The 144,179-nt window shown below is 41.0% G+C and overlaps 14 protein-coding genes and 1 pseudogene across 15 annotated transcripts in view; all 15 read left to right on the forward strand.

The window, feature by feature from the left end:
* Nucleotides 1-1,272: 1,272 nt before the first annotated feature.
* Nucleotides 1,273-2,697, forward strand: LOC311048389 (nuclear factor 7, brain-like; the record flags this gene model as incomplete). Its single annotated transcript, XM_084061647.1, has 1 exon — nucleotides 1,273-2,697. The coding sequence occupies one exon, from the start codon at nucleotides 1,273-1,275 to the stop codon at nucleotides 2,695-2,697; it is 1,425 nt and encodes a 474-aa protein (XP_083917773.1).
* A 3,170-nt stretch (nucleotides 2,698-5,867) lies between these two features.
* On the forward strand, nucleotides 5,868-7,292 carry LOC311048390 (nuclear factor 7, brain-like; the record flags this gene model as incomplete). Its single annotated transcript, XM_084061648.1, has 1 exon — nucleotides 5,868-7,292. The coding sequence occupies one exon, from the start codon at nucleotides 5,868-5,870 to the stop codon at nucleotides 7,290-7,292; it is 1,425 nt and encodes a 474-aa protein (XP_083917774.1).
* A 4,981-nt stretch (nucleotides 7,293-12,273) lies between these two features.
* On the forward strand, nucleotides 12,274-13,698 carry LOC311048391 (nuclear factor 7, brain-like; the record flags this gene model as incomplete). The annotated part of the gene is made up of 1 exon (XM_084061649.1): nucleotides 12,274-13,698. The coding sequence occupies one exon, from the start codon at nucleotides 12,274-12,276 to the stop codon at nucleotides 13,696-13,698; it is 1,425 nt and encodes a 474-aa protein (XP_083917775.1).
* Nucleotides 13,699-16,868: 3,170 nt separating this feature from the next.
* LOC311048392 (nuclear factor 7, brain-like) lies at nucleotides 16,869-18,293 on the forward strand (the record flags this gene model as incomplete). Its single annotated transcript, XM_084061650.1, has 1 exon — nucleotides 16,869-18,293. One exon carries the CDS (start codon nucleotides 16,869-16,871, stop codon nucleotides 18,291-18,293), a length of 1,425 nt encoding a protein of 474 aa, XP_083917776.1.
* Nucleotides 18,294-21,463: 3,170 nt separating this feature from the next.
* On the forward strand, nucleotides 21,464-22,888 carry LOC311048394 (nuclear factor 7, brain-like; the record flags this gene model as incomplete). Its single annotated transcript, XM_084061652.1, has 1 exon — nucleotides 21,464-22,888. The coding sequence occupies one exon, from the start codon at nucleotides 21,464-21,466 to the stop codon at nucleotides 22,886-22,888; it is 1,425 nt and encodes a 474-aa protein (XP_083917778.1).
* Nucleotides 22,889-27,869: 4,981 nt separating this feature from the next.
* Nucleotides 27,870-29,294, forward strand: LOC311048395 (nuclear factor 7, brain-like; the record flags this gene model as incomplete). The annotated part of the gene is made up of 1 exon (XM_084061653.1): nucleotides 27,870-29,294. One exon carries the CDS (start codon nucleotides 27,870-27,872, stop codon nucleotides 29,292-29,294), a length of 1,425 nt encoding a protein of 474 aa, XP_083917779.1.
* Nucleotides 29,295-32,464: 3,170 nt separating this feature from the next.
* LOC311048396 (nuclear factor 7, brain-like) lies at nucleotides 32,465-33,889 on the forward strand (the record flags this gene model as incomplete). The annotated part of the gene is made up of 1 exon (XM_084061654.1): nucleotides 32,465-33,889. One exon carries the CDS (start codon nucleotides 32,465-32,467, stop codon nucleotides 33,887-33,889), a length of 1,425 nt encoding a protein of 474 aa, XP_083917780.1.
* A 3,170-nt stretch (nucleotides 33,890-37,059) lies between these two features.
* LOC311048398 (nuclear factor 7, brain-like) lies at nucleotides 37,060-38,484 on the forward strand (the record flags this gene model as incomplete). The annotated part of the gene is made up of 1 exon (XM_084061656.1): nucleotides 37,060-38,484. One exon carries the CDS (start codon nucleotides 37,060-37,062, stop codon nucleotides 38,482-38,484), a length of 1,425 nt encoding a protein of 474 aa, XP_083917782.1.
* A 3,170-nt stretch (nucleotides 38,485-41,654) lies between these two features.
* On the forward strand, nucleotides 41,655-43,079 carry LOC311048399 (nuclear factor 7, brain-like; the record flags this gene model as incomplete). Its single annotated transcript, XM_084061657.1, has 1 exon — nucleotides 41,655-43,079. The coding sequence occupies one exon, from the start codon at nucleotides 41,655-41,657 to the stop codon at nucleotides 43,077-43,079; it is 1,425 nt and encodes a 474-aa protein (XP_083917783.1).
* Nucleotides 43,080-59,474: 16,395 nt separating this feature from the next.
* Nucleotides 59,475-60,899, forward strand: LOC311048400 (E3 ubiquitin-protein ligase TRIM39-like; annotated as a pseudogene). Its single transcript has one exon. The product of its transcript is annotated as an E3 ubiquitin-protein ligase TRIM39-like (transcript).
* Nucleotides 60,900-65,949: 5,050 nt separating this feature from the next.
* Nucleotides 65,950-67,374, forward strand: LOC311048401 (nuclear factor 7, brain-like; the record flags this gene model as incomplete). The annotated part of the gene is made up of 1 exon (XM_084061658.1): nucleotides 65,950-67,374. The coding sequence occupies one exon, from the start codon at nucleotides 65,950-65,952 to the stop codon at nucleotides 67,372-67,374; it is 1,425 nt and encodes a 474-aa protein (XP_083917784.1).
* Nucleotides 67,375-80,161: 12,787 nt separating this feature from the next.
* LOC311048402 (nuclear factor 7, ovary-like) lies at nucleotides 80,162-82,255 on the forward strand (the record flags this gene model as incomplete). The annotated part of the gene is made up of 2 exons (XM_084061659.1): nucleotides 80,162-81,526; nucleotides 82,205-82,255. The coding sequence occupies 2 exons, from the start codon at nucleotides 80,162-80,164 to the stop codon at nucleotides 82,253-82,255; spliced, it is 1,416 nt and encodes a 471-aa protein (XP_083917785.1).
* Nucleotides 82,256-109,245: 26,990 nt separating this feature from the next.
* Nucleotides 109,246-115,328, forward strand: LOC311048403 (C-type lectin domain family 12 member B-like; the record flags this gene model as incomplete). The annotated part of the gene is made up of 6 exons (XM_084061660.1): nucleotides 109,246-109,305; nucleotides 112,440-112,602; nucleotides 113,374-113,484; nucleotides 114,479-114,607; nucleotides 114,905-115,047; nucleotides 115,215-115,328. The coding sequence occupies exons 2-6, from the start codon at nucleotides 112,440-112,442 to the stop codon at nucleotides 115,326-115,328; spliced, it is 660 nt and encodes a 219-aa protein (XP_083917786.1). The 5' UTR covers nucleotides 109,246-109,305.
* A 4,001-nt stretch (nucleotides 115,329-119,329) lies between these two features.
* Nucleotides 119,330-131,610, forward strand: LOC311048404 (uncharacterized protein; the record flags this gene model as incomplete). The annotated part of the gene is made up of 8 exons (XM_084061661.1): nucleotides 119,330-119,552; nucleotides 122,303-122,518; nucleotides 123,276-123,500; nucleotides 125,969-126,124; nucleotides 126,356-126,498; nucleotides 126,667-126,776; nucleotides 126,872-126,984; nucleotides 131,309-131,610. The coding sequence occupies 8 exons, from the start codon at nucleotides 119,330-119,332 to the stop codon at nucleotides 131,608-131,610; spliced, it is 1,488 nt and encodes a 495-aa protein (XP_083917787.1).
* A 2,991-nt stretch (nucleotides 131,611-134,601) lies between these two features.
* slc25a26 (solute carrier family 25 member 26) overlaps nucleotides 134,602-144,179 on the forward strand; it is a gene marked incomplete at its 3' end in the record, with an annotated part of 55,909 nt that continues 46,331 nt past the window's right edge. The window contains exons 1-3 of the mRNA XM_084061662.1: nucleotides 134,602-134,727; nucleotides 136,947-137,103; nucleotides 139,690-139,811. Of these exons, the coding sequence (XP_083917788.1) occupies nucleotides 134,695-134,727; nucleotides 136,947-137,103; nucleotides 139,690-139,811 (312 nt within the window). The 5' untranslated portion in view covers nucleotides 134,602-134,694. The remainder of the gene's footprint in view (nucleotides 134,728-136,946; nucleotides 137,104-139,689; nucleotides 139,812-144,179) is intronic.

Consider the following 144,179-nt stretch of genomic DNA (forward strand, 5'->3'; position numbering starts at 1 on the left):
TGATTTTGGTGAGCAAACACAGAACTGGAACACCATACAATGTAACCTTATACATGGGTAAACTCTATTGATTTACTGAAATTGGCAACCTACCTGAAAATGCATTTTATATTTAACAGCTTGAATGACCTATGTTACTGAACACTGTAGCATGTATTACTCAGAATCAGAATAGAGCCTCAAGTTGTTTGACAATACACTTAATCCAAAATATGAACAGGGTACATTATACACATGCAAAGACAAGTGCTGGTGTATTATTTATGAAGATGATGTGCTGTAATTTACAAGTACTCTCTCATTCCAAGGACCCTCAGTTTGATTTACATTTACATCTCTGCAACCCTAATCTGAGAACCATTTTTATTAGGCATGATTCGGTATGTCCAGAATTCCTTTGATAACTATTTAATGTTGGTAAGGAGTTAAAAGTGAAATTCTGTTCAAATAGCAATTCTTGTACATTATCCAGTTATATTTAATTATGTGAATGGATGGTGAGGATTGTCCTAAAACCTCACAATGAGAACCACTGATATACCCTATTTGTATTTTCCTTTTTATTAATGTATAATGTATTTATACAGGTGATCTCATTGAGAATCTCATTCTCAAGACGTAACCAGTCCAGACGTAGCTTATAGACACACTGTTTACATGACATGTGGATGGACAAGTAGGCAACCAGTGTAATATGGCAAATTGTACTTGTTTGCGGGTGACTCGGCACTCCTTGTCTCAGATAAGGACAAAGTGCAGGTTGAAAAAAAAACGTTTAATTACCTACCTGGGTTGCATTTTAGAGAACACTACAGTGAAAAATGGTAACAGATCAAGAAAGTCAACCAAAGTACAAGATGTTTGGGCAGGGTCTCCTCGTTGGTCAGTAGGAATGCTCTGAGGACACTAGCTGGAGCACTCATCCAATGTCATTTTTGCTCTGCATGCACCTCATGGTACTCTAGCACCTAAAAGGCATTAAAAACACAACTTCAGACCTATCAACTAACTGATCAGGTTACTTCTAAACCCACACATAGGACTCACCTAACCCCTGCTCATTATATGCTAGAGTGGGATGGCTCAGGATAGAGGAAAGAGTACACCAGAGGGAGCTCCACGGATCTAATTACCCCCAGATTCGGCACAAACATGGGGATGAATTCGTCCTACTATTATGCCACCAAAATGTGGAATGTCCTACCAACAGCCATCAAAGAGTGTGGCTTCCTACCACCACTGACTGATTTACTGTATTGACTCAGAGACTAAATGGCTTCCACGTTGTCTCTTCCAGAAGAGGATTTCTCCTGTCCTGTGTGTCGTGACATCTTTAAAGATCCTGTTATACTGTCATGTAGCCACAGCTTCTGTAATGCTTGTCTGCAGGAATGGTGGAGACAGAAGACAATAAAGCAATGTCCAGTTTGTAAGGAAATACATTCAACAGGTCATCCACCCCGTAACCTGGCTCTGAAGAACCTGTGTGAGGCCTTCATACAGGAGAGACGGAGAGCTTCAAAACGTAAGAGAACTTCATCAGCGTCTGAGGATCTCTGCAGTCTGCATGCAGAGAAACTCAAACTGTTCTGTCTGGAATGTCAACAGCCAGTGTGTCTTGTGTGTCGAGATTCTAAAAAACACACCAACCACAGTTTCAGACCCACCGATGAAGCTGCTCTGGATCACGAGGAGGAAGTCCAGAAATCACTGAAGACTTTACAGGAGAAACTGGAGGTCTTAAATGAAGTTAAAAAGAACACTAACCAAACAGCAAAACACATTAAGGTCCAGGCCCGGGACACAGAGAGGCAGATTAAGGAACAGTTTAAGACGTTTCATCAGTTTCTACAAGAGGAAGAGGAGGCCAGCATCACTGCACTGAGGGATGAAGAGCAACAGAAGAGTCAGATGATGAAAAAGAAGATTACGGTCCTGAACAGAGACATACTAACCCTTTCAAACAACATCAGAGCCATAGAGGAGGAGCTGAGAGCTGAACACGTCTCATTCCTGCAGAACTACAAGACCACAATGGAAAGAGTCCAGTTCACACTGCAGGACCAACAGCTGGTCTCTGGATCACTGATAGACGTGACCAAACACCTGAGCAACCTGACCTTCAGAGTCTGGAACAAGATGAAGGACATTGTCTCCTACAATCCTGTCATTCTGGACCCCAACACTGCCCATCCAGACTATACCCTGTCTGATGATCTGACCAGTGTGAGCGGTGGAGAGGAACGACAGCTTCCTGACAACCCAGAGAGGTTTGACTGCTATGGCCATGTCCTAGGTTCTGAGGGCTTTAACTCAGGGACTCACAGCTGGGATGTTGAGGTTGGAGACAATGCAAACTGGGAAGTGGGTGTGTTAGCAGAGTCTTACCAGAGGAAGGGAATGGTAGGGGGTCAACACTTCTTAATATGGTTAGATGAAGCTCAATACGCAGCACACTCCCCATCAGGGTCAAACACTGTTCTCTCATTGAAGCAGAATCCTCAGAGGATCAGAGTCCAGCTGGACTGGAATGAAGGAAAGCTGTCATTCTCTGATCCTGATACTAACACACACATACACACCTTCACACACACTTTCACTGATACAGTCTTTCCATACATTAGCACCGGTCATAATACTGTACCTCTGAAGATGTTACCTGGGAAGGTCAATGTAACTGTGGAACAATGCAGTTAGACATGATGATGATGTTGATCATTTAGAGTATTTAAGGGAGGATATTACTCAGTTACATAGAATCTGTATGATTGTGTCTTAATACTTTGTGCCGGGGACCCTGTTCCCTTGAGAAGAGGAGATGTTTTTATTTGTCATTTTTTCCCTTTTTTAAACATTTCTAGCATATAAATCAAAAACACATACTATTGCAATGCCCCATGTATAGCCCAAACGAAGAAAGAGTTACAAAATCAAAAGTCTCTCCCAGTAAAGAGAGTGGCGTACACATTGATTTATCCAAAACTATTATTAGTGTACATCTGGTCACATATATTATTAATTTCTGCTTCATTACTTCTCACATTGCTATGTTTTTATTATTTTTTATCATGTTGATAAACTGTATTGTTTTTGTGGAACATGTCCCACCAACGTTTTACTGCAGATACAAATAAACAAGTCTCAACATTCCTTTTAGTCTCTATCTTATTCTTTGTTTCACTGTAATTTCACCTGTAGATTAGATTTAGAACAAAGTCCTGTGTGCCGTTTTAAATGACGTGACTGACTAAATACCTGTCCACACAGATCACAATTAAAGGGTTTCACCCCTGTATAAATTATCCTGTGATTTATTAAGCTCTCTGAGAAGCTTTCCCCACATTGGTCACAAAGGACAGGTTTGTGTCCTATGTGAATTCTCTGGTGTCTATTTAAGTGAGATTGTGTTGTAAAGGTTTCTCTAGAGTATCTCTACAGAATTATCTGGTGTATTTTACATTTTGGGGAATATGTTTTCCACACTAGTTGTGTTTTGGCTTAGCCAAGCTCCCTCCTAGAACAGCGGGAAGTAAGGTCACAGGTCAGATGATGATACACCACTGGATTGCAAACAAAGACAAATAAATTGTACAATTAAGAACTTGTTGTGCATATTATGAAATAATTAAGTACATGATGCATGCATGCTTTGTTAGTGAGTTAGTTGGGTATAAATCTAGACACTCACATTGCATTTTGAGCGTGTAAATATCCCCCCAGTGGTGCATTCCAGTGCCATAAATGGTCATATTCAATAACATTGCAATGACTTCACTCATTTCACTGCACAAGTCACAAGTAAATACAATTAAGTTATTATCTTAAAGACAAAAACAGAAGGAGTAAACCATAATGTTAAAGTTCTTGCAGTGTGTTATTAAGAGTTGCTATCTTCATCTCAAAGGATTATATGTATCAGGCTACTATGAATCTAAGGGCACCAGTTGGTCTCCAATGTGTAATGTACACGTTCCCACCTAATTTTCCTTAAAATAATGGCTGACCTTTAAAATACAATTGAGTATAGTTTAACTCCTTGGAACACCTGGTTCTATGGTTCTGGAAGAATTTGGAGCAATTATGTGCAAATTAGGTTTCTATAGGGACTTGATTTGTCCTGCAGTGGTTTAAATATGTGAAATAGTCTCTCTCAAATTCTTCTTGTTATTCAGGCAGAACCATTAACATAGATTTACAAATCAAGCCCCTATAGAAACCTAATTTGCACACGATTGCTCCAAATTTTCCAGAACCATAGAACCAGGCAGAATCAGCTTTGGTGATGGAACAACTGTTCTTTATACTGTGTTTATAGTATGCGATGTGAAGTGCTAGACTTTTTTCTTGGTTTTATATTATTAATATTCAAAGTCAAGAGTTGTTTTTTGATTGCCTTGTTTTTCATGTGATTGACTGTAATTACCACACACAGTAGCATACTCCTTATAAACCATAGCACGTAATATGTAGTGACAGACTAAATACCTTTCCACACAAATCAAAATGAATGGCTGCTAGGTTTTTAAACAAACCCCTGCGTAAATAGTATTTATTGCATCACATATTTAAATATGTGTAATTGGAAGTGATTGTCATGATTTTGGTGAGCAAACACAGAACTGGAACACCATACAATGTAACCTTATACATGGGTAAACTCTATTGATTTACTGAAATTGGCAACCTACCTGAAAATGCATTTTATATTTAACAGCTTGAATGACCTATGTTACTGAACACTGTAGCATGTATTACTCAGAATCAGAATAGAGCCTCAAGTTGTTTGACAATACACTTAATCCAAAATATGAACAGGGTACATTATACACATGCAAAGACAAGTGCTGGTGTATTATTTATGAAGATGATGTGCTGTAATTTACAAGTACTCTCTCATTCCAAGGACCCTCAGTTTGATTTACATTTACATCTCTGCAACCCTAATCTGAGAACCATTTTTATTAGGCATGATTCGGTATGTCCAGAATTCCTTTGATAACTATTTAATGTTGGTAAGGAGTTAAAAGTGAAATTCTGTTCAAATAGCAATTCTTGTACATTATCCAGTTATATTTAATTATGTGAATGGATGGTGAGGATTGTCCTAAAACCTCACAATGAGAACCACTGATATACCCTATTTGTATTTTCCTTTTTATTAATGTATAATGTATTTATACAGGTGATCTCATTGAGAATCTCATTCTCAAGACGTAACCAGTCCAGACGTAGCTTATAGACACACTGTTTACATGACATGTGGATGGACAAGTAGGCAACCAGTGTAATATGGCAAATTGTACTTGTTTGCGGGTGACTCGGCACTCCTTGTCTCAGATAAGGACAAAGTGCAGGTTGAAAAAAAAACGTTTAATTACCTACCTGGGTTGCATTTTAGAGAACACTACAGTGAAAAATGGTAACAGATCAAGAAAGTCAACCAAAGTACAAGATGTTTGGGCAGGGTCTCCTCGTTGGTCAGTAGGAATGCTCTGAGGACACTAGCTGGAGCACTCATCCAATGTCATTTTTGCTCTGCATGCACCTCATGGTACTCTAGCACCTAAAAGGCATTAAAAACACAACTTCAGACCTATCAACTAACTGATCAGGTTACTTCTAAACCCACACATAGGACTCACCTAACCCCTGCTCATTATATGCTAGAGTGGGATGGCTCAGGATAGAGGAAAGAGTACACCAGAGGGAGCTCCACGGATCTAATTACCCCCAGATTCGGCACAAACATGGGGATGAATTCGTCCTACTATTATGCCACCAAAATGTGGAATGTCCTACCAACAGCCATCAAAGAGTGTGGCTTCCTACCACCACTGACTGATTTACTGTATTGACTCAGAGACTAAATGGCTTCCACGTTGTCTCTTCCAGAAGAGGATTTCTCCTGTCCTGTGTGTCGTGACATCTTTAAAGATCCTGTTATACTGTCATGTAGCCACAGCTTCTGTAATGCTTGTCTGCAGGAATGGTGGAGACAGAAGACAATAAAGCAATGTCCAGTTTGTAAGGAAATACATTCAACAGGTCATCCACCCCGTAACCTGGCTCTGAAGAACCTGTGTGAGGCCTTCATACAGGAGAGACGGAGAGCTTCAAAACGTAAGAGAACTTCATCAGCGTCTGAGGATCTCTGCAGTCTGCATGCAGAGAAACTCAAACTGTTCTGTCTGGAATGTCAACAGCCAGTGTGTCTTGTGTGTCGAGATTCTAAAAAACACACCAACCACAGTTTCAGACCCACCGATGAAGCTGCTCTGGATCACGAGGAGGAAGTCCAGAAATCACTGAAGACTTTACAGGAGAAACTGGAGGTCTTAAATGAAGTTAAAAAGAACACTAACCAAACAGCAAAACACATTAAGGTCCAGGCCCGGGACACAGAGAGGCAGATTAAGGAACAGTTTAAGACGTTTCATCAGTTTCTACAAGAGGAAGAGGAGGCCAGCATCACTGCACTGAGGGATGAAGAGCAACAGAAGAGTCAGATGATGAAAAAGAAGATTACGGTCCTGAACAGAGACATACTAACCCTTTCAAACAACATCAGAGCCATAGAGGAGGAGCTGAGAGCTGAACACGTCTCATTCCTGCAGAACTACAAGACCACAATGGAAAGAGTCCAGTTCACACTGCAGGACCAACAGCTGGTCTCTGGATCACTGATAGACGTGACCAAACACCTGAGCAACCTGACCTTCAGAGTCTGGAACAAGATGAAGGACATTGTCTCCTACAATCCTGTCATTCTGGACCCCAACACTGCCCATCCAGACTATACCCTGTCTGATGATCTGACCAGTGTGAGCGGTGGAGAGGAACGACAGCTTCCTGACAACCCAGAGAGGTTTGACTGCTATGGCCATGTCCTAGGTTCTGAGGGCTTTAACTCAGGGACTCACAGCTGGGATGTTGAGGTTGGAGACAATGCAAACTGGGAAGTGGGTGTGTTAGCAGAGTCTTACCAGAGGAAGGGAATGGTAGGGGGTCAACACTTCTTAATATGGTTAGATGAAGCTCAATACGCAGCACACTCCCCATCAGGGTCAAACACTGTTCTCTCATTGAAGCAGAATCCTCAGAGGATCAGAGTCCAGCTGGACTGGAATGAAGGAAAGCTGTCATTCTCTGATCCTGATACTAACACACACATACACACCTTCACACACACTTTCACTGATACAGTCTTTCCATACATTAGCACCGGTCATAATACTGTACCTCTGAAGATGTTACCTGGGAAGGTCAATGTAACTGTGGAACAATGCAGTTAGACATGATGATGATGTTGATCATTTAGAGTATTTAAGGGAGGATATTACTCAGTTACATAGAATCTGTATGATTGTGTCTTAATACTTTGTGCCGGGGACCCTGTTCCCTTGAGAAGAGGAGATGTTTTTATTTGTCATTTTTTCCCTTTTTTAAACATTTCTAGCATATAAATCAAAAACACATACTATTGCAATGCCCCATGTATAGCCCAAACGAAGAAAGAGTTACAAAATCAAAAGTCTCTCCCAGTAAAGAGAGTGGCGTACACATTGATTTATCCAAAACTATTATTAGTGTACATCTGGTCACATATATTATTAATTTCTGCTTCATTACTTCTCACATTGCTATGTTTTTATTATTTTTTATCATGTTGATAAACTGTATTGTTTTTGTGGAACATGTCCCACCAACGTTTTACTGCAGATACAAATAAACAAGTCTCAACATTCCTTTTAGTCTCTATCTTATTCTTTGTTTCACTGTAATTTCACCTGTAGATTAGATTTAGAACAAAGTCCTGTGTGCCGTTTTAAATGACGTGACTGACTAAATACCTGTCCACACAGATCACAATTAAAGGGTTTCACCCCTGTATAAATTATCCTGTGATTTATTAAGCTCTCTGAGAAGCTTTCCCCACATTGGTCACAAAGGACAGGTTTGTGTCCTATGTGAATTCTCTGGTGTCTATTTAAGTGAGATTGTGTTGTAAAGGTTTCTCTAGAGTATCTCTACAGAATTATCTGGTGTATTTTACATTTTGGGGAATATGTTTTCCACACTAGTTGTGTTTTGGCTTAGCCAAGCTCCCTCCTAGAACAGCGGGAAGTAAGGTCACAGGTCAGATGATGATACACCACTGGATTGCAAACAAAGACAAATAAATTGTACAATTAAGAACTTGTTGTGCATATTATGAAATAATTAAGTACATGATGCATGCATGCTTTGTTAGTGAGTTAGTTGGGAATAAATCTAGACACTCACATTGCATTTTGAGCGTGTAAATATCCCCCCAGTGGTGCATTCCAGTGCCATAAATGGTCATATTCAATAACATTGCAATGACTTCACTCATTTCACTGCACAAGTCACAAGTAAATACAATTAAGTTATTATCTTAAAGACAAAAACAGAAGGAGTAAACCATAATGTTAAAGTTCTTGCAGTGTGTTATTAAGAGTTGCTATCTTCATCTCAAAGGATTATATGTATCAGGCTACTATGAATCTAAGGGCACCAGTTGGTCTCCAATGTGTAATGTACACATTCCCACCTAATTTTCCTTAAAATAATGGCTGACCTTTAAAATACAATTGAGTATAGTTTAACTCCTTGGAACACCTGGTTCTATGGTTCTGGAAGAATTTGGAGCAATTATGTGCAAATTAGGTTTCTATAGGGACTTGATTTGTCCTGCAGTGGTTTAAATATGTGAAATAGTCTCTCTCAAATTCTTCTTGTTATTCAGGCAGAACCATTAACATAGATTTACAAATCAAGCCCCTATAGAAACCTAATTTGCACATGATTGCTCCAAATTTTCCAGAACCATAGAACCAGGCAGAATCAGCTTTGGTGATGGAACAACTGTTCTTTATACTGTGTTTATAGTATGCGATGTGAAGTGCTAGACTTTTTTCTTGGTTTTATATTATTAATATTCAAAGTCAAGAGTTGTTTTTTGATTGCCTTGTTTTTCATGTGATTGACTGTAATTACCACACACAGTAGCATACTCCTTATAAACCATAGCACGTAATATGTAGTGACAGACTAAATACCTTTCCACACAAATCAAAATGAATGGCTGCTAGGTTTTTAAACAAACCCCTGCGTAAATAGTATTTATTGCATCACATATTTAAATATGTGTAATTGGAAGTGATTGTCATGATTTTGGTGAGCAAACACAGAACTGGAACACCATACAATGTAACCTTATACATGGGTAAACTCTATTGATTTACTGAAATTGGCAACCTACCTGAAAATGCATTTTATATTTAACAGCTTGAATGACCTATGTTACTGAACACTGTAGCATGTATTACTCAGAATCAGAATAGAGCCTCAAGTTGTTTGACAATACACTTAATCCAAAATATGAACAGGGTACATTATACACATGCAAAGACAAGTGCTGGTGTATTATTTATGAAGATGATGTGCTGTAATTTACAAGTACTCTCTCATTCCAAGGACCCTCAGTTTGATTTACATTTACATCTCTGCAACCCTAATCTGAGAACCATTTTTATTAGGCATGATTCGGTATGTCCAGAATTCCTTTGATAACTATTTAATGTTGGTAAGGAGTTAAAAGTGAAATTCTGTTCAAATAGCAATTCTTGTACATTATCCAGTTATATTTAATTATGTGAATGGATGGTGAGGATTGTCCTAAAACCTCACAATGAGAACCACTGATATACCCTATTTGTATTTTCCTTTTTATTAATGTATAATGTATTTATACAGGTGATCTCATTGAGAATCTCATTCTCAAGACGTAACCAGTCCAGACGTAGCTTATAGACACACTGTTTACATGACATGTGGATGGACAAGTAGGCAACCAGTGTAATATGGCAAATTGTACTTGTTTGCGGGTGACTCGGCACTCCTTGTCTCAGATAAGGACAAAGTGCAGGTTGAAAAAAAAACGTTTAATTACCTACCTGGGTTGCATTTTAGAGAACACTACAGTGAAAAATGGTAACAGATCAAGAAAGTCAACCAAAGTACAAGATGTTTGGGCAGGGTCTCCTCGTTGGTCAGTAGGAATGCTCTGAGGACACTAGCTGGAGCACTCATCCAATGTCATTTTTGCTCTGCATGCACCTCATGGTACTCTAGCACCTAAAAGGCATTAAAAACACAACTTCAGACCTATCAACTAACTGATCAGGTTACTTCTAAACCCACACATAGGACTCACCTAACCCCTGCTCATTATATGCTAGAGTGGGATGGCTCAGGATAGAGGAAAGAGTACACCAGAGGGAGCTCCACGGATCTAATTACCCCCAGATTCGGCACAAACATGGGGATGAATTCGTCCTACTATTATGCCACCAAAATGTGGAATGTCCTACCAACAGCCATCAAAGAGTGTGGCTTCATACCCTCTTTAAAACCACCATGAAAGAGCACCTGTCTGAAATTTGCAACTGGACCTGGACAAGTCTTTTAGCTTGCCTAAATACTTGACCCCCACTGTTTTTCTGTAAATATACTTTTACTGCTCCTAGTATTTATGATATGTTGTATGGCTTGATGATTTGAATATATAAACATGAACATATATACCTGTGTACCTCAGGTGACAATATAGTATGCAGAAGTATAATAGCTGCACAACATGTTGCACTGGATATCGAAGGGAATGTAAATAAATGTGTTTGGTGCATCTCATGTGTCATCTCAACAAACATTGCATGTTTATGTTTTGTTTGTTTTTCAGAAAAAAAAATTTGTCTTGTATTTTGACTTGACTATGCAAAGTATGACACAATAATATCAATACAGTTAGGCTACTACTGTTAAAATGACTACAAGTGAGTAGCTATTGATTGTAAAATGGTTCAATTATGAATTTGGAATGTAAGAAAATGACTTGCAATTAATATGCTACTGTTTCAAAAGCATTCTGCACGTTTTCAAAAAGGTAATGTCTTTTATAATAAAAATGTATTAGATTCACATACCACTCGCTAACATTTTTATAATCTAACATGACAATTGTATTAAACTGCTAAGAACTTTATAAATAATGAATACTGACAACTCTGGGTTGGGTTTGCTTTCTTTAGCAAAGAAAAACAATCAACATGTTAATGAAGTGAATGAATGACATTGAAACTTGTGTCTATGTAAATGTTTCTCTGATGATGGCCCATCATCATCATCAAGGTGGCTTTTGTTGTGAGCCTTTCACATCGAAATGTTCCTGACTGCAGTTAATTGGAGGAGAGCTGAGAGGAGGTGGGAGGAGGTGTTTCTCCACTTCAAGACAAAAGGGAGGTGCTACTACTTATACTACATCAACACAACACACACTGTCATGCTCAGTCAGTGCTCACTGCTCAGAGTCAGACCACAGAACACAGAGACACACAGAGACAAGCAACTGTTATTATTTCAGTTCAACTTTCCGGCTGCACTCTTCTTCACAGGGACCTTCTGAGGAAACATTGGAGTAGGATCCTAAGTTACAGGTAAGAGGATATCATAAGATGACAATAAACCTCTTCTGAGTTTGTTGGCAATTTTCACATAAGTAATTGAACAAGCCCATTCAAATGTCAGTTATTGTAACTGTGTTATTGAAGTGGCATATATTTCACTCAGTATACCTACCCTGTAGTTTGTTCAGTGATCAAATACATTTAGTTTTTACTGAAGTTAAAGTTGCAATTGCACAAACATGCTCTGTTACAAGTAATTCAAATCATATATTCAATTGGAATAAAAAGCTGATTAGACTATAAATTATATGTTTCTGATGCCTACCAAGTTTTGACACAAGTCATATTGTACTAGTTACTTTTTCAATAGTTATGTTCTTCAGTGTGCCTGAACCTAAACAACACTTTATGTAAAATAACTGTCACAGACAGAATCTGAACATTTTAAGTCAAGGTTTGTCAAAGAGTAAAATCAACAGGAAGTTTTACATAATGTATGTCTTTGCAACAGGTCTGTGGAGGTGTGTCAAAGCTCCGCCCCCTGCCAGACTCATCTGAGACGATAAGATTGACCTTCAGATCAAACACAACTTCCAGTGAGGAGGACATACTTCCACAGCTACAGGAGGGAATACTGACCCAGACCACTGGAACCTGCTGCTGACAGCTGAATGGACTTTAACAACAACCACGATTCACAGTGAAAGTAAACTTCAAGGACCATTCTAGAGGAGGAAGTTTTACAGTACCACCACTGACTGATTTACTGTATTGACTCAGAGACTAAATGGCTTCCACGTTGTCTCTTCCAGAAGAGGATTTCTCCTGTCCTGTGTGTCGTGACATCTTTAAAGATCCTGTTATACTGTCATGTAGCCACAGCTTCTGTAATGCTTGTCTGCAGGAATGGTGGAGACAGAAGACAATAAAGCAATGTCCAGTTTGTAAGGAAATACATTCAACAGGTCATCCACCCCGTAACCTGGCTCTGAAGAACCTGTGTGAGGCCTTCATACAGGAGAGACGGAGAGCTTCAAAACGTAAGAGAACTTCATCAGCGTCTGAGGATCTCTGCAGTCTGCATGCAGAGAAACTCAAACTGTTCTGTCTGGAATGTCAACAGCCAGTGTGTCTTGTGTGTCGAGATTCTAAAAAACACACCAACCACAGTTTCAGACCCACCGATGAAGCTGCTCTGGATCACGAGGAGGAAGTCCAGAAATCACTGAAGACTTTACAGGAGAAACTGGAGGTCTTAAATGAAGTTAAAAAGAACACTAACCAAACAGCAAAACACATTAAGGTCCAGGCCCGGGACACAGAGAGGCAGATTAAGGAACAGTTTAAGACGTTTCATCAGTTTCTACAAGAGGAAGAGGAGGCCAGCATCACTGCACTGAGGGATGAAGAGCAACAGAAGAGTCAGATGATGAAAAAGAAGATTACGGTCCTGAACAGAGACATACTAACCCTTTCAAACAACATCAGAGCCATAGAGGAGGAGCTGAGAGCTGAACACGTCTCATTCCTGCAGAACTACAAGACCACAATGGAAAGAGTCCAGTTCACACTGCAGGACCAACAGCTGGTCTCTGGATCACTGATAGACGTGACCAAACACCTGAGCAACCTGACCTTCAGAGTCTGGAACAAGATGAAGGACATTGTCTCCTACAATCCTGTCATTCTGGACCCCAACACTGCCCATCCAGACTATACCCTGTCTGATGATCTGACCAGTGTGAGCGGTGGAGAGGAACGACAGCTTCCTGACAACCCAGAGAGGTTTGACTGCTATGGCCATGTCCTAGGTTCTGAGGGCTTTAACTCAGGGACTCACAGCTGGGATGTTGAGGTTGGAGACAATGCAAACTGGGAAGTGGGTGTGTTAGCAGAGTCTTACCAGAGGAAGGGAATGGTAGGGGGTCAACACTTCTTAATATGGTTAGATGAAGCTCAATACGCAGCACACTCCCCATCAGGGTCAAACACTGTTCTCTCATTGAAGCAGAATCCTCAGAGGATCAGAGTCCAGCTGGACTGGAATGAAGGAAAGCTGTCATTCTCTGATCCTGATACTAACACACACATACACACCTTCACACACACTTTCACTGATACAGTCTTTCCATACATTAGCACCGGTCATAATACTGTACCTCTGAAGATGTTACCTGGGAAGGTCAATGTAACTGTGGAACAATGCAGTTAGACATGATGATGATGTTGATCATTTAGAGTATTTAAGGGAGGATATTACTCAGTTACATAGAATCTGTATGATTGTGTCTTAATACTTTGTGCCGGGGACCCTGTTCCCTTGAGAAGAGGAGATGTTTTTATTTGTCATTTTTTCCCTTTTTTAAACATTTCTAGCATATAAATCAAAAACACATACTATTGCAATGCCCCATGTATAGCCCAAACGAAGAAAGAGTTACAAAATCAAAAGTCTCTCCCAGTAAAGAGAGTGGCGTACACATTGATTTATCCAAAACTATTATTAGTGTACATCTGGTCACATATATTATTAATTTCTGCTTCATTACTTCTCACATTGCTATGTTTTTATTATTTTTTATCATGTTGATAAACTGTATTGTTTTTGTGGAACATGTCCCACCAACGTTTTACTGCAGATACAAATAAACAAGTCTCAACATTCCTTTTAGTCTCTATCTTATTCTTTGTTTCACTGTAATTTCACCTGTAGATTAGATTTAGAACAAAGTCCTGTGTGCCGTTTTAAATGACGTGACTGACTAAATACCTGTCCACACAGATCACAATTAAAGGGTTTCACCCCTGTATAAATTATCCTGTGATTTATTAAGCTCTCTGAGAAGCTTTCCCCACATTGGTCACAAAGGACAGGTTTGTGTCCTATGTGAATTCTCTGGTGTCTATTTAAGTGAGATTGTGTTGTAAAGGTTTCTCTAGAGTATCTCTACAGAATTATCTGGTGTATTTTACATTTTGGGGAATATGTTTTCCACACTAGTTGTGTTTTGGCTTAGCCAAGCTCCCTCCTAGAACAGCGGGAAGTAAGGTCACAGGTCAGATGATGATACACCACTGGATTGCAAACAAAGACAAATAAATTGTACAATTAAGAACTTGTTGTGCATATTATGAAATAATTAAGTACATGATGCATGCATGCTTTGTTAGTGAGTTAGTTGGGTATAAATCTAGACACTCACATTGCATTTTGAGCGTGTAAATATCCCCCCAGTGGTGCATTCCAGTGCCATAAATGGTCATATTCAATAACATTGCAATGACTTCACTCATTTCACTGCACAAGTCACAAGTAAATACAATTAAGTTATTATCTTAAAGACAAAAACAGAAGGAGTAAACCATAATGTTAAAGTTCTTGCAGTGTGTTATTAAGAGTTGCTATCTTCATCTCAAAGGATTATATGTATCAGGCTACTATGAATCTAAGGGCACCAGTTGGTCTCCAATGTGTAATGTACACGTTCCCACCTAATTTTCCTTAAAATAATGGCTGACCTTTAAAATACAATTGAGTATAGTTTAACTCCTTGGAACACCTGGTTCTATGGTTCTGGAAGAATTTGGAGCAATTATGTGCAAATTAGGTTTCTATAGGGACTTGATTTGTCCTGCAGTGGTTTAAATATGTGAAATAGTCTCTCTCAAATTCTTCTTGTTATTCAGGCAGAACCATTAACATAGATTTACAAATCAAGCCCCTATAGAAACCTAATTTGCACACGATTGCTCCAAATTTTCCAGAACCATAGAACCAGGCAGAATCAGCTTTGGTGATGGAACAACTGTTCTTTATACTGTGTTTATAGTATGCGATGTGAAGTGCTAGACTTTTTTCTTGGTTTTATATTATTAATATTCAAAGTCAAGAGTTGTTTTTTGATTGCCTTGTTTTTCATGTGATTGACTGTAATTACCACACACAGTAGCATACTCCTTATAAACCATAGCACGTAATATGTAGTGACAGACTAAATACCTTTCCACACAAATCAAAATGAATGGCTGCTAGGTTTTTAAACAAACCCCTGCGTAAATAGTATTTATTGCATCACATATTTAAATATGTGTAATTGGAAGTGATTGTCATGATTTTGGTGAGCAAACACAGAACTGGAACACCATACAATGTAACCTTATACATGGGTAAACTCTATTGATTTACTGAAATTGGCAACCTACCTGAAAATGCATTTTATATTTAACAGCTTGAATGACCTATGTTACTGAACACTGTAGCATGTATTACTCAGAATCAGAATAGAGCCTCAAGTTGTTTGACAATACACTTAATCCAAAATATGAACAGGGTACATTATACACATGCAAAGACAAGTGCTGGTGTATTATTTATGAAGATGATGTGCTGTAATTTACAAGTACTCTCTCATTCCAAGGACCCTCAGTTTGATTTACATTTACATCTCTGCAACCCTAATCTGAGAACCATTTTTATTAGGCATGATTCGGTATGTCCAGAATTCCTTTGATAACTATTTAATGTTGGTAAGGAGTTAAAAGTGAAATTCTGTTCAAATAGCAATTCTTGTACATTATCCAGTTATATTTAATTATGTGAATGGATGGTGAGGATTGTCCTAAAACCTCACAATGAGAACCACTGATATACCCTATTTGTATTTTCCTTTTTATTAATGTATAATGTATTTATACAGGTGATCTCATTGAGAATCTCATTCTCAAGACGTAACCAGTCCAGACGTAGCTTATAGACACACTGTTTACATGACATGTGGATGGACAAGTAGGCAACCAGTGTAATATGGCAAATTGTACTTGTTTGCGGGTGACTCGGCACTCCTTGTCTCAGATAAGGACAAAGTGCAGGTTGAAAAAAAAACGTTTAATTACCTACCTGGGTTGCATTTTAGAGAACACTACAGTGAAAAATGGTAACAGATCAAGAAAGTCAACCAAAGTACAAGATGTTTGGGCAGGGTCTCCTCGTTGGTCAGTAGGAATGCTCTGAGGACACTAGCTGGAGCACTCATCCAATGTCATTTTTGCTCTGCATGCACCTCATGGTACTCTAGCACCTAAAAGGCATTAAAAACACAACTTCAGACCTATCAACTAACTGATCAGGTTACTTCTAAACCCACACATAGGACTCACCTAACCCCTGCTCATTATATGCTAGAGTGGGATGGCTCAGGATAGAGGAAAGAGTACACCAGAGGGAGCTCCACGGATCTAATTACCCCCAGATTCGGCACAAACATGGGGATGAATTCGTCCTACTATTATGCCACCAAAATGTGGAATGTCCTACCAACAGCCATCAAAGAGTGTGGCTTCCTACCACCACTGACTGATTTACTGTATTGACTCAGAGACTAAATGGCTTCCACGTTGTCTCTTCCAGAAGAGGATTTCTCCTGTCCTGTGTGTCGTGACATCTTTAAAGATCCTGTTATACTGTCATGTAGCCACAGCTTCTGTAATGCTTGTCTGCAGGAATGGTGGAGACAGAAGACAATAAAGCAATGTCCAGTTTGTAAGGAAATACATTCAACAGGTCATCCACCCCGTAACCTGGCTCTGAAGAACCTGTGTGAGGCCTTCATACAGGAGAGACGGAGAGCTTCAAAACGTAAGAGAACTTCATCAGCGTCTGAGGATCTCTGCAGTCTGCATGCAGAGAAACTCAAACTGTTCTGTCTGGAATGTCAACAGCCAGTGTGTCTTGTGTGTCGAGATTCTAAAAAACACACCAACCACAGTTTCAGACCCACCGATGAAGCTGCTCTGGATCACGAGGAGGAAGTCCAGAAATCACTGAAGACTTTACAGGAGAAACTGGAGGTCTTAAATGAAGTTAAAAAGAACACTAACCAAACAGCAAAACACATTAAGGTCCAGGCCCGGGACACAGAGAGGCAGATTAAGGAACAGTTTAAGACGTTTCATCAGTTTCTACAAGAGGAAGAGGAGGCCAGCATCACTGCACTGAGGGATGAAGAGCAACAGAAGAGTCAGATGATGAAAAAGAAGATTACGGTCCTGAACAGAGACATACTAACCCTTTCAAACAACATCAGAGCCATAGAGGAGGAGCTGAGAGCTGAACACGTCTCATTCCTGCAGAACTACAAGACCACAATGGAAAGAGTCCAGTTCACACTGCAGGACCAACAGCTGGTCTCTGGATCACTGATAGACGTGACCAAACACCTGAGCAACCTGACCTTCAGAGTCTGGAACAAGATGAAGGACATTGTCTCCTACAATCCTGTCATTCTGGACCCCAACACTGCCCATCCAGACTATACCCTGTCTGATGATCTGACCAGTGTGAGCGGTGGAGAGGAACGACAGCTTCCTGACAACCCAGAGAGGTTTGACTGCTATGGCCATGTCCTAGGTTCTGAGGGCTTTAACTCAGGGACTCACAGCTGGGATGTTGAGGTTGGAGACAATGCAAACTGGGAAGTGGGTGTGTTAGCAGAGTCTTACCAGAGGAAGGGAATGGTAGGGGGTCAACACTTCTTAATATGGTTAGATGAAGCTCAATACGCAGCACACTCCCCATCAGGGTCAAACACTGTTCTCTCATTGAAGCAGAATCCTCAGAGGATCAGAGTCCAGCTGGACTGGAATGAAGGAAAGCTGTCATTCTCTGATCCTGATACTAACACACACATACACACCTTCACACACACTTTCACTGATACAGTCTTTCCATACATTAGCACCGGTCATAATACTGTACCTCTGAAGATGTTACCTGGGAAGGTCAATGTAACTGTGGAACAATGCAGTTAGACATGATGATGATGTTGATCATTTAGAGTATTTAAGGGAGGATATTACTCAGTTACATAGAATCTGTATGATTGTGTCTTAATACTTTGTGCCGGGGACCCTGTTCCCTTGAGAAGAGGAGATGTTTTTATTTGTCATTTTTTCCCTTTTTTAAACATTTCTAGCATATAAATCAAAAACACATACTATTGCAATGCCCCATGTATAGCCCAAACGAAGAAAGAGTTACAAAATCAAAAGTCTCTCCCAGTAAAGAGAGTGGCGTACACATTGATTTATCCAAAACTATTATTAGTGTACATCTGGTCACATATATTATTAATTTCTGCTTCATTACTTCTCACATTGCTATGTTTTTATTATTTTTTATCATGTTGATAAACTGTATTGTTTTTGTGGAACATGTCCCACCAACGTTTTACTGCAGATACAAATAAACAAGTCTCAACATTCCTTTTAGTCTCTATCTTATTCTTTGTTTCACTGTAATTTCACCTGTAGATTAGATTTAGAACAAAGTCCTGTGTGCCGTTTTAAATGACGTGACTGACTAAATACCTGTCCACACAGATCACAATTAAAGGGTTTCACCCCTGTATAAATTATCCTGTGATTTATTAAGCTCTCTGAGAAGCTTTCCCCACATTGGTCACAAAGGACAGGTTTGTGTCCTATGTGAATTCTCTGGTGTCTATTTAAGTGAGATTGTGTTGTAAAGGTTTCTCTAGAGTATCTCTACAGAATTATCTGGTGTATTTTACATTTTGGGGAATATGTTTTCCACACTAGTTGTGTTTTGGCTTAGCCAAGCTCCCTCCTAGAACAGCGGGAAGTAAGGTCACAGGTCAGATGATGATACACCACTGGATTGCAAACAAAGACAAATAAATTGTACAATTAAGAACTTGTTGTGCATATTATGAAATAATTAAGTACATGATGCATGCATGCTTTGTTAGTGAGTTAGTTGGGTATAAATCTAGACACTCACATTGCATTTTGAGCGTGTAAATATCCCCCCAGTGGTGCATTCCAGTGCCATAAATGGTCATATTCAATAACATTGCAATGACTTCACTCATTTCACTGCACAAGTCACAAGTAAATACAATTAAGTTATTATCTTAAAGACAAAAACAGAAGGAGTAAACCATAATGTTAAAGTTCTTGCAGTGTGTTATTAAGAGTTGCTATCTTCATCTCAAAGGATTATATGTATCAGGCTACTATGAATCTAAGGGCACCAGTTGGTCTCCAATGTGTAATGTACACGTTCCCACCTAATTTTCCTTAAAATAATGGCTGACCTTTAAAATACAATTGAGTATAGTTTAACTCCTTGGAACACCTGGTTCTATGGTTCTGGAAGAATTTGGAGCAATTATGTGCAAATTAGGTTTCTATAGGGACTTGATTTGTCCTGCAGTGGTTTAAATATGTGAAATAGTCTCTCTCAAATTCTTCTTGTTATTCAGGCAGAACCATTAACATAGATTTACAAATCAAGCCCCTATAGAAACCTAATTTGCACACGATTGCTCCAAATTTTCCAGAACCATAGAACCAGGCAGAATCAGCTTTGGTGATGGAACAACTGTTCTTTATACTGTGTTTATAGTATGCGATGTGAAGTGCTAGACTTTTTTCTTGGTTTTATATTATTAATATTCAAAGTCAAGAGTTGTTTTTTGATTGCCTTGTTTTTCATGTGATTGACTGTAATTACCACACACAGTAGCATACTCCTTATAAACCATAGCACGTAATATGTAGTGACAGACTAAATACCTTTCCACACAAATCAAAATGAATGGCTGCTAGGTTTTTAAACAAACCCCTGCGTAAATAGTATTTATTGCATCACATATTTAAATATGTGTAATTGGAAGTGATTGTCATGATTTTGGTGAGCAAACACAGAACTGGAACACCATACAATGTAACCTTATACATGGGTAAACTCTATTGATTTACTGAAATTGGCAACCTACCTGAAAATGCATTTTATATTTAACAGCTTGAATGACCTATGTTACTGAACACTGTAGCATGTATTACTCAGAATCAGAATAGAGCCTCAAGTTGTTTGACAATACACTTAATCCAAAATATGAACAGGGTACATTATACACATGCAAAGACAAGTGCTGGTGTATTATTTATGAAGATGATGTGCTGTAATTTACAAGTACTCTCTCATTCCAAGGACCCTCAGTTTGATTTACATTTACATCTCTGCAACCCTAATCTGAGAACCATTTTTATTAGGCATGATTCGGTATGTCCAGAATTCCTTTGATAACTATTTAATGTTGGTAAGGAGTTAAAAGTGAAATTCTGTTCAAATAGCAATTCTTGTACATTATCCAGTTATATTTAATTATGTGAATGGATGGTGAGGATTGTCCTAAAACCTCACAATGAGAACCACTGATATACCCTATTTGTATTTTCCTTTTTATTAATGTATAATGTATTTATACAGGTGATCTCATTGAGAATCTCATTCTCAAGACGTAACCAGTCCAGACGTAGCTTATAGACACACTGTTTACATGACATGTGGATGGACAAGTAGGCAACCAGTGTAATATGGCAAATTGTACTTGTTTGCGGGTGACTCGGCACTCCTTGTCTCAGATAAGGACAAAGTGCAGGTTGAAAAAAAAACGTTTAATTACCTACCTGGGTTGCATTTTAGAGAACACTACAGTGAAAAATGGTAACAGATCAAGAAAGTCAACCAAAGTACAAGATGTTTGGGCAGGGTCTCCTCGTTGGTCAGTAGGAATGCTCTGAGGACACTAGCTGGAGCACTCATCCAATGTCATTTTTGCTCTGCATGCACCTCATGGTACTCTAGCACCTAAAAGGCATTAAAAACACAACTTCAGACCTATCAACTAACTGATCAGGTTACTTCTAAACCCACACATAGGACTCACCTAACCCCTGCTCATTATATGCTAGAGTGGGATGGCTCAGGATAGAGGAAAGAGTACACCAGAGGGAGCTCCACGGATCTAATTACCCCCAGATTCGGCACAAACATGGGGATGAATTCGTCCTACTATTATGCCACCAAAATGTGGAATGTCCTACCAACAGCCATCAAAGAGTGTGGCTTCCTACCACCACTGACTGATTTACTGTATTGACTCAGAGACTAAATGGCTTCCACGTTGTCTCTTCCAGAAGAGGATTTCTCCTGTCCTGTGTGTCGTGACATCTTTAAAGATCCTGTTATACTGTCATGTAGCCACAGCTTCTGTAATGCTTGTCTGCAGGAATGGTGGAGACAGAAGACAATAAAGCAATGTCCAGTTTGTAAGGAAATACATTCAACAGGTCATCCACCCCGTAACCTGGCTCTGAAGAACCTGTGTGAGGCCTTCATACAGGAGAGACGGAGAGCTTCAAAACGTAAGAGAACTTCATCAGCGTCTGAGGATCTCTGCAGTCTGCATGCAGAGAAACTCAAACTGTTCTGTCTGGAATGTCAACAGCCAGTGTGTCTTGTGTGTCGAGATTCTAAAAAACACACCAACCACAGTTTCAGACCCACCGATGAAGCTGCTCTGGATCACGAGGAGGAAGTCCAGAAATCACTGAAGACTTTACAGGAGAAACTGGAGGTCTTAAATGAAGTTAAAAAGAACACTAACCAAACAGCAAAACACATTAAGGTCCAGGCCCGGGACACAGAGAGGCAGATTAAGGAACAGTTTAAGACGTTTCATCAGTTTCTACAAGAGGAAGAGGAGGCCAGCATCACTGCACTGAGGGATGAAGAGCAACAGAAGAGTCAGATGATGAAAAAGAAGATTACGGTCCTGAACAGAGACATACTAACCCTTTCAAACAACATCAGAGCCATAGAGGAGGAGCTGAGAGCTGAACACGTCTCATTCCTGCAGAACTACAAGACCACAATGGAAAGAGTCCAGTTCACACTGCAGGACCAACAGCTGGTCTCTGGATCACTGATAGACGTGACCAAACACCTGAGCAACCTGACCTTCAGAGTCTGGAACAAGATGAAGGACATTGTCTCCTACAATCCTGTCATTCTGGACCCCAACACTGCCCATCCAGACTATACCCTGTCTGATGATCTGACCAGTGTGAGCGGTGGAGAGGAACGACAGCTTCCTGACAACCCAGAGAGGTTTGACTGCTATGGCCATGTCCTAGGTTCTGAGGGCTTTAACTCAGGGACTCACAGCTGGGATGTTGAGGTTGGAGACAATGCAAACTGGGAAGTGGGTGTGTTAGCAGAGTCTTACCAGAGGAAGGGAATGGTAGGGGGTCAACACTTCTTAATATGGTTAGATGAAGCTCAATACGCAGCACACTCCCCATCAGGGTCAAACACTGTTCTCTCATTGAAGCAGAATCCTCAGAGGATCAGAGTCCAGCTGGACTGGAATGAAGGAAAGCTGTCATTCTCTGATCCTGATACTAACACACACATACACACCTTCACACACACTTTCACTGATACAGTCTTTCCATACATTAGCACCGGTCATAATACTGTACCTCTGAAGATGTTACCTGGGAAGGTCAATGTAACTGTGGAACAATGCAGTTAGACATGATGATGATGTTGATCATTTAGAGTATTTAAGGGAGGATATTACTCAGTTACATAGAATCTGTATGATTGTGTCTTAATACTTTGTGCCGGGGACCCTGTTCCCTTGAGAAGAGGAGATGTTTTTATTTGTCATTTTTTCCCTTTTTTAAACATTTCTAGCATATAAATCAAAAACACATACTATTGCAATGCCCCATGTATAGCCCAAACGAAGAAAGAGTTACAAAATCAAAAGTCTCTCCCAGTAAAGAGAGTGGCGTACACATTGATTTATCCAAAACTATTATTAGTGTACATCTGGTCACATATATTATTAATTTCTGCTTCATTACTTCTCACATTGCTATGTTTTTATTATTTTTTATCATGTTGATAAACTGTATTGTTTTTGTGGAACATGTCCCACCAACGTTTTACTGCAGATACAAATAAACAAGTCTCAACATTCCTTTTAGTCTCTATCTTATTCTTTGTTTCACTGTAATTTCACCTGTAGATTAGATTTAGAACAAAGTCCTGTGTGCCGTTTTAAATGACGTGACTGACTAAATACCTGTCCACACAGATCACAATTAAAGGGTTTCACCCCTGTATAAATTATCCTGTGATTTATTAAGCTCTCTGAGAAGCTTTCCCCACATTGGTCACAAAGGACAGGTTTGTGTCCTATGTGAATTCTCTGGTGTCTATTTAAGTGAGATTGTGTTGTAAAGGTTTCTCTAGAGTATCTCTACAGAATTATCTGGTGTATTTTACATTTTGGGGAATATGTTTTCCACACTAGTTGTGTTTTGGCTTAGCCAAGCTCCCTCCTAGAACAGCGGGAAGTAAGGTCACAGGTCAGATGATGATACACCACTGGATTGCAAACAAAGACAAATAAATTGTACAATTAAGAACTTGTTGTGCATATTATGAAATAATTAAGTACATGATGCATGCATGCTTTGTTAGTGAGTTAGTTGGGAATAAATCTAGACACTCACATTGCATTTTGAGCGTGTAAATATCCCCCCAGTGGTGCATTCCAGTGCCATAAATGGTCATATTCAATAACATTGCAATGACTTCACTCATTTCACTGCACAAGTCACAAGTAAATACAATTAAGTTATTATCTTAAAGACAAAAACAGAAGGAGTAAACCATAATGTTAAAGTTCTTGCAGTGTGTTATTAAGAGTTGCTATCTTCATCTCAAAGGATTATATGTATCAGGCTACTATGAATCTAAGGGCACCAGTTGGTCTCCAATGTGTAATGTACACATTCCCACCTAATTTTCCTTAAAATAATGGCTGACCTTTAAAATACAATTGAGTATAGTTTAACTCCTTGGAACACCTGGTTCTATGGTTCTGGAAGAATTTGGAGCAATTATGTGCAAATTAGGTTTCTATAGGGACTTGATTTGTCCTGCAGTGGTTTAAATATGTGAAATAGTCTCTCTCAAATTCTTCTTGTTATTCAGGCAGAACCATTAACATAGATTTACAAATCAAGCCCCTATAGAAACCTAATTTGCACATGATTGCTCCAAATTTTCCAGAACCATAGAACCAGGCAGAATCAGCTTTGGTGATGGAACAACTGTTCTTTATACTGTGTTTATAGTATGCGATGTGAAGTGCTAGACTTTTTTCTTGGTTTTATATTATTAATATTCAAAGTCAAGAGTTGTTTTTTGATTGCCTTGTTTTTCATGTGATTGACTGTAATTACCACACACAGTAGCATACTCCTTATAAACCATAGCACGTAATATGTAGTGACAGACTAAATACCTTTCCACACAAATCAAAATGAATGGCTGCTAGGTTTTTAAACAAACCCCTGCGTAAATAGTATTTATTGCATCACATATTTAAATATGTGTAATTGGAAGTGATTGTCATGATTTTGGTGAGCAAACACAGAACTGGAACACCATACAATGTAACCTTATACATGGGTAAACTCTATTGATTTACTGAAATTGGCAACCTACCTGAAAATGCATTTTATATTTAACAGCTTGAATGACCTATGTTACTGAACACTGTAGCATGTATTACTCAGAATCAGAATAGAGCCTCAAGTTGTTTGACAATACACTTAATCCAAAATATGAACAGGGTACATTATACACATGCAAAGACAAGTGCTGGTGTATTATTTATGAAGATGATGTGCTGTAATTTACAAGTACTCTCTCATTCCAAGGACCCTCAGTTTGATTTACATTTACATCTCTGCAACCCTAATCTGAGAACCATTTTTATTAGGCATGATTCGGTATGTCCAGAATTCCTTTGATAACTATTTAATGTTGGTAAGGAGTTAAAAGTGAAATTCTGTTCAAATAGCAATTCTTGTACATTATCCAGTTATATTTAATTATGTGAATGGATGGTGAGGATTGTCCTAAAACCTCACAATGAGAACCACTGATATACCCTATTTGTATTTTCCTTTTTATTAATGTATAATGTATTTATACAGGTGATCTCATTGAGAATCTCATTCTCAAGACGTAACCAGTCCAGACGTAGCTTATAGACACACTGTTTACATGACATGTGGATGGACAAGTAGGCAACCAGTGTAATATGGCAAATTGTACTTGTTTGCGGGTGACTCGGCACTCCTTGTCTCAGATAAGGACAAAGTGCAGGTTGAAAAAAAAACGTTTAATTACCTACCTGGGTTGCATTTTAGAGAACACTACAGTGAAAAATGGTAACAGATCAAGAAAGTCAACCAAAGTACAAGATGTTTGGGCAGGGTCTCCTCGTTGGTCAGTAGGAATGCTCTGAGGACACTAGCTGGAGCACTCATCCAATGTCATTTTTGCTCTGCATGCACCTCATGGTACTCTAGCACCTAAAAGGCATTAAAAACACAACTTCAGACCTATCAACTAACTGATCAGGTTACTTCTAAACCCACACATAGGACTCACCTAACCCCTGCTCATTATATGCTAGAGTGGGATGGCTCAGGATAGAGGAAAGAGTACACCAGAGGGAGCTCCACGGATCTAATTACCCCCAGATTCGGCACAAACATGGGGATGAATTCGTCCTACTATTATGCCACCAAAATGTGGAATGTCCTACCAACAGCCATCAAAGAGTGTGGCTTCATACCCTCTTTAAAACCACCATGAAAGAGCACCTGTCTGAAATTTGCAACTGGACCTGGACAAGTCTTTTAGCTTGCCTAAATACTTGACCCCCACTGTTTTTCTGTAAATATACTTTTACTGCTCCTAGTATTTATGATATGTTGTATGGCTTGATGATTTGAATATATAAACATGAACATATATACCTGTGTACCTCAGGTGACAATATAGTATGCAGAAGTATAATAGCTGCACAACATGTTGCACTGGATATCGAAGGGAATGTAAATAAATGTGTTTGGTGCATCTCATGTGTCATCTCAACAAACATTGCATGTTTATGTTTTGTTTGTTTTTCAGAAAAAAAAATTTGTCTTGTATTTTGACTTGACTATGCAAAGTATGACACAATAATATCAATACAGTTAGGCTACTACTGTTAAAATGACTACAAGTGAGTAGCTATTGATTGTAAAATGGTTCAATTATGAATTTGGAATGTAAGAAAATGACTTGCAATTAATATGCTACTGTTTCAAAAGCATTCTGCACGTTTTCAAAAAGGTAATGTCTTTTATAATAAAAATGTATTAGATTCACATACCACTCGCTAACATTTTTATAATCTAACATGACAATTGTATTAAACTGCTAAGAACTTTATAAATAATGAATACTGACAACTCTGGGTTGGGTTTGCTTTCTTTAGCAAAGAAAAACAATCAACATGTTAATGAAGTGAATGAATGACATTGAAACTTGTGTCTATGTAAATGTTTCTCTGATGATGGCCCATCATCATCATCAAGGTGGCTTTTGTTGTGAGCCTTTCACATCGAAATGTTCCTGACTGCAGTTAATTGGAGGAGAGCTGAGAGGAGGTGGGAGGAGGTGTTTCTCCACTTCAAGACAAAAGGGAGGTGCTACTACTTATACTACATCAACACAACACACACTGTCATGCTCAGTCAGTGCTCACTGCTCAGAGTCAGACCACAGAACACAGAGACACACAGAGACAAGCAACTGTTATTATTTCAGTTCAACTTTCCGGCTGCACTCTTCTTCACAGGGACCTTCTGAGGAAACATTGGAGTAGGATCCTAAGTTACAGGTAAGAGGATATCATAAGATGACAATAAACCTCTTCTGAGTTTGTTGGCAATTTTCACATAAGTAATTGAACAAGCCCATTCAAATGTCAGTTATTGTAACTGTGTTATTGAAGTGGCATATATTTCACTCAGTATACCTACCCTGTAGTTTGTTCAGTGATCAAATACATTTAGTTTTTACTGAAGTTAAAGTTGCAATTGCACAAACATGCTCTGTTACAAGTAATTCAAATCATATATTCAATTGGAATAAAAAGCTGATTAGACTATAAATTATATGTTTCTGATGCCTACCAAGTTTTGACACAAGTCATATTGTACTAGTTACTTTTTCAATAGTTATGTTCTTCAGTGTGCCTGAACCTAAACAACACTTTATGTAAAATAACTGTCACAGACAGAATCTGAACATTTTAAGTCAAGGTTTGTCAAAGAGTAAAATCAACAGGAAGTTTTACATAATGTATGTCTTTGCAACAGGTCTGTGGAGGTGTGTCAAAGCTCCGCCCCCTGCCAGACTCATCTGAGACGATAAGATTGACCTTCAGATCAAACACAACTTCCAGTGAGGAGGACATACTTCCACAGCTACAGGAGGGAATACTGACCCAGACCACTGGAACCTGCTGCTGACAGCTGAATGGACTTTAACAACAACCACGATTCACAGTGAAAGTAAACTTCAAGGACCATTCTAGAGGAGGAAGTTTTACAGTACCACCACTGACTGATTTACTGTATTGACTCAGAGACTAAATGGCTTCCACGTTGTCTCTTCCAGAAGAGGATTTCTCCTGTCCTGTGTGTCGTGACATCTTTAAAGATCCTGTTATACTGTCATGTAGCCACAGCTTCTGTAATGCTTGTCTGCAGGAATGGTGGAGACAGAAGACAATAAAGCAATGTCCAGTTTGTAAGGAAATACATTCAACAGGTCATCCACCCCGTAACCTGGCTCTGAAGAACCTGTGTGAGGCCTTCATACAGGAGAGACGGAGAGCTTCAAAACGTAAGAGAACTTCATCAGCGTCTGAGGATCTCTGCAGTCTGCATGCAGAGAAACTCAAACTGTTCTGTCTGGAATGTCAACAGCCAGTGTGTCTTGTGTGTCGAGATTCTAAAAAACACACCAACCACAGTTTCAGACCCACCGATGAAGCTGCTCTGGATCACGAGGAGGAAGTCCAGAAATCACTGAAGACTTTACAGGAGAAACTGGAGGTCTTAAATGAAGTTAAAAAGAACACTAACCAAACAGCAAAACACATTAAGGTCCAGGCCCGGGACACAGAGAGGCAGATTAAGGAACAGTTTAAGACGTTTCATCAGTTTCTACAAGAGGAAGAGGAGGCCAGCATCACTGCACTGAGGGATGAAGAGCAACAGAAGAGTCAGATGATGAAAAAGAAGATTACGGTCCTGAACAGAGACATACTAACCCTTTCAAACAACATCAGAGCCATAGAGGAGGAGCTGAGAGCTGAACACGTCTCATTCCTGCAGAACTACAAGACCACAATGGAAAGAGTCCAGTTCACACTGCAGGACCAACAGCTGGTCTCTGGATCACTGATAGACGTGACCAAACACCTGAGCAACCTGACCTTCAGAGTCTGGAACAAGATGAAGGACATTGTCTCCTACAATCCTGTCATTCTGGACCCCAACACTGCCCATCCAGACTATACCCTGTCTGATGATCTGACCAGTGTGAGCGGTGGAGAGGAACGACAGCTTCCTGACAACCCAGAGAGGTTTGACTGCTATGGCCATGTCCTAGGTTCTGAGGGCTTTAACTCAGGGACTCACAGCTGGGATGTTGAGGTTGGAGACAATGCAAACTGGGAAGTGGGTGTGTTAGCAGAGTCTTACCAGAGGAAGGGAATGGTAGGGGGTCAACACTTCTTAATATGGTTAGATGAAGCTCAATACGCAGCACACTCCCCATCAGGGTCAAACACTGTTCTCTCATTGAAGCAGAATCCTCAGAGGATCAGAGTCCAGCTGGACTGGAATGAAGGAAAGCTGTCATTCTCTGATCCTGATACTAACACACACATACACACCTTCACACACACTTTCACTGATACAGTCTTTCCATACATTAGCACCGGTCATAATACTGTACCTCTGAAGATGTTACCTGGGAAGGTCAATGTAACTGTGGAACAATGCAGTTAGACATGATGATGATGTTGATCATTTAGAGTATTTAAGGGAGGATATTACTCAGTTACATAGAATCTGTATGATTGTGTCTTAATACTTTGTGCCGGGGACCCTGTTCCCTTGAGAAGAGGAGATGTTTTTATTTGTCATTTTTTCCCTTTTTTAAACATTTCTAGCATATAAATCAAAAACACATACTATTGCAATGCCCCATGTATAGCCCAAACGAAGAAAGAGTTACAAAATCAAAAGTCTCTCCCAGTAAAGAGAGTGGCGTACACATTGATTTATCCAAAACTATTATTAGTGTACATCTGGTCACATATATTATTAATTTCTGCTTCATTACTTCTCACATTGCTATGTTTTTATTATTTTTTATCATGTTGATAAACTGTATTGTTTTTGTGGAACATGTCCCACCAACGTTTTACTGCAGATACAAATAAACAAGTCTCAACATTCCTTTTAGTCTCTATCTTATTCTTTGTTTCACTGTAATTTCACCTGTAGATTAGATTTAGAACAAAGTCCTGTGTGCCGTTTTAAATGACGTGACTGACTAAATACCTGTCCACACAGATCACAATTAAAGGGTTTCACCCCTGTATAAATTATCCTGTGATTTATTAAGCTCTCTGAGAAGCTTTCCCCACATTGGTCACAAAGGACAGGTTTGTGTCCTATGTGAATTCTCTGGTGTCTATTTAAGTGAGATTGTGTTGTAAAGGTTTCTCTAGAGTATCTCTACAGAATTATCTGGTGTATTTTACATTTTGGGGAATATGTTTTCCACACTAGTTGTGTTTTGGCTTAGCCAAGCTCCCTCCTAGAACAGCGGGAAGTAAGGTCACAGGTCAGATGATGATACACCACTGGATTGCAAACAAAGACAAATAAATTGTACAATTAAGAACTTGTTGTGCATATTATGAAATAATTAAGTACATGATGCATGCATGCTTTGTTAGTGAGTTAGTTGGGAATAAATCTAGACACTCACATTGCATTTTGAGCGTGTAAATATCCCCCCAGTGGTGCATTCCAGTGCCATAAATGGTCATATTCAATAACATTGCAATGACTTCACTCATTTCACTGCACAAGTCACAAGTAAATACAATTAAGTTATTATCTTAAAGACAAAAACAGAAGGAGTAAACCATAATGTTAAAGTTCTTGCAGTGTGTTATTAAGAGTTGCTATCTTCATCTCAAAGGATTATATGTATCAGGCTACTATGAATCTAAGGGCACCAGTTGGTCTCCAATGTGTAATGTACACATTCCCACCTAATTTTCCTTAAAATAATGGCTGACCTTTAAAATACAATTGAGTATAGTTTAACTCCTTGGAACACCTGGTTCTATGGTTCTGGAAGAATTTGGAGCAATTATGTGCAAATTAGGTTTCTATAGGGACTTGATTTGTCCTGCAGTGGTTTAAATATGTGAAATAGTCTCTCTCAAATTCTTCTTGTTATTCAGGCAGAACCATTAACATAGATTTACAAATCAAGCCCCTATAGAAACCTAATTTGCACATGATTGCTCCAAATTTTCCAGAACCATAGAACCAGGCAGAATCAGCTTTGGTGATGGAACAACTGTTCTTTATACTGTGTTTATAGTATGCGATGTGAAGTGCTAGACTTTTTTCTTGGTTTTATATTATTAATATTCAAAGTCAAGAGTTGTTTTTTGATTGCCTTGTTTTTCATGTGATTGACTGTAATTACCACACACAGTAGCATACTCCTTATAAACCATAGCACGTAATATGTAGTGACAGACTAAATACCTTTCCACACAAATCAAAATGAATGGCTGCTAGGTTTTTAAACAAACCCCTGCGTAAATAGTATTTATTGCATCACATATTTAAATATGTGTAATTGGAAGTGATTGTCATGATTTTGGTGAGCAAACACAGAACTGGAACACCATACAATGTAACCTTATACATGGGTAAACTCTATTGATTTACTGAAATTGGCAACCTACCTGAAAATGCATTTTATATTTAACAGCTTGAATGACCTATGTTACTGAACACTGTAGCATGTATTACTCAGAATCAGAATAGAGCCTCAAGTTGTTTGACAATACACTTAATCCAAAATATGAACAGGGTACATTATACACATGCAAAGACAAGTGCTGGTGTATTATTTATGAAGATGATGTGCTGTAATTTACAAGTACTCTCTCATTCCAAGGACCCTCAGTTTGATTTACATTTACATCTCTGCAACCCTAATCTGAGAACCATTTTTATTAGGCATGATTCGGTATGTCCAGAATTCCTTTGATAACTATTTAATGTTGGTAAGGAGTTAAAAGTGAAATTCTGTTCAAATAGCAATTCTTGTACATTATCCAGTTATATTTAATTATGTGAATGGATGGTGAGGATTGTCCTAAAACCTCACAATGAGAACCACTGATATACCCTATTTGTATTTTCCTTTTTATTAATGTATAATGTATTTATACAGGTGATCTCATTGAGAATCTCATTCTCAAGACGTAACCAGTCCAGACGTAGCTTATAGACACACTGTTTACATGACATGTGGATGGACAAGTAGGCAACCAGTGTAATATGGCAAATTGTACTTGTTTGCGGGTGACTCGGCACTCCTTGTCTCAGATAAGGACAAAGTGCAGGTTGAAAAAAAAACGTTTAATTACCTACCTGGGTTGCATTTTAGAGAACACTACAGTGAAAAATGGTAACAGATCAAGAAAGTCAACCAAAGTACAAGATGTTTGGGCAGGGTCTCCTCGTTGGTCAGTAGGAATGCTCTGAGGACACTAGCTGGAGCACTCATCCAATGTCATTTTTGCTCTGCATGCACCTCATGGTACTCTAGCACCTAAAAGGCATTAAAAACACAACTTCAGACCTATCAACTAACTGATCAGGTTACTTCTAAACCCACACATAGGACTCACCTAACCCCTGCTCATTATATGCTAGAGTGGGATGGCTCAGGATAGAGGAAAGAGTACACCAGAGGGAGCTCCACGGATCTAATTACCCCCAGATTCGGCACAAACATGGGGATGAATTCGTCCTACTATTATGCCACCAAAATGTGGAATGTCCTACCAACAGCCATCAAAGAGTGTGGCTTCCTACCACCACTGACTGATTTACTGTATTGACTCAGAGACTAAATGGCTTCCACGTTGTCTCTTCCAGAAGAGGATTTCTCCTGTCCTGTGTGTCGTGACATCTTTAAAGATCCTGTTATACTGTCATGTAGCCACAGCTTCTGTAATGCTTGTCTGCAGGAATGGTGGAGACAGAAGACAATAAAGCAATGTCCAGTTTGTAAGGAAATACATTCAACAGGTCATCCACCCCGTAACCTGGCTCTGAAGAACCTGTGTGAGGCCTTCATACAGGAGAGACGGAGAGCTTCAAAACGTAAGAGAACTTCATCAGCGTCTGAGGATCTCTGCAGTCTGCATGCAGAGAAACTCAAACTGTTCTGTCTGGAATGTCAACAGCCAGTGTGTCTTGTGTGTCGAGATTCTAAAAAACACACCAACCACAGTTTCAGACCCACCGATGAAGCTGCTCTGGATCACGAGGAGGAAGTCCAGAAATCACTGAAGACTTTACAGGAGAAACTGGAGGTCTTAAATGAAGTTAAAAAGAACACTAACCAAACAGCAAAACACATTAAGGTCCAGGCCCGGGACACAGAGAGGCAGATTAAGGAACAGTTTAAGACGTTTCATCAGTTTCTACAAGAGGAAGAGGAGGCCAGCATCACTGCACTGAGGGATGAAGAGCAACAGAAGAGTCAGATGATGAAAAAGAAGATTACGGTCCTGAACAGAGACATACTAACCCTTTCAAACAACATCAGAGCCATAGAGGAGGAGCTGAGAGCTGAACACGTCTCATTCCTGCAGAACTACAAGACCACAATGGAAAGAGTCCAGTTCACACTGCAGGACCAACAGCTGGTCTCTGGATCACTGATAGACGTGACCAAACACCTGAGCAACCTGACCTTCAGAGTCTGGAACAAGATGAAGGACATTGTCTCCTACAATCCTGTCATTCTGGACCCCAACACTGCCCATCCAGACTATACCCTGTCTGATGATCTGACCAGTGTGAGCGGTGGAGAGGAACGACAGCTTCCTGACAACCCAGAGAGGTTTGACTGCTATGGCCATGTCCTAGGTTCTGAGGGCTTTAACTCAGGGACTCACAGCTGGGATGTTGAGGTTGGAGACAATGCAAACTGGGAAGTGGGTGTGTTAGCAGAGTCTTACCAGAGGAAGGGAATGGTAGGGGGTCAACACTTCTTAATATGGTTAGATGAAGCTCAATACGCAGCACACTCCCCATCAGGGTCAAACACTGTTCTCTCATTGAAGCAGAATCCTCAGAGGATCAGAGTCCAGCTGGACTGGAATGAAGGAAAGCTGTCATTCTCTGATCCTGATACTAACACACACATACACACCTTCACACACACTTTCACTGATACAGTCTTTCCATACATTAGCACCGGTCATAATACTGTACCTCTGAAGATGTTACCTGGGAAGGTCAATGTAACTGTGGAACAATGCAGTTAGACATGATGATGATGTTGATCATTTAGAGTATTTAAGGGAGGATATTACTCAGTTACATAGAATCTGTATGATTGTGTCTTAATACTTTGTGCCGGGGACCCTGTTCCCTTGAGAAGAGGAGATGTTTTTATTTGTCATTTTTTCCCTTTTTTAAACATTTCTAGCATATAAATCAAAAACACATACTATTGCAATGCCCCATGTATAGCCCAAACGAAGAAAGAGTTACAAAATCAAAAGTCTCTCCCAGTAAAGAGAGTGGCGTACACATTGATTTATCCAAAACTATTATTAGTGTACATCTGGTCACATATATTATTAATTTCTGCTTCATTACTTCTCACATTGCTATGTTTTTATTATTTTTTATCATGTTGATAAACTGTATTGTTTTTGTGGAACATGTCCCACCAACGTTTTACTGCAGATACAAATAAACAAGTCTCAACATTCCTTTTAGTCTCTATCTTATTCTTTGTTTCACTGTAATTTCACCTGTAGATTAGATTTAGAACAAAGTCCTGTGTGCCGTTTTAAATGACGTGACTGACTAAATACCTGTCCACACAGATCACAATTAAAGGGTTTCACCCCTGTATAAATTATCCTGTGATTTATTAAGCTCTCTGAGAAGCTTTCCCCACATTGGTCACAAAGGACAGGTTTGTGTCCTATGTGAATTCTCTGGTGTCTATTTAAGTGAGATTGTGTTGTAAAGGTTTCTCTAGAGTATCTCTACAGAATTATCTGGTGTATTTTACATTTTGGGGAATATGTTTTCCACACTAGTTGTGTTTTGGCTTAGCCAAGCTCCCTCCTAGAACAGCGGGAAGTAAGGTCACAGGTCAGATGATGATACACCACTGGATTGCAAACAAAGACAAATAAATTGTACAATTAAGAACTTGTTGTGCATATTATGAAATAATTAAGTACATGATGCATGCATGCTTTGTTAGTGAGTTAGTTGGGTATAAATCTAGACACTCACATTGCATTTTGAGCGTGTAAATATCCCCCCAGTGGTGCATTCCAGTGCCATAAATGGTCATATTCAATAACATTGCAATGACTTCACTCATTTCACTGCACAAGTCACAAGTAAATACAATTAAGTTATTATCTTAAAGACAAAAACAGAAGGAGTAAACCATAATGTTAAAGTTCTTGCAGTGTGTTATTAAGAGTTGCTATCTTCATCTCAAAGGATTATATGTATCAGGCTACTATGAATCTAAGGGCACCAGTTGGTCTCCAATGTGTAATGTACACGTTCCCACCTAATTTTCCTTAAAATAATGGCTGACCTTTAAAATACAATTGAGTATAGTTTAACTCCTTGGAACACCTGGTTCTATGGTTCTGGAAGAATTTGGAGCAATTATGTGCAAATTAGGTTTCTATAGGGACTTGATTTGTCCTGCAGTGGTTTAAATATGTGAAATAGTCTCTCTCAAATTCTTCTTGTTATTCAGGCAGAACCATTAACATAGATTTACAAATCAAGCCCCTATAGAAACCTAATTTGCACACGATTGCTCCAAATTTTCCAGAACCATAGAACCAGGCAGAATCAGCTTTGGTGATGGAACAACTGTTCTTTATACTGTGTTTATAGTATGCGATGTGAAGTGCTAGACTTTTTTCTTGGTTTTATATTATTAATATTCAAAGTCAAGAGTTGTTTTTTGATTGCCTTGTTTTTCATGTGATTGACTGTAATTACCACACACAGTAGCATACTCCTTATAAACCATAGCACGTAATATGTAGTGACAGACTAAATACCTTTCCACACAAATCAAAATGAATGGCTGCTAGGTTTTTAAACAAACCCCTGCGTAAATAGTATTTATTGCATCACATATTTAAATATGTGTAATTGGAAGTGATTGTCATGATTTTGGTGAGCAAACACAGAACTGGAACACCATACAATGTAACCTTATACATGGGTAAACTCTATTGATTTACTGAAATTGGCAACCTACCTGAAAATGCATTTTATATTTAACAGCTTGAATGACCTATGTTACTGAACACTGTAGCATGTATTACTCAGAATCAGAATAGAGCCTCAAGTTGTTTGACAATACACTTAATCCAAAATATGAACAGGGTACATTATACACATGCAAAGACAAGTGCTGGTGTATTATTTATGAAGATGATGTGCTGTAATTTACAAGTACTCTCTCATTCCAAGGACCCTCAGTTTGATTTACATTTACATCTCTGCAACCCTAATCTGAGAACCATTTTTATTAGGCATGATTCGGTATGTCCAGAATTCCTTTGATAACTATTTAATGTTGGTAAGGAGTTAAAAGTGAAATTCTGTTCAAATAGCAATTCTTGTACATTATCCAGTTATATTTAATTATGTGAATGGATGGTGAGGATTGTCCTAAAACCTCACAATGAGAACCACTGATATACCCTATTTGTATTTTCCTTTTTATTAATGTATAATGTATTTATACAGGTGATCTCATTGAGAATCTCATTCTCAAGACGTAACCAGTCCAGACGTAGCTTATAGACACACTGTTTACATGACATGTGGATGGACAAGTAGGCAACCAGTGTAATATGGCAAATTGTACTTGTTTGCGGGTGACTCGGCACTCCTTGTCTCAGATAAGGACAAAGTGCAGGTTGAAAAAAAAACGTTTAATTACCTACCTGGGTTGCATTTTAGAGAACACTACAGTGAAAAATGGTAACAGATCAAGAAAGTCAACCAAAGTACAAGATGTTTGGGCAGGGTCTCCTCGTTGGTCAGTAGGAATGCTCTGAGGACACTAGCTGGAGCACTCATCCAATGTCATTTTTGCTCTGCATGCACCTCATGGTACTCTAGCACCTAAAAGGCATTAAAAACACAACTTCAGACCTATCAACTAACTGATCAGGTTACTTCTAAACCCACACATAGGACTCACCTAACCCCTGCTCATTATATGCTAGAGTGGGATGGCTCAGGATAGAGGAAAGAGTACACCAGAGGGAGCTCCACGGATCTAATTACCCCCAGATTCGGCACAAACATGGGGATGAATTCGTCCTACTATTATGCCACCAAAATGTGGAATGTCCTACCAACAGCCATCAAAGAGTGTGGCTTCCTACCACCACTGACTGATTTACTGTATTGACTCAGAGACTAAATGGCTTCCACGTTGTCTCTTCCAGAAGAGGATTTCTCCTGTCCTGTGTGTCGTGACATCTTTAAAGATCCTGTTATACTGTCATGTAGCCACAGCTTCTGTAATGCTTGTCTGCAGGAATGGTGGAGACAGAAGACAATAAAGCAATGTCCAGTTTGTAAGGAAATACATTCAACAGGTCATCCACCCCGTAACCTGGCTCTGAAGAACCTGTGTGAGGCCTTCATACAGGAGAGACGGAGAGCTTCAAAACGTAAGAGAACTTCATCAGCGTCTGAGGATCTCTGCAGTCTGCATGCAGAGAAACTCAAACTGTTCTGTCTGGAATGTCAACAGCCAGTGTGTCTTGTGTGTCGAGATTCTAAAAAACACACCAACCACAGTTTCAGACCCACCGATGAAGCTGCTCTGGATCACGAGGAGGAAGTCCAGAAATCACTGAAGACTTTACAGGAGAAACTGGAGGTCTTAAATGAAGTTAAAAAGAACACTAACCAAACAGCAAAACACATTAAGGTCCAGGCCCGGGACACAGAGAGGCAGATTAAGGAACAGTTTAAGACGTTTCATCAGTTTCTACAAGAGGAAGAGGAGGCCAGCATCACTGCACTGAGGGATGAAGAGCAACAGAAGAGTCAGATGATGAAAAAGAAGATTACGGTCCTGAACAGAGACATACTAACCCTTTCAAACAACATCAGAGCCATAGAGGAGGAGCTGAGAGCTGAACACGTCTCATTCCTGCAGAACTACAAGACCACAATGGAAAGAGTCCAGTTCACACTGCAGGACCAACAGCTGGTCTCTGGATCACTGATAGACGTGACCAAACACCTGAGCAACCTGACCTTCAGAGTCTGGAACAAGATGAAGGACATTGTCTCCTACAATCCTGTCATTCTGGACCCCAACACTGCCCATCCAGACTATACCCTGTCTGATGATCTGACCAGTGTGAGCGGTGGAGAGGAACGACAGCTTCCTGACAACCCAGAGAGGTTTGACTGCTATGGCCATGTCCTAGGTTCTGAGGGCTTTAACTCAGGGACTCACAGCTGGGATGTTGAGGTTGGAGACAATGCAAACTGGGAAGTGGGTGTGTTAGCAGAGTCTTACCAGAGGAAGGGAATGGTAGGGGGTCAACACTTCTTAATATGGTTAGATGAAGCTCAATACGCAGCACACTCCCCATCAGGGTCAAACACTGTTCTCTCATTGAAGCAGAATCCTCAGAGGATCAGAGTCCAGCTGGACTGGAATGAAGGAAAGCTGTCATTCTCTGATCCTGATACTAACACACACATACACACCTTCACACACACTTTCACTGATACAGTCTTTCCATACATTAGCACCGGTCATAATACTGTACCTCTGAAGATGTTACCTGGGAAGGTCAATGTAACTGTGGAACAATGCAGTTAGACATGATGATGATGTTGATCATTTAGAGTATTTAAGGGAGGATATTACTCAGTTACATAGAATCTGTATGATTGTGTCTTAATACTTTGTGCCGGGGACCCTGTTCCCTTGAGAAGAGGAGATGTTTTTATTTGTCATTTTTTCCCTTTTTTAAACATTTCTAGCATATAAATCAAAAACACATACTATTGCAATGCCCCATGTATAGCCCAAACGAAGAAAGAGTTACAAAATCAAAAGTCTCTCCCAGTAAAGAGAGTGGCGTACACATTGATTTATCCAAAACTATTATTAGTGTACATCTGGTCACATATATTATTAATTTCTGCTTCATTACTTCTCACATTGCTATGTTTTTATTATTTTTTATCATGTTGATAAACTGTATTGTTTTTGTGGAACATGTCCCACCAACGTTTTACTGCAGATACAAATAAACAAGTCTCAACATTCCTTTTAGTCTCTATCTTATTCTTTGTTTCACTGTAATTTCACCTGTAGATTAGATTTAGAACAAAGTCCTGTGTGCCGTTTTAAATGACGTGACTGACTAAATACCTGTCCACACAGATCACAATTAAAGGGTTTCACCCCTGTATAAATTATCCTGTGATTTATTAAGCTCTCTGAGAAGCTTTCCCCACATTGGTCACAAAGGACAGGTTTGTGTCCTATGTGAATTCTCTGGTGTCTATTTAAGTGAGATTGTGTTGTAAAGGTTTCTCTAGAGTATCTCTACAGAATTATCTGGTGTATTTTACATTTTGGGGAATATGTTTTCCACACTAGTTGTGTTTTGGCTTAGCCAAGCTCCCTCCTAGAACAGCGGGAAGTAAGGTCACAGGTCAGATGATGATACACCACTGGATTGCAAACAAAGACAAATAAATTGTACAATTAAGAACTTGTTGTGCATATTATGAAATAATTAAGTACATGATGCATGCATGCTTTGTTAGTGAGTTAGTTGGGTATAAATCTAGACACTCACATTGCATTTTGAGCGTGTAAATATCCCCCCAGTGGTGCATTCCAGTGCCATAAATGGTCATATTCAATAACATTGCAATGACTTCACTCATTTCACTGCACAAGTCACAAGTAAATACAATTAAGTTATTATCTTAAAGACAAAAACAGAAGGAGTAAACCATAATGTTAAAGTTCTTGCAGTGTGTTATTAAGAGTTGCTATCTTCATCTCAAAGGATTATATGTATCAGGCTACTATGAATCTAAGGGCACCAGTTGGTCTCCAATGTGTAATGTACACATTCCCACCTAATTTTCCTTAAAATAATGGCTGACCTTTAAAATACAATTGAGTATAGTTTAACTCCTTGGAACACCTGGTTCTATGGTTCTGGAAGAATTTGGAGCAATTATGTGCAAATTAGGTTTCTATAGGGACTTGATTTGTCCTGCAGTGGTTTAAATATGTGAAATAGTCTCTCTCAAATTCTTCTTGTTATTCAGGCAGAACCATTAACATAGATTTACAAATCAAGCCCCTATAGAAACCTAATTTGCACACGATTGCTCCAAATTTTCCAGAACCATAGAACCAGGCAGAATCAGCTTTGGTGATGGAACAACTGTTCTTTATACTGTGTTTATAGTATGCGATGTGAAGTGCTAGACTTTTTTCTTGGTTTTATATTATTAATATTCAAAGTCAAGAGTTGTTTTTTGATTGCCTTGTTTTTCATGTGATTGACTGTAATTACCACACACAGTAGCATACTCCTTATAAACCATAGCACGTAATATGTAGTGACAGACTAAATACCTTTCCACACAAATCAAAATGAATGGCTGCTAGGTTTTTAAACAAACCCCTGCGTAAATAGTATTTATTGCATCACATATTTAAATATGTGTAATTGGAAGTGATTGTCATGATTTTGGTGAGCAAACACAGAACTGGAACACCATACAATGTAACCTTATACATGGGTAAACTCTATTGATTTACTGAAATTGGCAACCTACCTGAAAATGCATTTTATATTTAACAGCTTGAATGACCTATGTTACTGAACACTGTAGCATGTATTACTCAGAATCAGAATAGAGCCTCAAGTTGTTTGACAATACACTTAATCCAAAATATGAACAGGGTACATTATACACATGCAAAGACAAGTGCTGGTGTATTATTTATGAAGATGATGTGCTGTAATTTACAAGTACTCTCTCATTCCAAGGACCCTCAGTTTGATTTACATTTACATCTCTGCAACCCTAATCTGAGAACCATTTTTATTAGGCATGATTCGGTATGTCCAGAATTCCTTTGATAACTATTTAATGTTGGTAAGGAGTTAAAAGTGAAATTCTGTTCAAATAGCAATTCTTGTACATTATCCAGTTATATTTAATTATGTGAATGGATGGTGAGGATTGTCCTAAAACCTCACAATGAGAACCACTGATATACCCTATTTGTATTTTCCTTTTTATTAATGTATAATGTATTTATACAGGTGATCTCATTGAGAATCTCATTCTCAAGACGTAACCAGTCCAGACGTAGCTTATAGACACACTGTTTACATGACATGTGGATGGACAAGTAGGCAACCAGTGTAATATGGCAAATTGTACTTGTTTGCGGGTGACTCGGCACTCCTTGTCTCAGATAAGGACAAAGTGCAGGTTGAAAAAAAAACGTTTAATTACCTACCTGGGTTGCATTTTAGAGAACACTACAGTGAAAAATGGTAACAGATCAAGAAAGTCAACCAAAGTACAAGATGTTTGGGCAGGGTCTCCTCGTTGGTCAGTAGGAATGCTCTGAGGACACTAGCTGGAGCACTCATCCAATGTCATTTTTGCTCTGCATGCACCTCATGGTACTCTAGCACCTAAAAGGCATTAAAAACACAACTTCAGACCTATCAACTAACTGATCAGGTTACTTCTAAACCCACACATAGGACTCACCTAACCCCTGCTCATTATATGCTAGAGTGGGATGGCTCAGGATAGAGGAAAGAGTACACCAGAGGGAGCTCCACGGATCTAATTACCCCCAGATTCGGCACAAACATGGGGATGAATTCGTCCTACTATTATGCCACCAAAATGTGGAATGTCCTACCAACAGCCATCAAAGAGTGTGGCTTCCTACCACCACTGACTGATTTACTGTATTGACTCAGAGACTAAATGGCTTCCACGTTGTCTCTTCCAGAAGAGGATTTCTCCTGTCCTGTGTGTCGTGACATCTTTAAAGATCCTGTTATACTGTCATGTAGCCACAGCTTCTGTAATGCTTGTCTGCAGGAATGGTGGAGACAGAAGACAATAAAGCAATGTCCAGTTTGTAAGGAAATACATTCAACAGGTCATCCACCCCGTAACCTGGCTCTGAAGAACCTGTGTGAGGCCTTCATACAGGAGAGACGGAGAGCTTCAAAACGTAAGAGAACTTCATCAGCGTCTGAGGATCTCTGCAGTCTGCATGCAGAGAAACTCAAACTGTTCTGTCTGGAATGTCAACAGCCAGTGTGTCTTGTGTGTCGAGATTCTAAAAAACACACCAACCACAGTTTCAGACCCACCGATGAAGCTGCTCTGGATCACGAGGAGGAAGTCCAGAAATCACTGAAGACTTTACAGGAGAAACTGGAGGTCTTAAATGAAGTTAAAAAGAACACTAACCAAACAGCAAAACACATTAAGGTCCAGGCCCGGGACACAGAGAGGCAGATTAAGGAACAGTTTAAGACGTTTCATCAGTTTCTACAAGAGGAAGAGGAGGCCAGCATCACTGCACTGAGGGATGAAGAGCAACAGAAGAGTCAGATGATGAAAAAGAAGATTACGGTCCTGAACAGAGACATACTAACCCTTTCAAACAACATCAGAGCCATAGAGGAGGAGCTGAGAGCTGAACACGTCTCATTCCTGCAGAACTACAAGACCACAATGGAAAGAGTCCAGTTCACACTGCAGGACCAACAGCTGGTCTCTGGATCACTGATAGACGTGACCAAACACCTGAGCAACCTGACCTTCAGAGTCTGGAACAAGATGAAGGACATTGTCTCCTACAATCCTGTCATTCTGGACCCCAACACTGCCCATCCAGACTATACCCTGTCTGATGATCTGACCAGTGTGAGCGGTGGAGAGGAACGACAGCTTCCTGACAACCCAGAGAGGTTTGACTGCTATGGCCATGTCCTAGGTTCTGAGGGCTTTAACTCAGGGACTCACAGCTGGGATGTTGAGGTTGGAGACAATGCAAACTGGGAAGTGGGTGTGTTAGCAGAGTCTTACCAGAGGAAGGGAATGGTAGGGGGTCAACACTTCTTAATATGGTTAGATGAAGCTCAATACGCAGCACACTCCCCATCAGGGTCAAACACTGTTCTCTCATTGAAGCAGAATCCTCAGAGGATCAGAGTCCAGCTGGACTGGAATGAAGGAAAGCTGTCATTCTCTGATCCTGATACTAACACACACATACACACCTTCACACACACTTTCACTGATACAGTCTTTCCATACATTAGCACCGGTCATAATACTGTACCTCTGAAGATGTTACCTGGGAAGGTCAATGTAACTGTGGAACAATGCAGTTAGACATGATGATGATGTTGATCATTTAGAGTATTTAAGGGAGGATATTACTCAGTTACATAGAATCTGTATGATTGTGTCTTAATACTTTGTGCCGGGGACCCTGTTCCCTTGAGAAGAGGAGATGTTTTTATTTGTCATTTTTTCCCTTTTTTAAACATTTCTAGCATATAAATCAAAAACACATACTATTGCAATGCCCCATGTATAGCCCAAACGAAGAAAGAGTTACAAAATCAAAAGTCTCTCCCAGTAAAGAGAGTGGCGTACACATTGATTTATCCAAAACTATTATTAGTGTACATCTGGTCACATATATTATTAATTTCTGCTTCATTACTTCTCACATTGCTATGTTTTTATTATTTTTTATCATGTTGATAAACTGTATTGTTTTTGTGGAACATGTCCCACCAACGTTTTACTGCAGATACAAATAAACAAGTCTCAACATTCCTTTTAGTCTCTATCTTATTCTTTGTTTCACTGTAATTTCACCTGTAGATTAGATTTAGAACAAAGTCCTGTGTGCCGTTTTAAATGACGTGACTGACTAAATACCTGTCCACACAGATCACAATTAAAGGGTTTCACCCCTGTATAAATTATCCTGTGATTTATTAAGCTCTCTGAGAAGCTTTCCCCACATTGGTCACAAAGGACAGGTTTGTGTCCTATGTGAATTCTCTGGTGTCTATTTAAGTGAGATTGTGTTGTAAAGGTTTCTCTAGAGTATCTCTACAGAATTATCTGGTGTATTTTACATTTTGGGGAATATGTTTTCCACACTAGTTGTGTTTTGGCTTAGCCAAGCTCCCTCCTAGAACAGCGGGAAGTAAGGTCACAGGTCAGATGATGATACACCACTGGATTGCAAACAAAGACAAATAAATTGTACAATTAAGAACTTGTTGTGCATATTATGAAATAATTAAGTACATGATGCATGCATGCTTTGTTAGTGAGTTAGTTGGGTATAAATCTAGACACTCACATTGCATTTTGAGCGTGTAAATATCCCCCCAGTGGTGCATTCCAGTGCCATAAATGGTCATATTCAATAACATTGCAATGACTTCACTCATTTCACTGCACAAGTCACAAGTAAATACAATTAAGTTATTATCTTAAAGACAAAAACAGAAGGAGTAAACCATAATGTTAAAGTTCTTGCAGTGTGTTATTAAGAGTTGCTATCTTCATCTCAAAGGATTATATGTATCAGGCTACTATGAATCTAAGGGCACCAGTTGGTCTCCAATGTGTAATGTACACATTCCCACCTAATTTTCCTTAAAATAATGGCTGACCTTTAAAATACAATTGAGTATAGTTTAACTCCTTGGAACACCTGGTTCTATGGTTCTGGAAGAATTTGGAGCAATTATGTGCAAATTAGGTTTCTATAGGGACTTGATTTGTCCTGCAGTGGTTTAAATATGTGAAATAGTCTCTCTCAAATTCTTCTTGTTATTCAGGCAGAACCATTAACATAGATTTACAAATCAAGCCCCTATAGAAACCTAATTTGCACACGATTGCTCCAAATTTTCCAGAACCATAGAACCAGGCAGAATCAGCTTTGGTGATGGAACAACTGTTCTTTATACTGTGTTTATAGTATGCGATGTGAAGTGCTAGACTTTTTTCTTGGTTTTATATTATTAATATTCAAAGTCAAGAGTTGTTTTTTGATTGCCTTGTTTTTCATGTGATTGACTGTAATTACCACACACAGTAGCATACTCCTTATAAACCATAGCACGTAATATGTAGTGACAGACTAAATACCTTTCCACACAAATCAAAATGAATGGCTGCTAGGTTTTTAAACAAACCCCTGCGTAAATAGTATTTATTGCATCACATATTTAAATATGTGTAATTGGAAGTGATTGTCATGATTTTGGTGAGCAAACACAGAACTGGAACACCATACAATGTAACCTTATACATGGGTAAACTCTATTGATTTACTGAAATTGGCAACCTACCTGAAAATGCATTTTATATTTAACAGCTTGAATGACCTATGTTACTGAACACTGTAGCATGTATTACTCAGAATCAGAATAGAGCCTCAAGTTGTTTGACAATACACTTAATCCAAAATATGAACAGGGTACATTATACACATGCAAAGACAAGTGCTGGTGTATTATTTATGAAGATGATGTGCTGTAATTTACAAGTACTCTCTCATTCCAAGGACCCTCAGTTTGATTTACATTTACATCTCTGCAACCCTAATCTGAGAACCATTTTTATTAGGCATGATTCGGTATGTCCAGAATTCCTTTGATAACTATTTAATGTTGGTAAGGAGTTAAAAGTGAAATTCTGTTCAAATAGCAATTCTTGTACATTATCCAGTTATATTTAATTATGTGAATGGATGGTGAGGATTGTCCTAAAACCTCACAATGAGAACCACTGATATACCCTATTTGTATTTTCCTTTTTATTAATGTATAATGTATTTATACAGGTGATCTCATTGAGAATCTCATTCTCAAGACGTAACCAGTCCAGACGTAGCTTATAGACACACTGTTTACATGACATGTGGATGGACAAGTAGGCAACCAGTGTAATATGGCAAATTGTACTTGTTTGCGGGTGACTCGGCACTCCTTGTCTCAGATAAGGACAAAGTGCAGGTTGAAAAAAAAATGTTTAATTACCTACCTGGGTTGCATTTTAGAGAACACTACAGTGAAAAATGGTAACAGATCAAGAAAGTCAACCAAAGTACAAGATGTTTGGGCAGGGTCTCCTCGTTGGTCAGTAGGAATGCTCTGAGGACACTAGCTGGAGCACTCATCCAATGTCATTTTTGCTCTGCATGCACCTCATGGTACTCTAGCACCTAAAAGGCATTAAAAACACAACTTCAGACCTATCAACTAACTGATCAGGTTACTTCTAAACCCACACATAGGACTCACCTAACCCCTGCTCATTATATGCTAGAGTGGGATGGCTCAGGATAGAGGAAAGAGTACACCAGAGGGAGCTCCACGGATCTAATTACCCCCAGATTCGGCACAAACATGGGGATGAATTCGTCCTACTATTATGCCACCAAAATGTGGAATGTCCTACCAACAGCCATCAAAGAGTGTGGCTTCATACCCTCTTTAAAACCACCATGAAGAGCACCTGTCTGAAATTTGCAACTGGACCTGGACAAGTCTTTTAGCTTGCCTAAATACTTGACCCCCACTGTTTTTCTGTAAATATACTTTTACTGCTCCTAGTATTTATGATATGTTGTATGGCTTGATGATTTGAATATATAAACATGAACATGTGACAAGGGTGAAATGAGGGGTTCTTAAAACTTTTGTAATTTGTTTTTATTGGTGCTTAATGTGTATAATTGCCTCATTTAACCCCACCATCTTATTATTTTTGTACCAATTATTATTACGCACTGTATTGTTTATAATTGTTTTCCCCATGATCCCCTGGTCACATGTATTGAGAGACATTGAGTGGCAGAGCGGCAGTCACGCGGTCACGCCCAAGGCCACGGTCATGGCCAATGTCCCCAGACAGACTGTCACCACGGACAAATGAAAGAAGAGGGAGGTGTGGTTTGGCAGGTACAAAAGCGGAGGCGGGACCGTTTGAAAGAGAGAACAGAGCACCCAAGTGACAGAGGCGTCAGTGAGGAGAAGGACAGCAGAGGGGAAGGTTGTGCCGAGACACGGAGTAGAGGAGTGCATAGATGAAGTAGACATACCAGCCACCTAGGAGTTTGGAAGCCGAGGTGTGCCTACATTCAAAGGAGAAACCAAGAGGAGAAAGCAATCGAACCGAAGGGGAGGAAGAGGCGAGTGAGACCAGACCATATAAGGAGCGCTGAGACTGGAAAGTGGCGATAACGTTGCATACGCAACCAACTCAGCGCCAGGTGTAAAAACCTGGCTGGCGAGTGAGTATTCGAACAAGCAACGTTGAATCCCTGTATAACCACTGCCTGAGACAACGCAAATGTATCGTGTAAATGCACAGTGAACTGGTCTAGATCTCTATAATTGCAGGCGGAGAGAAAGAAGAGAGAAGACGAAGACGACTGGCCTCAAACCCTTTCCCATCTTACCCCCATATATGGACATGCAGCATTACCCCTGAACAAACCGTGTTGAGTATCTTGAAGCACTTTATTGGCACCGCACTTTACTTGAAAAGTATTTGTTGCACAGAAACCCCCCATGCTAAGGAACCCTTGTGATTAAGCCCTGCGTAATTTGCACAACTTTATAATTTATTTTATAGTTGTTGTGTAGATTATTTGTGTTTTGTATGTTTATATAGGTTTTATTAGTATAGTGTTTATTTGATTGTTTTTAAGGCACAGAAGCCAATGTATTAGGGACCCAATAAATATGACTTACCTTTTTTTGATACACTGTATTCGTGTCCAGTTTCTTAAAGGGATATTCTCATGCCAGTGTTGTATTCTCAAAACCAAAAGTATTGAAACTTACCAGTTAACCTCGAACCTGTGAAAGCCTGAAGAAGAAGTTAAAGTGTATTCAAAGGGGACTTCCCTCTATAACAAAAGTGGCGTAGTCGACAAACAATTAGTTCAGATAGGACTCACAGTAATTACGCACCCAGCACTTTATTGTGCATTTATATTTTATTGTTGTGAGTTTTATTCTGGATTATTTATTAAAGGAGAAGAGTGCAATAGTACAAACAAATTGCAAGTCAAATGTGATACAATTTCGGCCCTGTTCACATATTTGGCGTTGGCGGCAGGACTGGTTGAGAACAAACACATGAGAATACCCTTAAGAGAAACTGTACTGTTTTGTTGTTTTTGTTGCTTTTTGTTTTTTGCTTTACGGATTCAGAATGATGATGATGGCGGTGTATCCCGGTGCCCCATGGTTACCCATCTTTGGTGGAACAGAAGGCGAGAGTAAATATAGGGAATGGAAAGACCAGATTAGAGGATTATTAAGTACCCAGGAACTACCAGAAATCAGGAAAGTTGCTATTATAATTAAAACGCTAACCAACGAAGCTAAACGGCAGATTAGTGTGGTTGAGGAGGGCGAACGCGACACAGTGGCAAAAGTTTTTAAATACTTAGATGCTTTATATAAAGAAACTGTCTCTGTCGCAGAAATGCGCTCACTATTCTATCGGTGCGCACAGCGCGCAGGAGAGAATGTACAAACTTACACCCTGAGACTTAGAGAGCTGTTTTGTGGGCTGCGGCAGTACGACCCAAGCACCGCTCCCTCCGAAGCCATTCTTCGTGATCAGTTTGTTATGGGTTTAGCTGAGGGCCCCCTGGGCCAAGCCTTAAAAATATATGCTCGACGACACCCAGATGAAGATTTTGCTGCTTTACGCGAAGAAGCCTACCTGTTAGCTGCTGAACATGGAACTACTGAAATAACGTGCCACGCTGTTAATCCTATTTCTGTCCCCTACCCTTCTCAGGACCCTGCTTGGAGAGAAAAATTAAAACAGGAAATCATGGACGACGTAAAAACTCAAATGCAAGGATTCACGCAGGAACTCATGAAGGAAATCAGACCGCTCCTCCGCACTGGCACCAATGACGCACGAGCGCGCACTCCACCGCCACCTGAGCGACGGTATACGGCCTCTCAGCGCTACGAATGGGATGAAGGAGGTAGGCCGATATGTAGCCAGTGTAGACAGGCGGGTCATATAGCGAGATTCTGTAGATCCGACCGAAGTCAGTTAAACTAGTACGCCCTGTCGCCGAGGTCCGGGGGGCAGAGGTGCAACGTTCACAAAAAAAGTTAAGGGCCAATGAAGTGTTTGTGGGGGAATGTCCGACAATTGGGATAACAATGGGGGGAGTCCAAATGAGGGGTTTATTAGATACGGGGTCTCAAGTCACATTGATGCAGCAGAGTTTGTTTAACGAAAAGTTCTCGCAAGATAAAATGGAAAATGGGCCTCTGGTGTTTAGCCTACGGGCAGCAAACGGCCTTGATCTACCCTATTCTGGCTATGCCATATTCGATTTAGAATTAGAAGGACTGAAAATACCGGGAAGAGGAATCGTAATTGTAAAAGATGAACATTGTATTGAGCCGCTGATCATTGGGATGAACGTAGTCCACGCAGTGTGGCATGCATTATTTAAACTCTCTGGGAGGTCTGTGTTTCCATGCCAACAGGAGAGGACACCATGGAAAAAAGCATTCGCCGCCTGTAGGAGAGTGGAGGCAGTGACCCACGAAGACGGAGCATTGGGCTATGTGTGGCCTGTCGGCCGACGGAGAATCCGAGTCCCCGCCCGCAGTGAGTTAGTAGTATGGGGCCGTGCCTGGAAAGGTCCAAATGGAGCCGAATACGAGGCCCTGATGGAGGCCATGCCGGAAGGAACTGATCTGGGAGTGGCCCGAGCGTTGGTCACCGTGCGTAATGGCCGAGTCCCCGTGCGCATCTGCAACCCCCACGCGTATAGCGTGACCGTGGGCAGACATCAAAAGTTAGGGAAGCTATATCCAGTGGAGGAGGCCGACGTCCGTGGACGACGAGACCTGAACCTGTCCCTAGGAACCGACGGAGCCGTGGAAGTGTCCCTGGTGAGCATCGAAGACGAGGGACCCGTGAAGACCTTACCTGAGGAGATGGAGGCGTTGACCCGGCGAGATGACCTACCTGACCAGCAGAGAGAAGAGCTGCATGCGATGATGTGTAAATGGAAGAAGGTGTTTGCAGTCCATAATGAAGATTTTGGGCAGACGGACGTGGTGCAACACCAAATACCAACTGGAGACGCGGCACCCATCCGCGAGAGGCACCGACCGCTGCCGCCCTCCATGTATAGAGAAATGAAGACCTTATTGAGTGACATGCTGGACAAGGGAGTGATAAAAGAGAGTTGCAGTCCCTGGGCAGCGCCCATTGTCCTGGTGAAGAAGAAAGATGGCAGCTGGCGTTTCTGTGTCGACTACCGTAAACTGAATGCCGTGACGCACAAAGATGCCTTCCCTTTACCTCGGATTGAAGAGACTTTAACAAGCCTGACCAAGGCTCAGTGGTTCTCCACACTCGACCTGGCCAGCGGTTATTGGCAGGTGGGTATGGACCCTCGGGATCGAGAAAAGACAGCGTTTACCACCCCTTTAGGACTGTTCGAGTTCCAACGTATGCCGTTCGGTTTATGTAACGCCCCCGCGACCTTCCAAAGATTAATGCAGCGATGCTTGAGTGGCCAGGTGACAGAGTCATTGTTAGTGTACCTCGATGACATTATTGTATATTCACCTGACTTTTCCTCTCACATGCAGCACCTTGACCAGGTTTTCGAGCGGCTGTGGAGACACGGATTGAAACTGCGCCTCGATAAATGCAAGCTTCTCCAACCGGAGGTAAAGTTCTTGGGCCACGTTGTAGACAAAGAGGGAGTGCGCCCGGACCCTGAAAAGTTGGCTGCGGTAAGAGACTGGACCCCACCCTCGACTGTCCGCGAGGTCCGCGCTTTTCTAGGTCTGGCTGGTTATTATCGCCGCTTCGTGTCCTCATTTGCTGCCATAGCTAGGCCGTTAAATAGTTTGTTGATCGGAGTCCCGAATGATGTGAAGTCCCATCAGTGTAAAATAGAGTGGTCCCCTGAATGCCAAAACTCGTTTGATGCTCTTAAAACTGCCCTTACGCAGGCTCCAATACTGGCTTATGCAGATTATGACCGACCGTTTGTAGTGTATACTGATGCGAGTGGCCGCGGGCTCGGCGCCGTTCTGGCACAGGTCCAAGATGGCCAGGAGCGAGTAATCGCCTACGCCAGCCGAAGTCTACACCCTACCGAACAAAATGATGCAAATTATAGCTCCTTTAAATTAGAACTCTTGGCACTTAAATGGGCAGTGACCGAAAAAATTAAAGATTACTTAACTGGCGCTCATTTTACGATTTATACAGATAACAATCCTGTTGCGCATCTTCAAACAGCTCGACTAGGCGCGGTGGAACAGCGCTGGGCAGCCCAGCTAGCATCATTCACCTATGATATAAAGTACCGACCTGGGAAAAGCAATGCGAACGCAGATGCCCTGTCTAGGTTCCCTGTTCAACCTGTAGGAGTGGCCGTAGTGGAGTTGGCACCGGTGGAGAGGTTTAATCAAACACTGTTAAACATGTTGCGCTCTCTAGATACTGATCGCCAAGGCAGATGGAATGAACACTTACCTGAGTTAGTACACGCTTATAACAATACTGAACATGGTGCGACAGGTTATGCGCCTGCGTACTTAATGTTTGGTCGCCACCTGAGGCGTCCGGTAGATGTAGCATTAGGAGTACCGTTGTCACAAAATCGAATGGGAGTGGGAGATTGGGTGCAAGATCACCAGAAACGAATGGCCACAGCGTATAGGACAGCCGAGAAAAAAATGGTGCATATAGCAGGACAGCGTAAACAGGTCTATGACCGCCGAGCCGGTATGCCACCATTGTTACCTGGAGAGAGGGTGTGGGTACGAAACCGGAACCGACAGGGACAAGGTAAACTGGGCCCATGGTGGGACCCAGAACCTTTTGTGGTATTGGAGAGGGTGGGGGATGCGGGCCTAGTATACAGGATCCGACCTGAAAAAGGAGGGCGAGATAGAACGATCCATAGGAATGCATTAAAAGTGTGTATAGCCCCCAGGTCACCGATGGAGAGCCCCGAACCTGCCCCAGTAGCCGAACCGGTGGGACCAATATGGCCGCCTTATGTAGGGTTTTTCCCCGGTCCTAGGGAACCTGAAGGTCCGCGGCGCTCTGGAAGAGCGAACCAAGGACAGCCACCTGAGAGGTACGGGCATGACGTTTAGAACCAGTTGCCAGGGACTGCCAACGAAAAAGTAGGGGGGAATGTGACAAGGGTGAAATGAGGGGTTCTTAAAACTTTTGTAATTTGTTTTTATTGGTGCTTAATGTGTATAATTGCCTCATTTAACCCCACCATCTTATTATTTTTGTACCAATTATTATTACGCACTGTATTGTTTATAATTGTTTTCCCCATGATCCCCTGGTCACATGTATTGAGAGACATTGAGTGGCAGAGCGGCAGTCACGCGGTCACGCCCAAGGCCACGGTCATGGCCAATGTCCCCAGACAGACTGTCACCACGGACAAATGAAAGAAGAGGGAGGTGTGGTTTGGCAGGTACAAAAGCGGAGGCGGGACCGTTTGAAAGAGAGAACAGAGCACCCAAGTGACAGAGGCGTCAGTGAGGAGAAGGACAGCAGAGGGGAAGGTTGTGCCGAGACACGGAGTAGAGGAGTGCATAGATGAAGTAGACATACCAGCCACCTAGGAGTTTGGAAGCCGAGGTGTGCCTACATTCAAAGGAGAAACCAAGAGGAGAAAGCGATCGAACCGAAGGGGAGGAAGAGGCGAGTGAGACCAGACCATATAAGGAGCGCTGAGACTGGAAAGTGGCGATAACGTTGCATACGCAACCAACTCAGCGCCAGGTGTAAAAACCTGGCTGGCGAGTGAGTATTCGAACAAGCAACGTTGAATCCCTGTATAACCACTGCCTGAGACAACGCAAATGTATCGTGTAAATGCACAGTGAACTGGTCTAGATCTCTATAATTGCAGGCGGAGAGAAAGAAGAGAGAAGACGAAGACGACTGGCCTCAAACCCTTTCCCATCTTACCCCCATATATGGACATGCAGCATTACCCCTGAACAAACCGTGTTGAGTATCTTGAAGCACTTTATTGGCACCGCACTTTACTTGAAAAGTATTTGTTGCACAGAAACCCCCCATGCTAAGGAACCCTTGTGATTAAGCCCCGCGTAATTTGCACAACTTTATAATTTATTTTATAGTTGTTGTGTAGATTATTTGTGTTTTGTATGTTTATATAGGTTTTATTAGTATAGTGTTTATTTGATTGTTTTTAAGGCACAGAAGCCAATGTATTAGGGACCCAATAAATATGACTTACCTTTTTTTGATACACTGTATTCGTGTCCAGTTTCTTAAAGGGATATTCTCATGCCAGTGTTGTATTCTCAAAACCAAAAGTATTGAAACTTACCAGTTAACCTCGAACCTGTGAAAGCCTGAAGAAGAAGTTAAAGTGTATTCAAAGGGGACTTCCCTCTATAACAAAAGTGGCGTAGTCGACAAACAATTAGTTCAGATAGGACTCACAGTAATTACGCACCCAGCACTTTATTGTGCATTTATATTTTATTGTTGTGAGTTTTATTCTGGATTATTTATTAAAGGAGAAGAGTGCAATAGTACAAACAAATTGCAAGTCAAATGTGATACAATTTCGGCCCTGTTCACAAACATATATACCTGTGTACCTCAGGTGACAATATAGTATGCAGAAGTATAATAGCTGCACAACATGTTGCACTGGATATCGAAGGGAATGTAAATAAATGTGTTTGGTGCATCTCATGTGTCATCTCAACAAACATTGCATGTTTATGTTTTGTTTGTTTTTCAGAAAAAAAAACTTTGTCTTGTATTTTGACTTGACTATGCAAAGTATGACACAATAATATCAATACAGTTAGGCTACTACTGTTAAAATGACTACAAGTGAGTAGCTATTGATTGTAAAATGGTTCAATTATGAATTTGGAATGTAAGAAAATGACTTGCAATTAATATGCTACTGTTTCAAAAGCATTCTGCACGTTTTCAAAAAGGTAATGTCTTTTATAATAAAAATGTATTAGATTCACATACCACTCGCTAACATTTTTATAATCTAACATGACAATTGTATTAAACTGCTAAGAACTTTATAAATAATGAATACTGACAACTCTGGGTTGGGTTTGCTTTCTTTAGCAAAGAAAAACAATCAACATGTTAATGAAGTGAATGAATGACATTGAAACTTGTGTCTATGTAAATGTTTCTCTGATGATGGCCCATCATCATCATCAAGGTGGCTTTTGTTGTGAGCCTTTCACATCGAAATGTTCCTGACTGCAGTTAATTGGAGGAGAGCTGAGAGGAGGTGGGAGGAGGTGTTTCTCCACTTCAAGACAAAAGGGAGGTGCTACTACTTATACTACATCAACACAACACACACTGTCATGCTCAGTCAGTGCTCACTGCTCAGAGTCAGACCACAGAACACAGAGACACACAGAGACAAGCAACTGTTATTATTTCAGTTCAACTTTCCGGCTGCACTCTTCTTCACAGGGACCTTCTGAGGAAACATTGGAGTAGGATCCTAAGTTACAGGTAAGAGGATATCATAAGATGACAATAAACCTCTTCTGAGTTTGTTGGCAATTTTCACATAAGTAATTGAACAAGCCCATTCAAATGTCAGTTATTGTAACTGTGTTATTGAAGTGGCATATATTTCACTCAGTATACCTACCCTGTAGTTTGTTCAGTGATCAAATACATTTAGTTTTTACTGAAGTTAAAGTTGCAATTGCACAAACATGCTCTGTTACAAGTAATTCAAATCATATATTCAATTGGAATAAAAAGCTGATTAGACTATAAATTATATGTTTCTGATGCCTACCAAGTTTTGACACAAGTCATATTGTACTAGTTACTTTTTCAATAGTTATGTTCTTCAGTGTGCCTGAACCTAAACAACACTTTATGTAAAATAACTGTCACAGACAGAATCTGAACATTTTAAGTCAAGGTTTGTCAAAGAGTAAAATCAACAGGAAGTTTTACATAATGTATGTCTTTGCAACAGGTCTGTGGAGGTGTGTCAAAGCTCCGCCCCCTGCCAGACTCATCTGAGACGATAAGATTGACCTTCAGATCAAACACAACTTCCAGTGAGGAGGACATACTTCCACAGCTACAGGAGGGAATACTGACCCAGACCACTGGAACCTGCTGCTGACAGCTGAATGGACTTTAACAACAACCACGATTCACAGTGAAAGTAAACTTCAAGGACCATTCTAGAGGAGGAAGTTTTACAGTACCACCACTGACTGACTGACTAAATACCTGTCCACACAGATCACAATTAAAGGGTTTCACCCCTGTATAAATTATCCTGTGATTTATTAAGCTCTCTGAGAAGCTTTCCCCACATTGGTCACAAAGGACAGGTTTGTGTCCTATGTGAATTCTCTGGTGTCTATTTAAGTGAGATTGTGTTGTAAAGGTTTCTCTAGAGTATCTCTACGGAATTATCTGGTGTATTTTACATTTTGGGGAATATGTTTTCCACACTAGTTGTGTTTTGGCTTAGCCAAGCTCCCTCCTAGAACAGCGGGAAGTAAGGTCACAGGTCAGATGATGATACACCACTGGATTGCAAACAAAGACAAATAAATTGTACAATTAAGAACTTGTTGTGCATATTATGAAATAATTAAGTACATGATGCATGCATGCTTTGTTAGTGAGTTAGTTGGGAATAAATCTAGACACTCACATTGCATTTTGAGCGTGTAAATATCCCCCCAGTGGTGCATTCCAGTGCCATAAATGGTCATATTCAATAACATTGCAATGACTTCACTCATTTCACTGCACAAGTCACAAGTAAATACAATTAAGTTATTATCTTAAAGACAAAAACAGAAGGAGTAAACCATAATGTTAAAGTTCTTGCAGTGTGTTATTAAGAGTTGCTATCTTCATCTCAAAGGATTATATGTATCAGGCTACTATGAATCTAAGGGCACCAGTTGGTCTCCAATGTGTAATGTACACATTCCCACCTAATTTTCCTTAAAATAATGGCTGACCTTTAAAATACAATTGAGTATAGTTTAACTCCTTGGAACACCTGGTTCTATGGTTCTGGAAGAATTTGGAGCAATTATGTGCAAATTAGGTTTCTATAGGGACTTGATTTGTCCTGCAGTGGTTTAAATATGTGAAATAGTCTCTCTCAAATTCTTCTTGTTATTCAGGCAGAACCATTAAGATAGATTTACAAATCAAGCCCCTATAGAAACCTAATTTGCACATGATTGCTCCAAATTTTCCAGAACCATAGAACCAGGCAGAATCAGCTTTGGTGATGGAACAACTGTTCTTTATACTGTGTTTATAGTATGCGATGTGAAGTGCTAGACTTTTTTCTTGGTTTTATATTATTAATATTCAAAGTCAAGAGTTGTTTTTTGATTGCCTTGTTTTTCATGTGATTGACTGTAATTACCACACACAGTAGCATACTCCTTATAAACCATAGCACGTAATATGTAGTGACAGACTAAATACCTTTCCACACAAATCAAAATGAATGGCTGCTAGGTTTTTAAACAAACCCCTGCGTAAATAGTATTTATTGCATCACATATTTAAATATGTGTAATTGGAAGTGATTGTCATGATTTTGGTGAGCAAACACAGAACTGGAACACCATACAATGTAACCTTATACATGGGTAAACTCTATTGATTTACTGAAATTGGCAACCTACCTGAAAATGCATTTTATATTTAACAGCTTGAATGACCTATGTTACTGAACACTGTAGCATGTATTACTCAGAATCAGAATAGAGCCTCAAGTTGTTTGACAATACACTTAATCCAAAATATGAACAGGGTACATTATACACATGCAAAGACAAGTGCTGGTGTATTATTTATGAAGATGATGTGCTGTAATTTACAAGTACTCTCTCATTCCAAGGACCCTCAGTTTGATTTACATTTACATCTCTGCAACCCTAATCTGAGAACCATTTTTATTAGGCATGATTCGGTATGTCCAGAATTCCTTTGATAACTATTTAATGTTGGTAAGGAGTTAAAAGTGAAATTCTGTTCAAATAGCAATTCTTGTACATTATCCAGTTATATTTAATTATGTGAATGGATGGTGAGGATTGTCCTAAAACCTCACAATGAGAACCACTGATATACCCTATTTGTATTTTCCTTTTTATTAATGTATAATGTATTTATACAGGTGATCTCATTGAGAATCTCATTCTCAAGACGTAACCAGTCCAGACGTAGCTTATAGACACACTGTTTACATGACATGTGGATGGACAAGTAGGCAACCAGTGTAATATGGCAAATTGTACTTGTTTGCGGGTGACTCGGCACTCCTTGTCTCAGATAAGGACAAAGTGCAGGTTGAAAAAAAAACGTTTAATTACCTACCTGGGTTGCATTTTAGAGAACACTACAGTGAAAAATGGTAACAGATCAAGAAAGTCAACCAAAGTACAAGATGTTTGGGCAGGGTCTCCTCGTTGGTCAGTAGGAATGCTCTGAGGACACTAGCTGGAGCACTCATCCAATGTCATTTTTGCTCTGCATGCACCTCATGGTACTCTAGCACCTAAAAGGCATTAAAAACACAACTTCAGACCTATCAACTAACTGATCAGGTTACTTCTAAACCCACACATAGGACTCACCTAACCCCTGCTCATTATATGCTAGAGTGGGATGGCTCAGGATAGAGGAAAGAGTACACCAGAGGGAGCTCCACGGATCTAATTACCCCCAGATTCGGCACAAACATGGGGATGAATTCGTCCTACTATTATGCCACCAAAATGTGGAATGTCCTACCAACAGCCATCAAAGAGTGTGGCTTCATACCCTCTTTAAAACCACCATGAAAGAGCACCTGTCTGAAATTTGCAACTGGACCTGGACAAGTCTTTTAGCTTGCCTAAATACTTGACCCCCACTGTTTTTCTGTAAATATACTTTTACTGCTCCTAGTATTTATGATATGTTGTATGGCTTGATGATTTGAATATATAAACATGAACATATATACCTGTGTACCTCAGGTGACAATATAGTATGCAGAAGTATAATAGCTGCACAACATGTTGCACTGGATATCGAAGGGAATGTAAATAAATGTGTTTGATGCATCTCATGTGTCATCTCAACAAACATTGCATGTTTATGTTTTGTTTGTTTTTCAGAAAAAAAAAACTTTGTCTTGTATTTTGACTTGACTATGCAAAGTATGACACAATAATATCAATACAGTTAGGCTACTACTGTTAAAATGACTACAAGTGAGTAGCTATTGATTGTAAAATGGTTCAATTATGAATTTGGAATGTAAGAAAATGACTTGCAATTAATATGCTACTGTTTCAAAAGCATTCTGCACGTTTTCAAAAAGGTAATGTCTTTTATAATAAAAATGTATTAGATTCACATACCACTCGCTAACATTTTTATAATCTAACATGACAATTGTATTAAACTGCTAAGAACTTTATAAATAATGAATACTGACAACTCTGGGTTGGGTTTGCTTTCTTTAGCAAAGAAAAACAATCAACATGTTAATGAAGTGAATGAATGACATTGAAACTTGTGTCTATGTAAATGTTTCTCTGATGATGGCCCATCATCATCATCAAGGTGGCTTTTGTTGTGAGCCTTTCACATCGAAATGTTCCTGACTGCAGTTAATTGGAGGAGAGCTGAGAGGAGGTGGGAGGAGGTGTTTCTCCACTTCAAGACAAAAGGGAGGTGCTACTACTTATACTACATCAACACAACACACACTGTCATGCTCAGTCAGTGCTCACTGCTCAGAGTCAGACCACAGAACACAGAGACACACAGAGACAAGCAACTGTTATTATTTCAGTTCAACTTTCCGGCTGCACTCTTCTTCACAGGGACCTTCTGAGGAAACATTGGAGTAGGATCCTAAGTTACAGGTAAGAGGATATCATAAGATGACAATAAACCTCTTCTGAGTTTGTTGGCAATTTTCACATAAGTAATTGAACAAGCCCATTCAAATGTCAGTTATTGTAACTGTGTTATTGAAGTGGCATATATTTCACTCAGTATACCTACCCTGTAGTTTGTTCAGTGATCAAATACATTTAGTTTTTACTGAAGTTAAAGTTGCAATTGCACAAACATGCTCTGTTACAAGTAATTCAAATCATATATTCAATTGGAATAAAAAGCTGATTAGACTATAAATTATATGTTTCTGATGCCTACCAAGTTTTGACACAAGTCATATTGTACTAGTTACTTTTTCAATAGTTATGTTCTTCAGTGTGCCTGAACCTAAACAACACTTTATGTAAAATAACTGTCACAGACAGAATCTGAACATTTTAAGTCAAGGTTTGTCAAAGAGTAAAATCAACAGGAAGTTTTACATAATGTATGTCTTTGCAACAGGTCTGTGGAGGTGTGTCAAAGCTCCGCCCCCTGCCAGACTCATCTGAGACGATAAGATTGACCTTCAGATCAAACACAACTTCCAGTGAGGAGGACATACTTCCACAGCTACAGGAGGGAATACTGACCCAGACCACTGGAACCTGCTGCTGACAGCTGAATGGACTTTAACAACAACCACGATTCACAGTGAAAGTAAACTTCAAGGACCATTCTAGAGGAGGAAGTTTTACAGTACCACCACTGACTGATTTACTGTATTGACTCAGAGACTAAATGGCTTCCACGTTGTCTCTTCCAGAAGAGGATTTCTCCTGTCCTGTGTGTCGTGACATCTTTAAAGATCCTGTTATACTGTCATGTAGCCACAGCTTCTGTAATGCTTGTCTGCAGGAATGGTGGAGACAGAAGACAATAAAGCAATGTCCAGTTTGTAAGGAAATACATTCAACAGGTCATCCACCCCGTAACCTGGCTCTGAAGAACCTGTGTGAGGCCTTCATACAGGAGAGACGGAGAGCTTCAAAACGTAAGAGAACTTCATCAGCGTCTGAGGATCTCTGCAGTCTGCATGCAGAGAAACTCAAACTGTTCTGTCTGGAATGTCAACAGCCAGTGTGTCTTGTGTGTCGAGATTCTAAAAAACACACCAACCACAGTTTCAGACCCACCGATGAAGCTGCTCTGGATCACGAGGAGGAAGTCCAGAAATCACTGAAGACTTTACAGGAGAAACTGGAGGTCTTAAATTAAGTTAAAAAGAACACTAACCAAACAGCAAAACACATTAAGGTCCAGGCCCGGGACACAGAGAGGCAGATTAAGGAACAGTTTAAGACGTTTCTTCAGTTTCTACAAGAGGAAGAGGAGGCCAGCATCACTGCACTGAGGGATGAAGAGCAACAGAAGAGTCAGATGATGAAAAAGAAGATTACGGTCCTGAACAGAGACATATTAACCCTTTCAAACAACATCAGAGCCATAGAGGAGGAGCTGAGAGCTGAACACGTCTCATTCCTGAAGAACTACAAGACCACAATGGAAAGAGTCCAGTTCACACTGCAGGACCAACAGCTGTTCTCTGGATCACTGATAGACGTGACCAAACACCTGAGCAACCTGACCTTCAGAGTCTGGAACAAGATGAAGGACATTGTCTCCTACAATCCTGTCATTCTGGACCCCAACACTGCCCATCCAGACTATACCCTGTCTGATGATCTGACCAGTGTGAGCGGTGGAGAGGAACGACAGCTTCCTGACAACCCAGAGAGGTTTGACTGCTATGGCCATGTCCTAGGTTCTGAGGGATTTAACTCAGGGACTCACAGCTGGGATGTTGAGGTTGGAGACAATGCAAACTGGGAAGTGGGTGTGTTAGCAGAGTCTTACCAGAGGAAGGGAATGGTAGGGGGTCAACACTTCTTAATATGGTTAGATGAAGCTCAATACGCAGCACACTCCCCATCAGGGCCAGACACTGTTCTCTCATTGAAGCAGAATCCTCAGAGGATCAGAGTCCAGCTGGACTGGAATGAAGGAAAGCTGTCATTCTCTGATCCTGATACTAACACACACATACACACCTTCACACACACTTTCACTGATACACTCTTTCCATACATTAGCACCGGTCATAATACTGTCCCTCTGAAGATGTTACCTGGGAAGGTCAATGTAACTGTGGAACAATGCAGTTAGACATGATGATGATGTTGATCATTTAGAGTCTTTAAGGGAGGATATTACTCAGTTATATAGAATCTGTATGATTGTGTTGTGGTCATTGGCAGTCACATGTGTTCCCTAAAGCAGTGATTCTCAAACCTTTTCATGTCAAGGACCCCTGCGGACCCCTATCTTTAAAAAAAAAAAATTGTGCCGGGGACCCTGTTCCCTAGAGAAGAGAAGATGTTTTTGTTTGTCATTTTTTCCCTTTTTTAAACATTTCTAGCATATAAATCAAAAACACATATTATTGCAATGCCCCATGTATAGCCCAATGAAGAAAGAGTTACAAAATCAAAAGTCTGGTCACATATATTATTAATTTCTGCTTCATTACTTCTCACATTGCTGTGTTTTTATTATTTTTTTATCCTGTTGATAAACTGTATTGTTTTGTGGAACATGTCCCACCAACGTTTTACTGCAGATACAAATAAACAAGTCTCAATATTCCTTTTAGTCTCTTATTCTTTGTTTCACTGTAATTTCACATGTAGATTAGATTTAGAACAAAGTCCTGTGTGCCATTTTAAATGACGTGACTGACTAAATACCTGTCCACAAAGATCACAATTAAAAGGTTTCACCCCTGTATTAATTATCCTGTGATTTATTAAGCTCTCTGAGAAGCTCTCTGGTCACAAAGGACAGGTTTGTGTCCTATGTGAATTCTCTGGTGTCTATTTAAGTGAGATGGTGTTGTAAAGGTTTCTCTACAGTATCTCTACAGAATTATCTGGTGTATTTTACATTTTGGGGAAAATGTTTTCCACACTAGTTGTGTTTTGGCTTAGCCAAGCTCCCTCCTAGAACAGCGGGAAGTAGGGTCACAGGTCAGATGATGATACACCACTGGATTGCAAACAAAGACAAATACATTGTACAATTAAGAACTTGTTGTGCATATTATGAAATAATTAAGTACATGATGCATGCATGCTTTGTTAGTGAGTTAGTTGGGAATAAATGTAGACACTCACATTGCATTTTGAGCGTGTAAATATCCCCCCAGTGGTGCATTCCAGTGCCATAAATGGTCATATTCAATAACATTGCAATGACTTCACTCATTTCACTGCACAATTGTCACAAGTAAATACAATTAAGTTATTATCTTCAAGACAAAAACAGAAGGAGTAAACCATAATGTTAAAGGTCTTGCAGTGTGTTATTAAGAGTTGCTATCTTCATTTCAAAGGATTATACGTATCAGGCTACTATGAATCTAAGTGCACCAGTTGGTCTCCGATGAGCAATGTACACATTCCCACCTAATTTTACTTAAAATAATAGCTGACCTTTAAAATACAATTGAGTATAGTTTAACTCCTTGGAACACCTGGTTCTATGGTTCTGGAAGAATTTGGAGCAATTATGTGCTAATTAGGTTTCTATAGGGACTTGATTTGTCCTGCAGTGATTTAAATATGTGAAATAGTCTCTCTCAAATTCCTCTTGTTATTCAGACCGAACCATTAAGATAGATTGACAAATCAAGCCCCTATAGAAGCCTAATTTGCACATGATTGCTCATTTTTTTTCAGAACCTTAGAACCAGGTAGAATCAGCTTTGGTGATGGAACAACTGTTCTTTATACTGTGTTTATAGTATGCGATGTGAAGTGCTAGACTTTTTTCTTGGTTTTATATTATTAATATTCAAAGTCAAGAGTTGTTTTTTGACTGTTGCAGTATTTGCATTACAAGATTTGTTATTGCCTTGTTTTTCATGTGATTGACTGTAATTACCACACACAGTAGCATACTCCTTATAAACCATAGCACGTAATATGTAGTGACAGACTAAATACCTTTCCACACAAATCAAAACGAATGGCTGCTAGGTTTTTAAACAAACCCCTGCGTAAATAGTATTTATTGCGTCACATATTTAAATATGTGTAATTGGAAGTGATTGTCATGATTTTGGTGAGCAAACACAGAACTGGAACACCATACAATGTAACCTTATACATGGGTAAACTCTATTGATTTACTGAAATTGGCAACCTACCTGAAAATGCATTTTATATTTAACAGCTTGAATGACCTATGTTACTGAACACTGTAGCATGTATTACTCAGAATCAGAATAGAGCCTCAAGTTGTTTGACAATACACTTAATCCAAAATATGAACAGGGTACATTATACACATGCAAAGACAAGTGCTGGTGTATTATTTATGAAGATGATGTGCTGTAATTTACAAGTACTCTCTCATTCCAAGGACCCTCAGTTTGATTTACATTTACATTTCTGCAACCCAAATCTGAGAACCATTTTTATTAGGCATGATTCGGTATGTCCAGAATTCCTTTGATAACTATTTAATGTTGGTAAGGAGTTAAAAGTGAAATTCTGTTCAAATAGCAATTCTTGTACATTATCCAGTTATATTTAATTATGTGAATGGATGGTGAGGATTGTCCTAAAACCTCACAATGAGAACCACTGATATACCCTATTTGTATTTTCCTTTTTATTAATGTATAATTTATTTATACAGGTGATCTCATTGAGAATCTCATTCTCAAGACGTAACCAGTCCAGACGTAGCTTATAGACACACTGTTTACATGACATGTGGATCATAGACAAGTAGGCAACCAGTGTAATATGGCAAATTGTACTTGTTTGCGGGTGACTCGGCACTCCTTGTCTCAGATAAGGACAAAGTGCAGGTTGAAAAAAAAACGTTTAATTACCTACCTGGGTTGCATTTTAGAGAACACTACAGTGAAAAATGGTAACAGATCAAGAAAGTCAACCAAAGTACAAGATGTTTGGGCAGGGTCTCCTCGTTGGTCAGTAGGAATGCTCTGAGGACACTAGCTGGAGCACTCATCCAATGTCATTTTTGCTCTGCATGCACCTCATGGTACTCTAGCACCTAAAAGGCATTAAAAACACAACTTCAGACCTATCAACTAACTGATCAGGTTACTTCTAAACCCACACATAGGACTCACCTAACCCCTTCTCATTATATGCTAGAGTGGGATGGCTCAGGATAGAGGAAAGAGTACACCAGAGGGAGCGCCTCTGGTGTACTCAAACATGGGGATGAATTCGTCCTACTATTATGCCACCAAAATGTGGAATGTCCTACCAACAGCCATCAAAGAGTGTGGCTTCCTACCCTCCTTAAAACCACCATGAAAGAGCGCCTGTCTGAAATTTGCAACTGGACCTGGACAAGTCTTTTAGCTTGCCTAAATACTTGACCCCCACTGTTTTTCTGTAAATATACTTTTACTGCTCCTAGTATTTATGATATGTTGTATGTCTTGATGACTTGAATATATAAACATGAACATATATACCTGTGTACCTCAGGTGACAATATAGTATGCAGAAGTATAATAGCTGCACAACATGTTGCACTGGATATCGAAGGGAATGTAAATAAATGTGTTTGGTGCATCTCATGTGTCATCTCAACAAACATTGCATGTTTATGTTTTATTTGTTTTTCAGAAAAAAAATAACTTTGTCTTGTATTTTGACTTGACTATGCAAAGTATTACACAATTATATCAATACAGTTAGGCTACTACTGTTAAAATGACTACAAGTGAGTAGCTATCGATTGTAAAATGATTCAATTATGAATTTGGAATGTAAGAAAATGACTTGCAATTAATATGCTACTGTTTCAAAAGCATTCTGCACGTTTTCAAAAAGGTAATGTCTTTTATAATAAAAATGTATTAGATTCACATACCACTCGCTAACATTTTTATAATCTAACATGACAATTGTATTGCACAGCTAAGAACTTTATAAATAATGAATACTGACAACTCTGGGTTGGGTTTGCTTTCTTTAGCAAAGAAACACAATCAACATGTTAATGAAGTGAATGAATGACATTGAAACTTGTGTCTATGTAAATGTTTCTCTGATGATGGCCCATCATCATCAAGGTGGCTTTTGTTGTGAGCCTTTCACATTGAAATGTTCCTGACTGCAGTTAATTGGAGGAGAGTTGAGAGGAGGTGGGAGGAGGTGTTTCTCCACTTCAAGACAAAAGGAAGGTGCTACTACTTATACTCCTACATCAACACAACACACACTGTCCTGCTCAGTCAGTGCTCACTGCTCAGAGTCAGACAGACCACAGAACACAGAGACACACAGAGACAAGCAACTGTTATTATTTCAGTTCAACTTTCAGGCTGCACTCTTCTTCACAGGGACCTTCTGAGAAAACATTGGAGTAGGATCCTAAGTTACAGGTAAGAGAATATCACAAGATGACAATAAACCATATAATCTTCTGAATTTGTAATTTTCACATAAGTAATTGAATTAGTAACAAACCCATTCAAATGTCAGTTATTGTAACTGTGTTAATTGAAGTGGCATATATTCCCTCATTCTACCTACACTGTAGTTTGTTCAATGATCAAAGACATTTAGTTTTTACTGAAGTTAAAGTAGCAATTGCACAAATATGCTCTGTTACAAGTAGTTACAATCATATATTCAATTGGAATAAAAAGCTGATGAGACTATAAATCATATGCTGATGCCTACCAAGTTTTGACACAAGTCATATTGAACCACTAGATACTTTTTCACAGTTATGTTCTTCAGTGTGCCTGAACCTAAACAACACTTTATGTAAAATAACTGTCACAGACAGAATCCGATCATTTTAAGTCAAGGTTCGTCAAAGCGTAAAAACAACAGGACGTTTTACATAATGTATGTCTTTGCAACAGGTCTGTGGAGGTGTGTCAAAGCTCCGCCCCCTGCCAGACTCATCTGAGACGATAAGATTGACCTTCAGATCAAACACAACTTCCAGTGAAGAGGACATACTGTCTTTCCACAGCTACAGGAGGGAATACTGACCCAGACCACTGGAACCTGCTGCTGACTCTGTCAGCTGAATGGACTTTAACAACAACCACGAATCACGATTCACAGTGAAAGTAAACTTCAGGGAACATTCTAGATGAGGAAGTGTTACAGTACCACCACTGACTGATTTACTGTATTGACTCAGAGACTAAATGGCTTCCACGTTGTCTCTTCCAGAAGAGGATTTCTCCTGTCCTGTGTGTCGTGACATCTTTAAAGATCCTGTTATACTGTCATGTAGCCACAGCTTCTGTAATGCTTGTCTGCAGGGATGGTGGAGACAGAAGACCATAAAGCAATGTCCAGTTTGTAAGGAAATACATTCAACAGGTCATCCACCCCGTAACCTGGCTCTGAAGAACCTGTGTGAGGCCTTCATACAGGAGAGACGGAGAGCTTCAAAACGTAAGAGAACTTCATCAGCGTCTGAGGATCTCTGCAGTCTGCATGCCGAGAAACTCAAACTGTTCTGTCTGGAATGTCAACAGCCAGTGTGTCTTGTGTGTCGAGATTCTAAAAAACACACCAACCACAGTTTCAGACCCACCGATGAAGCTGCTCTGGATCACGAGGAGGAAGTCCAGAAATCACTGAAGACTTTACAGGAGAAACTGGAGGTCTTAAATGAAGTTAAAAAGAACACTAACCAAACAACAAAACACATTAAGGTCCAGGCCAGGCACACAGAGAGGCAGATTAAGGAACAATTTAAGAAGTTTCATCAGTTTCTACAAGAGGAAGAGGATGCCAGCATCACTGCACTGAGGGATGAAGAGCAACAGAAGAGTCAGATGATGAAAAAGAAGATAAAGGTCCTGAACAGAGACATATTAACCCTTTCAAACAACATCAGAGCCATAGAGGAGGAGCTGAGAGCTGAACACGTCTCATTCCTGCAGAACTACAAGACCACAATGGAAAGAGTCCAGTTCACACTGCAGAACCAACAGCTGGTCTCTGGATCACTGATAGATGTGACCAAACACCTGAGCAACCTGACCCTCAGAGTCTGGAACAAGATGAAGGACATTGTCTCCTACAATCCTGTCATTCTGGACCCCAACACTGCCCATCCAGACTATACCCTGTCTGATGATCTGACCAGTGTGAGCGGTGGAGAGGAACGACAGCTTCCTGACAACCCAGAGAGGTTTGACTGCTATGGCCATGTCCTAGGTTCTGAGGGCTTTAACTCAGGGACTCACAGCTGGGATGTTGAGGTTGGAGACAATGCAAACTGGGAAGTGGGTGTGTTAGCAGAGTCTTACCAGAGGAAGGGAATGGTAGGGGGTCAACACTTCTTAATATGGTTAGATGAAGCTCAATACGCAGCACACTCCCCATCAGGGTCAAACACTGTTCTCTCATTGAAGCAGAATCTTCAGAGGATCAGAGTCCAGCTGGACTGGAATGAAGGAAAGCTGTCATTCTCTGATCCTGATACTAACACACATATACACACCTTCACACACACTTTCACTGATACACTCTTTCCATACATTAGCACCGGTGATAATATTGTCCCTCTGAAGATGTTACCTGGGAAGGTCAATGTAACTGTCGAACAATGCAGTTAGACATGATGATGATGTTGATCATTTAGCGTCTTTACGGGAGGATATTACTCAGTTATATAGAATCTGTATGATTGTGTTGTGGTCATTGACAGTCACATGTGTTCCCTAGAGCAGTGATTCTCAAACCTTTTCATGTCAATGACCCCTGCGGACCCCTATCTTAAAAAAATATTTTGTGCCAGGGACCCTGTTCCCTAGAGAAGAGAAGATGTTTTTGTTTGTCATTTTTTCAATTTTTTAAACATTTGTTTATTGGTTTTAGACAGAAGCATTTCTAGCATATAATCAAAAACACATTATTGCAATGCCCCATGTATAGCCCAATGAAGAAAGAGTTACAAAATCAAAAGTCTCTCCCTGTAAAGAGAGTGGCGTAGTCACATTGATTTATCCAAAACTATTATTGGTGTTCATCTGGTCACATATTATTAATTTCTGCTTCATTACTTCTCACATTGCTATGTTTTTATTATTTTTTATCCTGTTGATAAACTGTATTGTTTTTGTGGAACATGTCCCACCAATGTTTTACTGCAGATACAAATAAACATATCTCAATATTCCTTTTAGTCTCTATGTTATTCTTTGTTTCACTGTAATTTCACCTGTAGATTAGATTTAGAACAAAGTCCTGTGTGCCGTTTTAAATGACGTGACTGACTAAATACCTGTCCACACAGATTTGTTTTTTGTATTAAGCTCTCTGAGAAGCTTTCCCCACATTGGTCACAAAGGACGGGTTTGTGTCCTATGTGAATTATCTGGTGTCTATTTAAGTGAGATGGTGTTGTAAAGGTTTCTCTACAGAATTATCTGGTGTATTTTACATTTTGGTCAAAATGTTTTCCACACTAGTTGTGTTTTGGCTTAGCCAAGCTCCCTCCTAGAACAGCGGGAAGTAAGGTCACAGGTCAGACGATGATACACCACTGGATTGCAAACAAAGACAAATACATTGTACAATTAAGAACTTTGTTGTGCATATTATGAAATAATGAAGTACATGATGCATGTATGCTTTGTTAGTGTCATGTTGGGAATAAATCTAGACACTCACATTGCATTTTGAGCGTGTAAATATCCCCCCAGTGGTGCATTCCAGTGCCATAAATGGTCATATTCAATAACATTGCAATGACTTCACTCATTTCACTGCACAAGTCACAAGTAAATACAATTAAGTTATTATCTTAAAGACAAAAACAGAAGGAGTAAACCATAATGTTAAAGTTCTTGCAGTGTGTTATTAAGAGTTGCTATCTTCATCTCAAAGGATTATATGTATCAGGCTATGAATCTAAGGGCACCAGTTGGTCTCCAATGTGTAATGTACACATTCCCACCTAATTTTACTTAAAATAATGGCTGACCTTTAAAATACAATTGAGTATAGTTTAACTCCTTGGAACACCTGTTTCTATGGTTCTGGAAGAATTTGGAGCAATTATGTGCAAATTAGGTTTATATAGGGACTTGATTTGTCCTGCAGTGGTTTAAATATGTGAAATAGTCTCTCTCAAATTCCTCTTGTTATTCAGGCGGGACCATTAAGATAGATTTACAAATCAAGCCTCTATAGAAACCTAATTTGCACATGATTGCTCCAATTTTTTCAGAACCATAGAACCAGGTAGAATCAGCTTTGGTGGTGGAACAACTGTTTTTTATACTGTGTTTATAGTATGCGATGTGAAGTGCTAGACTTTTTTCTTGGTTTTATATTATTAATATTCAAAGTCAAGAGTTGTTTTTTGACTGTTGCAGTACGTGCATTACAAGATTTGTTATTGCCTTGTTTTTCATGTGATTGATTGTAATTACCACACTCCGTAATTACATACTCCCTATAAACCATAGCACGTAATATGTTGTGACTAAATACCTTTCCACACAAATCAAAATGAAAGGCTAAATATTATTTAAAATAGTATTTATTGTATCACATATTTAAATATGTGTAATTGGAAGTGAATTTGGTGAGCAGACAAATAACTGGAACACCATACAATGTAACCTTATACATGGGTAAACTCTATTGATTTACTGAAATTGGCAACCTACCTGAAAATGCATTTTATATTTAACAGCTTGAATGACCTGTGTTACTGAACACTGTAGCATGTATTACTCAGAATCAGAATAGTTGTTTGACAATACTTTTTTTTTTTAACCAAAACATGTCACTTACACTACCTTTAAAGGTTCACAAGGTTGCAACTTAATCCAAAATATGAACAGGGTACACTATACACATGCAAAGACAAGTGCTGGTGTATTATTTATGAAGATGATGTGCTGTAATTTACACATTCTACAAGTACTCTCTCATTCCAAGGACCCTCAGTTTGATTTACATTTACATCTCTGCAGCCCTAATCTGAGAACCATTTTTTATTAGGCATGATTCGGTCTGTCCAGAATTCCTAACCCTATTTAATGTTGGTAAGGAGTTAAAAGTGAAAGTATGTTCAAATAGCAATTCTTGTACATTATCCAGTTATATTTAATTATGTGAATGGATGGTGAGGATTGTCCTAAAACCTCACAATGAGAACCACTGATCTACACTATTTGTATTTTACTTTTTATTCATTTATCATTTATTTATACAGGTGTCAGTTATTATACAGTCCAGACACCCAGTCCAGACGTAGCTTATAGACACACTGTTTACATGACATGTGGATCATAGACAAGTAGGCAACCAGTGTAAGATGGCAAATTGTACTGTTCGCGGATGAGTCGGCACTCCTTGTCTCAGACAAGGACAAAGTGCAGGTTGAAAAAAAACGTTTAATTACCTACCTGGGTTGCATTTTAGAGAACACTACAGTGAAAAAATGGTAACAGATCAAGAAAGTCAACCAAAGTACAAGATGTTTGGGCAGGGTCTCCTCGTTGGTCAGTAGGAATGCTCTGAGGACACTAGCTGGAGCACTCATCCAATGTCATTTTGACTCTGCATGTGTGACGGTGGCCAGGCTGTCACATGTAACTTTGCCACTTCTTTTCAGAATGCTGACCTTTTCCAATAAGTAATTTATCATCCACATTTAAGCTCACAACAATAAAATATAGAGTGCACAATAAAGTGCGGGGTGCGTAATTATTGTGAGGATAATAATGGTGATTCTACTGCAAGACTACGCCACCCTTTTATTTAAGAGGTAGGGTCCTCTATAACAATGTCTTAGGCTATTCACAGGTTCAGTTTTGCCCAGGTAAGAACAACACTTTGCAACATCCCACAAGAGAATTGGACGGACACAGGTTTGTATAAAAAGGTAACGGATTTTATTAAGCTAAAACATTGGCATCTATAAGCCTTAAAACTGAAAAACATAAACACAATATAACACTACACTAAAACCCTCAACCTCCTAATGCGCCCACTAACTAACTAAAATACAGGAATACAGACAATCACAAAATACTTAAAACAAACAGGGCTTGTGCAACCTATAGCAAATAAATAATGAATTTAGCGTTAAAGTGCCAACTATTACTGAAGCAGTAAAGTGCCAAGTGCCAATTCAAATGCTATATCATATACTCATCACGGTTCAATGCAAAAGGTGGGAATGTCCTTGTATGGGGTTTAACTGGAGCGGGGGTTTAGGCCAAGAATCACTGTCTCTTCTTGTCTTCGTGCGTATTGCCTGCAATCATAGAAACTAGAACCAGTTCATCTGTTCAGGTATATTTCACATATGGGGTTTAGGACCGTGGGTTTGTAAAGGTAACGTTGCATAGAAGAACACTTACTCGCAAGCCAGACAGGTGTCTGGCTATGAGTGTATGAAGCGCGCAACGTTATCGCCAACTGGACCTCTCCTCCGTTCCTGGGTTCGTCTGTCTGTCCTCCCCGTCTCTGCTGCTACTGCGCCGTCTGCTCACCGTCCGCTGCTGGTGGCTTGGTACGTGCCGCGATCGCTGTATTCTCCACCTCTGCTCCGTGGTATGTCTGCTTCTCCTGTGCACAACCGTCCCTTCTGGCTGTCACTTCCACACTGCCCCTGTGTGCCTGTCTCTCTCCTGTTCGAATGGCCCGCGCCTACTTTTGTATTTGTGGCGGCCACACCCTACTCCGCCCTCATTTGCTCTGCCACCAGCGTGACCTGGGGACATTGGCCGTCTGGAGTCACAAGGTCAATGTCACGCAGCCTATAGGGGAGTCCAATGTCAAGTGGCTCGGGGACCGGGGGGAAATACATTGTCAACCATAAAACATGCAGTGCAGAAATACATTTAAGAGAATGATGTTTTTAAGTGCATAATACAGGTTTTTCATCATCAATAAAAAATGTTACAAAATGGTTTCACCCCCTGCTTTGACCCTGTCACATCCCCCCCCACTTTTCCGTTGCCAGTCCCTGCAACTGTCCCTAATCATGTCCATACCTCTGGGGTGGCTGGCCTATATTTGCTCTTCCCGAGCGCCGTGGCTCGTCTGGTGCTCTCGGGACGGAGAAAAACCCATAGTACTGCGGCGTTGTTGCTTCTACCTGCTCGGGCTGCACTACAGCTGGGGGGTCCTCGTGGGGCGACCTGGGGGCTACACACACTTTCAACGCATTTCTATGTATGGTCTTTTCTCGCCCCCCCTTCTCGGGTCTAACTCGGTACACCAACCCCGTAGCTCCCACCTGTTCCATCACTGCGTAAGGCTCGGGGTCCCACCACGTACTCAATTTCCCCTGCCCGTCCCTCTTCCGATTCCTAATCCACACTCGTTCTCCTGGTAATAACGGCGTAATACCGGCCCTACGGTCATAAACCTGTTTTCTCCTCGTCGCTGCTTCCTCCATCCTCTCCCCTGCTGTCCTATAGGCGGTCGCCATTCGCTGCTGGTGGTCCCGTACCCAACCACCCACCTCCATGCGATTTTGCGCCGTCTGCACCCCTAACTGGACATCTACAGGGCGCCTCAAGTGTCGGCCAAACATCAAATAAGCGGGGGCATAACCCGTAGCGCTGTGGATCGTGTTGTTATATGCGTGAACTAGTTCGGGCAAGTGCTCATTCCATCTTCCCTGTTTATCAGTGTCTAGCGAGCGTAACATGTTCAATAACGTCTGATTAAACCGTTCCACCGCACCGTTCCCAGCCGGGTGGTACGGAGTGGTGCGACTTTTTGCAATACCATAAGTCTGACATAAATGGTGCATTAACTCGGACTCGAAGTTGGGGCCTCGATCCGAGTGGAACCGGGCCGGGCACCCGAACGGCTGGATGATGTGCGTCCATAACGCGCGGACAGTGGTTTGCGCAGTCTGGTCACGGGTGGCAATAGCCCAACTAAACCGGGTGAATAAGTCAGTAGCCACCAGAATATTCTGCCACGCATCAGCAGGCCTACCTAGTGTGAGGAAATCAATAGCTATTACTTCTAAGGGATATGAGACTTCAAAGGGTTGTAAGGGGGCCCGGGGCTCTGACCTGTTCCTCTGCAGGCTGCAGGCGACACAACCCTGTTGTAACTGACGCACCGCTCCCTCCATGCCTGGCCAATAGAACCGACGCCGCAGCTGGGCCAAGGTCCTCTCCAACCCAGCATGCGCCGCGGCCGCGTGGATCCCTTTCCACACCTCCTCTCTGCGTGAACCTGGACAAATGATCTGTGAGTATTGTTCTTTGGTATAGGGATCGGTCACTTTCCTATATAACACATGATTTTGTATGATCAATTTGTTCCACTGGCGTAACAGTTGCCGCGCTCCTCTAGTCCAATTCTTCCTCTCCACCATATTAGGAGCTCTCCCTCGTTCCACACACCTCTTCACTACGCGCACATCTGGATCCCGATCCTGCGTCTCTCTCCACTCATCCTCCCTCGCTGCTGGTGTCAGCTGTACAGCCGCCACGTCTACAGGCTGTATTGGGAACCGCGATAGGGCGTCAGCGTTTGCGTTGTTTTTGCCCGGTCGGTACTTAATGTCGAACGTGAAGGACGCAAGCTGAGCAGCCCACCGTTGTTCCACAGCTCCCAATCTAGCCGTTTGGAGATGCGCAACGGGGTTATTATCCGTGAATATAGTGAACTGCGCGCCAGTGAGGTAATCTTTAAACTTCTCGGTCACGGCCCACTTAAGGGCCAAAAGCTCCAGTTTGAAGGAGCTGTAGTTCGCATCGTTTTGCTCAGTTGGGTGTAAACTACGGCTCGCATACGCTATTACACGTTCATGACCATCTTGGACCTGCGCTAAAACCGCCCCCAATCCACGGCCACTTGCATCGGTGTAAACCACGAAAGGCTTGGTATAATCGGCATAGGCTAACACCGGAGCTTGTGTGAGGGCACTCTTTAACGCATCAAACGCCCGCTGGCACTCTAAAGTCCACTCTACTTTACACTGGTGTGATTTTACATCGTTCTGGATTCCTATCAATAGGTTGTTTAAGGGCCGTGCCATGGCGGCAAAAGAGGACACGAAACGCCTATAGTAGCCCGCTAAACCTAGAAAAGCGCGGACCTCGCGGACCGTAGAGGGGGGTGTCCAGTCTCGCACCGCTGCCACTTTCTCCGGATCAGGTCGCACTCCCTCTTGGTCTACTACATGGCCCAGGAACTTCACTTCCCTCCGCAGAAGTTTGCATTTGTCTAACCGCAGCTTCAGTCCATGTCTCCACAGGCGCTGGAATACGAGCTCGAGGTGCTGTAGGTGAGAAGAGAAGTCAGGTGAATATACTATAATGTCATCAAGATACACTAGCAAGGATTCCGTCACCTGACCACTCAAACACTGCTGCATCAGTCTCTGAAAGGTCGCGGGGGCATTACACAGCCCAAACGGCATACGCTGAAATTCGAATAGCCCCAGGGGGGTCGTAAAGGCGGTCTTCTCCCGGTCCCGGGGATCCATTCCTACTTGCCAGTAGCCACTGGCCAGGTCCAACGTGGAGAACCACTGCGCTTTCGTCAGGCTGGTGAGCGTCTCTTCTATTCGGGGTAGGGGGAAGGCATCCTTGTGCGTCACGGCGTTCAGCTTTCTGTAGTCAACACAGAACCTCCAGCTGCCATCCTTCTTCTTAACCAGTACTATAGGTGCTGCCCACGGACTGCAACTCTCCTTGATGACTCCCTTCTCCAACATCTCGTTCAGCAGGGTCTTCATCTCCCGGTACATGGAGGGCGGCAGCGGCCGGTGCCTCTCTCGTATGGGCGCAGCGTCTCCGGTCGGTATCTGGTGCTGCACGGCATCCGTCTGTCCGAAGTCTTCATCATGGATGGCGAACACCTTCTTCCACCTGCATAACATCTCGTGCAGCTCCTTTTTCTGCGCCTCCGGCAGGTCATCACGCTCCGTCAACACCTCCATCTCTTCTGGCAGGGTCTTCGGTGGTCCATCATCCTCCACACTAATTACGGCCACTTCCACCTCTCCGTCGGTCCCCAGGGACAGGCTCAGGTCCCTGCCGCCTCGGACATCGGCTTCTTCTACTGGGTACAGCCTCCCCAGTTTCTGGTGGCGGTCCAGGACCAGACTATAGGCGTGTGGATTACATACTCGTATGGGAACGCGTCCGTGGCGCACCGTGACGAGGGCACGGGCCACTCCCAAATCCTTTCCATCTGGCAAGGCTTCCATCAAGGCCTCGTAGTCCGCTCCTTTTGGTCCTCTCCAAGCGCGGCCCCAGATCATCACTTCACTCTGCGCGGGGATTCGAATCCTCCGCCGGCCGACAGGCCATACGTAACCTATGGACCCATCTCCATTCGTCACTGCCTCCACCCTCCTACAGGTGGCGAATGCGTCCTTCCACAGCGTCCTTCCCTGCTGACATGAGGACACAGGCCTCCCAGGCCGTTTAAAGAGGGCATGCCATACAGCGTTCACGACATTCATCCCAATAATCAGTGGCTGCGTACAATGTTCATCTTTAACAATTACGACCCCTCTCCCTGGTATCTTCCTTCCTTCCAGTTCTAGGTCCAATATGGCATAGCCAGTATAAGGTAAGTCAAGACCGTTAGCGGCGCGTAATTTAAATACAAGGGGTTCGTTCCCCAATGTCAGGTGCGAGAATCTTTTCTCAAATAAGCTCTGCTGCATTAAAGTAACTTGTGACCCAGTATCCAGTAACCCCCTTAATTGGACTCCTCCCATGGTGATCCCAATTGTCGGACAATCTCCGATAAATACATCATTAGCCCTTGATCTGGCGAGTGTGCGCTGTACCCCTGTCCCCCGGACCTCGGCGACAGGGTGTGCTAGTTTAAATGGTTGGAGTCGGATTTACAAAACCGGGCAATGTGCCCGGACTGCCTACAGTTCCTACATATCGGCCTACCTCCCTCATCCCACTCGTTGCGTTGGTAAGGCGCCCGGCGTCGTTCAGGTGGGGGTGAAGCGCGGGTTCGTGGATCGGTGGTGTCGGGTCGAAGGAGCGGTCGAATCTCCTTCATCAGCTCCTGCGTAAACCCCTGCATTTGTGATTTGACGTCCGCCATAATCTCCTGTTTCAGTTTTTCTCTCCATTCAGGTTCCTGTGAGGTGTGTGGGATAGAGACAGGTTTAACAGCATGGCACAAGATGTCAGTAGCTCCTTCTCGTCTATGTTCGGTGTCTAGTAGGAAGGCCTCGTCTTTTAGAGCTGCGAAGTCTTCGGTGGGGTTTCGACGGGCATATATTCTCAAGGCTTGGCCCAGAGGGCCTTCAGACAGCCCCACAAGCAACTGCTCTCGCAGAATGGCATCGGAGGGAGCGGTGTCTGGGTCGAGCCGCCGCAGCCCGCAGAACAACTCCCTAAGCCTCAGAATATAAGCCTGCACATTTTCGCCTGCGCGCTGCGCACAGCCATAAAACAAGGCACGAGCTTGGGAAGCAGAGATGGATGATTTATATAGGTTATCTAGACATTTGAAAACTTTAGCCACTGTGTTTCGGTCTTCCCTGTCAATCACACTAATTTGTCGTTTAGCTTCTTCCGTAAGGGTTTGCACTACAAAAGCAACTTTTTTCTCTTCCGTCAATTCTTGAGTGCCCAATAATCCTTTAATCTGTTCTTTCCAATCTCTATATTTCTCCTCACCTTCTGTGCCCGAAAATTTGGGTAACCACGGGGCCCCTGGATACACTGGCATCATCATCATTACTTTTCCCAAAAACAAAAACAAAAAGCAGCAAAACAGCAAAATATCAGTACAATTTCTCTTAGGGATTTGTTTGTGTTGTTCTCTACCCAGTCCTGCCGCGCTACGCCAAATATGTGACGGTGGCCAGGCTGTCACATGTAACTTTGCCACTTCTTTTCAGAATGCTGACCTTTTCCAATAAGTAATTTATCATCCACATTTAAGCTCACAACAATAAAATATAGAGTGCACAATAAAGTGCGGGGTGCGTAATTATTGTGAGGATAATAATGGTGATTCTACTGCAAGACTACGCCACCCTTTTATTTAAGAGGTAGGGTCCTCTATAACAATGTCTTAGGCTATTCACAGGTTCAGTTTTGCCCAGGTAAGAACAACACTTTGCAACATCCCACAAGAGAATTGGACGGACACAGGTTTGTATAAAAAGGTAACGGATTTTATTAAGCTAAAACATTGGCATCTATAAGCCTTAAAACTGAAAAACATAAACACAATATAACACTACACTAAAACCCTCAACCTCCTAATGCGCCCACTAACTAACTAAAATACAGGAATACAGACAATCACAAAATACTTAAAACAAACAGGGCTTGTGCAACCTATAGCAAATAAATAATGAATTTAGCGTTAAAGTGCCAACTATTACTGAAGCAGTAAAGTGCCAAGTGCCAATTCAAATGCTATATCATATACTCATCACGGTTCAATGCAAAAGGTGGGAATGTCCTTGTATGGGGTTTAACTGGAGCGGGGGTTTAGGCCAAGAATCACTGTCTCTTCTTGTCTTCGTGCGTATTGCCTGCAATCATAGAAACTAGAACCAGTTCATCTGTTCAGGTATATTTCACATATGGGGTTTAGGACCGTGGGTTTGTAAAGGTAACGTTGCATAGAAGAACACTTACTCGCAAGCCAGACAGGTGTCTGGCTATGAGTGTATGAAGCGCGCAACGTTATCGCCAACTGGACCTCTCCTCCGTTCCTGGGTTCGTCTGTCTGTCCTCCCCGTCTCTGCTGCTACTGCGCCGTCTGCTCACCGTCCGCTGCTGGTGGCTTGGTACGTGCCGCGATCGCTGTATTCTCCACCTCTGCTCCGTGGTATGTCTGCTCCTCCTGTGCACAACCGTCCCTTCTGGCTGTCACTTCCACACTGCCCCTGTGTGCCTGTCTCTCTCCTGTTCGAATGGCCCGCGCCTACTTTTGTATTTGTGGCGGCCACACCCTACTCCGCCCTCATTTGCTCTGCCACCAGCGTGACCTGGGGACATTGGCCGTCTGGAGTCACAAGGTCAATGTCACGCAGCCTATAGGGGAGTCCAATGTCAAGTGGCTCGGGGACCGGGGGGAAATACATTGTCAACCATAAAACATGCAGTGCAGAAATACATTTAAGAGAATGATGTTTTTAAGTGCATAATACAGGTTTTTCATCATCAATAAAAAATGTTACAAAATGGTTTCACCCCCTGCTTTGACCCTGTCACACATGCACCTCATGGTACTCTAGCACCTAAAAGGCATTAAAGACACAACTTCAGACCTATCAACTAACTGATCAGGTTACTTCTAAACCCACACATAGGACTCACCTAACCCCTGCTCATTATATGCTAGGGTGGGATGGCTCAGGATAGAGGAAAGAGTACACCAGAGGGAGCTCCACGGATCTCATTCCCCCCAGATTCGGCACAAACATGGGGATGAATTCATTCTACCATTATGCCACCAAAATGTGGAATGTCCTACCAACAGCCATCAAAGAGTGTGGCTTCCTACCCTCCTTAAAACCACCATGAAAGAGCGCCTGTCTGAAATTTGCAACTGGACAAGTCTTTTAGCTTGCCTAAAGAAATGACCCCCCACTGTTTTTCTGTAAATATACTTTTACTGCTCCTAGTATTTATGATCTTGTATGTATGTTGTATGTCTTGATGATATATATAAACATGAACATATATACCTGTCTACCTCAGGTGACAATATAGTATGCAGATGTATAATATCTGCACAACATGTTGCACTGGATATCGAAGGAATTGTAAATACATGTGTTTGGTGCATCTCATGTGTCATCTCAGCACACATTGCATGTTTATGTTTTATTTGTTTTTCAGAAAAAAAAAACTTTGTCTTGTATTTTGACTTGACTATGCAAAGTATGACACAATTATATCAATACAGTTAGGCTACTACTGTTAAAATGACTACAAGTGAGTAGCTATTGATTGTAAAATGGTTCAATTATGAATTTGGAATGTAATAAAATGACTTGCAATGAATATGCTACTGTTTCAAAAGCATTCTGCACGTTTTCAAAAAGGTCATGTCCAACAACTTTTATAATAAAACATGTATTAGATTCACATACCACTCGCTAACATTTTTATAATCTAACATGACAATTGTATTGCACAGCTAAGAACTTTATAAATAATGAATACTGACAACACTGGGTTGGGTTTGCTTTCTTTAGCAAAGAAAAACAATCAACATGTTAATGAAGTGAATGAATGACATTGAAACTTGTGTCTATGTAAATGTTTCTCTGATGATGGCCCATCATCATCATCAAGGTGGCTTTTGTTGTGAGCCTTTCACATTGAAATGGCCCTGACTGCAGTTAATTGGAGGAGAGCTGAGAGGAGGTGGGAGGAGGTGTTTCTCCACTTCAAGACAAAAGGAAGGTGCTACTACTTATACTCCTACATCAACACAACACACACTGTCCTGCTCAGTCAGTGCTCACTGCTCAGAGTCAGACAGAACACAGAGACACACAGAGACAAGCAACTGTTATTATTTCAGTTCAACTTTCAGGCTGCACTCTTCTTCACGGGGACCTTCTGAGGAAACACAGGTAAGAGAATATCACAAGATGACAATAAACCGTATAATCTTCTGAATTTGTAATTTTCACATAAGTAATTGAATTAGTAACAAGCCCATTCAAATGTCAGTTATTGTAACTGCAGTTATTGAAGTGGCATATATTCCCTCATTCTACCTACACTGTAGTTTGTTCAGTAATCAAAGCCTTTTAGTTTTTACTTAAGTTAAAGTTGCAATTGCACAAATATGCTCTGTTACAAGTAGTTAAATCATATATTCAATTGGAATAAAAAGCTGAATAAAAAGCTGATTAGACTATAAATCATAATATGATTTATAGTAAACTTGGTAGGCATCAGAAACATATTATGTTTCTGATGCCTACCAAGTTTTGACACAAGTCATATTGAACCACTAGATACTTTTTCAGAGTTATGTTCTTCAGCGTGCCTGAACCTAAACAACACTTTATGTAAAATAACTGTCACAGACAGAATCCGATCATTTTAAGTCAAGGTTCGTCAAAAAGTAAAATCAACAGGAAGTTTTACATAATGTATTTCTTTGTAACAGGTCTGTGGAGGTGTGTCAAAGCTCCGCCCCCTGCCAGACTCATCTGAGACGATAAGATTGACCTTCAGATCAAACACAACTTCCAGTGAGGAGGACATACTTCCACAGCTACAGGAGGGAATACTGACCCAGACCACTGGAACCTGCTGCTGACTCTGTCAGCTGAATGGACTTTAACAACAACCACGATTCACAGTGAAAGTAAACTTCAGGGAACATTCTAGAGGAGGAAGTGTTACAGTACCACCACTGACTGATTTACTGTATTGACTCAGAGACTAAATGGCTTCCACGTTGTCTCTTCCAGAAGAGGATTTCTCCTGTCCTGTGTGTCGTGACATCTTTAAAGATCCTGTTATACTGTCATGTAGCCACAGCTTCTGTAATGATTGTCTGCAGGGATGGTGGAGACAGAAGACAATAAAGCAATGTCCAGTTTGTAAGGAAATACATTCAACAGGTCATCCACCCCGTAACCTGGCTCTGAAGAACCTGTGTGAGGCCTTCATACAGGAGAGACGGAGAGCTTCAAAACGTAAGAGAACTTCATCAGGGTCTGAGGATCTCTGCAGTCTGCATGCCGAGAAACTCAAACTGTTCTGTCTGGAATGTCAACAGCCAGTGTGTCTTGTGTGTCGAGATTCTAAAAAACACACCAACCACAGTTTCAGACCCACCGATGAAGCTGCTCTGGATCACGAGGAGGAAGTCCAGAAATCACTGAAGACTTTACAGGAGAAACTGGAGGTCTTAAATGAAGTTAAAAAGAACACTAACCAAACAGCAAAACACATTAAGGTCCAGGCCCGGCACACAGAGAGGCAGATTAAGGAACAGTTTAAGAAGTTTCATCAGTTTCTACAAGAGGAAGAGGAGGCCAGCATCACTGCACTGAGGGATGAAGAGCAACAGAAGAGTCAGATGATGAAAAAGAAGATAAAGGTCCTGAACAGAGACATATTAACCCTTTCAAACAACATCAGAGCCATAGAGGAGGAGCTGAGAGCTGAACACGTCTCATTCCTGCAGAACTACAAGACCACAATGGAAAGAGTCCAGTTCACACTGCAGGACCAACAGCTGGTCTCTGGATCACTGATAGATGTGACCAAACACCTGAGCAACCTGACCTTCAGAGTCTGGAACAAGATGAAGGACATTGTCTCCTACAATCCTGTCATTCTGGACCCCAACACTGCCCATCCAGACCATACCCTGTCTGATGATCTGACCAGTGTGAGAGGTGGAGAGACACGGCAGTTTCCTGACAACCCAGAGAGGTTTGACTGCTATGGCGGTGTCCTAGGTTCTGAGGGCTTTAACTCAGGGACTCACAGCTGGGATGTTGAGGTTGGAGACAATACACACTGGGAAGTGGGTGTGTTAGCAGAGTCATTCCAGAGGAAGGGATTGGTAGGGGGTCAACACTCCTGTATATGGTTATATGAAGCTGTTCTCTCATTGAAGCAGAATCCTCAGAGGATCAGAGTCCAGCTGGACTGGAATGAAGGAAAGCTGTCATTCTCTGATCCTGACACTAACACACACATACACACCTTCACACACACTTTCACTGATACACTCTTTCCATACATTAGCACTGATGATGATACTGTCCCTCTGAAGATGTTACCTGGGAAGGTCAATGTAACTTTGGAACAATCAGTTATATAGTTATATAGAATCTGTATGATTGTGTTGTGGTCAATGACAGTCACATGTGTTCCCTAAAGCAGTGATTCTCAAACCTGTTCATGTCAAGGACCCCCGCGGACCCCAATCTTAAAAAAATATTTTGTGCCAGGGACCCTGTTCCCTAGAGAAGAGAAGTTTTTTTTATTTTTTTTCCCTTTTTTAAACATTTGTTTATTGTTTTTTTGACAGAAGCATTTCTAGCATATAAATCAAAAACACATATCATTGCATTGACCCATGTATAGCCCAATGAAGAAAGGGTTACAAAATCTTATTAGATTTATGTCATAAATCTAACTAACGATACACGTTAGTTCCTCATCCACTTGTTTTTTTGTATTTTATATCATAATCATTATTTTCTCATCCACTTGTTTTTGTATTTTATATTATAATCATTTCCTCATCCACTTGTATTTTACATTACATTAAAATTGTGTTCATAAATAAGACTTGTATAAATGATTATCTGACTCCTGAAGCGCCCACCACCACTTACAGCATAAACTGTGAGTAGCCTATTGTGAGCGTGAACTGGAGGATGGGGGGCCCGTCCTAAATACCCTGCATCAGGGCCCGCTGTTACTGCGTTCCTGACTGTTCCTGTGTGAACCTGTGTCTAATGATCAGGTTGTGGTTCTCTGCCTGATCCACCTTCACCTCCACACACACCTTCACTGACACACACACCTTCACTGACACACTCTTTCCATACACTGGTCATACTCTCCCTCTGAGGATGATATCAGGGATACAAAATTAAGGGACATAAGGTGTCATATAATGGAAGGAAGGAAATGATTATGAAAACAAGAACATCTATATAGCAAAGGGGAAACTATTTTTTAAAAAGGCAATGTGTCAAGAGTTATTTCTTCATTGAATTGTCCTGTTAACGTTTGTTCGTATAGTTTAATAATGACATAGGAGACGTGTTGCTGATGTGTAATGGAATTGTATTCTAAATTAAAGTGACTGTAGAAATTTGATCTGAAGTCATGATTGTTTTTATAGTGAGCTATAGTGTATTTTCATGATTCATGACAATCGTTTGGAAAAAGTACTAAAAGTGTTTTACTTAAGTAAAAGTATCAATACTGCAATGTAGAAATACTAATAGTAAACGTCTGGAATTAAACATTTTATTGAGTAAAAGTATTGGTACAAAAGTAGAAAGAACACATTATGCAGAATATCCCATTTCACAAGTTTTCAAATGTATACAATGTATAAAAATCTTTTGAAAAAAGCAGATCTACAAGCTCACAATGCGTGGCATCGCAACACATTTTGAGCTTGTAGATCGGCTATTTTCAAATGGCCGAAATGTGTATACAGTATAAAGAATGTAAAAACAAAACAGAAAGTCAGGTGCCAAACAAACATCTTTTCTGTGAATGATCATGATGATGATTACTATTATTTTAATTTAGTCTAGATTCATCCTCAAAAAACGATTCCTCATCCAGTGGTGGATTCTAGTCCAGTGGTTCCCAAGTGGGGGTCGGGGTCCCATCACGATTAGCTTAAAGGTGTAGTGAAATGAAAAATATGTTTTTCACACTTTTAGAGCATATCCGTGGTCATCATATGGGCATACCTAACAATAGATGCAAAAAAAAATGAAAAAAAAACATTTTTTGTGAATTTTTACATCTAAAGTCCCTAAAAAGCCAATCTTAATTACTTCCTGTAAACGAAAACGTGCTGCGTGATGACATAATACAGCCTTCACGAATATAAATGAATCTTGATTACATGCACCTGTTTGATTCCCATAGCTGCACGTTCTTCAAACACAGCTGATTTTAATTACAGAGATACTCCGTTTTGAATCTCATTGAAGATGAGTGTATTAAATGACCGAAAATGTCACTTCAGTGCGTCTTTAAAGACGCACTGAAGTGACATTTTCGGTCATTTTATTTTGAAGGTTCAGCCCGAAACGTCGGCTCAACGACTCTAAACCAATCAGAAGGTCCCATCCCTTCAGGCTATGGGACGTTGGATCTCAATCACTTCAGCCGTGCTGGCACACGGCTAGTGTTTGTTTACAAGTGAGAGAGAGACGGCCAGTGAAGCACGTTTGCTACTACCTGGCTTATTTCTAACCTATAATGTTTTCAGATACATATTTTAGTGTGCAGATGAAGTTTAAAATGAGTAATACACTCATCTTCAATGAGATTCAAAACGGAGTATCTCTGTAATTAAAATCAGCTGTGTTTGAAGAACGTGCAGCTATGGGAATCAAACAGGTGCATGTAATCAAGATTCATTTATATTCGTGAAGGCTGTATTATGTCATCACGCAGCACGTTTTCGTTTACAGGAAGTAATTAAGATTGGCTTTTTAGGGACTTTAGATGTAAAAATACACAAAAATGTTTTTTTTTTCATTTTTTTTTGCATCTATTGTAAGGTATGCCCATATGATGACCACGGATATGCTCTAAAAGTGTGAAAAACATATTTTTCATTTCACTACACCTTTAATGTGCAACATTGTTTTCTCACTCAACAGTAAAACAAACCAACATACAGTATAAGTGTATACAGGCTATATGCACATTTATAAAGTGTCATTTTAAGACTTTTAAGACTTTTTTTATTACCAAATTGGCCAAAAGTTTCAAATATTAGGTAAGAAAGAGGCAAACATTGTGAAAATAGTCGATCAACAAGCTCACAACGCCTCACACTGCGAGGCGTTGTGATCTTGTAGATCTGCTACTGTACTTTCACAATATTTATCTGTGGAACCGAGTCAAGCTAAATGTAATGCCTACAATTCCAAGTGCTTGTCAGGGTGGGGGGTCCCCAGGTCCCCATTTAGTGGCCTGAAAAGTTTGGGAACCCTTGATCTAGTACTTGAGCAGGAGATTAGTTAATTGGTCACTGACCTTGTAGGCAATTAAGCATTAAACAACACAGCACATTCTCAAGTGGTATACACATGTAGATTCAACATTCTGGTGAAGAAGTGTCCCTATTCTCTGCATCGCCTACAGCCTTTTGATGGGACTCCAATGTGCAGCAGTTGAGGGAATGCCATTGTACATCCTCACTATAGAAGTTGTTTGATAGGATTAGAGGCATTGTATCCTATTAGTCATGGATGTAAAAGCTTTGCCGCATCATTCCTAATTAATGTCCTATAATGTCCATTGATGCAAGCGCAACAAATACAAAATACAATTCCCTGTCTTAAGGGAGAGGAGGTGAGCCATCTGCCTGCAGAGCATGGGAAAGAATATCTGCGCCGCCATGTCTCTCTCCTCCTTTGAATATTCAGAGTAGTCCTGCGGATCATGCAAATATCAGTGATCCCTACCACAAGGCTCAGCACACAACCACAATTGATACAAAAGTGAGACAGCAATACTTTCTTTCCCTGTTAGCCCAGTAGCCCTTTTGTTGTTTTTGCAATGCCTGAGAAATAGGTTGTTTTAGGTGATCTTAAAGGAACATACCAGCATTTTGCCGGATATGCCATATGTGTGCCATACAGCTTACCTCATACATACCAGTGGTGGAAAAAGTACTCAAATTATTTTTTAAGTAAAAGTACCAATACTGCAATATAGAAATACTCTGTTACAAGCAAAAGTCTAGAATTCAAAATGTACTTGAGTAAAAGTACAAAAGTATTGGCATCAAAATGTACATAGCAGATCTACAAGCTCACAATCCGTCACATTGTGAGCCTATGTATAAAATAGGGCTAAAGTGGTTAATGTATGTTTCATAATATCATAATTTATATCTGAAAAGTAACTAAAGTTTTCAAATAATTGTAGTGGAGTAAAAGTACAAATTTGCCTCTGAGATGTAGTGGAGTAGAAGTACAAGTATTGGAAATTGGAAATACTCAAGTAAAGTACAAATACCCCACAATTGTACTTAAGTACAGTACTTAAGTAAATGTACTTTGCACCACTGATACATACCCAGATATTATGGGACTTACTCATGGATTATAGCACAATTTACCTAAATTACGAAGTCGAGAACACCAACATCAGAATAGCATTTAGATGACGTGTGGTAAGTTTCACATGGTTTTGAGACATATTAAGTCTTAAAAAAAAAAGTCCTAAATATCTCAAGAACAGAAAAGTTCCTCAAACTTATTTTGAGGAATGAAATCCTATCAAATTACGGTAAGAGTAGCCTCGGAAACCCATGCCGTTTTTCAACGGTAAGAGTGACAAAGGACCCACGTGTCAAAAAAGCTTCCACCCGTTAAAACCGGGAAAGTGTCATTTTAGATTGTATCTATATATTGTCTGTCGGGTGTCCAAAACTATTACTTTTCAGGATTCAAATGTAGTAAAAGTTTTGATGCTTGTGTGTGACGCTTTAGTATTATCAAGTAGGCCGCTAATTTACGAAAAAACACAAAATGTGGAGATAAGAGCGACGTAGGTCTTTCAGAAAACTGTTAGAATTTAGAAGACATTTTTAGAATTGGCCTCATGTCTTAATGGGGCAACATCAGAACTCCAGTCTCTCCTCAACAAAAGAGCAATCGCAATCTGGAAATGCTGCATGTAAGTATTTCCCCATTTTACCAACCATTTTACCAACGTTCTGGAACTGGAGTAGGACATGAACTGGTCCAAACAATCACCTCCTACAGACTGAAAGTTTTCACTGAGCAACTCCCTTCCCGACTCGATGAGCCCATGAAAATGACTTTCCAATGGGACAGCCTATCAAAAATGTCTGCTCATCTGTGGATTGCATGAGGACACTGAAACAAACAATAAAGCACGCACATCCACTCACCAGTGGTGGAAAAGTACTCACATGGTTCACTTAAGTAAAAGTATCAAGAAGATGGACCATGAAGAGTGGTACAACTGATTATAGGCCTGCAGCGTTAGGCGACTGGAACTATTGCAGGTTGCTTCATCTTCATTTCCACGCTTCAGCATTAAACAACTCTATGTGTGCATAAAACAGCAGGGATTGTGATATCTCACTTGTACCGTGAAAAAGATAAACTTTTAATGTACCAATTCATCCCCCGCCCCCCTCTCTGTTTCTCTGAGCAGGTAAAAAAAAAACTTATATCCAACCCATTAGTAACAGAGGATTAGGCCTCCAGAAGAGAGAAGAGATGAGATGGGAGGCGAGAAAGAGAGACAGATTAAATGACGACACCGCTATGAGGCAGTGGTGGAAAAAGTACTCAATTCTTTTACTCAAGTAAAAGTATCAATACTGCAATATAGAAATGCTCTGTCACAAGTAATTTTCCGGAATTCAAAATGTACTTGAGTGAAAGTACAAAAGTATTAGCATCAAAATGTACTTAAAGTACCAAAAGTACCCATGATGCACAATGTCCCATTTCAAGTTTTCAAATGTATGAACATCTTTTGAAAATAGCTGATCTACAAGCTCACAATGTGTACTCAAGTGTACTCAAGTACAAATACCTCAAAATTGCACTTAAGTACAGTACAGCGGGACATCACACAGTGATGTATCCTCCTCCACATTGTATCAATAAAGCCATACATGTTAATTAAAGAAAATAAAGTCCCAAGACAACGCAGAGAATCGGCCAGCTCACTGTGAAATGGAAATCAAATGGATTATGTGATTGATGTTATGACTACAGTGAGGGCTCTTTGTCTGCATACTGGGTATTTCAAGGGTAGCCTACAACAGTGGTTCTCAAACGTTTTCATGTCAAGGACCCCCAAGTATTTGGCCACGCCATGGACCACCATTTGAAGAGATGTACAGAGACCCCTATTAGAGATTTGTCAACATCTGTCAAAATTGGTCCACATTTTCCCCCCAAAAATAGCAGATGTAGCCTACAAGCTCATAACGCATCACATCACATGTTGTGAGCTTGCAGATCGCCTGTTTTTACTATTCCTCATTTTGCATCAAGGACCCCTGGTGGTCCTCGCGAACCCTACTTTCAGAACCAACCAGTGACCAACAAGATACGTTTTCTCCACTAGGCTCTATGCACAGCAGCAAAATTGGAAGGAAATTGGGCCTCTTCCTTACTTCCTTCGCAGGTGTTACCAATGATACTAATGAAGGCTCTGTTACATTTCGTGTAGCACAGTGGTTCTCAAACTTTTCAATTTCAAGGACCCCCATAACTCTCAGAGTGTACAAATGGAACCAAATGGACCCTTACGGGTCCATTTGGTTCCATTTGTACACTCTCAGAGTTACACACCTATAGGGGCCATTTGGAACCCCCTCAAGGAACCATGAGGGTCCCTGGACCACAAGTTGAGACCCACTGGTGTTTCCAGTGAGCCAATATGCACAACATCAGCCCCCTGACTCTGTTTGACCAGAATGGAACAGAGCCTTAATTAGTATCATTGGTAGCACCTGTTAAGGAAGTAAGAAGAGACCCAATTTCTTTCCAATGTGGCTGCTGTGCATATAGCCTCTTGGGGGCCAAAACAACAGTCAAATCTTTCATGCAATATCATCAGAGCCCCCTGATGAAGTGCATTATTATCGGCGTGGATAGGGATCTCTCGCCACCACCTCCAACCCTTCCTAGAAGCTCATTTGAAAGGCAAGACTTCATTTATCAGCCTTTGATCTAATTAAACATCCTGGAGCTGGGAGAGCAGCCATTATCTGACTCCATTATCCAACAGGATCAGCATGAAAAATGGCTCCTTCACCTTCACAAGTTCCAGCCAACTTTCTCTTGGTACCGTGTCCACACACAGTGAGTGGAGAGACCACTGAAAGATTGCATTCGCTCTATGTTCCCATTCACAAATCACTATACCAGTGGTTCTCGAACGTTTTCGTGCCAAGGACCCCCAAATGGATCTATATTTGGCCTTGGACCCCCATCTGAAAATGTTTTGTGCCAGGGACCCCACAGAAAAGAAGTGTAAAAAAAAAAAATCTAAACTATTCACATTTTTCACAAACACTTTCAAGATTTTTCAAAAAAATGATCAAAAATAGCAGATCTACATGCTTGCAGCGCGTCACTTCCAGCCATGCTGGGAGCTTGTACATCTGCTATTTTTGAACATTTTCTTTTTTTAAATGTTGAATAATTTTGAATTTCTTTAACACAAATCTTCTCTTCTCGGGGTCCCTGGCACAAAACATTTTCAGATGGAGGGGTCCGTGGCCAAATACATATCAATTTGGGTGTCCTTGATTTGAAAAAGTTTGAGAAACACTGATTGATTTAACCTAACAGACGACGTCACTGATGAGAACCAGTATGCGCGCAATGAAACCCATTCTATCAGCTCTCGCTAGGACGCGCCTCACTAGCCAACACACAAGAGGGGGTTGGCGTGTGCTGAAACCAGCGCACCCCGAAACAACAGGTTGGAAATTGATTGCGTGAAACAATCACCTGTGCGTCCAGTCTAAAATGTTAGTAAACAAATAATTGGTCTATAAGTACAGTATGCAAGTATGCAGCACTGTTTCCCAAAAAAAAACTTTTCATCAATTAAAAACAATTCCAACATTTTTCAAAAGTATTTCAGAAATCAAGTGAAAATAGCAGATCCACAAGCTCGTAGATCTGCTATTTTCACTAGTTTGGGTCCCGGGCAAACGTCTAATTTCTCTTTTAGGTCTTGAGCTAAAAAGTTTGGGAACCACTGCAGTACTGTGTGCTTATAGTTACTCACCACCCTGCTCTTCCATGGTCATGTCTGTTCGTCTGGGCTGCATGGCTGCTTCCACGGTTGAGTCTCAAGACTCCAAACAAACCTCCCTTTGGTAACCGTCTTCCATGCCGACATCAAATGTATTATAAAGTACCAAAAGTAAAAGTACACTCATTATGCAGAATGTTCCCATTTAAAATGTTTTTTTTTGTTATACATATCATACCAAAATACATATCGATAGACTCTATGCACAGCAGCCATATTATCACTTCATTCACAGGTGCTACCAATGATACTAATGAAGGCTCTGTTCCATTTAGTCTAGCACAGTGGTTTCCACGACCCCCATAACTCTGAGAGTGTACAAATGGAACCAAATGGACCCGTAAGGTTCCATTTGTACACTCTCAGAGTTACACACCTGTAAGGGGCCATTTGGAAGCCCACGAGGGTCCCTGGACCCCAACTGTAGACCCACTGGTGTAGCAGAGTGTTTCCAGTGAGCCAACATGCACAATATCAGCACCCTGACTCTGTTTGACCAGAATGGAACAGAGCCTTCATTAGTATCATTGGTAACACCTGTGAATGTCTTCACTACTTGAATAAATGTACTTAGTTACTTTACACCACTGGGTCTATGACATAAACAGAATGAATGAATGATTCAAAAGCACGATGAAGTATGTTACTTCATCGATGTGACTGTGGTGCATTATGCAAGCATATTCACTGTGTGATGATTATAATAAATGGGCTGAGATAGTGTAGACTGCAGTTCCTGTTTTCCTCCATGAAAGATCACAAGAACATGACATGGGCCCCCTCTGCTGGCATTTTGTAGTAGTACAATGCTAACTCACACACACACACACACACACACACACACGCACGCACGCACGCACGCACGCACGCACGCACACGCACACGCACACTTTGACATAACATATAAAGAGAAAATAGTTAGAATGATACAGATTAAGTTGTGAACAGTTTAATTTAGGTGGGGCAAAAAATGCAATACAGTCATACAATGTGTACTGATGAGCATACTGATGATGAATGTGCCTGAGGAGGAGAGAGACCCGCAGGCACAAAAGAAAACCTCATAAAAAAAAGGCTGTACGCCATCACTCATTGTGAAATAAAGTCCTCCACCAAATGAGCCAACCACAAGCATTCATTACTATTACCAGACAGAATTACACAGCCACCATAGCAATTTCTTGCATATGTATTATAGCCTCTTTATGTTGATTGGCCATACACACAGTAACTGCCGTGCACGCCTTGCATATTCAGTAATCATTGCACACATAAGGGAAGTCATTTCCAACGGGCCTGCAGGCTGCGGAACGGGGGAACATTACCGCTGGGAAAATGAGGTGGCACGCGGGTTTCTCAGATGAGAAATGGTGAGAGGACCAATTAGAATAGCAAAGAGTCATAACAGGCCCATTGTAAATGTTGGAATGGCTTCAGAGGAAATGTTCTGGAATGTGCTATTCTGTAATGTATGTTTAGTTTAACACCACAAAAGCACCTTGGACACTCCTTTGTGCCAGCGGCCTTCAGGCTCGACAACCTGAAATGACCTCCATATGAGAACTTTAAGACCTTCACTGGTGGTATGTTGGCCTCTTTTATTTTACTTTGTTTATTTGCGAGGGACTATGTCGTTGCTGTCGGACAGAAACCTCTTATCTCCATATTCTAACGTTTTGTTTTTTCGTCATAAATGAACGCCCTACTTGATCATACTACAGCGTCACACAAAAGCATCAAACTTTTTGAGCTTGTAGATCTGCTACTTTTGGAGTTTTTGAATTTGAATCCTGAAAAGTAACAGTTTTGGACGAACCTTTCCACCCGACAGAGACGATACATCAATGAATAATACATTCAAATACAGTGCAGAAGCCTACAGATAAGAAAGCAACATAAAATCGTTGCTGTCCGGCAGAAACCAGCTAACTCAATGTCTCCGCATGTGCATTTTTTCCCCCATAAATCAGTGATAGTGAACACCCTTTACATCTGTGTGTTGATTGAAAAAATATTGAACCAATGAAAAGTATTAAAAAGCGCTTCAGACAAAACCAGCTAAATCCACCAAAGGGGGGTGGGGTTAGCTGGTTTTGCGGACTCCAGGCTCCACCCCCTTTTGACCTCCAACCTCATTGTGAGCTTGGAGGTCCATTCAGCTGTTCTTCTCAATGATGAACAAAACCTCCTAACTCCACTTTTTGTTTTGTTTTTGTCATTTCCTGAAAAATGAACATTTTGGAGTTAGCTGGTTCCTGCCGGACAGCAGAGATATATTAGGGAGTTGGCAAGAATGCTCATTTTCCACCCCAGTCCCTGACATATAACAATCAAAAACTAAATAACACAGAACATAAGACAATACAAAATACAGTAGCATACAATAAGGAATGCTAAAAATAATGTATTTCAAGTGCAAATATGTATTACTAGCGGTCACAGGACTGATTTTCTAATGACTTAAAAGATGTAAAGGCAGTAAAGATACCTTTATTGATCCCACGGGGGGAAATCAGTCGCCCAGAGGCAGCAGGGCAGTTAAGAGTTACAGAGTTACAGGTAAGTAAGGAAAGAGAGTACTGTCGTAAACACCAATACAAGGCAAGAAAAAGAAAACAAGAAGCGCTGTCAAAACAGAACAACAGTATACTATATATATACAACTGTCCCGCACTATGCAGGAAAAACAAACACAAGGTTACAGTGTCTCGCCGTATCCCGTTCTTAAACAAATAAGGTGTCCATTACAGTCAGTGCAATGCTTTTCCAGCTCTATGCAGGAAAGCAAAAACACATTATCTCATGGCCAAGGGTAGATTATTCCATGTTAAGCTACCCTGTATTGAAAGGATATTTTTGTCCTATCTATCAATAGCGCCAAACCCACTACCAGTTCTCTTTATGAACTCCCGTGTCAATTCGCTCTGCATTTTGAGCTTGCAGATCTGCTAGTTTTGCTACTTTTGTGTGGCGCAGCAGTATGGTCAAGTAGGGCGTTAGTTTAGGAAAAAATAGAAAAAAGTTAAAATATGGAGATAAGAGGTTTCTGCCCGACAGCAACGATATGGTTTATGTTGTGTCTCCCATCAGTGCATTTGACGGGGGGCTATATTGCATTTGACTCCATATGTGCATATTTGTCGAGGCCCCTAACGGCCGAAGTGGTCCACTCATTGACCGACTGATCTAAAATAGGCAATTTCAATATAGGATATTGTATAGGATATTGTGATTATTAGACTATTGTAAATATTGTTCCTAAGTAGAGCCAGTTCACAGGCCTTCTGCTCACGCTGGGAAAGACCTGGCCGGTTGAGTGTCCAAACGGAAGTACCGGAATTTGCCGGAAGTACCGCGCCAAGGAAATGACGTTGACGCTTTACAAATCTGATAGCATTCTCCATGAATGAAACGAGTATTGTGATTGGTCGAAAAAAGATTGTTTCCGGGGGAAATGCGTACAACGGAAGTCCCGCCCCTATAGACACTCTCTGCTTTAGGTCGTGACCAGGCTTTGCTCTTCACAGATGAGTAAGGCTGGGATCGAGGCTACCGTCTGCTAGAGAACGTGGTTTTAGGGAGGAATGTGGGGGTGTCTTTCAACTCAAAGAATTTCACTATTCCATGGGAAGAATGTCCTTTTAAACTTTGTGTTAAAAAAAAATATTTGTCTTACCAAACGTACAATGACAACTATAGTACAGTTTGGAATTTGCTTCTTGAAATATTAAAGTACAGTATCTCATACATTTGTTGAAATGTTCAAAACAATTTCTTGTCACCTGAGGTTACAACAGCGTTAAACTTAATAAGACATAATTTCAAAGATATAATCATACATAAGGATGTTTAATAACATAATTGAATAACTTGTTGCTGAAGACAAAGATACATTATACAGAAAATACATTTGCCCAGAGCCCACTTCCCAAAAGGCAGTCAGACAGACAGACAGACAGACAGACAGACAGACAGACAGACAGACAGACAGACAGACAGACAGACAGACATTGACATTTTTATTAGGCAAAAGAATGTAAAACAACACAAGTTCAAGTTCAAGTATTTATTTGCCATTTCAAAACAATAAATACTTGAACTTGAACTTGTGTTGTTTTACATTCTTTTGCCCAATAAAAATGTCAATGTCAAATTAACGCAGTTACATTTATAATACTTTTGTCTAAAAGGTCCGACCAAAAAAGTCCTTGCGGACTTGTTTCCATTGGGGAATTAATTTCATAGACATATATAGTAGCAACCAAAAAGTTCAAAAATCAACATAAAAATACACAGAAAAAATACCACTATGTACAAAAAAAAACATGAAAAATAAAAAATATATACAAAAAAAAGGGGAGGGGGGTCGTCTGTCTACAGGGACAGACAGACAGACAGACAGACAGACAGACAGACAGACAGACAGACAGACAGACAGACAGACAGACAGACAGACAGTCAGTAGCCATCCAAAGCACAAACACAGTGGCTGATGTTAGGTTGATGGCTAGGCTATACTACCTTTCACAGCTCCATTAATCATCATACCCGAGACTCATTATGGGCAGTATAAGAAACTCCTAACTCTGTGTTCTACAAATGAGGCCTGCATTGTCTCGGTTTATATTGATGGAGGCAATTATTGCCAAGATGAATTGTGAAATTAGCCCGTAAATGGGTTATTATCACACGAGAAAGAACACGGGCCCCTTGGGTTCGAAAGGCAGTCCACCTACGAGTCGGCTTGATTAGAACTCTCCTCCCATTTGTTGAAGGGGAATAGGCACATGCATAACGGCTGACGGCTGATAAATGACATGAATATGAATTATAAATGCAAGATTAATGAAGCACACTTTGTGCTTTTACTCTAAAAGAGTGGATTAGAGTTAGACATTAGGTGAACTGGCACTGCATGAAGGCTGTTTCCATACGTGTGTGCAGCTCAGTTGCGGTGCAGTTTGATAGTTTTTGGTATTATTTACAGTATTTTGTCTCTGGATTTTGGACTCAAATGCATTGATGCATGTTTTTCCCCCTTTTCAAATGACCATTACATGCATACATGCATAGCAAATGATCTATGAATGAACAACTAAGGTGCCATAACGGAATAATTCAGTTGTCTTTCTGTTATTTTATCAACATCCACTAGGTGACACTCTTATACCACGGTATCTATGTTAGCCCAGTGGTTATCAAACTTTTTCATGTCAAGGATCCACAAATTGATATGTATGGACCCCCATCTGAAAAAGATTTTGTGCCAGGGACCCCCAGAAGAGAAGATTTATGTAAAATAGCAGATGTACAAGGTCGCAGCGTGGCTCGAAGTGACGTGCTATGAGCTTGTAGATCTGCTACTTTTGAGAAGCCAACATACAAAATGTGGATAAAGTCATTGAAATGATTGTGACGCTTTTGCTGGGGACCCCCCCCCCCGCCAAGGACCCCACTTTGAGAACCCCTGTGTTAGCCGATGCTGTCCAGATGTTATTCAAATCTGAAGGTTAGCGTCTCCCTCAGCTGCTTTGACCAAAAGGTCATCATTTGGCACAGGATGATCTGAGACCAACATTTGTTTCACTGCGTCCAGATATAATCAGCTGTAACAGGGGAGGAAGTTGTTCTGCATCACACTTAGGGAGAAGCTCTCATTTCTCGACATCCATATTCAGTATTCACACTATTGTTGACTGCAGGAGGGAAGGGAAACCAATTGAAGGCTAATGCACTCATGCATGGGACATCCCCATAATCATAATGTTGATTGTTCTTCCATACTGTTCACCTTTCTGCTTGACTCTGTATAGGTTAAGCAACAGACAGTAGTTTGGGATTCATCTTTAATAATGTAATCTCTAAGATGTATAAAGCACTGACAAAACAGTGTTAAGTGCTTTACATAACATTAAAGACCTAAATTACAATACATACAATCAGCAACAGAATGATAAAAAAAAACATTTTAAATTATGGAAAGGCCTCTTGATAAAATTAAAACGTGATACTGGGGATGTATGCCCCTCTTTTAAACATACACAAATCATCCCCACCTGTGTAGGGGGGAGGTACTTGATTGACAATCAATCAATTACACAATATCACTGTCACAGTCAGAACAGCAGTTCACAACAATATCAGTGCAAATATCACAGATCATGAAGGAATCACAGACATCAATTAAATGTATTTCTAAGACATCACACTATGAATAATGAGATCATCCAAATAGTACAGACCACAATAATGTTAAAGGCCACATCAGGGAGACTTTGGATATAAAATACTATCCCTTTAAAAATCCCTTTAATATAATGGATAGGGGGGAAAAAGAGTTGTGATATCATTGTGATACAGACAAATAGGAAGTAGATGTTTAGTTCTACTGATCCAAAGCCAGAACGCAGCCGAACGGCTGCCGCGTTAAGTGGTCAGATGGGTGGGCCGCGAACACTTTTTCTTCAAGATTCGTGAGTGTGGGGGCCCTGATCCGGAAAAGGTTGAGAACCACATGTCCAGCAGTTCTGTAAAATGTTGAGCCTATTGTCCGTCTCAACAGAATAGCACATTTAGCCTAGCTCTCTCTGGTGACTGATGTGACTTTATGAAGGGATGAATCAAATGTCGCTGTGAGAGCCCCTCTGGGGGAGGAGATGTATTATATTTCTATACGGCTCCACATCAGCCACAACAGATAGGATCGGGTTGCGAGACATGTTTGTGCATATTTCACTGTAACGCAGCCCTTCCATCTTCATTGACCTACAGAGTCAATGAAAGAGATGCCCTGGTGAGGTCAGTGCACACACACACACACACACACACACACACACACACACACACACACACACACACACACACACACACACACACACACACACACACACACACACACACACACACACACATACACACACACACACACACACACACTTGTATTACTATACTTGTGAAGACATCATCATTTTTATTTTTATGATTTATTTTTGGGCTTTTTGTGCCTTTATTGATAGTACAGCAGGTAGACAGGAAATGGGCAGAGAGAGATGGAGTGACACGCAGCAAAGGCCGTCGGGACTCGAACCTGTGACGCACTGTCAGGCAACAATGGAGCCTATAAGTGCCCGCTAGGGCAGTGGTCCGGGCCAGGACATCATCATTTTAGGACGCCGATTTTATGAATGCCCTTTAAAAAATCACACCCAGTGTGAAGTGGGCGGTGTGTGGTCATCACAACATGACGCACTTTAAAAAAAGTATAAATGACTTTTTTTAAGTCTAAATGACTAAGTCTAAATGAAAAAAAGTATAAATGACTTTTTTTAAAGTCCATACTGCTATTCATAGGGCTGCACATGTGTCATGTGTTTCGCTAGCCAATCACAGTCCTGAATATGCAAAGTCAGCCAATCACATTACAGTTAGTGGTGATGACACTAGCTGTAATGTGATTGGCTGATATGAAAAAAGTATCGATTTGCATTAACAATGGAAGGGTTAGGGGGTACACAAATTTTTTGGTCGGTGTCCAAAACTCACTTATAGGGGGCGGCTACACCGCCCCAAAAATACTTACCCTAATGCTAAAGCCGGAAATATCCGATCTAACAAGCTCACAACACATCACGCTGCGACGCGTTGCTTGAGCTTGAGCTTGTAGATCAGCTATTTCCCGTACACAATACCGGCACACAAACTAACTATAAATCAAGCAACTACAACTCTAACGCCTATAAACCTCACCTCTAAATGTTTCATTCTAAACCTGACCCCAACCTGAATCATATCCTAATTTGTAAGCCTCGCTTACACAAGAGAATGTCTAGTCCTGATATTTGGCTGTGCTCGTGGGGACACTTGGCCCTCGCAAGTATAGTAAGCACACACACACACACGCGCACGCACGCTCACACACGCCCCGTTTCTCTCTGTCGCGTGCAGTGCATGTTCTCGGTCGATCTGTGCGCGCCGAATAGATCTGTGCAGGCTTTTGTCACGAGAGAGAGAGAGCCACACTCAGAGACTTATCTCATGGGCTCTCTCTCCAGGACGGGGGGGGGGGGGGGGTGGGGGGGGGGGGCTGCATACATGCCATTATTATTGATCCACATACAAGCTGCCTGAAGGGGGATGCCTGCCGTCTAGAGATGCAATCTGTCCGTTCACATCTGGTATATATATACGCTGTCAAATCGTTAGTGTTCATTTAACTCTGAGAGGGGACAAATGTGACCAAATGGACCCGAAAGGGTCCATTTGGTCACATTTGTCCCCTCTCAGAGGTACGAATTGGATTAGCACTGAGGGTTTTTTTTGCTACAGGGGCCTCTAAGCTCTTACACGCTCAGGTTTGTCGGCAGGTCGCGGCGCTATAGCCGCAAGCCATCGGGCCTCCTTGCGTCTCACTTGTTAGATATACTGTCTGAGTCCTGTAGTGCTGAGGAGAGAGTAGCCTAGTGGTATTGTTAAGAGATTAGACGTAGCAAACAGTCCCACCGGAGAGGAGAACACTTGTAGGTCTGTGCTCAAATAACATCCACCAGGAGGGGTGACCTGTAGACACATAAGGCTGATTAGATCCTCTGCACTGCAGGGTGGCAGCACCGTCATCAGCATGTGAAATACTGGAAAGGCTCGACTTCGCTCGACTTTCGGACTGTTATTTCACGGGTGACAAAGTAATGGGAGGCATGCGTTAATCCGACAGACCTTCTCTCCGACTATGTGGCATCCGCGTGCGGTTAGGGTTAGGGTGCGGGTTTGGTTCGGGTTTAGTATTGGAAACGTCGGAGCGCTGCGCTGTCGGAGGAATGCGCTGTCGGACTAACGTACTGCACCCCAAAGTAATTACTTGCATCCATGTGACGTTTTTCTTTATAGTTATTCTATATATAGTGGCTCATAGGAGGCTTAGCCTAACGTCTAAGGCTTAGACGTTCTGAGGATTCTAATTGACGTTTCTTCAAGGTCCATTTCTCACTCGGTGAATGGCAGAAGTCACCAGAACGCCATGGCTCCGAAGAAGGTGAGGGTTCCAGTTCTTTGGAACCACACTGGCTTGATGGATGGCAAGAGCCCTGGGGCTCCGATGAGGGTTTCAGTTCTTTGGAGCCAGTCACTGGGCCCTGATGTGGGTTCCGTTTCCTTTGAACAGAAGAGATGCTCATGCGCATCCAATCTATTAGTACAGGTGAAGGACAAACAGATCAACAGTAAAATCATAAAATCTGCACACAGGTCTCAGCTCTACTTCTTTTTTTGATCGTAGTAGATCATCATCTGGAATTCCTTTTACTTCAAACCATGCCGTCTCAATGGAGTCTCCACCAGAGCACCGGGTCTCTAGTGATGGTTCCATTTCTTTGGAACTACACCATCTTGATGAGCAGTCAGACTGCAGCTTCCCTAATGGTGTCATCATACAGCTGGTCCACCACCTCACCACTTGAGGGAGATGAATCTGCGCCTTGGGAAATGCCTTGAGCAGGTGTACTGTATGCAGTTATTTGGTGGAGATACATTTGGTGCTGCCCTCTGATATCCCTTTACCTGGGCCACAAAGATTGTAACCCTTGGAGTGAGACGGGCATGTTGTCTTCCTCTTGGTTGGATCTGCCTGACTTACTACACTTCTACGGGTGGAGCACATCTTTCTACTTCATACAGCAGGCCATAGCTCTGGCTTGAAGGACCATGAAAAGTACTTATCTTAGGGAGATGGTGTCCGAATAAGACTTAACCAGAAATGTTCACCCGTGATCTAGAATTAGCTTCAATAGAGACAATTGCAAATGTAGTACGCCGCATAATTTTGGTTACATTTGTGTTGTATAATGTAACACTGTATAATGTTGTTTACATTTTGAGAACCCTGCTACAGATGTGCTTACATTTTATTTCTAATTCTTCCCCCCCCCCCCAAAACACACACACACACACACACACACACACACACACACACACACACACACACACACACACACACACACACACACGCACACACACACACACACACACACACACACATACACCCCATACTCTACCGCCACCCGACCTCCCACACCACACGACATACCCTCCTCTGTCATACAAACTATACAAAAGAAAAGCCGATCTACAATGTGTGATGAGCTTGCAGATCTGCTATTTTGGAAAAAAGTTGACAGTCTTTGGAACGTGTGAGTAGAGGTGGCGGCAGTGGCTCAGGGGTAGGGTGGCCGGTAGAGCGGCCGGATGGCAACTGCGAGGTTCAAAGTTCGACCCCGGGCTCCCCCAGAATTATTGACGAAGTGTCCTTGAGCAAGATGATGAACCCCTAATTGCTCCCGATGAGCAGGTGAAATTTTTATGGCAATGATTTTGTAAATTTCAAGCTCCAATTTAACACTAATGGTGTGTATTGGTCAACGTAACCCCACACAACTCCCTCCACCCCCACACCCCATACCCCCTCTCTCACACACACACGCACACACGTTCCGTCTGTGAACAGCTAATCTCCACCATTGTTGAATCGATCGGCGTGAAACTTTGCAAGTATACTCCCTGGAGGCCAAGGAAGAACCTCTGCCCCAAATGTTTCACATCGGCCTGTTATAGCGCCACCAGGAGGTGATTTTTGCAAAACACATTTTTTATATTTCTCCTACGGATTTTGTCCTAACCTCACGCAAATCATTACAAAGTATCTTTACAGTCATGGTATCAATACGTATCTGTCCCATTTTGAACAAAATGCCTCAAATCATTAACGCAGCGTCCGTGAAACTTTGCACACACAGTTCCAATAGGCCAATGAAGAAATGCCACCCAATGTTTTTTTAAATCGGTCTCATGGTGGCGCTATAACAGGCCAATTCACATTTTAGTCTATAACTCTTGAACCAGTAGGTCATACAATTTAAAAAAAAAATCCCCTGGATTCCTTGTATCATCACTCTCCATATGGGCCCCAGTCATTTGTGCCAGATTCCATTTTCCACCATTTTGCGCTTTCTTCAAAACACAGTTTTTGCTACTACTCCTGATTTTGTTGAAAACTCACACAAATCGGGTCATGTGAACAATGGGATCATGATGTATAAGTTTGATTTCTCAGATCCCATTCCAAGTGGCTATGACTGACTTCCAATTAAGTTTGCGGGCCCTGGGTAGGCAACCCAGCCTGGCGGAGACAGTTAGTTCTCCGTTTCTTAGCGTTTGAGAGAACTATTGGATGATGGAGTTTCTACTTGATTGTATCGGATAAAGTATATTGTTCAAGTGATTGCGTATCAATTTGTTTGAAATGTTCTCAGCCAGACCATTAAATTGAAGTATGGGTACATTTATGAATGTGTGCAGACTGTCATTTTGATCAGATCGCCGGTATCTCTGATGATTTATTAGATGGGTTATTGACCGGGTATTTTTATACATCTACCAGATTTACCATTACATAACACGTTATTTCAAATGATGGTTTGATATGGGGTGAAATTATGTCTGTGCATGAGTTTATGACATATCAGATTCAGAACCTGTTTGATGACAGTTTGATTGCCAATTTTTTTATCTGAAAATCACATTTAAGAACAAACTCTACTGCCCATTTTCTTGAAACAATCCTTCTGGGGGGACAATACCAAACAGTTTGTGTTCAGCAGAAAATATTTTAGCTAAAAATTTTAGCACAGCATTTAAGCATTCAAAATCAGTAAATTTAATTATATCTAAGCCATTGTTTTCTAAATTAAATCAAAGTTTAGTTGGTTGATTATTCTAATAAACTGGTCATAAGCAACATGGGACCGCTGACTGCATGGGAGCTTGTGGAATCAATACCATGCTCAACTGACACTGCAGTGTTCCACAGCAAGTCAAACTGGGATCGATGTGAGATCGAAAGATGTCGAGGGAGGGGCTCTGATTTCTAAGTTGCTACCAGCTGGGCCGAGCCACCACGATGGGCCATTCATATATTATTAACACTTAACACCATGGGGTTGGGTGTACTTTCTACAGCCTAGTCATGTCTTTTGGGCTTGTTTTCATTGGCTTGTTTGTTTTTTAGACAGAGTGAATCAGTACAAACAAATAAAGGTTATGATCGTCAAGCCTAAAATATATCATATAGCCTAACAGTACCTGGACACACTGGATCATTTTTGGCTTCAGGTCAGAGTAAAATGTTTGTTAGATTTGGTTAACAAAGTCGGTGTATGTTGAACAAATCCATAATCATTTCTGTGCAGCAATAGTTAAGAGGGATAGCTGTAATGTGAGTTTATTTTGGTTTAGTTATGTCTATTGCTTGCTCAAGCTATTGGGAGTGAAGTAACAGTTTTATCATGCACGTTGACCCACACTCATAATTCCAACCTCCCATTATTCCGGCATCCCAATAGTCCGAAAAGCGTTAGTTTGTGTGAGGTTAGGGTTAGAGTTAGGGTTATGGGGCCAGTCTGAGCTTGTAGATCTGCTATGTTTGGGCCAATGTTCCCACCAGAACATTGGATGCTGGGGTTCAAGTGTTTGAAGAAGTCGAGAAATCTTGCACACAGTTTGGTCCCCACACTTCGAAAAGTTGTCCGGCGCCCACCAATGATATGTAGGCTAAATGACTTGGTGGTCTGCTGGCGTTGCTGTACGCGTTGTGGTGCATTAAAGTGATGTTGAGGCATCAGTCACTGGAGCCAAATCAGACCTGGCAGGGAAATCTGTCACTACAGCCACACAGACAGCATGACATTAGTAGAATCAATGAGGTGTGTGTGTGTGTGTGTGTGTGTGTGTGTGTGTGTGTGTGTGTGTGTGTGTGTGTGTGTGCGCGCGCCACTGTAGGGCAGACTCCTATGAGACAGTATGCAAACAGTATGTTATGCAGCATGAATTATTTAAAGGCATACAGGTGAAGAAGTTTTGATTAAAGAAACATTGCGCATATGCTTTTTGTCCTTGAAATACTGAATAACGTTCGGATTAACATGCATGAAAACCGAGCCCGCCTATTGTTTCTGCATTGATTTGTTACCCAATCTGTTAGCTAGAACAGGGGTTCTCAATTTAGGGTCTGGGAATCCCCAGAGGTCCTTGAGAGGTTTCCAGGGGGGGCCCAACTAAATGATGGATAGTTAGGAACCAAATGGGCTATTATGGGTCTGTAACTCAGAGTCCCAGGTCCCTGAGATATTTTTTTTAATCAAATGGGTGTCCGTGTGGCCTAATTTGTATATCAAACTGGGGGTCCTTGAAATTATAATCAGAATCAGTTTTTTTTTTGTCACATCACAGGTTTACAGGTGTGAAGAAGTGGGTGAAATTATTTGTTTCCGTACATGCTCCATCATTTGTAATTGTCCAGGAAAGGTTAGAATAGAGTTAAGAAAGAAGAGCAGGTAGAGGCGTGAACAGATTGTGGCTGGGGTAGTGAGTGTCTTTGATGATTCGCTGAGCTTTTTTTTAGGTGACAGACACAGTACAGGCCCTGCCGACAGGGTTGCCAGATCTGCTTATTATTATCATTTCCCCGCAATATTTTATTTGAAAATAGCCGATCTACAAGCTCACAACGCTTGTAGATCGGCTATTTTCAATGTTGAAGTCGCTTCTTTTGGGCTGGTTTTCCTAGGCCTGGTTGCTTGCTTCTCTCACAGAATCTGGCAACACTGCCTGCCGAGCCTTTATCGCCACATTTGTGGTGTGTGTGTCCCAATTGTGAACTTGAAGTTGCTGGTCTATACTCTCAGTCCTAGATTATGGGGACATCATTTATAGATATGCTGCCTGCCACCACCCTTAAGTCCCTAGATGCCATCTACCACGCTGCTCTCAGGGTCATCACAGGTGATCCATATAACACACATCATTGCACTTTATACAGTTGGATGACCCTATAAAGCTCTATTAAATAAATCACCAACATATATTTCATCACTGTTAAAACCAAATACTTCCACCCATCAAACACGCTCTCAGGAATACATCCCATTATTGGTCCCCAAGGCCAACACCGAGCTAGGCACAACAGCTTTCAGTTTTAGCGCTCCCTTCACTTTAAGAATGGATTCCATGGTCTCACTGGGTCAATTTAAAAACGTGCTAGTTAATCTTGTTGTTTTAAATTGTCACTGTTTTAATTAAGCTTTAATTTTTATTAAAGTGTTTTATTCTGTTTTTTGCTGTTTTCACATACATAACTTGTTTTATCCTGTTGTTTTTAGTCATCATTATTATTTACACCAGGGGTCTTCAACAGGGGGTCCGGGACCCCTAGGGGGTTCTCAGAGTTACTACAGGGGGTCGGCCAAATCTTTGTGTGATATGTTTTTTTTTTTACATGAACCACTTGAACCATAGCATCCCTTTTCTGAGGAGAACCTTAGCCAAAAATAGCCGATCTACAAGCTCGGCTATTTTTGGCAAAGAGTTATAGGTATAGAGGGAAAAAAGAGCAGAAAAGGTTGATCTGAAACACAATTTTATACAATATAGAGTAGGGGGTCCCTGCTTCACCTCTCTCTCAGCTAGGGGGTCCTTGGCCTGAAAAGGTTGAAGACCCCTGATTTACACTGTTGTATTATGCTTCTGTAATCTCGACAAAAATCACACAAAATGAGGGCTCTGCCCTCAATGTATCCCCGAGAAAATAAATAAAGCTTGAATGAATGAATGATCCTTAGTTTCCACTGCAACACTGTTGATGAGGTTAGGCACGTGCTGTCTCCTCTGCAACCTGGAGTCCACAATCAGCTCCTTGGTCTTGTCGATGTTGAGAGCACGGTTGTCGACAATCCAGCCCATCACTGTTGTGTCGTCAGCATGCTTGATGATGACATTGGAGCTGTGCGTGGCCACGCAGTCGTGTGTGTACAGGGAGTAGAAGAGAGGGCTCTCTCCACGCAGCCCTGAGGGGCTCCTATGTTTAGGGTCAATGAGTCAGATGTGATGTTAGTTGCCCATTTTCAGTACTTGGCGGCAGTTTGTCAGTAAGTCTAGCATCCAGTCGCACACGCTGAGACGCAGGTCTAGGACCTGACCATCCACCATTACAGATGGTGCTTTCGCTAATTGCCTTGAAAGAAACTCGATCTCTAAACCTGTGACGATTAAAATTCTTTTCAAACATAATGGTGTCACTGGAGACACCAGTGACACTGTGGGCACTGGGCACACACACACACACACACACACACACACACACACACACACACACACACACACACACACACACACACACACACACACACACACACACACACACACACACACACACACACACACACACACACACACACACACACACACACACACACACACTCGTGCACATACGCACAAAGGTGCACATACGCACAAAGGTGCATATAAGAACTGCCTGAAAACTTTGTTTGGAACTCTGTACAACCTCTCACCTATAGGCAAGTGAAATGACCCTTTTGACTCAGAGTTCAGCTTAGCTGTTGCTACACACACACAGACACGCACGCACACACACACACACACACACACACACACACACACACACACACACACACACGCACGCACACCGCTGAAGGAGAGCCAAATGTTGGCCAGCAGACGATGGCTTTGCATTATTACTACAAAACCTCATTGCCGTTTGCATTTTTTTCTCCCACCGTCTCCCTCGCGTCTCCCTCCCTTCCTTGTGGCTTAATCCTCCATGCTTCGCCCTTCAGTTTTTCAAAGACAGCCTGCGGGGTTAGAATTGCCCTTTGCTGACTCGAGGGCTGACAGTGAATAAGTTCCCCTCTCGTCTCCACCGCTTTTATCTCTGAGATCATACTCTGAGCGGGTCAACATCAATGGTGCTCCCTGCAAATCTGCCCAGACTCCGGGTGCTTCTCATTGACCTCAAAACGGGGTAAATGAACACTCTCAAGTGTAATTTATGTAGTCCAACGCACAGCGGTGTCGCTTGCTGCTGGCGAGAACCGATCTCCAAGCTCATTAGCTTGAAAGGAGCCGCAGTATATAGACAACATTCAGCCACTAGATGTCTCACGTACAACATCTCTGTTGCAAAAGGTTCCTCATTTTCCTGAGTCACGTCTAAAAGGCGGCAATCATGTCGTTTGCAACGCAACAAAGGTGTAAGCAAAACAAATATTTTTGACATTGCGGAAAGCAATGCTTATCTGTCAGATATCAGCAGGGAGGTCGGTTAGAGCAGGATCATAGGGAAGACTGGAGCCCGCGGCATCATGGGTTGCTGTTATCTCTGGTCCATAGCGTTAGAAGGAGTTATCGATGACGCTATGGTACTTTCGATTCTTTCTAATAAAAAATACACTTTTGCTACTCACCAAAACAAAGACGGTTTTATCGAGTTGAAAGCCTTCTCTACTAAGTGGGAACACTCTGAGCCCCCCACCTCACGTCTAAAATACACTTTTTGTCCAGAAAAGAAAATATTTCACCGTCTCAGCCCATCTTCCCCACACACCTGATGGCCCATGGCTCAGTCCCCGAGCTTTTCAAATCCGTAGAGGGGAGAGGGGGACAGCCCAGGACTTCCTGGACTTCCAGCCCCCCCTCTTAGACCCCCCCCCCCACCACCCATACCCCGCTCTGCCCATCTGAGGGCCACCCCAGCCCTGCTACACTCCCGCACCGACCCTTTCACTGACCTCTACACCAGCTCTGACTCCTCGCCTCTCAGGCAATGGTTCTCAACTTTTTGACCATGGCTCACGACCCCCCCCCCTCCTTCACGACTCACCAATCTAACACACACACACACTGAACATGCATGCACACATACCGACTGAGATTGCTATACTAAATAAGATAGCTATATTAGTTCATCCTTATGGCTTTAGTCATCAAGAGGAGTAATATTACACTTGAGTCGAATCGTGCATCTGAGAGGAAAATATACGCACCTCTTCTTCACACAGCGTCAGTAGCCAGTGGCACAGTGGCCAGTGGACCGACGTTGGCCCAGCAGTTCTGTCTCTTCTGTTGAAAAAATCCACTGATGTGGATGTTTGGTGTAATACATCATCGTATTCACTGGAGTTAAGCTTTCGTGCGTCAGAACCTCAGACATGTTGGGGTCTTTGTAAACAGCTGTGCCTCAACCCGCGCACTTTGAGTTTTTCACTTGCGGGTCGAAGTCGACAACACTTGCGGGGTGTTGGGTGTGTGATATTCTTTCATGGATCTTAGTAACAGCAAGATGCATCCATCCATCCAAGATGTTCCACCCACTGTCCATAGGCTGCTGAGACCCACCGTTTCATGTATTGTTGTTATTTCCTTACATAGATTAACCATTCGCTGCTGTCATATGAAAATGTCCCCCTCAGGGGGTCGCGACCCCCAGGTTGAGAACTACTGCTCTGAGGTACCAGGACCCTACTCCTGAGGCATTTGACATTGTGGAGCAGTATCTCATATTTGAGAGATTGAAATAAACAAATAAAGCTATGTTTTAAGTTACATGCACCCAGCAATATATTGTATACTTTCACACAAGAAATGGGTTTATGACGAGAGGGACAAGTGTGTGTGGTTATTTTTCCTGCCAAGGAGTGGTATTGGTGCAAAACAAGTGCTTACAATTGATCCAGAATCATGAAAACCCCTAGTTTGACCACACACAAGCTACTTAAGGCAGAATTAAACGTTTTCAGTTTTCACACGTTAAGTTGCGGGTACCCAAACTTTCAGCAGCAGTTTTGTTGTGTGTTACGTGACACCTCTACAAACACATTGCTGAATACATTTCTGGGTAAGGAATTTGTTTTCAAGTTTTTTGTAATAACCCTGACTATAAATGACAATTTTCACTATATGAGTGAAAGTTTCTATCTTGTTGGGGGGGGCACGGTGGCACAGTCGGTAGCGCTGTCGCAACCAGTAACCAAGTAAGCTGTGGGCGCTGGGGGCGTGTTCTCTCCTCAGCGTCATCAGTGCCCATACCCTAGGTGGGGTTGGCGAAGCGGCCTTTCTGTGTGGAGTTTGCATGTTCTCCCCGTGTCCCCTAAGGTAAGTAGTTCCCTCACAAAAAAACATGCAGTAATCCTGGTCTCTATACTACTCTATATTACTCTCTATACATGCTCCTTCCCCTACTGAGGAAACTCCCCCCTGTCAGGTGATAAGAAGCGGCCTACACACTCCTCATGCGTTGAAGGAAGCATGAGGCTCTCCCCAGGCTGGCAGAGGGAGAGTGGCGCTCAGGATTACAGGCTTAGGCGGTGGCACTGTGTGAAAAAAGGGTTACAAAATCGGGTGATAAAAAAAAGCATTCACCAGAAAAAAAAACTTTCTATCTTGTTTAGGCAAAAATATATTTTTTTAAATATATATTTAGCATAGTGGGGCCACCGTCTTTAAATAGAACATTTTTGAGTCATCAGCACTCATTTTTTAAAATACAGCAGATTTGGATTCAGCACCCCTTAATACCCCTTGAACACATGTTCATAAATTGACACGATTTGCCTTCTTCAGCACTTTAAATAAGCAAATTTTCTGAAATTCTGCCTTTAGTCTATGACAGTGACGTTATCATTTGTCTTTTTTTTTTGATGGGTGAGGAGGCTGGTCTGGCTCTGATTAGATGCACAACTCAATAGAAAGTGATTGCAGCAGTGAAATAAAATCTCCATTACGCTTTGCTTTTCAAGGAGAGAAGTGTTTGTTTTTCCATGTTCCACACAGTCAAATCCGGAGTGTTCATTCATTGAACTCTCACCAGTAAATGCCGGCCTCCTGGATAACCAGGCTACAAACCTGTGGTGACAGGGCTATATCTGTGGCTGCCTTTTCCTCCGCGGTGGAAAGCCTAGTGACAAGAGGTTAGTGGCTGCCCCCTCCCTCTATTGGAATGTACTCCCCAAACATATCAGAGAGAGGCGCCCCCTCCCTCCCTTCCTTCAAAACCGCCCTGAAAACTCACCTGTTTAGAATTGCCTTTCCGAGTTGACTTTGTTTCAACTCTTGTTTTTATTGTTTAATTGCTTTTAATTCTTATCATACTTGCTTATCTTAGTTTTTTTCCTAATAAAGTGGTTTGAGTACTCAGGAAAGCACTATATAAATTCCAGGTATTATTATTATTATTATTATTATTATGTAAAAAATGGAACAGTCCGGATCCGGATTCTTCCACTTTCCGAGTTCAATGAGCACTACGCTTTTTGTTTTGAGAGTATGTTTTGCCCCCTGTCCGTCCGTCCGTCCGTCCGTGTGTCCTGTCCGTGTGTTAGCAGCTAATCTCCGGCACCGTTGGCCCGGTTGCTGTGAAACTGTGCACACACACTCCCTGGATGGCAGAGCAGAACCTCTGCCCCAATGTTTTTACATGGGCCTGTTATAGCGCCACCAGGAGGCCGATTTGTGCAAAACCCATTTTCTTAATCCTACAGATTTGATCCAAAGGTCATGCAAATCGGTACACAGTATCTCTATAGTCATGTGATCAACCCGGATCTGTCCGATTTTCCAGATTCCATCCTCATTGGCTAAGGTTGGCTTCCAAAGTTTGCAGGATTGGTCCGTTTTGAACAAAATACCTGCTCCGAGGAGCACTTTTTCTAGTTGTATTATCAGTTTTATGAATACAACTAAATAAAACTGTTTTACTCTTTAATCTGTTTCCAACATACAATCACTTTATTGGTCAGTTGATGGAGGGAACATCGACAGCTTTTGAAGAGAGAAATTCAGAAAACTTTCCACTCACTTTCCCCGCCCATTATGTAACAGCTCAATTTCACACGTACATTTTGAGGTAAAGACTCATCCTGCAGTGTGTCTGTGTGTGTGTGTGTGTGTGTGTGTGTGTGTGTGTGTGTGTGTGTGTGTGTGTGTGTGTGTGTGTGTGTGTGTGTGTGTGTGTGTGTGTGTGTGTGTGTGTGTGTGTGTGTGTGTGTGTGTGCATGTAGGTCTACTTGTACATCCATACATGGCAATGTAGTGCATCTAAAACAACGTGAGTGGTTGGACAGTGTTCAGTCTAGACTAGAACAGACAGCAACTCATCTATTCTGCAATAGCAAAGACCAATGTAAGACACACATACTGGACAAAGTGAGTAAAGCATCTGGTCATTTGTAATAATTAAGTAGTCTGTGATTTTAATCCTGTGTGAATCAACCTTGTCCTAAATTTGTAAAGAAATGTTCCTATATTATATTTATTTAACACAGAGTTAATATGATCAACGCTGTAATTTGGGGTAAAATAGTTTTTAGCAATGGTTTTATTTTCTCTATGCCTTTTTTTTCTTCCTCTCTCCCAGTGGATAATTATGGAGGCTGCATTGGAAATTATGAATGAAAGTTTTGACAATATTTTGGGTGCAAATTCGGCTCATCTTTCTGCACAGCATGGACAGTATATAAATATAATCACAATGATAGCACCATGAGACCCAAATGCCTCATGTTGCCTATATACCTCAACTGGAAGAGACTAGTCCAATCTGTTCTGGTCAGAATTAATTCAAGCGGTTTGAGGGCAGTGGCTTAAAACTTTTGATAATCCATTCAGCAGAAAAATATTAACCCCCCTTAACCCATATTTATTCCAATAATTTCTCTTTTGTTGGAATAACTTCTTTCTGCACATGTTTGCCCACGTGGGGCGAATGGTGACAAATAGTATAATACATTGTATGTCATAGTGTGATCTGTAGAATTATGTCCTAACTGGATTTGTCAACTACAGCCTGCAGCACATCCTTACATTTGTACACGTCTGAACCTGGGGCAGTAATATAAAAAGAATAAGTGGATATGCAGAACTATTCAAAGATTCCGCATGTGCATGCGAGGCTCGTGCATATGCGATCCCACCCACACACCTGATGTAGCTGATACAATTGACGCTATTTGGAGATGTCCAGACACATATTACACACAAATCCAAGCACATCATTTCACACACACTTGTTCTAATCCAGGGATCAGGGAGGGAATATACAAAAGGATGTGATGTGATTATTTTTATTCTGTACTGTGGCACTTTGAGATTTGCTTCAAATGTGCAATATAAATAAAATATATTATTATTATTATTATTTTTATTATTATTATTATTATTACCCTTATTATTATATGCTGGCTCGAACATTTTGGCAATCTCTCTCCAACACCTCCGGTACACAAATACATTTTTGGGGATCTCAGAAAAAAATATATAAATATAGTTTAACCACTTTAAACTTCTACACATAGACTATGTGAAAATAGTTGAGCTTGTAGATCTGCTATTCAATGACATCTTTAAACATTTTAACAACACAAATCTTGTATGGGGGTCCCTGGCACAAAATATTTTCAGAAGGGGGACAAATAAATAAATTAATTGGCACCTAGCGTGCCGTGACGCAAGTCCAGGGGTGCCGCAAAATACTTTGCTAATGTTGAGAATTTATCAATATCACTTCAGATTAACCACTTAGACCCTCTATACTCTTTATACTTTCAATCTACACCAAAATAGCTAATCTACAAGCTCACAGCGTGTCACACTGCGACACATTGTGAGTTTATAGATCTCGATTTTTTTGGTGAATGTTCCCTCCCAGAATAGGTGCTGGGGTTCAAGTTGTTAAATGTCAAGCACAAGTTATTTTCAATCTGTCCTAATGGAAACAGATATTCTCTCAAGTTTTCCTCATGACTGTATCTTGGGGGGAAAGATTTACATATTTATTTCCATACCGTAATATGACATAAATGTAAGGTGCTATAAAGTACCATGTCATTCAAGGGTGCCATGGATGAAAAAGTTAAAAGTTTGAAAACAACTGATGTAGAAAATATGTAACCAATTGTGTGCTTGTCAAAACATTATATCCTGATTAAATGCTTTGGGGAATGTAAACACACTTTATTTAGTGTTCATGTAAACAGTTCAGTTGGAATATCTTTTTTTTAAATTGTTTTTAAGTTGTAATTTCTAATCATGAACACTACCTCAGAGAGTGTAGAAATGGAACCAGGACGCATAAGTCCATTTGGATAATGTCAGAAAATACAAGTAAAATACAGATTTGCTTTTCCCATGTCAATGTGCCACACTCAGACTTTGGGAGGTAATTTGTAAATTAAACAAGTTTCCCATGTAACCTAATATTAGTCCAGTCTGAATAGAATGTTGATAACATTTAAACATATTTAGAAATATGATATGATATGATATGATATGATATGATATGATATGATATGATATGATATGATATGATATGATATGATATGATATGATATGAACATGTATAGCATATTTTATTTATATTATATTATATTATATTATATTATATTATATTATATTATATTATATTATATTATATTATATTATATTATATTATATTATATTGTATATATAAACTTAAAACAATGACATGAAAAAGAGACAATTATGAAAAAGATATTTTAAAAAAAGAGAAAAATATTTAGGGCCCTAGATTCTTATGGAATCATATCATGTAGTACGTATCATATGCGGCAGTTAAATCGGTTGCTTGTCTCAATTCTGCTTAAAACAGCTATAGAGGTTTCTATGTAACATATTGTTATACAATGTTGTATTATGTACATGGACATGCACCGTCCGTCCGTCCGTCCGTCCGTCCGTCCGTCCGTCCGTCCTCCGTTCATCTGTAGTCGGGTCACAGAGGTAGCAGTTTCCAAAATCCCAGACTTAAAGGGGTATTTCACTTTAAAACACATCTGGGGTCATCTTAAGTAACCTTTTTTTGATTTATTGAATATTTTAGCAGTCTATTTTTTTACAGAGAATATACTGTGATTATTCCCTCCCACGCGCGCTCACATGCACACACACACACACACACACACACGCTTTCGCTGAATAAAATAACCTCTATATGTAGGTCTATATTACAGACAGGGTAAGGGATTTTCTTTGATTAAAATAAGTGTTAAATAGCTCTATATTCTGATAGTACTCATTGCTATAGTGTTTGTTCATTAACAGTCTTGAAAAAGAAAAAGAAAAGACAGACAGACCTGATGAATGTCAGACACATTGGTGTGACCAAGGTTTTATTCACCACACATCTCAGTTACCCACGCCGTGCTACTTATACACTGAGTGGACAGCCAAAGGGAAGCGCTCTAACGGCTGACGGACTATAGTGTAATGCATTATTTATGTACATGATTACATTAATTAACTTTTTTGTGTCATTCCTTAAGATGTCTTCACATACTCCTGGCAAGCGAGTCAGAGCAAAGCGTGTGAGGAACGATGGAGGAGTCAGGGAGGAGAGCGGAGAGGTGGAGGCAGACTACGCCAATGAAAGAGCAGACAGTCTCACAGACCAAGGCTCCGGCTCACAGGGAGCTACAGGAGATCAAGGTACACGTGAACACACTGACACTGTTTCTCTCTCTTCTCAAATCATCACTACAGCAGCTTGTCACATGATATTTAAACTAGCGGTTACCTATGGTGTGTAGTTGAAACGTTGGTTTGTGCATACTATTCAAACTGTTTTTGCATCGTGGCTACGAGCTTTGTGACTTCCTTTTTGTAAACTTTGATCTCACTCACCGTGGTCGGCGCCTCCACACACTGGTGTGTGCCTTTTCCTGTGTGTGTTGTTTTTTCTTTTTATGGCTAATATTTTCTTTGGCTATTCAAAAAATAGCAGATCTACAAGCTCACAGCGTGTCACTTCGTGCTGTGCTGCAAGCTTGTACATCTGCTATTTTTGATTTTTTTTTTAAAGATCTTTGAATAAAAACATTTGAATAATTTTGAATTACGAAAAAGTGTGAGAACTACTGATTTCGAAAGCATTTGTAGAATCGGCCTTAGGTCTTAATGAGTTAACAGAAACATTATGATTGTTAGGGCCTGGTTCCTCCTTGTGTTTTATTTCTCCTTTCATTTCATAATTTGACATTTTTATAAAATTGTATCATGTCTTTCAATTGCATGTTGAAAGTTCATCTACATTATTGTACATCAGCCTTTTGTACAGAAAGGTACATGAACCTTTCTGTAGAAATTCAAGATGAAGGGGATCTGAGCCCAGATCATATAACTATATAATATTCACTCTGAGTTCTTGGAAAGTAAACATTGAAGTAGATCATACTAACGTTTAACTCCAATATCCTCCAGTCGTCCAGAGAGGCCTCATCATTGAGAGAGACATCTTCAGAGCAGCTGCAATGTGCCTTACTGTGCTGTGTGCTCTGGTAGTAGTGAGAACTACAGGCATGGTCATGGACTGTGAGTATCAGCAGGTTAAAGGTCAAATTCATGCTCTTACAACCATAACATGAAAAGTAGTATAGTATGTGTGTTCCCAAGTACTTTATTATACATGTTGAAACCTAGTCACATAAAACACATCTGATATGGGCCCGATTCACTTAGCTGTTTAAGCCCATATTTTGAACGTAAAGGAATTACTTTACGTTCAAAATTACTTTACGCAACTTTCCACGTTAGTCGTCTGATTCACTAATCTTTAATTGTCTGTGATTTTTGCTGGAGGTCCGCTCTTTCTCAAGCCTGCTCGGAGGCAGACTTACATGAGACCAAAGCTTGCGTATGTCATTAGAATGCCTTATTCTTCATGAAAAATCTGTTACAACAGTGCCATGCATATCATTGCAAATTCAACCAATTTTCTTTTCAGTTGACGCATTTAGAGCCGAATTATTTAGTTCCCTTGGCGTGTTTGCCGTTTTTGCAATTGGGCTTTCCTGCCAACTATCACACTATTAATGTATAATATTGATTTGATCCTCTTTTTACCTCGGCAAAGGTGAGTGAGCGATTGTTCAGTAGAAAGGGCTTATATAATGTCCATTCCACGTTTTATTAGCCTTTGTATGTGAAGTTAAACTTTGTAAACAAACTTGTTATTATCATTACACGTGCAAGCCGTGTCCGGTTGCCTTTTATGGTCTTAAATGGGGTGTGGAGCAATGCAAATGATCTCCCACATGACCACGCCTCTGACCTTCAGGCAAAAATGAGGAACAACTGTGATTCGCACATTTGAGGGATTTACACACCCCTTTGTGAATTACACGTCGGTTTTTGCTTAGAGAAAATACACCCTCCTTTAGTCACTTTATTTACACGTTATTTACAACCAGCTTAGTGAATCAGGCCCATTGAGTTTTCTTCTTCTGAAACCTCTTGTCCACACAGATGTTTGACCCTCATCATGGACAGTAACAACTGTTTACCATCACCTGTTGGTCCTTTGCAGATCATACAGACAACCTGACCCAGGAGAGAGACCAACTACTGAACAACTTGACCTTGACCCTGACCAACATGACCCTGGAGAGAGACCTGTTGCAAAGTGAAGTAAACCATCTGAAGAGAGACAGAGCAGGTGAGAGAGGTTATACACCTTTTTGAAGGAATATAAATTAGTGTATTATTATTGATATTTTCATCATTGTCAGGAATGTAGTTCTAAAAAAGGATTTGAGTAAATATTTATCATGGCTGGTTTATTATCATATCAAAATATTTTGAGTAGTAAACCTAAAACCATATGTCATTCTTCTAATACTGAGCTCATTTCTTACTCAGGTTTAGTATTTGACAGTTATCATATAATTAATGTGTTAGAACTGAAGATAAGTTTATTGAAAATTCATCAGTAAAACTCTTTTATGATGTTTAGACAATACATGTTCCAGTGGATGGCAGAAGTCTGGAGACATCTTGTATTACATCTCTACTGAAGAGAAAACCTGGGAGGAGAGTAGACAACAATGTGAGACGATGGGAGCACGTCTGGTGGTCATTGACAGTCGAGATAAACAGGTGTGTGTGTGTGTGTGTGTGTGTGTGTGTGTGTGTGTGTGTGTGTGTGTGTGTGTGTGTGTGTGTGTGTGTGTGTGTGTGTGTGTGTGTGTGTGTGTGTGTGTGTGTGTGTGTGTGTGCTTTCACTTTATATGAAAGCAATAATAAAACAATGTAAAAATCATCAGGAATTCTTCAGTGGACTGAAGTGTTGGATGGGAGCATCACACACCTGGATTGGACTGAAAGAGAAGAAGGACAAATGGACATGGGTGGATGGAACACCATTGATAGCAGCGTGAGACATTTTACAAGTTTTTCTAGTAATTAGTAGTAGTATGTAGTAAGTAATTCTATCAAAGTCACTGTACATGTGAGTAACTGAGTGGATGTGTTTATTCTGCAGGTACTGGGCAGCTGGAAGTCCTGTCGACTGGCCTGTCGACTGGCATTGTGCTTACTACTGGCCTGCAGATGGAAAGTGGAAAAATATGGAATGTTCACGGACAAACACCTGGATCTGTGAGAAGACTGTATATTATTGATTATCTTAAAGCTGCAATCTGTAACTCATATGTCCTACCTGGGATTCAAACCCAGGTCCTCCCTGTGAGACTCCTCATTTCTACCGCTCATCAAGAGCCAGTCCCTGATTGGCCAGGGGAGATATTGAGCTTCTGCAGTTATTACTTGTCCACCAGTAGGTGTCCAACCTTACATCAGGGTCTACATTTCTCAATGGAAGAGTAGGGAGAGTGGATAAAATAACCTTTATTCATAAAAAAAAATAGTTCCAGATTGCAGCTTTAATATCACTGATGAAACTGCATTGTGAAGTTAAACAGTAATAATTAGTAATGGAACTGGAAAAAAGTAAAGGAGTACAGAAGTAAAACTGTTGTATACATAATCTCATTGTGTTGTAATCCATATTCCTTTAAAATTATCCCTTTTTATACGCCTTAATACATTATAATTGCCCTCTATAACTAAAAATTTAAATTTAAAACACATTAAATATGTTATTTATTTTAGAAATAGTTCATCTTTCACTCAATAGGGACCGCTCCCGTCACAAGTTGATGATGTCATTTGTCCATGTGTGGTCCAGCCCTATGGAATGTATGGAATACATATGCTAATAAAACATATTTATATTATTGCTTTGATGCATGCATTAACCTTAGTAAGTATTAAGTCATTTTTTATTAGCTCAAGCATTCCATGAATTCCATAGGGCTGGACCTCACAAGGACACATTAAATCAACTTGCGACGTAAAAGATGAACTATTTCTAAAATAAATACAATATTTATATTACATTTTTAAGTTTTGTTAAATACGGCAATTATAATGTATTAAGTCAAATAAGGCTTGTTAGCCAGGAATCTGTCCAGTTTCTGTCAGTTTGTCTTCAGTGCTCTCTGCATCCAATAGCAAGTGAACATAATAACCAACCAAGAAAACAAGTATTTAAAAAGACAAATATTGATAAATAGTTTTTTTTTGTTGCTATTTTTGCCCTGAACTAGAGTCAAGATGTGCTTGTATCTTAATATATTTTCATAAATTCCATGAGTCCAAATTGTATAGAAACATGTGTTCATTTGTCTCTGTATGTATTCTCTAAAGTTTTGCTATTTGCTATTGTTTCCATTTTTGGGTTTGGGTAGGATTATTGTAAGATTAGGGTTTAAAATGAACCCCATGGGACATTATTTCACTCTGTTAACTGGCAGAATTTTAAAATACACACTAAGGACGCGCTCCCACCAAAACATGGTCGGCTGCTTTTAAACGCAGGTTGTGTGCGGCCACAGTTTTTTTTGCAGCCAGTGGATTCTAAAAAACGGGAGTGACCCACCTGTCACTCACTTTCAGGACCGTCCCCGTAGGCCGCACCGCCCTCTGCCTTGAGCACCATGTTGCTTCCTGAGTCTTGGGACGGTCCGCCTTCGACTCACCCGATTGGACAGAGGGGGGAAAGCAGCTCCAGCCTCCAGCAGTTATATGCTTCAAATGGACAAGTCGTGTAGAGCGGACCGCGCTACACGACCGCTTGTTGTGTAGACCTTGCGTTCCACTCTACACGACTTGTCCATTTGAAGCATACAACTGCTGTCCAATCAGGTGAGTCGAAGGCGGACCGTCCCAAGACTCAGGAAGCAGCAGTGCTCAAGGCAGAAGGCGGTGCGGGCTACGAAGGTCCTGAAGTGAGTGACAGGTCCTTAAACGGGAAAAAAAATAAGTATTTAGTAAAATATTAATGTGACATTTTCTGACAACCTGACTTTGAATTGCTACCACAACCATGAGAAATCCACATTTATCATGGTTTTTATGACATTTAATAACATTTCACTTGATTGTATTCTTTAAATACTTTTTATTTTATTTTTATTCTATATATACTACTTGCTGTTTTGTATTTAATATGGATTTTTGATCACCGTATTATATATATTCTTTATGTTGTCACACTGTTGACCAATTGAACCCTACAGTACCTTTTCTGAGCATGCCATGATAGGTGAAGAGTGGGCTAAAACAGCAGATCTACAAGCGCACAACGTGTTGCATTGCGACACATTTTCAGCAAAGAGATTTGGTGTACAGGGAAAAGGAGGAGGCCATGTATAGAGCCCTATGAAACCCTTGTCAACAAAGTATATAGGGTTTAAGTGGTCAAGTACAATATGAATGTCACTGCCTGTAGTGTTGTCACAGCTGTATTGTAAGTGCATGTGACAAAAAACACCCTTACTGTTAAAGTGATTTGTTAATAACATGTCGTTTTGTAACACAGATTGTTTTACAAACCTTTTTTGTAAACTGAACAGTAGTATTCAATAAAACTTTACTTGACAATAGCATTATTCCAGTCAATTAATTATACATTCTACTGAACTATGAAAAATACTGTAAGGGCGTACCTGATAATACTCTTGACTCAATATGATTCTTTAAAATGACACATAAATTGACACTTACAGTATAATACAATGACCATCAAGAAATGCTACAACATGATACAAACAGCACTGCAGTTTTTACTGCAGACAATAAAACAGATGAAAAGGAAGTGGGGAGATTTTAAAGCATCCTGTTTCCTGAGTTACTGACCACATACTACCATGGTTTCATTATTAATGTCAGTCAACATCATACACTGCTTATCATTTTTATCTCATATACCACACTGTCACCACTAACTATTATCATTATTATGTACAATACCACACTATCACCTCTATTACCATGTATATCTAATACCACAGTGTCTCCATTATCGCTTTTTATGAACTGTGTGTGATAATAGACAGGTTTTGTCTTTCTATAGCCCCCTACTACTGCACTGAACAGCTTTGGAAGAGCTTGCTGATCCAAAGAAAGTTTTGAAAGTACAAAAAAAGTGATTTACTCTGCCACCAAACTCTTCTGAGTTCTGAGGGCCAGATCCCACCCACTCAGTAATCTGCCCATAATAGCTCCATGAATCTGCCTAGGAACACCCGCAGCACATTCTTCTCTGAAGCATTGTGTACAGCCAGGGCTGGAAGCGGTGGTTTTTATACCTGCGACACACTGTGGGAAATGTCTGTTCAAAACTATCAATGCTGTCACTGCTGGCAGAATGAAGCCTTGGGCTGAATGTGGAAATAAAACTAAGTGAATCACATTCACCTTGGCAGGCACCTTACCCACTATTTAGAGGTAAGGCTTTGTGCGTGGGGCGTGACCACCACCGTTTCCCTATCGTCCGCCACCAGGCTTGTCCCTCAAACCAACGCATTCTCAATCCCAAGAAGGCAAACCGGTGACATCCCAAGAAGTCAAAAGTTTGACTGAAGGGGGAGGCTGAAACAGCACATGTTGACTAGGGGGAATATGAGTTACGATTCTGTCCCTATCGGGACATACCTTAAACGGACTTTGCAACGCTCGGCACGGCAACTCGCTCGCCTGGCGGGCGCTATGGATTAATTAAACTGAAAAGGTGTGGTTTCCAAAATTAAAAATTTGAGGGCTTGTTAGACAACTGAGTGCACTTTTATAGTTTTTAATATTTCCCCTGCTTCAAAATATCCTCTGTGTGTGTATGTGCGTGTGGTTCATGTGGGTTTCAATCTTGCACTTCCTTATTGCTAGAGCATTGTATAACCAACCACAGACAGACATAGTCACGTTTTGTTTACTCAGTACATTTATATAATGTAAAGGTTTATTTTGATAAAGCTGATAAAGGCATGGGAGGGATACATGCAAGATAGTTACTATTTGTAGTCAATAGTTAGTTTCTAGGATGGCTACAGATATCTATGCCATGCCAGACTTGAAAAAGAAGGTAAAAAAGAGAGATAGAGACAGAAGACAGAAAAGGGGCACTGGGGACACTGGACAGTCAGAGGAGGTGAGAGGACAGGAGGAGGAGACACTGGTGGACATCTATGGGAACGTGGACCATTTCAGAAGTAGTGAGGACGTCTCTGGACCACAGGAGGACACAGCAAGAAGTCAGACTCTGGGTGAGCAGGACAGGGCCGTCATTTGGCCTTCCAGGGGATGGCAACTACCACCCCCTAGCTTTTAAATTATTTTGATCTGATCAGATTTCATATCAATACTTATAGACACTTTTTTATGTTTTATTTCTGCAAACGTACATTCATTAATCACTTTAAAACTGGCCTCCCTATTTTTGCCATGTCATTACAGATTGAACATTTTAAAAGAAAAGAATGTCCTTTTTCATAAATAACGGATCTCAATGCATCGTTGTGAGAAATCTGTTGCATTGGCAAACGATAATGTGGGAGACAAAAATATGTCACGTCACGCACGAGCGGCGCGACAGAAGTTGCCAATGGTTGGAATCGATGTTGGTAGGGAAACACCAACCAGGACAGGACATCAGCCTTGCGCAATGTCAAAGTAACAACCAATGACAGGCGAAAGCAGTCCTTATAGAGGTTAAAACAAGGCAAAATAAACAAGCTCCCAGTCAAACAGATTTCAAGATACTGATCTCCTCCCTCTCTGAACTCCTCCAATGCCACGCGCCCTCCCGCTCCCTCGGGTAATGCCAAGTTAACCTCCTGGACATCCCCAAGACAAAGAAACGAACCTGGGTTGACAGGGCCTCAGTGGCTGCCTTAGTGAATTGCCTATGGAATTCACTCCCAGCTCACATCAAAGCAGCCCCCCCACCCTTCACCTATAACACCACACTCAAAAGAACCCAGCTTTTCGGACTCGCTTTCCCTACCTAATTCTAATTCCCCTTTTCTACCTACCAGTTTTTCCTAATGAAGTGACACAGTGACACAGACTAGACTAGAGTGACATAAGGTAATTGTTTCACATGGAAAATAATGACATGCAGACATACATGCACTGGTGTAGTGTGTCTGAATGGGAAAACCTTATTGCTTTTAGACAAAATAAGGACATAATTTGTGTCATGATTGTAGGTCGTGTCCTATAGACAAAGGATCTAAATGTCTCAATTGAAGAGCATGCAGATTGGACAAAACAGCAGTTTATTTGTTGTCACTTTTTTTCAACCCTCTGTTGTTTTTATTTTATGAAATGACGCCTCTGTAGGTGAGTTTGACAACGTTGCGAGTCGTCATCAGGGGGGGTTTTAGACGCGTTTTAGGGGTGAAGCACCCCCTACATTTCAGGTAAAAAAAATATATATATATATAAAAATAAATCCCCCACCTATTTTGACATTATGGCTGCAAGTTTGGTGTTGATGATCATTAGGTAGGGTTACTTTCCCTTTTCATTCTGACCACTATGTAACAGTTTGGCATATCCAATATGGTTGGGTGTGAAACTTAAAGCAGCACTAGGGTAACTTTTTAACAACTATATAGCATATTATGTCCCATAAAATTATATAGTTACATGTTTAAGCAATAACAATCATCCTTCCATAAATATATAGACCCAGGGGGGTCCCTGCTAGGGGCTTGACTGTATTACTACTGTATGTGTAGGGGAGAGAATGATTTTCAATAAGACCAATCACAGCGCGTCGAAGTCAAAGACGTTGGCTGCCATGTTATTTGTGTCCAAAGTGGCCACTGATCCTGCCACACAATCAGAGAGGGGGCCCTTTTTGCACCCAAAAATGTACTGTACAACTCACGGCCATAGCAGTGGTCCAATTCTCTCCCAACTTGCTACAAAAATCGCTCATGCAAAAGTAGACAATACCATCTACTTTCTTTTCCACCTTCACATGTCTCCACTAATAATCATAAAGTGTTTGCAATATTTCAGCTCGCTGTTTACTTCCGGGATGGGTGCTACGACAAAATGATCACTGACTGGAAACAAGCGTTGCCAGATCCGTGAAACGGGCGAGAAACAAGCGCTGGCGTGGTCTATGCAAACAAGCCCAAAAGAAGCGACCAAATAAGCCCAAAATCGCTTATACAATAAGCAGACCTGGCAACGCAGGCTCAGCCAATCATGTGCGACAGATCTACAACCCATGGTTGTACATCAACCATAGGTGTGAGCTAACTCTCATTGGTCGTGTCATGAGTCAATAAGCCAATAAGCTGAGGGCACTGTCCAGACACCCAGCAGCGCATACTCGCTCGCACAGCTCGCTGACGCCATCACAGTCACACATAGCATTGCAACGAGAGGGGAGAGTCAGTGAGAGTTTTGAGAGCTGGACAGCAGAATCACCGTCATTTCTCAAATACATCGCCCTGTCATTCATATTGATTCCCTGACTTCAAAATACGGACGACTTCTTACTTTTTAGTGTGATGTCTCATGTCTGTGTTCCTGCCTCCTCCTGGCTTTGTTTTCTGGTAAAATTGCGCCCATTCAAGCTATTTTCTCACACAAACTAATCATCATGCCACGGACAACAAGGCGGGAGGGAGGGAGACAGAGAGAGACAAAGGGAGGGAGAGAGAGAGAGGCTATGGAATACACGCTCCCCTAATATTACAGCGATGAGCGTGTACATCGTTTACTTGGCGAGGGTGCATCTGGCCAAGTCACGCTAGATGTGAGGCCGAACTTCTAGTTACCGCAAACTATAGTGCTGCTTTAATAGCATCTGTGTTTCAGGCGTGGTCAGCTGTCCTCCATAAATATTGTTCCCATCAGTAGTTTAGTTTTGATGATAATAATAATAATAATAATAATAATAATAATAATAATAATAATAATAATAATAATAATAATAATAATAATAGTAATAATAATAATAAAAGCCCTTTTAATTTTTTCGCCTTATCTGCAGTTATTTATGCCAGTCCAGTCTTGACAAAGAAGGTGAGACAGAGAGATGGAGACAGGGGACAGACAAGGGTCACTGACTACAGTGGACAGCTGGAGGAGGTGAGAGGAGAGGAGGAGGAGACAGTGGTGGACATCTACGATAACATCAGAATCAGTGAGTTTGTCTCTGGGCCACAGGAGGACATGATGGACAATGCAGCAGGAACACAGATTCAGGGTACGTTTGACAATGTTGTGTGATTTCTCTGTTTCAAGGTGTTATTTTGATTAAGCTAATCCAGTGTTTCTCAACCTTTTAGATTTCAAGGACCCCCAGTTTGATGTGTGTTAGGGCAGTGGTTCTCAACCTGTGGGTCGGGGCGCCCTGGGGGCGCAAAAGATTTTGGGCGGGTCCCCAGATGACAGTAGTGACGATTTAATACAAAAAAGAGAAGGAAGAATTGAAATTAAATTAAAAAAGACCATTACTGCATCAAAGGTAATCAACAAACTATACTATGAAAACTGGTCAAACATTGGCCAAATTGTCAAATAATTAAAGAAAGAGGGGAAAAAAGCTTGTAGATCGTCTATTTTCACAATATTTATCTGTGGCACCGAGTCAAACCTCCTGCCTCAACTCCTACATTCCAAGTGCTTGTCAAGGTGGGGGGGTCCCCAGTTCAAATAGGATTATTTTGGGGGGTAGCCTGAAGAGGCCACAGACCCACTTTTTTCCCTCTGGGACCCTAATCTGCTCTTTAGAATCCTTAGTGTTAATTTAACTGTGAGAGTGCACAAATAAAGCCAAATGTAATGGTTCATTTGGCTCCATTTGTACACTCTAACAGTTACAGAGCACTAAACGTCCATTTGGACCCCTGGTGGTCATCGGACCCAACGTTGAGAACCAGTGAGCTAATCAAGGCAGGAGAGGGATATAAAGGATAGTTACTGTTTTCCGAGCCTCTCATCATCATAAGATGTCTTTACAGATATTTATGCCAGTCCAGCATTGACAAGGAAGACGAGACAGAGAGATGGAGACAGGGGACAGACGGGGGACACTGAGGACAGTGGACAGCTGGAGGAGGTGAGAGGAGAGATGGAGGAGAGAGAGGTGGACATCTACGGGAGCATGGCTGATGTCAGACGCAGTGACGTGGTCCCTGGACCACAGGAGGACACGAGGGACAACACAGCAGGAAGACACTCTCAGGGTGAGTTTGACTACGTGTCTTGGTGATTTTTCTGTTTCAAAGTGCATGGGAAACAGTTTAGTATACAAAAAGAAGCCATTTGTTTTCCTGCAGCAGGAAAAAAAATTATCTTGCAGCATAATTAACTTAAAAGGAGAGTTCACCCCCAAAATAACTTTTTTTCTGTCGATTACTCACCCCATGGAGAATTCATGGATATTTTTTTACACACAAAGAGTCCCCTTTGTGTCTCCTACCGGAACCCACTGCTCGTCATCAAATCATTGGCTTAGGAATGTGACAAAAACAAAAAAATATCCATGAATTCAAGTCGGGGTCGATAGGAAACATTTTTTTTGGGGGGTGAACTATCCCTTTAACAAGTGTGGGTTATATCCTTCCGTATCATTCCTTTGATGTGTAAAAGTATTTGTAGAGATACTGTTATGATAATGATCTGTAAAAAGTGGCATCAAACACGCTGCACAGTCCAGCTCACACAAAGAGGCAGAAAGAGAGGGAGAGAGATAGATATAGTATATATTCCGATATCGATCACCAGCATCATTGTCGTTATAGTTGTGGTGTTGACACTGTCTTCTATTCAGTCAGAATATTTTTTTAACATGACATATTCATAATAATAATAATAATAATAAACTTTATTTGTATAGCACCTTTCATGACATGAAATGCAGCGCAAAGTGCTTTACAGAGCAAGAATACAGTTACAGTTACAACCAATTTAACAATAAAGCAAACAAAAAATAAAATAAAATAAAAGCAAAAGCATAAAACATTAAAATAGGCAATACAGTGAGGACTTAAAAATCAACCAAAGAGTCAGCTAAAAGCAAGAGTGAAGAAATAGGTCTTGAGCTGTGCTTTAAAGCTATCGACAGAGGCTGCCTGTTTTAGGTGTAATGGGAGTTTATTCCACACTGTTGGTCCGTAAAAGCAGAATGCTGCTTCACCGTATTTTTTATATGTCATTTTAGGCACCTCGAGTAGGTCAGCACTTGAAGACCTGAGGGTCCGGTTTGGAACATGTCTCTCTAGGCAGTCATAGAGGTAGGAAGGTGCCAGACCATGTAGAGCTTTATAAACTATTAAAAGAATTTTAAAATCAATCCTAAAAACAACCGGGAGCCAGTGTAGTGAAGCTAGAACTGGAGTGATATGTTCTCTCATTCTAGTTTTAGTTAAAATTCTGGCTGCCGCATTTTGAACAAGTTGTAATCTGTCAGTTGTTTTCTTAGGCAGGCCAGAGTAGAGTGCATTGCAGTAGTCAAGCCGAGAGAAAACAAAAGCGTGGATCAGCGTTTTTGCGTCGTCTAACGACAGATAGTCTCTAATTCGCGCAATATTTCTAAGATGAAAGAAAGCAATCTTGGTGACATGATTAATGTGTGCATTAAAATTCAATTCAGAATCAATAATAACCCCCAGGTTCTTTACTGTGGTGTTACTTTCTACAGCCAGGTTACCAAGTCTACTTATTATTGATTCTCTCTGCTCACTGGAGCCAATTATGAGTATTTCTGTTTTATCCTCATTTAGCTTAAGAAAGTTCTCACTCATCCAGCATTTTATACTGGACAGACAGGTCAACAATGGGTCTAGAGCGCAGGGGTCGTCTGGAGCTACCGAAAGATACAGCAGGGTATCATCAGCATAGAAATGGAAGTTCACTCCGTGATCGGCGATGAGTTCTCCCAGTGGTAGTATATACAGGGAGAACAATAAGGGACCCAGAATTGAGCCCTGTGGAATACCAGAACAGATGTCATGTTTGTCTGAGTCAAAATTAGCTAGGCTGACAAAATAGCTTCTGCCTGTTAGGTAAGAGTAAAACCAAGACAAGGCTGTGCCTGACAAACCAATCCAGTACTCCATGCGTTGTAGTAGAATTTTGTGATCAATCGTGTCAAAAGCAGCGGTTAAATCAAGGAGTAGGAGAACAGATACATTTTTGTCGTCAGCGGACATAGTTATCGTTATAGTTGTCATGCTTGGTGTGAACAGCCCTTTAGTCTTGTTTTAGTCTCAGTGGCTGCACACTATAGTAGCTGTATTTTCCATTGCAGGACAGAGCTCTAAACCAGTGAAAAGACCTTTCAAAGCTGTTGCTGTGTGTCTGGTGATGCTGTGTCTCATGCAGATGGCTGGGATCATAGGCCTGGTCATGCACATCACTCAGAACACATCACTCACTCACTCAGGTAATTTGTTGTTGTGGATCTGTTTTGCGGGTAAGCAGGTTGGTAGTTAGTGAGCGCTATGGGACGCTAGTCATTTTAAACCAGTTACCTACCAGCTATTTTTCAGTACTGGGATTATTGTAGCAGATTCGAAACAGGAGGGTAGCCTACTCTACCCTCTGAGAGAGATCTCTTGTCATTTGTATGGGGGTTTGTCTCTAAGCTAATTTTACATCATTTACTTCATCATGATCAGAAGCAAAAACAGTGTTTATCATCCCATTACAGATTGTTTAGCCATTAACCCACTACTGACCAACCTAACCCAGGAGAGAGACCAACTACTGAACAACCTGGCCTTGACCCAGACCAGATGCAACAACGTGACCCTGGAGAGAGACCTGTTGCAAAATGAAATAAACCACCTGAAGAGAGAGACAGCAGGTGAGAGAGGTCATACACATATTTGAAGGAATTAATTAGTGTATTTATCATGGCTGGTTTATCACATCAAAATATTTTGAGTAGTAAACCTAAAATATGTTATTCTTAACATTACCTCAGCTCATTTCTTAATCAGGTTTAGTATTTGACAGTTATCATATCATTAATGTGTTAGAACTGATGATCAGTTTATTGAAAATCCATCAGTAAAACTATTTTTTTGATATTTAGACAAGTCATGTTCCAGTGCATGGCAGAAGTCTGGAGACGTCTTGTATTACATCTCTACTGAAGAGAAAACCTGGGAGGAAAGTAGACAACAATGTGAGACGATGGGAGCACGTCTGGTGGTCATTGACAGTCGAGATAAACAGGTGTGTGTGTGTGTGTGTGTGTGTGTGTGTGTGTGTGTGTGTGTGTGTGTGTGTGTGTGTGTGTGTGTGTGTGTGTGTGTGTGTGTGTGCGTGCGCGCGTGCGTGCGTGCGTGTTTCACTGTTTCACTTTATATGAAAGCAATAATAAAACAATGCACAAATTATCAGGAATTCTTCAGTGGACTGAAGTGTTGGAAGGGAGCATCACACTCCTGGATTGGACTGAAAGAGAAGAAGGACAAATGGACATGGGAGGATGGAACATCATTGACAACAGGGTGAGACATTTTACAAGTTTTTCTAAAGTAATTCTATCAAAGTCACTGTACATGTGAGTAACTGAGTGGATGTGATTAAAATGTTTACTCTGCAGGTACTGGGCTGCTGGAAGTCCTGTTGACTATGTCGGCTGGTATTGTGCTTACTACTGGCCTGCAGATGGAAAGTGGAAAAATATGGAATGTTCACGGACAAACAACTGGATCTGTGAGAAGACTGTATATTATTGATTATCTTAAAGCTGCAATATGTAACTCATATGTCCTACCTGGGATTCAAACCCAGGTCCTCTCTGTGAGAGTCCTCATTTCTACCGCTCATCAAGAGCCAGTCCCTGATTGGCCAGGGGAGATATTGTGCTTATGAGCTTCTGCAGTTATTAGTTGTCCACCAGTAGGTTTCCAACCTTACATCAGGGTCTACATTTGGGAGAGTGGTTAATAACGTTCATTCATAAACAAAATAATAAGTTCCAGAGTGCAGCTTTGATATCACTGATAAAACTGCATGTTAGTGTTCTGCTTTGTGAAGTTAAACTGTTGTATACTATCACATTAACCATTAACCATTGGGGTTTGTGTTGTAATCCATTTTACTTTAAGGACACAGTTAGACACAGTTTCTGTCATGCAATTCAATGGTAAAGATTTGCTGGAGCACTTCTCTTCCCAGCACCCAAGCATCGCTCTTCAGTGTCTCAGCATCCAATGCTTTTGGCAGAGCGCCCTGGAGAGGAGCACCAAACAAGAAAACAATCAAAGTATTTAGTAAAAAAGACAAATATTGATCAATCTGAACATTTTCTGCGTTTTTTTTTTAACTAAAAGAGTCAAGATGTGCTTGTATTGTGTGGGGGGGGAAAAATCATTTGTCTCTGTATGTTGCATACTTCTAAAGTTTTACTATTTGCTATTGTTTCCATTTTTGAGTTTGGGTAGGATTTTTGTAGCCTGGTAAACCCTCCCTCCGGAAATCTCATTTCCATTTGATTTCAGGAGTGAGTCTGGCATGATCGCCCAGTATGCAATATTGGCTGTGGGCTGGAGTTGGGCGGGAGTAATACCGTTGACTGACAACTCCTTCAGCCAATGATCGTTGTTCCCCTCCAGCCAATCAGCAGACCTCCAGACTAATGTGACGCAACGGGACTTTTGAGACGGCCATGCCCAAAATAGGTTGCCTTATTCGGATAAATGCGTGGCACTGCCCGCCCCTCCCGGTTCTCTAAATTTGTATTTTTAAATAGGCTCTGTCATGATTAATTGACCACATATATGAAGTTAAACAACTGAATTCAATCCAAACGATATCTTAAAAGTAAATTCCGTGCCTCAAAAACGAAGTTTGAGAGCATTTTAAAAACGAAAGTAAAAAGTGTAACAGGCCACAGAAACGATGGCGGATCGTTCCATTTTTGTCGGCTGCACTCGGTCCCATTTGGGCTCACTCGTACTCGCCACCTGATTGGCCAACTGTCGCTGTCAATCACAGAACGATGTGCGACGATAGGCACGGTTAGTGGGTAATTCCACTAGAAACCCCCACAATGGGCGATCATGCCAGACTCACTCCTGAAATCAAATGGAAATGAGATTTCCGGAGGGAGGGTTTACCAGGCTAGGATTTTTGTACGATTAGGGTTTAAAATGAACCCCATGGGACATTATTTCACCCTGTTACCTGGCAGAATCTTAAAATACACACTTAAACGAGAAAATGCAGAAGTAGAAGAAGTATTTAGTAAAAAGCTAGACTATTAATGTGACGTTTTGATCCTCCTGGCTGTGTCTGACAGCCTGACTTTGAATCGTTACCACCACAACCATGAGAATTCCATGTTTACCGTTGTTTCTATATGACATTTGATAACATTTCACTTGATTGTATTCTATTATGCCATGGTTTGTATTTAATATAGATTTTTGATCAACGTATTACATATATTTGTTACGTTGTCACACTGTTGACCAATTGAACCCTACAGTCCCTTTTCTGAGCATGCCATAATAGGCGAAGAGTGGGCTAAAACAGCAGATCTACAAGCTCACAACGTGTCGCATTGCGTCACATTTTCAGCTAAGAGATTTGGTGTAGAGGGAAAAGGAGGAGGCCAAGTATAGAGCCCTATGAAACCCTTGTCAACCAAGTATATAGGGTTTAAGTGGTCAAGAACAATATGAATGTCACTGCCTGTAGTGTTGTCACAGCTGTATTGTAAGTGCATGTGACAAAAAACACCCTTACTGTTAAAGTGATTTGTTAATAATGTGTTGTTTTATAACCCAGATCTTTTTACAAACGTGTAAACTGAACAGTGGAAGTATTTAATAAAACTTTACTTAACAATAGCATTATTCCAGTTCATTAATTATACATTCTACTGACCTATGAAAAATACTGTAAGTACCTGATAATATTCCAAGTATTTAAATGATGTTTAATGCATTCCTATGGGTTTGAATCCAGAATAAAACATGAAGGACTTACTGTATTTTGTCTTGTTACTTTCTTGACTCAATATGATTGTTTAAAATGACACATAAATTGGCACTTACAGTATAATACAATGACCATCAAGAAATGCTACAACATGATACAAACAGCACTGCAGTTTTTACTGCAGACAATAAAACAGATGAAAAGGAAGTGGGGAGATGTATGTTTAAAGCATCCTGTTTCCTGAGTTACTGACCACATACTACCATGGTTTCATTATTATGTCAGTCAACATCATACACTGCTTATTTTTTATCTCATATACCACACTGTCACCACTATTATCATTATTATGTACAATACCACACTGTCACCACTATTATCATTGTTATGTACAATACCACACTGTCACCACTATTATCATTGTTACGTACAATACCACACTGTCACCACTATTATCATTGTTATGTACAATACCACACTGTCACCACTATTATCATTATTATGTACAATACCACACTGTCACCACTATTATCATTGTTATGTACAATACCACACTGTCACCACTATTATCATTATTATGTACAATACCACACTGTCACCACTATTATCATTATTATGTACAATACCACACTGTCACCACTATTATCATTATTATGTACAATACCACACTGTCACCACTATTATCATTATTATGTACAATACCACACTGTCACCACTATTATCATTGTTATGTACAATACCACACTGTCACCACTATTATCATTGTTACGTACAATACCACACTGTCACCACTATTATCATTGTTATGTACAATACCACACTGTCACCACTATTATCATTATTATGTACAATACCACACTGTCACCACTATTATCATTGTTATGTACAATACCACACTGTCACCACTATTATCATTATTATGTACAATACCACACTGTCACCACTATTATCATTATTATGTACAATACCACACTGTCACCACTATTATCATTATTATGTACAATACCACACTGTCACCACTATTATCATTGTTACGTACAATACCACACTGTCACCACTATTATCATTGTTATGTACAATACCACACTGTCACCACTATTATCATTATTATGTACAATACCACACTGTCACCACTATTATCATTGTTATGTACAATACCACACTGTCACCACTATTATCATTATTATGTACAATACCACACTGTCACCACTATTATCATTATTATGTACAATACCACACTGTCACCACTATTATCATTATTATGTACAATACCACACTGTCACCACTATTATCATTGTTATGTACAATACGACAATGTTATGTATAATAAGAGAAATGCAGAAAACTTTCCATTCACTTTCCCCGCCCAGAATGTAACACCTCAATTTCACACGTACAATTTGAGGTAAAGACATCTGTTGTTCATCCTGCAGTGTGTGTGTGTGTGTGTGTGTGTGTGTGTGTGTGTGTGTGTGCGTGCGTGCGTGCGTGCGTGCGTGCGTGCGTGCGTGCGTGCGTGTGTGTGTGTTTGTGTTTACATGCACTGTGTGTGTGTGTGTGTTTGTGTGTGCACTGTGTGTGTTTGTGTGTGCAGGGTGACGCACACATTTTTTAAATTATTACTCCTTCCCATTTTATCCAAATTTCACGCAAATCGGTACACATGATCTCTATAGTCATGTGATCAAGACGGATCTGTTTGATTTTTCATATTCCATCCTGATTGGCTAAGATTAACATCTAAAGTTTGCAGTAGTGGCTTGTTTTGAACAAAATGCCTCAATCATGAACGTCTGATTACGGTGAAACCTTCCACACACATTCACACTACGTTGAGGAACAAATGCCACCCTTTTAACATTGGCCTGTTGTTGCGTCACCGACAAGTCAAATTTAGCAAAACCCATTTTTAGAACAAAATGCCTCAAATCGTGAATGCAGTGTCCGATTGCCGTGCACGGCCTAGGAAGAAATGGCACCCTTTTCACATTGGCCTATTATAGCGCCACCAGGACGCCAAAATAACCTACCTGACCTGGCGGAGACCTGTGCTCCGATGAGCACTTTTTTCTAGCTTCTTTTCTTTTTACAGTGCAGTATGTGATGAAGGAGAGAACCATCAGGAGGACATCATGGAGAAGAGAGCTGACTGTTACCAGTCCGCCTGATGCTGTCCCCGGGCCAATTACGGCTCCAGAACAGAACAGCACACAGACAGCGGCCTGGCCCTGCCACAGCTGGGGCCCGGCCGCGTCCAACGGGATCCCTCCGAGACACGCTTCAACAAGATGGATGGCGGGCGCCGGGCCTCAAAGCGGGCGCACTCAGCCCCAGACATCATTGGGCCTGGTGCTGAGTAAAGAGGTGGTGGCCTGTCTACCGCTCCCCTCTTAACCCTTTCAGACCTGAGGCTGATTCTAACAATGTTTAAAAGCCCTTTTTTTTAAAACATGGAAAATATCAAATTTTAAAAAATGTAAAAAATGTAAAAAATGTAAAAAATATAAAAAAAATAAAAATGTAAAAAATGTAAAAAAATTAAAAATGTAAAAATGTAAAAAATAAAAAAAATGTAAAAATATTTAAAAAATGAAAGAAATGAAAAAAATGAAACAAATTAAACAAATTAAACAAATTAAACAAATGACAAAAATATAATATGAAAAAAAAAAAACTAAAATATAAAAAAATATGTTGTTCCAGAGATCCCCAGAAGCAACGATTTGAGTTACAAATGTTCGCTTTAAAAATATAAATATTCAAAAATTTGCACACATTTTCACGATTTTTCTAAAATAGCAGATCTACAAGCTCATAGCGCGGCACTCGTTGCCGCGCTATGAGCTTGTAGATCTGCTATTTTTGAACAGCCAAATAAATCTAAAATGACACAGATGCGTTCCCGGTCTGAATGGATTAATAGGAGGCTCTGCCCGGGCTGACAGGAGCCCATAAATAACCCAGCTCCTGGGCCACAGCAAAGGAACACACCACTCACCTGAGCACCGCCCCGGTGGTGGAAAGCAACCAAGTAAGTCTGTGCTTAAAGTAACATTTTTAGGTACTATCTCAGAGGCAAATATTGTAGACATATTTTTTACTCCACTACAATTATTTGAGTAGTTACTTTGTAGATTTGGATTGTCATTACAAAACATACATTAACCAATTAAGCCCTATTTTATACCTCGAAAATATACTATTTTAGAAAGATTTTGACACATTTGTGAGACTTGTAAAAACCTGTGAAATGGGATATTCTGCATAATTAGCACTTTTTCTTTAACTTTTGGTACTTTGAGTATATTTTGATGCCAATACTTTTGTACTCTTACTCAAGTAACATTTTGAATACAGGACTTTTATTTCTACATCGTGATATTGCTACTTTTACTTAAAGGATGATGTCACCCATTTTCAACCTAACTTAATTGGTCCTCACTCATGATAAAATGATTTTTTTTAAAGATCTTGGTCTGTGTCTCATAGGAGGGCTGTGGACACTTCAGAAACCCGCCTACCAGTGACATCATCATTAGGCAGGTTTTTTATTTTAAAACGAGATTTCTTTTTTTTTTTAAATTTGATTCTTATTAATGAGAGAACAATGGCTTCCATTATAGCAAACTAACTTTCCAGGAATACAAAGCCTGCAGTTTCTATTAGCTTGGGTTCTCGGTCGATGATGTCACTGGTAGGTGGGTTTCTGAACTGTCCATAGCCCTCCTCTGAGACACAGACCATGTAGACAAAAATGTAATAAACATTATTGAGGACCAATTGTATGAACATATAGGTTGAAAATGGGTGAATATCCTCTAAGTAAAGAAGAACAAAGTTCATCCACCACAGAGTCTGCTATTGGAGAGTTACGTCAATGAGGGGGCAGAAACAGAGGTTCATGTAAACTCGATATAGTGACAAACCCTTATAGACTCCAGTGCATTCCGTAAACTTCCGGTTCAGGGCGTTGTCACTATCAGCCAATAGAAGGCTCTGTAGAAGACCTGGCCCGATGAAGGCAAGGCAAGGCACTGCAACTTTATTTATATAGCACTTTTCATACATTATATCCATGTTCTGGAGGGAGCATTCACCAAAAAATAGATCTACAAGTACACAGTGTGTCGCATTGCGACAAATTGAGTGAGTTTGTAGATCTGCAATTTTGGAGTAGACAGGGGTCCTTGAGGGGGTTCCAGGCGGTCCCAGGCAAAATATGTTAATACAGCATCACAATCTGAAAAAATTGCAGATGTACAAGCTTGTATATCTGCTTTTTTTTTTGTTTACATTTTAGAAAAATGTTGAAAGGGTTTGAAAAATGTTGAATCATCTTACATTTAAACTTGAGTTTAATATGTATGGGTTCCCCAGTACCTTCAAGGGAAATCAGGACATTTCCACATGATGTCAGTTGATTTTTCAGGATGAGGTTAGGATTCTTCTGAGGAGTCTTCTGAGGATGACTCTGATGATGATTGATGTGTCATGTGTGCAGAGAGAGCTGCACGTCTGCAGTCAGTCACCATTGCGACTTGTAATATCACAAAATATGTAACACCAACACGTATATAATATTAGTAGTCCTCGTAGAGGTGAATAATGCCCTGCACCTGCTGTGACAGTTTGTATTCCCTGCCGACCACTAGTGGTTCTCAACCTTTTCAGGCCAGGGACCCCCCAAAATAATCAAATTTGACCTGGGGAGTGGGGACCCCCCACAAATATTAATATTTGACCTGGGGACCCCCCAAAATAATCATATTTGACCTGGGGAGTGGGGACCCCCCACAAATATTCATATTTGACCTGGGGACCCCCCAAAATAATCATATTTGACCTGGGGAGTGGGGACCCCCCAAAGATATTCATATTTGACCTGGGGACCCCACAAAATAATCATATTTGAACTGGGGACCACCCCCACCCTAACAAGCACTTGTGATGTAGGAGTTGAGGCATTACAGTTTAGTTTGATGGTTCCACAGAGAAATATTGTGAAAATAGCAGATCTACAAGCGGGAGATTGTAGATCTGCTATTTTCACAATATTTGCCTCTTTCTTATATTATTTGACAATTTGGCAATTTTTTTTAACAGTTTTTATAGTATAGATTGGTTACTTTTGATGCAGCAATGCTCTTTTCTCTTTTCTTTCTTTCTTTTCTGAGGTATTAAAAAAGGTCCCTTCACTGTCATCTGGGGACCCCCCCAAAATGATGTGGGGACCCCCTGGGGGTCCCGACCCACAGGCTGGGCACCACTGCACTAGACTGCCTGCGGCCCGACTCATGAGAAACCAGCCAATCACACTGCATGCATGCGCTCCCATGACGTGATCACGTGACCGCACTGCGGAAGTGTCTGTGTGAGTAAAGATGGCGGCGTCCTTGAGCAGCATGTTTTGATCTGCCTCTACAGTGTCAACATGCTCCATTCAGCCTGATCAGACCCACTTTAACACATCCACACAACATGGAGAGACAGGAGTTCTTTGCCTCTCTGCTGGTAACGTTGCATATTTATCTTTAATCCTAAATCAGCTATTAGTTCAGCTGCTTTTATCCAACCATAATATAGCTTTAACTGGAGTGTTATCGTCTGTTGTGTCGTTTTGCTCACCTAATCCTGTACTGTTACTGCATTGGTTTTCAACCTTTTTCATGCCAAGGACCCCTAAATTGATATACATTTGTCTGTGGACCCCCATCTGAAAATGTGTTGTGCCAGGGACCCCCAAAACTGCCAAAAGCTAAGATTTGAGTTACAAATGTTTGCTTAAAAAATATATATGTATTCAAAGACATGCAGACATTTTCAAGATTTTTCAAAAATAGCAGATCTACAAGCTCATCATCACGATCGCTTGATTATTTCTCAATCTCTTTGTTTGTTTTAACTTGTTTTCGTCACATTTGGTTTTGTATGGTTGTATAATGTTGTTCTGTTGTTAAATGTTTTGTCTCAATGTGTATCTGTTTTATCATTGTTCTAATAGGACCCCCTAGAAAACGAGATGCTACACCTCTAAGGGTTATTCCTAAAAGCATCTCTAGTCTCTACACCTAATGTTACAAGTTGTAGCTGTGTTATGTCTGCATAATGTACAGCATTGGTTCTCTCCGAGAACAGACTTTCAACAACACAAAACAGCCTTTGTTTAGGTGTGTAGTGAAATGGTTTAGTTTATTTTTTCACTACTGTTGGAGCCCTTGCAGGGCAGTAGAATTCCTTGTACAAGCGCAGAGCCCAGCGCCTGGCAGGGTGTTAGAGAGAACTCTCTGGACCAGGGCTAAGTACCACCTTTACCATATAATGGCGATAGCTTGAGAGGGACCCTGGGAAGTAAAGATGAGGTTAGACATTTAGTCATGAGCGTTAGGACTGGGATTTAGTCCGTGAAAACAGAATGCCATCCGATTCTGATTGTAAACAGTACCTCCAGTGTTTCAGATACTGAGCTTGTGGTGAATGTGAACCAGAAAGCTACAGGAGATGAGTAAATCCATGACTTCCTGACTGACTTAAACCACTTAACCCATTAAGGACCTGAGGCCGATTCTACAACTGCCTTCCAAATCCTTCCAAATCCTAACAGTTTTCTGTTAGGATTATGACTATATCAGAGTATGTTGCTATATCAGTGGTGCTCAAACTTTTTCATGTCAAAGACCCCCAAAATTATATGTTTTTGGCCGCCGACCCCCATCTCAAAATATGTTGTTCCAGGGACCCCCAGAAGCAAAGACTTGCATAAATGTTCACTATTTTTCAGAAATAGCAGATCTACAAGCTTGTGCGGCGCTGTGTGTGTGTGTGTGTGTGTGTGTGTGTGTGTGTGTGTGTGTGTGTGTGTGTGTGTGTGTGTGTGTGTGTGTGTGTGTGTGTGTGTGTGTGTGTGTGTATATATATATATATATATATATATATATATATATATATATATATATATATATATATATATATATTATATATATTATATATATAACCAAAGGACTATTTATCTCACCCATCTATGTTGAAATACATTTTATTACTGCAATCTGATAAGCCAAAAGTTATTAGTAAATTGGGTGCTTTTCTGAAAAATGTTCTACCTCTGTTCAAATAATGCATGCCATGCCTTTTGCTACGTCTGTACGAATATTGTTATGTATTGTATATTGTATACTGTATACTGTCTATTTATGAATCTGTGCTCCATACCATGTGAATATGGTCTTGAGTTAACCCATTAAAACCGGTAAAGCATCTGTCATTTTAGATTTTAGCTATATATAGCACATTTGCTATTAAAAAATAGCAGATATACAAGATCATAGCGTGTCACTTCGTGCCGCGCTATGAGCGTGTAGATCTGCTATTTCTGAATAGCAAATGTGCTATATATATAGCACACGTGTCACATGTAAGTGTGACACATGTAAGTCACATGTAACATGTAAGTCTTACATTTGTGACACATCTTTGAATACATATATTTTGAAGCGAACATTTTTAACTCAAATCTTCTGGGGGGGGGGGACAAAATATTTTGAGATGCGGGTCCGCGGCCAAATACATACAATTGTGGGGGTCCTTGACATGAAAATGTTTGAGCACCGCTAACATAGCAACATAGGTTTTTCCGAAAACTGGATTTGGAAGACATTTTTAGAATCGGCCTTGGGTCTTAAATTGATGATGATGATGATAACCATTCCGTGTGATGATGTTCCATGTCCCAGGCAGGGGGCTGTGCGGGCATGTGTGTAGACCTGACCCTGTTCCCACTGGACACCATTAAGACCAGACTACAGAGCCAGCAGGGCTTCCAGAAGGCCGGAGGCTTCAGGGGAATCTATGCCGGTGTCCCATCTGCTGCCGTAGGCTCCTTCCCTAATGGTAAGGCACTCTTTATACACACTATGCTAAGGTAGCACGATGGGGTCAACTCTAATTCTAATCTATGTACTGTACGTACAGGGATTCTTAAACTTTTTCATGTCAGGGACCCCCAAAATGATATATATTTGGCTGTGGACCCCCCCTCCATCTCAAAAAGATTTTGTGCCAGGGATCCTCAGAAGCGATGATTCATGTAAAAAAAACAAAAGCATTTTTGATAATATAGTAATATATATAATAATATATATATGTATATGTAGCGTCAGGGGAAAAACATTGGCCCGACGCGATCCTCCATTCCAGAACTATGGCAAAACAACATAAATCCGAGAAAAAACATACTTTTGTAAATCCTTTAACATGGCAGCAGACGATCGTTTTTTTCTTCTGGTCACGTGATCTCTGGTCAGTAAAAGCAACACACCTTGGAGGGTGGAATGTATTGCTGCTCCCTGCCTCTGTGCTTGCCCTCTGTATTGTCCCTCACTGCTTTCAGATAACAATCAACAGTTTACTGGCAGTAACACTCGCCTCGTCCGACTCGTCTCGCCTCACTTAGCCTCGTGTAGTAGGTATTATTTAGCGATCCACCGTTGTCGTTTTCATCAGTGTTCGGAGTCAAACATACTGGACAACATGGCTTCTGAGTTGGGTCGGTCAGTGCACCGAGGCGCAGTGCACAGACATGTCGAACGGCAATTATTATTACCAAAGAACATTTAAGGAAACTCGTGGAAAGTTGAGTATACCACATTTAAAGGAGAGATCCGGACATGTTAAGTGTTATCTTTGATGTGTCGCTAATCACTCACCAACGTAGAAAGGGCCGTTGAGTTATTCCAGAGATTCCCCTATCGTCCAGTCTGGAGACCCCCTCCGTTGGCATAATGGGAGGCGCGTGGAAGGCTGAAATTCGCCTAATATAACCGATGCAAAGTTCGTTTTTTCTCTACTCCTGCTCATAGTGGAGTCTCATGATACTCAAACATGCACTGAATGTCGTGAACGAGCCACCGTTAGTTCAGAACAAGATGACGCTGGTTGCTTGTTTCTTCCATAGAACCTGGCGTCTATAAGAAACAAGCAACCAGCGTCATCTTGAAGACAACGTCCAGTCATCCTCAACCTGGAATCACGCGTTGAGAGGCTACTATAGAGCCCAAGAGAAAATCTGCACACTGGTAATGGTGAAAAATGTATTTTTTTATTGCGCTGTTAACGTTTCGATCAATCAGATCTTCATCAGGACATACATGGCATATACTATAGAGCCCACCTCCAAAAGTGCTTTCTCTTCAGCCCACAGGGGCCGCAACTAGCGCGGAAAGTTGCACCGTCTGTCGTACAAACTCTATCCCCCCCCCCCCCGCAGCTTCCTCGTGTCATGACGGCTGCACCCTGCGACTGACACAGCCCTGGGTAGGGCAACCCGGTCTGGCGGGGATCTGCGCTTTTCTAGCATTTTGGGGATTTAGCTGCATAGCATACAGTTCTATACTAGTGTGTTTAGTCTCACTGCAGTGCCAACAGTCACACGCCATTAATAAGAAACTTAGAGACCGACTGTAATTGACTTTGTGGGATCCAGCCAGCGTTTTTTTATTCTTTAAACTTAAAAAAGTCATTGTAGTGTGAAGTGTGAACATTTTCAAAGTGGAAAATGAGCCCGAGTCGTAAATCCTCCTGAGGACTGTCATCGTGTCCACAGAGCTAGCTGCTGTCCTCTTCATTATTTATGGGGTGACTCTGGGCAGAGTCGGGCAGAAACCTCTCATCTCCATTATTCTAACTTTTGGTGTTTTTTCGTAAATTAACGCCCTACTTGATCACACTACAGCGTCACACAAAAACATCAAAAGTAGCAGATCTACAAGCTCGAAACGCGGCGCGAAGCGACGCGTTTCGAGCTTGCAGATCTGCTGCTTTTGCTGTTTTTGAATTTCAATCCTGAAAAGTAGCAGTTTTGGACATATGAGGTTTCCACCCGACAGAGACGACATGAGAAAATGGGGATAACTTGAATTGTGTTATGTTTTCTTTTAAAGGGAATCATTTTGAGCTAGAATGGGGGGAAAAAAGACAATGCGAGATTACAGTTATCATAGTAATACTGTTTTCTGAAAAGGTGTGTATCTACATTTGATGATGGGCGACGCTAATATGCCACAGGCTCAATGTCATACAAGAGAAATGATCTCTCCTCTTAATTTGCGTGTCTGATATACAGTTTAATAACTGCATATCGAGCGAGTCAGAGAAAGGTTGAGCTTTAAATACCCCAGTCATTGAATGGAGTAACGGGCTTTTGCTGCAGTTTTTCTAATGAATTCAACGTGCGTCACTTCATTCCTTTGTTTTATACTTGCTGGAGAGTCAGGACTTTCTCTCTGTGTGGGACATGCGCAACTTACACACACACACACACACACACACACACGCACACGCACACGCACACGCACGCGCTCTCTTTCACAGTCACTCACCACCTCTGCGTCTCCCCTGTCAGTGGCAGTGAGAGATATTAATTGCCGTATGCAGGTTGACTAATGGGCCTTTAACGGCCGCGGTTCTGCTTGGTTTCAGCCGCTGCGTTCTTCGTCACCTACGACTGCACCAAGTCCCTGCTCGGAGACGCCGCCGGCCCGTTGGCCGCGCCCCACATGGCACCTGTCACTCACATGCTGGCCGCCTCCCTGGGAGAAACCGTAAGGCCCAAGTCTTTTTTTCCCTGACCTCTCTCTCTCTCTCTCTCTCTCTCTCTCTCTCCCTGACCCTTCTCTCTCTCTTACTCTACCTCCACTCCTGTGGGTATTAACTCTTCTATTGTTCATTCTTCAATTTGTTCTTTTCTTCTTTGTACCATAATATGGTCTATCGTTTTATCTAGTGCAAAAAACAAGTGGGTTGTGCACATCCAGTTCGATGCTGGTGCTGGACACAAAATGACAGATTTGACAGAAGAGAGTACAAGTCCGCACAACAGTTTTGCTCCTCAGTGTTTCGTTTACCCCTTTAAGACCTGGAACGCATCTGTGTCACTTCTTGATGTGAGCTAAAAAGCATTATTTTACACTTTGGCTATTTTTGAAAAATTGTGAAAACTGTGCAAATCTTTGAATATCCTGCAGCTCTCCAAAGATCGTCAATATAACGCTGGCATGGGGATGAAAAACTATGTTTTAATCTCAGGCAGTCAATGTGTTAAAACACTTTACAGGGTACACAGTGTACCCTGTAATGTTGCTGTAAAAATATACATATATATATATATACACACCGTATATCTAGGTGTGCCCTGGGGCCTTTTGGCTATGAAAGGTGTGCCCTGGCAGAAAAATTGTTGTCTATAAAAATGTTGAAGGTCAACATTTTTATAGACATTTTAGCCCCCCCAGCAGTGATGCAAAGTAACATTTGCTGAAGTACTGTACTTAAGTACAATTTTGAGGTACTTTTACTTTACTGGAGTATTTCGAATTGTCTATACCGGTACTTTTACTTCTACTCCACTACATCTCGGAGGAAAATATTGTACTTTTACTCCACTACAATTATTTGAAAACTTTAGTTTCTAGTTACTTTGCAGATATACATTATTACATTATAAAACATACATTAACCACTTTAGCCTTATTTTAGACCTAGACTATTTGAAACTAGCCGATCTACAAGCTCACAACGCGTCGCATCGCGACGCGTTGTGAGCTTGTAGATCGGCTATTTTCAAACATTTTAGTACTTTTACTTTTGGTACTTTAAGTGTGTTTACACAAGGCTGCCGGGAACGGCAGGTGGCATTAGGCTCACACTGATGTCGCTAAGCCCTGCCCTCTACGGTATGTGGAGCCTCTATTAGTGTAGCTTATTGCCACCCCTTCTCCTTGTTGGCCAGTAATAGAACTTGATAAAAAACAGAAAGGCCGTTGATCAGAGGGGGAAACAGGTTTTGAGTCACTTGTAGTCTTGTTGCTCTGTGATCGCCCCTGCGAATCCAGCAGATCGCTATGTGAGGAGCGATCAGACAGACGGAGGGAGGGAGGGAGGGAGGGAGGAAGTAAGTAGAATGTGGTTTTGGCACATTGGCCTCTGCTGTCCCAGCTGGGTGACTTCAGGGGCCTTCTTCTTCTTCTTCTTCTGTCTCGTCCCATTATCCCCCCTCCCTCCCTCCCTCCCTCCCTCCCAGCTGGGTAAATAAGAATTCATTGCTGCCTATTGACTTAGCTGTTTTCCCAAGCTCAGGCCCCCCTCAGACTCCACCAATTTTGTGTGCACGGAATTTCTTGGACTTGAAAGCACCACGAGGAGTGGTACAATTTCCTCAGCCGGTCCACCCCCCCCCCCCCCCCCCCCCCCCTCCCTCCCTCATCCCGCTTTCCTGCAGTTAGCCCCAAGGAATCCGAGACCATCGTGGGACTATGGGGTGTTTCCATTGGCATGAGAGAGTAGGGGGTAGCGGGGAGAGGGGAGGAATGGATGGATGGAAGGAGGGATACCCCCCCTCCTGCTATACCACCTCAGCTTGCTGCAAACATTTTTGGTTTTTAGTATTCATGACTTTTCGGATTGGTCGTTTTTACATGTTTTCCATGTTTATGAAATGCCCCCGTGTGGGTGTGCGTTGTGTTTTTTTTAGCACGCCATGTTTCAGACCGCAGGGGATCAGAGGGTACTACTGTACTCGAGCTCGTGATTTTTGTCTCATCTTGCATTATTGTTCCCTTCTCGTTTGTGATGCGTTATTAGAATCGCCCTTTGTACTTGCTGCTGCAAAAATAGGCGTCTCTCAATAACTACCTGGGTTAGGGTTGACTGGACGACATGACGACATCGAATGACTGACTGTGACCATCTCACACAAAACATGAAGATGAGACGTTATGAAGATGAGAGAACACTCGCATGCTTTGACCTTTAACCCATTCAATCCGGGAACGCATCGGCGTCATTTTAGATTTCTTTGGCTATTCAAAAATGGCAGATATACAAGCTCATAGCGCGGCACCAAGTGCCGCGCTATGAGCTTGTAGATCTGCTATTTTTGAAAGACGAAATATATATTTATATACATTTTTAACTCAAATTTGCTTCTGGGGGCAAAATACTTTGAGACGGAGGTCCGTGGACAAATGCATATCATTTTGGGTGGTCCTTGACATGAAAAAAAGAGTTTGAGAACCACTGATATTATAGCAACAACATTATCGTTCCCTTCTCATTTGAAATACATCATTAGAATCACCCGTTGTAGCACTAGCTGCAAAAATAGGCGTCTCCCAATGAACTACCTGCGGTTCTCGAATGACTCGACTGTGAGAGAGGTGAGACGGAGGTCGAGGCTTGCCTCCCCCCCCCCCCCCCCCCCCCTTTTTTCACGCTGTCGCAGGGATTTGAGCACATCAAAGGGAAGAAATCGTCCGAGCGGAGCTGAGGAGAAGCTAGAGCCGGTATCCCACCGCATCCGGGGCCTGGTTGGTTATGTCTTGTTCAAAGCACCAGTAATCTTCGGGGCTTAGCCATAAAAGGCTGACCCCGGAACTGCCCCCCCCCCCCCAGTTGCACACAAGGCCTAAACATCCAACTGCACCCGGTGATGCAATCGGCATCCACACATCATCCGTTTGCCTCGTTACCTGTTAACGCAGTTTGAAATAAGTCGCGGCGAGGCAAAGGCGCATTTTTCCCCTTCCGTTTATCCTCGTTGCGTGTTCGGCCTCGGTGGACCGTGTGGGCCGACAAGGATCCCATAATAACGGTATGTTCTCACCGCTTTCTGAATTTCTGTTTCAGACTGCTCCATCCATGGGGGGTGGATGAGGTGGGGTATTTTTGGGGCGGTGTAGCCGCCCCCTATAAGTGAGTTTTGGACACCGACCAAAAGATTTGTATACCCCCTAACCCTTCCATTGTTAATGCAAATCGATACTTTTGCAAAGTCAGCCAATCACATTACAGCTAGTGTCATCACCACTAACTGTAATGTGATTGGCTGACTTTGCAAATTCAGGACTGTGATTGGCTAGGGAAACACATGACACATGTGCAGCCCTATGAATAGCAGTATGGACTTTAAAAAAAGTCATTTATCCTTTTTTTAAAGTGAGTCATGTTGTGATGACCAAACACCGCCCACTTCACACTGGGTGTGATTTTTTAACTGAAACGGGGTAAGCTGCCTGACCAGTGCAGCCATCGTTAGCAGCTAAATCAAACTCCCTCCCGGCTTGAGACTGTGGCGCATACCACTGAGTCCTTCTCACAGTTTTCTGAATTATGTTGCTGTAATATCAGTGGTGCATAAACTTTTTCATGGACCACCCAAAATGATATGTATTTGGCCACGGACCCCCATCTCAATATTTAGTTCCAGGGACCCCCATGAAGCAAAGATTCGAGTTACAAATGTTCCCTTTAAAAAAAGAAATATATTTAATTATTCGCACAAATGTTGAAGATTTTTCAAAAGTAGCAGATATACAAGTTCATAGCGCGGCACCGAGTGCCGCGCTATGAACTTGTATATCTGCTACTTTTGAATAGCCCAAAGAAATCTAAATTACACACACATGCGTTCCCCGTCTGAATGAGTTAACGGGGTTAACCACCTAAGCACTATACTTAAGTTTAGAAAATTGTGGATATCTATCTTTTTTTTTTTTTACTTTCACCGACAATAATATGCCCAAAATAGGGACACCAGGTCGAAAGACGTGCATGGTTGAAATGATCGAAACCTGTGGATCTCGGGAACCGCATGTGAACGGCGTGGCTCCATTGTAGATCTCAGACTTCACGTGGGCAACCTGTGACGTCGGTCATCTATGAAATATCTATTACAGTATGAATCCGAATCAAAGTTTCAGCCTCATCTGCCGCGTTGACTTACATTATAAAATGTAAGTGAAACATTTCCAAAAGTTTAAAACATATACCTGTGCTGTCTGGCAGAAACCAGCCAAAATGTTCATTTTTCAGGAAATGAAACAAAGTGGAGTTAGGAGGTTTTGTTCATCACTGATAAGAACAGCTGAATGGACCTCCAAGCTCACAATGAGGTTGGAGGTCAAAAGGGGGTG

Source organism: Gymnoscopelus microlampas (assembly GCF_963454915.1).
Source record: "Gymnoscopelus microlampas genome assembly, chromosome: 7".
NCBI classification, from domain to species: domain Eukaryota; kingdom Metazoa; phylum Chordata; class Actinopteri; order Myctophiformes; family Myctophidae; genus Gymnoscopelus; species Gymnoscopelus microlampas.